The sequence below is a fragment of the Apteryx mantelli genome, chromosome 17 (genome assembly GCF_036417845.1).
Source record: "Apteryx mantelli isolate bAptMan1 chromosome 17, bAptMan1.hap1, whole genome shotgun sequence".
Taxonomy (NCBI): Eukaryota; Metazoa; Chordata; class Aves; order Apterygiformes; family Apterygidae; genus Apteryx; species Apteryx mantelli.
In genome coordinates this window covers 18849355-18989224 of record NC_089994.1, presented here as the reverse complement: position 1 = coordinate 18989224, position 139870 = coordinate 18849355, and the positions used below count along the sequence as shown (strand labels likewise).

The following is a 139870-nucleotide window of genomic DNA, read 5'->3' as shown; positions in this document are numbered from 1 at the left end:
CTCCTCTCTGAGGCAGAGGTGAGACCAGGACAAGTAAATGTCCCTTTTAACCCCCTCTCTGTACTGCTCGTGCCTGCTCTGCTTTGCTCGGTAGCAAGGACACCCTCAGGAATACGGGAATTAAACTTCCCCCGGTGCCGGGAGAAGCTCGTAGCTGTGCTCTTCCTGATGACCAGCGGCAGCCTGGCAGGTGCCTGGGAATTGCACACTCCGCTTCCCCAAGCTGTGAGGAAAATGGATTTTCCTCCCCAGCGCTACTTGGCGGAGCAGAGATCAATATGCCGTGGGCTCCGAGGCATCCGTTTCGGTCGTGTCAGCGCAATGCGGGCCACCGCAATGCCGGTGCCGTCTGCTAATGCCGCTCCCTGCACGAGCGAGGTGCCGGGGCTGCACGGGAGCCGGCCGAGCCGAGCCTCCACGCTGTGCCGGGCTCGCACCGGGCTGGCAGAAAGAGGAGGTGGTAACGGAGAGGAGCCAGAGAGGCTCATTCGATTTAAAGAGGAATCAAGAGACTTGCACTGTGGAAAAGCTATGGAAAGGCCTGTCCCGTGCTGGGTTACCTGGCTCAGTCCCCACGGATGCTGCCTCCCCGCCAACGGCTGTGATTAATGATCCTGATATTCAGGTAAAGACAGTGAGGTGGTGTGGGCCACGGAGCAGGGAGCAAATCCATTACAGTGAGTGTTTCTTTGATGCAGATGTTGATTTGATTTCAATGCAATTTTTGCAGCTTCAGACATAAGAAAGCAACGGTGCCTGCATTGCTAGGGCCGGATAGGTCTGTCTGAAAAGAGCCAGCACTGCGGTTTCAAGGAGCACTACATTTTTTTCTGAAGAATAGCCTCACTAGGTGCAAATAGAAAATTTCCCGTGGAGCTGTCTAGTTTCACCTCCAAGCTTGGCTGGCCGGTCCCTGGTCTGGCCCCAAACCCATGGCAAATGCAGACCCCCGTGATGGAGTCGTGCCCCTGCGCCTCGCTCCCCCCATCCCGGCCTGCACCGCTGCTTCCCAAAGCCCCGCTTCCCCAGCTCCGGAGAGGTTTTGTCACGCAGGACGGAAGAGCAAAGGGACACCTGTCCTGTGCCTCCCCTGGGCTCTGCCTCTGGGATGCTCGTTCCTCCCAGCCTGCCTGGAGAGAGGAAATTGGGTGTTTTGGCAGCTTTTCAGGTTACAAACTGAGCTGGGGATAGAGAAGCTTCTTCTTTCTCAGCCCATCATCCAGCCTAGTCGCCTGTCTCGGGGTACAGCAGTAAACGGGCTCCTGAAGAGACGGGATATTTCGATACGAAAAGCCCGCTCCAGGCTGCTCTCTGAAACCACAACAATTAATCTCCCATCGCTATTAAGACGCGCTGTGGCGGGTCTGGCAAAGGGAGCAAGAGCAAACGGGCCCTGGGGGCCGCGGCATGGCTGTTCCCATGGTGGGATGGGCGGCGCGACTGCGGCTCCCCGCTGCCGGCACCGCCTGAGCACCGGCTGTCTGGCCAAACCCTCCCGCTTCTGGGGGATGCCGGGAAGCGCTTACACGATATACAGCCCCAAAACATCTGGAAAGAAAAAGGTTAATCATAATTATAATAGATGAATGTTTCTCTGCCTGGCTATAAATCATTCATGCCTGCGCTTCCAGGCAGTCGCATCTCCGGATTATCTGACTGCTCGAAACCTCCTTGTTTTGTTCTACCCCTCTGGAGCGTGTTCGCTGCTTGGTTTGATTTGGTTTCCATGCGGGAATTGAAAATCCGAGGTGACAACACGGTGTGAGCGCGTCGGGTGCCCAGAGCAGCCCTGCGCTGCAGCCTTGCTCCGTGCTGGGGGCGAGATTCCTGCCGGAGCGAACCGCGCCGTTCCGGCGTGCGCTGCGGCACCGGGGCTAGAGCGGAGCTGCGTGGGGACACCGCTGGTTGCTTCTGCACCACCTAACGGGAAGCTAAATAATAGCAGGGAGGACGTGGGCTGGGATTTCCAGGACCACCCGGAAAACGTCTCCGGTGCGGAGGAGAGGCTGGGCAGGGGAGCGCCGCATCCGCGCTTCCCAGGCCAGGCAGCCTCTTCATGCCGGGCATCTTCCACTTCCCTTGCCCGCGAACCAGCCTCGCACCCGCGTCCAGCCAGTCGGCTTTCCAGCCCGGCATCGGCTTTGGTGCTTGCCGTCATGCTGGGGCGGTTTGCAGCCTGCATCTTCCCCAAAGCAACTGCCTGGGGGGGGGGGAGGACTTTTCTCAAAAACCCTGTTTTTCTCTGTATTTCCTCCTCTGACGGAGGCTGTGCAGAAACCTTCCCGCTTGCCGCCTATTGCTGCGTGTTGCCCTTGAAAAGACCCCTGTTGTACTCCTCTGAAATCATGTAGCTCTGGAGCCTAATGATTCCTGACAGATTGCGCGTGGTCCCGCTGCTAGCAATCAGGAAGGCGGAGAAGTGTTGGGTTACTGATGTTTGTGGTTATTACAGTTATTGGACTCCATCGATTACAGCGCTGCCTGTGCCGCGAGGCCGCTGGCGGCCGGACAGGACCGGACCCGGTGCTCCCCGTCACGTGCGGACTGGTGGGTCCCAGCGTGGGAAAGGCACCCCGGACCCGCCGCTGTGCCCCACGCGAGGGCGGGAAGCGCTCCGCTCCCGAAAGCCCTCTAACCGCCCAGAGTGCTGCTCAGCGGACGTGATTTGGCTTGTCAGAGTTGCCTCCTCCGTGGCTTATATTTTCCCTCGAAAGAAAGTAATAAACTGTACTTTAGCAGCCCAGTCCTCATTATGTCAAAACAATTCCAGCTCTGGCAGCACGGCCGTTTCCCCATGTCACCTGGAGCAGCCCAGTGTCACCCGGAGCAGCCCGCTGCTCGGCGCGATATGGGAAACGCGGTGGCACCGCGGCTGCAGCCACGGGCAGGACGAGCGGAGGCAGCCGGCTCCGGAGCCGGGCTTGGACTGGGACTGGCCGGCGGGCAACGTTCGGGGCTGGGATGCCACCATCCCCTGCACACTGCCCTCCCCAGGCCCTGCACCCGGCCCCGGGACAGTCGGGATGGGATGGACCGGCGCCTGCCGGCGTTCCTCTCATTCCTCATTCAATTTATGACGATGCTGGCTTTTTTTTTTCCAATTAATTGTCAGCTGTATCAGTCATCCGTGATTTGTGTATTAAATATGGCCTGGCAGAACTAATTCCAGTTCTGTGCTGCCTCTTGCTAGATGCCGGTACCCTGTGTACGATTTCTCCCACGGAGCCTGACGACAAGCCGTTGCACTTTAATTAATATGGATAGCAAATATATTTCCATTAGCCACCATGACGTCGGGCAGGAAGCGTGGTCCGGCAGCGGAGCGGCGGTGCCTTCTCGCCCGCGGGGCCCGGCGTAGCCCCCAGCGGCCCCCGTCGCCTGGCTCCCGCCTGGCAGAGGCATTAACGCCGCTCCAGGGGCCGGGCAAGTCGCAAAGGCACCGCGGGCGCCGGAGGCACCGCTCCGCTTCCCGGGGAGGCTGCACAGCCCGTCCCTGCCCCTGTGCCATAACATGGAGCTCGGGCGGAGAGCAAGCGGCTCCGCCGCTGCTGGTGCCTGCATAACTGCCGGAGCGGTGCCCGACGGCTGTGCCGGAGCTGCGGAGCGTGTCCCCGGTGCCCGTCCCGTGCAAGCCATGGCGCACACCCGCCTCTCCAGCCGGCATGCATTTGCGTGCCGCTGAGCCGGCGGCATTAGGGTTGCATCCAGCATCCCAGGGCTGCGGGGTCGGTGCTGTGCACCAGCACCTATGGAGCTGAGCAGGGATACGGGTGAGGAGGAAGCGCTTGGGCTCAGCGTTAGCGCGGCAAAGCCAGGCAGGCAACGATTCACCTTTCCTGGCGTTGGGTCTTTGCTAATTACAAACCACCCGCCGGCTCCCGCAGTTTGCAGTCTGGGCTCCCCGCTGTTCCCATGCGGGATGGGGACCGTGGTTCCCGCGGGATGGGCACCATTCCCGCAGGATGAGCATCGTTCCCGTAGGACAGGGAGCGCCGTTCCTGCGGGATGAGCACGGTTCCCGCGGGTGCAGGCGGTGGCGCCGGCTGGCGAGGAAACGCGCCTCGTCCCTGAGTCTCGTCAGGGATTTGGCAGCATCTCCTTCCCCCTCCCCCAGTAACTCTTTAAATAGAAAATCAGAAAACAAAAATACATAAACAGTTGCTTATTCTGTTCGTTAATCACAGCTGGATTGATTTAAATACAAAAGCCCTTAAATGCCGGCCCTCGGGACTCGTTTCTATCGCAAACGCAGACCCAGCAAGCAGCGCCTCCTCCGCTAAGAAAAGCGCGAGTGCCCCGGCAGCGGGGCAACGTCTGCGTTTCGGGAGCGGGTGGACGGGGGTCTCTCCGGGGGCAGTTTTCCGCTTTACAGCTTTCCCGCTCCCGTCGAGCGGAGGAGGATTTGGCAGGTGCCTGGCACCACGGTCGCTGTAGTGTTGCTGCTTCGGGAAAGAACAGAACCCAACAAGCCTCCCCAAAAACCCTTTGATATTTGAACCAGCACGCGGAGAAGAGGCTTTGTCGCCTGTTCCTCATATATTCTTGTAAATCACACGTGTCGGAGCGCTGGGCTGCGTGCATGCTTCCCAGCCACATTATTTTCGACACAGCCTGCTGACTGGGAAATGCAGCGAGAAAGTACCTGGCTCTGTTCTTCCCAGCAGGTAACGAATCAGCAAATTATAAAAAACAGTGTGCGGTCTGGCTTGAAGAAGGTTTTTTCCACTGCTGATATTGTTTATGTTCCCACAGGGCAATAGTCGTTTTTAATGTACTTTCAATAGCAATGTACTATGATTAAAATAGATGCATCTGGGACGTAAATCTGTTTTTAAGGACTGTCTTTTCGGTGCACAATTTTCAGTGCTTAGGGAACGAGCAGCAGCTGCCTGAGTGGCTCTGCCGGCCCCGGCGGGAGGCTGCTGGGGTCGGGCCGTTCCTTCCGGGAAAGGTTCTTGGAGCTGGCACAGCAGCGCACGGAGGTGGCGAGGCAGAGGGGCACAGGATTTTTTCAGAGCTGAATGCCTTTTCCAGAGCTGACTCCAACTCTGGGCTCATAATCCTGACTTTAAGCAGAGTGTTGCCTGCGCTGCTGTTTTGGTTTTTTGCTTTGATTAAAGACGCAATGCTGAATAACGCAAGAAAGGCTTTGTGAGTCCAGCTTGGTGCATCTGGAGCAGAAATACAGCAAAACACAGCCCTTGCCCACTTAAGGCAGCTTGGATAAGCGTGAGCCACTTGAGGAGAGGCTATTTGCCACCCGATCTGTGCAGCTGGGTGACAAGGCGCCGGCAAGCGACGACACATTGCTGCCACCCTGGCTGCACCCTGCCGGCGCGGGGTCGGGGCTGCTCGCGCCTTGGCACACGCCGTGAGCGTCTCGCCTGCGAACGCAGCCACCACCACCCTCCATCCCCGCAGCATCCCGGCCCCTGCCGCCCTCCGTCCCTCCGGCTGCTGCTGCACTGGCCAGGCCTTCTGAGAAGGCACCGGGCTGGTAACCCCAGCCCGCGGCATGGAAAACGGTTTTGCATTTAGATGTTGCAAAAGACATTTTGTAGTGGAAGAAATAAAAAGCTTTGCCTCTGGGGGAACGGGCTGCGCGCGTCGGGCTGCAGCTCCGCGGGCTTCTCGCCTGGCCGCGTCCCTGCGTCCTGCCTCTCCTAACGAACCCCCGAAATGCTCCAGCGTGCTCTTAGATGGGAAACGCAATGTTACATCCTTCACAGTCGCCTACGCAGTAAAGACGGCCATCTCGCCGCTGGCAGGCACGGGCTGCTCTGCGTGCCGGAAACAAAAGCTAAAAAGCAGCCTTTATATTTTTTTTGATTAGAGAGCTTGGAAAGTTTGCTTTTAACTGCCGTCAGCTCACTGATTTCATCTGAGCGCCAGCTGTAAACCCCCTTTCGGGAGAGCAGCTCCCGCCGGTCGCGGGCGCGCTGGCCCCACAGATCCCGCGCGGCATCTCGCGGGCTCCGGCACCCGGCAGAGGCAACGATCCTCGTGCCGCCGGGGCTCCACGCTCCCTTCGGGGCCCAAGAGATGTTTTCTCTCTTTATGCACCGAGCGCTGCTGTTGCTCATCAAACCGGCCCGCGCCGGGGGAGGCCGGCTCTGCCGATCCGGCTGCGGTCGCTGGGCTGTGCCGCAGCCGGCGGAGCTGCCGTCCGGCCAGCACCCGGAGCGCTTTGACCATCTGATGGGCACCGAGCTGCCCGGTAATTCCTACCATCAAATGCAATTAAAAATGTCAGAGAATAGTGCTTATATTGCAGCTGAAGCCAGTTCCACAACATGTCGTGCATCGCTCGGTGACGTGCACCCGCTCAGCTTTGGGGTGATTTGCAGGCGCATTGGGGTTTGGGGGCAGAAGAGGATCCGGGCTCCCCCGGGAGAGCAGAGCTGCTGCGGCGGTGGGGGCCGTCCGGGAACCGCGCGGCTGCTCTGCCGCCTCCGGGGCAGCCGTGCCGAGAAACGGCACTCGGGCTTCTTGGAAGAATGACTGGAGGACGAAGATTACCGGGGAAATTTTCTGTTGGGGAAACGCCGAACGCAGGCACAAAGGCAAATTGAAATGTTTTCCTGTAACGGCGCAAGCTGGGGGACTGAGTCTGGGATAAAAATAAAGCAGGATGCGGCAGCACCTTTCCAACGACATTAGTTCCGTTCATCTCCCCGACGAGGTTACAGCCGTTCCGCTGGCGCTGTACAAAAGCATTAGAAGTCACATTTTCCTTTGCTATTTCTCAGATATATTTCTGCTGCGAGATGTTTGCGGAGGTACATTGTGAGCCTCGGGCAGGGGATTAATTCCAAACTGTCACCTCGCTTTTCGATGGGTTTGTAAATTCTGCTCTGTTGATTTGTGCTCTCAGTAAATTGATAAAATCCTCTTTCCACAATCTAATACGCCATTTAGAGCTCACCAGGGTTTTAGACCTCATTGGCTCACATATTTTTGTAAATATACTGTCCAACAGCAATTTTAGAAGCGCTGCATGAATAATCTGGATGGCTGAGAAGGGGCTCAGGGAGCAAAGTTGTCAGACTGGGGTTGTGGTTTTTGGAAAGTGGGTTTTCCACCCGGCGCCATTGCTTATTTGCAGGTGCCGGTGACATTTAAAGACGACGGGCTCCTTTCAGATCCTTCCTGCCACGGCTTTCTCCAGGTGTCACCTCCACCAGGGACGAGGGGCCGGGGGGGGATGCTGACGTCCCCAGCGCCGCTGCCGGGGCCCGGAGCGGAGCTCCGCGTCTCCCGACAGCAGCCCGGGCGCGCTGCAGATGGGCGGCATCTCCCAGAGCAGGGAGAGAAGTGGTGCAAAACTGCACCGCGGCAAGAAGAGCTCGTTTACCGCTCCGTGCGTCCGCCGCTAGCGCCCAGCAGAGCTCTGCTCCGCTTTGATCTCGTTTTTAACCGTTGTTAGCATGATTTACCTCTCCTGATTGAAATCCTTCCCTCATTTGCATCCCCTGCGACGGGGAAAAGGGCCACTGGCATGGGATTCTCACAAATGGAAATCGGGGTTTCTGTCGGAAATGGCCTGATTTTTCCTGAAATTGCATTTAAATCATCACCAGAAAATGCATGCTTAAATTCCCTCCGTATCGTCACGTAGCCTCATTGTCAGGAGAGAGCGGGAGAGCTTCAAGAGCATGGTGAAAGGGACACGAGAAATTGTTTTTCCCGGTATTGTCCCCCAGCCGCCGTTCTGCCGGAGATGCAGGGTCTTATCCACAAAATGTGGCCATGCTCCATTAATCCATCTTAAAAAGTCAAATGGAAATTCTCACTTAAACTGCAGATATTTTAAACCATTCTGTTTAGCTCTGAAATTGTCCTGAATTGACCAATTTCCCGAACGGTTCCTGTCACCCGCCTCTCCCAAGTTATTTCTCTGCTTCGTTAGAGCCTGGTGCTGGGCTCACGGCGGGATGGGGACCCGCTCCCGAGCACCTGCGCTGCTGGCTCTCCCTTCCCGGGCCGCATGCCGCAGCACTGCCGGCCCCGAGCGCCTCTCCGGCTTGCCGATCCCGACGCCTCTGGTCCTCGTGCTGCCTGCAAAGCGCCGGGGGTGAGCTGGACTGCGAAGCACAAATCCTTTTCGCTGAGCTGGTTACGCTTCTCCGAGGATCAGTCCCACCGCTTTCCCTTCCATCGCATTTTGAATTTTTGGATTCTTTCGCATTTGGCACCAGATTTGTTTCCTAGACTAAAGCTTTGCATTTCCAATCACACCTCCAGAGCCAGGTTTACTAGCCAGGCTGCTCATATATTCCCTCTTTCCTGCTGCCAGGAGCTTGGCTTTCAGTTGCATAAAGTTTCCTTGTACCTTCCCGGTTTAGCCATCTGTCCTGGCTTGTTAAAGCCCTTTCCTTTCTGTGCTCTTTACTCCTTCCAGAAGGGACACAGAGCCAAAACGCTGACCCTTCACTTGTTGAAGTTGTTCAAGTCTTTCCAGTGATTTAATACCTTTCAATCAGGCCCTTTCTGCGGGAGCCTGGGGTCAGCGAAATGAAGAAGGATCTGGGCAGCTCTGTGCTTGTCCCTACACAAAGCAGACCTGGGAAAGGCAGGCAGAGCCCCTTCGCTTTGAATCGGAAAAGCTGCTGCTTCAATCAGCGCTCAGGTTCCTTTCGGTCAGAGGCTTTCCTGGCCTATTCCCAGGGAAAGAAAAAGGAGGAAAATTAAAAAAAGAAGATTTCTAAGTTCTGGCCTCCACTCTCCCCCCTGCACTCTGAATGCTTCAGCCTCAAATGCAGCACAGTGGTGCATTTTTAGCAAGAAAAACTGGTAACAGAGGGAAAAAAACAGCTTTGGAGGAGAGGAGATTAACCACACCGGCGGCGTTACGGATCACCTCATTCTGGCGAGCGCTCCTGGCCGTCGCAGCGGCCGAGCTCCCGCGGTCTCGGGGCTTCTTGGGCCCCTGGTAGAGGCAGTCCTGCCCCGAGCAGGGTGCGTCGCCCCGTCGGCGGTGCGGGCGCTGCTCTGTCCCCTGCGGCACGCGCTGGCAGCGAGCGGCAGTGCGGGGTCCCCGGCGCCGCAGGGGTGTCACCCCCATCCCGCCCTTGTGTCTCCCCGAGGGCTGCCCGACGCCGAACAGGACCGCAAGGATGAACTCGAGCTCCCTCCGCTCACTTGCACTACGAACTCTGGCTGCAGCCAAAGGCTGAGGCAGCTCAGCTACGTTCTTGCTTTTATAAATCATCGCAACTCCACTAGCTTTAATGGCATGATGTTAATTTACAGCAATACGCTCCAAAGGATTTGCTATTCCACATTCATGTCATTTAAGAAAGATGTAGGGCCGGAAATAGCATTTTCTTGCAATAGCAGGATGAACGCTCCTCTTCTTCGCAGCCCCCAACGTTTCAAGTTTCCTGGCAGTTTCTTGCTCATCACCCCCGTTCCCGTTTTGCAGTGGTCCTGGGCTGCCGGAGCACCGTGCGGCCCGAGCGCTGTCGGGAGGCCACGCAGAGCTGCAGCGACTGCGGCGGGGCAAAGCCGGCCGGCGGCAGGCGGGTGAGCGATGGCATCTCCTGCAGCACGCGGGAGGCGTTCGTCTTGGCGCGGGAGGCTGGCGATGCTCGGCTGAGCGATTTATGAGGATCACAGGCACCGCGCACGACCGCTCAAGCAGCCGAGCGACCTTAGAGAACGCGGTGATCGATTCAAGTCACAGATAAGCAAGGCTGGCGCTTGCTTATCAAGCCCGTGCCATAGGCTTTCCTGGAAATGTGCAGCACTTCGCTCTGCTATGAAATATTAGTCTGCCCTTCCTCTAGCTGTCTGCCGCTTTGCCGCCTCCCTCTGTACGTCCCCGTGCTCCTCGCCCGTGTCCTTGCCCGGACGTCCCACCTTCGGGCGCTGGGCAGAGGGTCCCTCTGGTTCTTGAGGCCAAAGGAGGAGAAACGATGAACGGCCAACTGAAAAGTTACGGCTAGGGCACTTCCCAGGCAGAAGGGAGCTTGCCCCAGAGCCAAGGTTATTTTCTCAGGAAAATACAGGATATCCAAATTTGCACGGCAGCCGTGGAGGCACATCTGTCCACCATGCCCTGATCGCTGTACCGCCTGCAGCCGAGATGCCTCCTGCTAGCTGTGACCGTGCCTTGGGAGCACCGGGGCCGGGAGTGCCGGTCCGGGGAGGCAGGGAGCACCCAGCGCCGCAGCGGGGACTGAGCCCGGAGCGGGCACTCGGAGCGACGCGGGACGCCAGCCCCACGGGGAAGGTGCTGGTGGCAGCATGAGCGTGGGACACCGGTGGCAATGGGTCTGCAGAGCAAGTGCTTCGATACTTTGACTTCAGGCTGAAAGTGAACTCTGAAATATCATGATTTCCAGCGGGCCCGGGACGGTGCGTGGCAGCTGAGCGTAGCTGTTGCCTGCAATGGGATGAGAGCCTCCGTCCGGAGCGCAGCACAGAGCCCCGGCAGCCGTGGCAGCTCCTCTTCCCTCATCCGCTCCTCGTGCAGGGCTGCAAAGGGGTCGCTCCAAGCACCAGAAAATTACTTATTCCTCTTCTTCATCATCCCGGTAGTGCAGCTCCCGTGGCAATGCCCTCGGAGGAATGGCAGCACGTGAGCAGCCCTCCTGGCGGGGACGGCTCTGCTTCCTCTGCAAGAGCCGCCGAGCCGCCGGGGCCCGGCATACGGGTGCGGCGGCCGCCGGAGTGCGAGGCAGTCTGTCCTGAGCTGGTGGCAGTCTGTCCTGAGCACTCCTCCTGCTCGTGGCAAGGCTACGGGAGGCAGGGCCGGACGGACCGGCACGGGAGGCTTTGCAAGAACATCCTTAACGACTTGCTTATTAACAAGCTGCGAAGAGAGAGACAGACAGACATCTGGTGGCCTCTCCTCGGAAATAAAGGGTACTTCAGCACGTCAACAGAAAAGGACTGCTCTCTGGAAAGCATTTCTCCCTCGTTTCATCCTGGCTCTTGCAGGCTGAGTTACTGGCGGCTGAGCTGGGCTCAGTACGGCACTGGGAGCAGCCGAGCTCCTGTGCCATGGATCGCCCCGGTGCATCCTGTCTGTGCGCGGCTCATCGGCACAAAAATGACTGTATGGAGCAGGCCCTTTTGGGAAGGGCTCTGGAAAGCCTTGTGAGATGGTCACACCAGGCAGCCGAGCTGCAGGAACCCGAGTCAGGATGATTTAAAATCCTCCCTTGCTCCCTTCCAGCCTCTCTAAACAACTCATCCCGTCACTTTTTCCTTCTCGCCGCCTCTGCAGCGGATGAAGAAGCCCTCTGTGCCACTGGGGGCCCATCAGGACCACTTTGCAAGGTCCTGCCAGCACCGCCAGCTCTCCAGGTCATTCCCCCGGGCTGAGAGCGCTGCTCCCCACGGCAATGCACTATTACCGACAGGTAAAAGCCGCATCAGCGGGCACAGCTGGGGATCCGTGATTTAAAAACAAAACTGCGAAGTGGTGCTAAAAACGGTGAGGAGGAGCCGAGCCCTGGCTGGGAGAGAGGAGCCGGGAGAGCAGGCTGGTGTGGTGGGACACCCCAGGTCCTCTCCAGCACCTCTGATGCCAAAGCTGGGGCTGAGGCCAGGCCCTCGCCCTCCGCACTGCCGGGCTCTGGCAGGGGAAAGCGGAGGGAGCATTCCCGTTTAGCAAGGCTGGGGTGTCGGGTACGTGGGAAGGGAGCTAAGGACATAAACATGCAGAACTGTTTCGCCACAGAAGTCAACAATTTCTTACTCTTGACAAGAGCGTCAATCTGTCCTGATAGACTGGAAAATTGGAAAACTACTGCTCGCCCTGTGTTTTTCTTTCCTACAGGCATGTATCTGAATTCCAGAAAGATGTATTTATTGGCAGGCTCCAGCTCCAGCCATGTAACTGCACATTATGCTAATTAAAATATAGCCTGTTTTGTAACAGGATTTCCTTGAAGCATATTTTACTGTTCAGTAATCGTTCTCAAATATTTGAAAAATAAAATCACACCAAGTAAATAACTTTGGGATTGCTCATGGAAGGGTTTTTTTTTTCCAAAAGCCCAGTGGAACTGGTAATGCTCATTGCCATGACACAGGATGTAAAATATGCTCATATCCGAGGCTGCATGTATTCTAGATCAAAAACTGCACCACACTTAATCACAGAGCTCACATTTCATTTGAAAAACCTGTTTGTACAAAATGGGATAAAAAATGATGTGCACAGCTTGACTCTGACCCTGAATACCCACATGCATAATCCTGGCCCTCCAGAAGAACACGCCGTTGTCACACCAGACATTTTTAATGCCTAGATATACATGCAGTGATGCCCTGTCACTCTCCCGTATGTAGTGGCTCATCTGCAACCTAATACCCATTAATTTTCTGAGCCCAGCAGAAGCTGACTTGCCGCTGCCGTGGCTGGGTAATGCACTGGCATGTTCTGTGCTTCCGTTTTTACATCGTTCGCCATTACAAGACCCCCATGTGATGTTCTGTATGCCAGAGGAGCACTTTTAGCTGAATTGGTCTATAGATTGCATCTTCAGACTCAAACATTTTCACCAAATTCCTCACTGAAATATCGTATAGAAATAAGCATTTGCGACACTTTAGCATCTGCAAAGTGTACATTTTAAATAGCATCTTCATATGTTCATAAGGGCAAAAATACAGGAGAAGTAGGGGGCTAAGAGATATAAATTTCATTTTATTGCTACTGATCTAGACTTTACTAGCTCTTTCTATTAAGGGAGGTGGGGAAAAAACAGATATTTATTATGGCCTCTGATACCTCCTGATCAGACAAATTCCTTCCAGTTATCTCAGGCCCTGCAGCCTGCTGGCAGTCTGAATGTACGCTATTATCTCATTTCTTGAGATGATACCGCTTGGGGTGCTGCTGATTGCAAAGAGAGCACACTGGTAACTTGTTGCAGACCTAGCTTAGTTCGTGCTCAGTTTTTCTTTCTGCTGGACACACCTGATTTTCTGGAAAATTTCTCCTAAGTGCTACACTCACCGCGAGGCAAGGTGAAGCGCTGTGGCTTGCTGTTCGACTGCGCCAATTAGCCTGGACAATACAAACGAACTGAAGGAAACAAAGCAGAGTCCAGACGAAGGGGTTGCTGAGGAGTGCTCGGAAACACCCCGATTTGCGTTTCTGCTCCAGACATCAGAGCCGCAAGATGGATTTACCGGTCTCATCACAACCTCTAGTGGACAAAAGTCCACATCACCGCGATCACTTGGAACGTGACATATCGAGAAAGCCCTGCTCTCCCCGGGCCGGACGCTCGTGAGGTGCTGTGCCCCTTCGGTCTCCGCTGGCTGAGCAGGGCGCTGATGGTGCACGGCGCTTCGCGAGGTTTCTGTCTCACTCTGGGGTCACGCTGCACCTCCGCAGCAGCAGCAGCAGCAGCAGCAGCAGGCACCCGGCAGCCCTGCCGGCAGCGAGGGCCCGGTACCGCCGCTGCCTGAGTCCTGCTGGGCGGACACGGCCTGCCAGCGCTCCCCTTCCCCGTTAGTCGCACACTAGATTCACATGGTATTAAAAAAACCCACCTATTCTGATGAACGCACTATGTGCGCTCTGGTGCTAGGAGTTTTCTTGCACAAGTTTTCTTGCAAAAGGACGTGCCTCTGTTGCTTATTCCTGCTGCTGTTCTTTATGCTGGTAGGTGGGTGTAAAATGATGCTAAGCAGGGTAGACTTTCACACCTCCTCTCTGTTGATCTAAATGACTCCGCAAGTGCAAAGCACCAGAGAGCCACCAGCAGAGCAACTGATTGGTGCAAGTGATGTGAAATCTGTGATTCTTCAAACAATGAGCTGAAAGCTCAGGCCGACAGAGCACGAGAAACGGTCTTTCTGCACCGTCTGATCTGGCTCCCCCTCGCAGTGTAAGAACAGACGGGATTGCTGATCTGAGCGCTGCCTGCAACCTCCTGCTAGCCGAGTGGTAAACCTCCCTCAAGGCACGCTGAAAACGGCCGCACTGCCGCTGACTCCAGGGCTGTGTGTCTAGAACTTCAGGATTTTACAGCAATAATTCACCGAGTCTTGTAAAGGGTCAACTATTTATCAGCTCCTTCTCTGCCAACAGAAAAGGAGTTCAGTACACTGTGTTCTCGTATCCTGAGATTTATTACAGATTGTGCGTGCCGTGAGGGCCAAATCCTGTTCTTGAGAAACGGGGCTAGCGCTCCCAACAGGTGCTAGGGACAGGAGGGGTCCTTCGTCCTCCTGGCCAAGAAGCAGCAGCGGAGCTGAGACCCGCAGCGAGCCCTGTGTTTCGCCTGGTTTTCACTGCCCAGCTCCCCCGATCCCCCCCCAGCGGCACAGGGAATACCACGATGCAGACATGTCTCGTACAGCAGCTAATCGGCAGCCTGGACGAGGCAGCATTTGTGTAACGCGGTGGAGAAATGGATCTTCCTGTTTGTTGCGATGCTGAAACTGGATGTCATCATTTGTAAACAGAGACTTCAAGTTTGATTTCTTATTATCTACGTATATGTTCACATGCAGAATACAAACACATGCATATGGGAGAGAAAAATGCCATAATCTCTCTATGTCTATGTTGATTTATCACCCAGAAAGAAGGTTAGATTCTATAAAATAACCAATGTATGAGGAGCTGGATATAAGACCAAAATGTCAAAGTGCTTTAATGCAGTCTGGACACAAGAACAGAAACCAAAGCACAGCAAGAAGCATTGCACAGCGCTCCTGACACCAGTAGCTGTTAATCTCTGCTCAAAACACAAAATCAGTCCTGGAGGTCAGTCTCTCAAGCCCTGTACAAATACTGCAGCACAAACAGATACCAGCCTCTCCAGTACTTTCTCCGACCAGTCCGTGTTTATACCCGTAGAGCCATCAACACACCAAAACCCGACTGCCTTGTCCATGCAGCCTTCCGATTACAAGAGACCAAGGGTAGACACCGGATTAGTGATCTTTTAGCACCATGCTCGTTTGCAATGACTTTGTCAAGTCACCCTCAAATGAGTCCTGAAACCTATTCTTATCTCTGTCATGATGGTGGTGGAAAGGAAGAGGGAGCAGATCTGTGCTGAAATGTGAAACACGTGGAATTAACATGCAGCCTCTCAGTAAACTGCAGCCGCTGCATGTCCATCCCTGGTGCCCGAGCCAGCGGGACGGAAACGTCCGCCGGGCGTCGCGGGGGTGCCTGGGGCCTGGCACCGCGGCCCCGGGCCTGGACGGAGCCGGGTGCCCTCCCTGCGCAGGGGGAGGCAGGCGGAGGAGCGAAGGGGGGTCCCCGCATTTCCTTCTGCGCTGCTGCGCCCCTGAGCCCGCTCCGGAGCGACACCCCCCCCCTTAAACCCGACCGCCCCAGCGCTGTGCCCCGCATGCCCCAGACGGCCCCGGGGGGGGCACAGCTCCCCGGGGGGGGGGGACACAGCTCCCCGGGCCCGGCTCCCCGGGGGGGCCCGGCTGCTCGGTGCGGCCCCGGCCCGGCGGGAGCTGTCCGCCCCGCGGTGCTGAGCCGCCGCTGTCCCGCCGCCGCCGCCGCCGCCGCCGCCGCTGCCGCTGCCGGTAACGTTGCCGGTTCCGGTGCCGGTGCCGCTGCCGGCGCGGCGGCGGTGGCCGGGCGCGGTGCGCTCCCAGCAATGCCAGAAGTTTCAGCCCGGCCCGGGGAGCAGGAGAGCCGGGCGGGGACCCCGGGGGCACCGGGCGGGGGTCGTCGGGCACCGTCACGGCCGGTTCCAGCAGCCCCATCCCGGGGCCGGCTGCCCCCTCCCCGGGGCAGACCGACCCCCCCCCGCCAGAGTCAGATTGCCCCCTCCCCGGTCCCGGCTGCCCCCTCCCCGGGCAGCGCGCGCACCCCGCGGCCGGGACCGCGCAGGCCCCCGGGCCCCGGTCGGCGGCGGCCGTGCCCGAGGGAGCCCCGCGCAGCGCCGCAGCCCCGGCCCGCTCCGCCCCGCTCCGCGCCGCTTACCTGGGCGCGGGGCCGCGGGGCTGCCCAGCAGCAGGGCGAGCAGGCAGAGCCCGCGGGGCCCCGGCATGGTGCGGCGGCGGCGGCGGCAGCGGCGGCTCCGCGGTGCCTGCGAGCGGAGCGGAGCAGAGCGGAGCGGGGCCGGGCCGGGGGCGGGGGCGGGGGCCGGGCCGGGCCGGGCTGGGCTGGGGCTGCCGCCGGAGCGGGCGCGGGGAGCGAGCGCGGCGGCGGCGGCGGGCGGGAGCGGCGCGGCTCGGCTCGGCTCGGCGCGGAGCGGAGCGGCGGGGGAGGGCGCCGGCGGCAGCCCCGGCCCCCGCGCAGCGCCGTGCGCTCCGGCCCCGCCCGCGGCTCCCCCGTTCCCCCCGCTCGCTCCGGCCCCCCCGGCTCCTCCCCTCTCCCCCCGGCTCCCCCAGCCCCGCGGCCGCACCGCTCCTCCCGGACCCGCGGCTCCCCCGGCCCCCCCTTGCTGCCCCAGTCCCGCCGTTCCCCCTGTCTCCCCCCGGCTCCCCGCGGCTCCCCCCGGCCGCAGGAGCCCCGGTGCCCCCCAGCCCTCCCGCCTGGGGCAGTGCCCTCCCCGCAGGCCCCTGCCCGGCCTGCGCCCGCTCTCCTGCATCCTCTCAGAGCCCCGGGTCCCCCAGCCCTTCTCACCTCCCCAGGCCCCTCTCAGCACCCCGATCCCTGTTCCAGCTTGCTCTTCCCCTCCGCTCTGGGTCCCCAAACGCAGGCTGTGGAGAGGGCAGTGGTGCTACTGGGGAAGGAAGGATGGAGCTGATACAAGCCCTGATGCCCCTGTGGGATCAGAGGGGGCTCTCAGCCCTGCACAGAGGTGCCAAGGTCTGGTCTTGCCACTGGAGCCAGCAAAGCCAGGCTGGAAGGGAGCTGCACACTGCGACCTGAACCGTCACAGCAGGGCAGCTGGTACCACCTGAACCGTCACAGCAGGGCAGCTGGTTCCGGACACAGGTAAGGGTGAGGGTTTGCTGTCTGTGAAAGCCCTGCAGGGCCCCGATAACGTAGGGCTGGCACCATGGGCCACGAGTGAACGTTAGAGTCTCCTCAGCCCTGGAACAAAAGAATCACGACCCACAGAAAGTCCCTGCTCTGCACCCCTGCCCCAGGCCCAGCAGCCCCCACCTGAACCACCTTCCTGCCTGGGGCCTGGGCTGCCCTGCCCGTGCACCGCTCCCAGGTCCATCGGCTGCTCCCGCTCTCCCTGTGCGCTCCCACGCCTGCGTGCCCTGCTCCCCCGGCTGCTCCGGGAGCCCTGCGCCTCCTGCGCCATCCTGCCGCAGGTTCCCCTCTGCCTCCTGGGCCTTGTCCCTCCCCGGCCTCCCCGGGCCCGAGGGGCTGGCGCTTCCCTCCATCCCTGCAGACCACTGCCTCCTGGAGCAGCACCAGCTTTCCCAGACTCAGGGATCTGGGGGGGCTCTGCCCTCCCGCCACGGCATGATGGGGAAGGGCAGCGCTCCCCCACCTCCTCGCTTGCGGGTAGGACCGTGGGCCGACTGCTCCAGGGAACCCGCTGCCCCAGTCGGATCCTGCTGGTCTGCCCTGCTTGGCCACCACCAGCTGCAAGAGCTGAGGGCTTCGGCAGACCCCTCCGGAGCCCATCAGAGCTAACGGCGAAATTGCACTGACTTTGATAAGAACAGAAATGGAAGCTTCGTTCTCTCAAAACCGCAAATACAAGCCCTGAAATGTTTACTGTAAATCATCTCCCAGTAAGCGCTGCCTGATCCTCCCTGCCCCTTCTGCCTGTCAAATCCAATAGCCAGAGCAATGTCATGAAACATGACACGAGTGTCAAACACCGCAAGATCGAGGCCAGCATCCCCCCCAAATGCCTAGTTTGTTGACGCTGCCATGTGATAAGTCCCTACTACCTTTTAGAAAGCAATTATACTGATTTGGTTACCTCAGCAACAATAATCACAATATGGTATCGCTACAAATGCCACCACGCAGAACACATCAAGTCAAGAAACAGTCCAAACACAGGGACTGATCCTGCTGTCTTTTCCCTGCCGGGTTCTGCAGAGTTACTTCACCTGACTCTGGTGCAAGCGGGAGAAGGAGCAGCCCTGGTATTTTTAGGAGTGTGAAGCAGCCTGCGTGGATAGCAGGGTTATTTGCATTCTCTGTGTCACTCCTAGCTGATGCCAGCTGGGAGTAGTTGGACAGCAGGCGAGAGAAGGACAAAATAAGAAAGGGAAAGAAATCACCAAGAGGTGCAGCACATATTTTAACACTGTCATCTTCATATACAAGGTGGGATTCACTTGCCCAGAGGTTTAATTTAGTATAACAAAGCTGTTGAAAGCGAAGTTAGTGCAGCCTGCTCGGCTCCCTTTCTGCTCCATCCCTGCCTTCCCTTCCGACCTGCAGTTATTGGAGATGAAAGTTGTCTCTCGTTTAGCAGTTTAGCAGCTTTCTCTGAGTGATTTTTATTGTGTTCGTTTGCATTGTAGTAAACTCCTAAGATATCCAGATAATAACATCACTGCCATGGTAACAGGGAGGAAAAAAAGAACAAATAGTGAATTCGTAATGCAAAAGTGCCCACAAAATGGCAAAAATTGTTAGCAGTGGAGACAGAATAGTTAAGCTCCAAGCTCAGCCAGTCACCCTGGATTAGCAGTTACAGAAAACAAGGCAGACGGGGCTCAGCACGGCCGGGAAGCGGCACAGCTCGGCAGGCGCCCGGTGCGTCGCCAGTGCGGGAGTCGAGGGGGGTTTGGCCGGTGCCTTGCGGGAGAGCCGGAGCAGGACGGGGGCTGATTCCCCATATGCTCGCGGCGTCGGCTCCTGGGAGGGGGCTGCATCCGGCACGGCCGGCGCGGCGTCGCGCGGGCTGGCCCCCGTCCCGCTCCGCTGCTTCGCCGGGGGCCCTAACGAGCGTGGGGGCAGGCGGGCTGGCACCGCGCTGGCGGAGCCCCGTTGCTCCGCAGCATCCGCTCCCCAGAACGGTTATATAACAGGGCTATTTGAGCCGTCTTTCGCCGGCGCGCTCCCAGGGCAGCAGGCAGCCGTCGCCGAGGCCTAATGGCCTGTGAAATTCCGGCCGGGGAAGCGCCGGCCGCGGGAGCACGTGCCGGGCGGCCGCACGTTCCCGCTCCCGCTCCTGCTCCTGCTCCTGCTCCGCGAGCAGGCAGGTCCCGAGCGGCGTGCGGGGAGAGGAACGATGGTTATTGCTCCTTTGACAGGCAGCTCAGGGCCGGAAACATTTTAATGGTTGGAAAACTGGAAGATTGTAAAAGATATAGTGAGTGGCATCCCCCGAGGCTATTTTAGTGGGCATTGCTCTAATTAGCACTGCATTAATTGGCATTTACCTCAGACCTTTGATTAACAGTGAAGAAAATCAATAAGCGCACTAAAAATTCAGATAAGTTTCACAGCTAATTTTAATTCCACATTTTAGTCTTATATTAACGTCGATCTTAATTACCATAATTAAGTCAGATGTGACTTAGCGGGAGCAGTTTGAAGATAAGACGTTACAAGAAAGACGGTGCCTTTCTGGTGAGGAAACAAGTGCCGCTCAGCGAGGCTGGGGGATCCGGCGGGCGAAGGCGCCGCGCTGCTGCTGCCAATAGCCGGCAAGCCCCGCGCTCCGCTGGGGACACACGGGCACCGGAGCCCTCCTCCAGTTGCCTGAGCTGCTCTGAAGCACAAACCCTGATCAGGAATTTCCCGAGAAGCAGCTCACTCCTGGGGTTTCGCTGCTTTGCCCCTGCCCTGAACAAAGGCAGGCAAAGAAGCAGGAATAAGGGAATTCGCCAGGAGAAGGAGCCCCATTAAACGCGCTTTCCCACCTCCTCCAAGTGCCTGGTGCTGCAGGCTCTGCTTGAAATTTCTGGTCCGATCTCCTCTCCCGTGAGCCAGCTCCCGCTGCTGCCGGCTCTCACTTTGCCGGAGCCCAGGAGAGCGAGAGCCGCGGGCCCGGCGCGGCAGCAGGCCGGGTCCCACCTGGATTTCCCCGGGAAAGGTGCACTGGGGGCACGCGATCGCTCTCCGCCACCAGGCGCCCCCCACCCTCCTGGCTTGGCCAAGGCACGCGGAGGTCCTGGAGGGCAGCAGCAGCAGCCCTGCACGGGCTCCTCGGCTCTGCCTCTGCCGCTGAGCCCCGGGCGTTAGCGACGTCCCCATCGCTTCCCGGCTCGCTCCGCTGCGCAGCAGATGAGTCCACGGCCTTGGAAGCTGCATCACGGGGGGGCTGGTGCTGTTCCCATCCTCCCGCTCTGTCCCCAGCCTCCCCTGGCTCCCTGCCCAGGCTCCGGGCCCCTGCCTGCAAACAAGAGCACACGGCTCCTGTGTCCTTCTTTGCCCTCATTTCAGGGCATCTAAGTCTCCAGCCATGCCGCAGCTTCTTCTCCCTGGCGAACGTGGGCATGGGGAGATCTCAGCCCTATCGCTCTCGCGGTGCCTGGGCTCTAGCTGTCACAGCTGGCGCAATCTATGCAAGCGGCACAGATTCCAAACCGCTCGGAAAAATCAATCTCTCATTTATTTTCATCATGGTGATGCAACAGTTCGGTGATGCCGCATTTGCTTTGCAGTTACATCTATTGATTGCAATCCATTCCCGGCTCTCTGCACCTTACGGGGCCGGAGCAGCGCCAGCCGAATGCAGGCTTTGCCCGCCGAGCCTGTGTATTGCAAGGAGCCTTCGGACACGTCCGCCTTGGGGACGGCGCTCCGCAGCCCAGCAGCATCCGCCGCGCAGCGGGGTGGGACTGGCTCCGGCCGCCTGGCAGCGCGTCCCGGTGTTGGCTGCCGTGCAGGTGGTGCGGGACCCAGCTGGCAGGCGGTGCGGCACGGCACACGGCACACGGCACACGGCACACGGCACACGGCACACGGCGCAGCGTGGCACGGCCGTACCTGCCAGCCGCTCGCTGCTCCCGCTGCCAGCAGGAGCCCAGCGGGTTCGTGCCGTGCTCGCCACCGCACGCAGCGATGGGGCGAAGGGGCTGAGGTCTGTGTGGCAGCAGGTCCCTGGGGGAGCCCGGCTGCCTCCTGGGGCGCAGGCTGCCAGCGAGCCGAAGCCCTCGCAGGTTTTACCATCTCCTAATCACAGCCTGAGACTCGCTGGCCGCCCGGTCCGGAGCAGCGGTAGCAAGCTGATATGCTCACCTTGAAGCTCTCCGTCTCAGCTCCGAGGCTGGAAACCCTCGGCCACCCCCGGGGATTTTACGGATGGTGTTGCATCCCAGGGCCCTTGGCGCCGGCCCCGAGGGTGCAAGCGCAGCCTGCTCGTCCCCGCGCCCGGGCGAGGAGCAGCGCTGGCTGCTGGGGAGCCGTGCCTCGGCATGCCGGGATGCGCTGCGGGGCACGGCGAGGGGTCCTGGAGGGGACATGGGGTGGCGGGGGCCATCGCGCCTCACCTCCAGCCCTGGCAGCCCCTGTGCACGCGGGAGCCGGCCTTCTCCCGGTGGATTTCCCGGGAAACTTCTGCCTCCTCCGCCCGGGAGGGAGGCTTCAACGGCAGGAGGAAGTGCAAAAAACAACCTCAGCTGCAGATCTGGGGGCTGACGGCGTCTACGCCGGCGCCGAACCGCGGCTCTGGGGAAGGGGCCCCAAGCTGCGCTGGCCGCGGAGCCTCTCTGGTGAGCGGCGATATCGTGCTGGGCAGAAAAGGCCTTTGTGCTCCGGGAACGGCAGAGCCGCGCCGGCACTCGGCTTCCCGCGCCGGCTGCAGCCGCTTCGCCTTGCAAACCCCGGTGCGGATGGGGGGGTTGCGGCTCGGCCAGGCGCCGCTCCAGCCCCTTTGAGCCCCCGCCTGCGCCCGGCCGGGGGCCCTTCCAGGAGGGAAGGCCTTGTTCCCGGTCAACAGAAGATGACTTTGCACAGCGCAAAAATAGGCTGTTTTTGCCCTTTGGTGTTTGGAGGGGGCTGAGAGAAGCAAGCGCGCTGCGGGCAGGGGAGGTGGCTGCGTCCCTGTGGAGCGGGCGGGAAGAGCTCCCGCGGGAAGCGGGCCCGGGGTGTGGGGGACCCTCCATGCGGCGCCTCTCGGGGCTCCCGCCGTCACCGCAAGGGTGTCCAGGGACAGCCGTGCCCAAACCCGGCAGCACTTGCTTGAGCCTGCGGTGCCTCAGTCTCCCCAGCTGTAAAATGGGCCCATGGAGCGCTTACGGGCTCTCTCCCGAGGGAACTGGGCCGTTCTGGTTCCCGTAGCTATAGCGCACGGTGCAGCGTTGCCGGAAGCTTTTACAGACGTTTTGGTTGTGATTTTCAGCTTTCTGTTCCGTCAGGATCCGCACGAAGGCGAGCGGGGAGGAGCAGTCGCCCCTCGCAGCCCACGCGCCCAGTGACTCCGTGCCTCAGCTCTTTGCTCTCTGCTCGTAAAGGTCCCTCAGTGTACCCGCGTGCCAATATTGTGCATTCATTTCAGCCCCAATTTTCTTGTTTTTCCAGCCAGCTTCAGCCCCCCTTTCCCCCCCCCCACCCCCAGCAGGACGAAGCCCCTGATCGCCGGCAGAGCGAGGCTCGCCGGTGCGCTGGGCTGAGAGCTGCACAGCTGCATCTTTGCAGCGACAGGCGGCTTCACAGCTTTTCTGTTTCCTGATGAAAGCAGGCCGCCCAAATATTGACCTTCTCCACAAACGTGTGAAGAAAAATACTCTCTCTACTCGGTGCTCGCTGTCAGTAACTACCTGCTCTGTCGAGGCTTTCCTATTCCTGCCTCCAATCTCCGTACTTATTTCAAAATTGGTATTCATCCGAGGACGCTGCTGGCAGTTATTTATTGCATCCCATATAAATTGCAGGATAAGTTACTCCATGGCAGATACTGCTACTGATATAGCAAACTGAATTTGTAAATTCATGAGTGCACAGAACTTGCATTCTCTTATCTAATAATTTTTCCTTAAAAAATAAAAAGAAGTTTTGTTAAAAGTTTTTAACAGTGAGGCAAAGCACCACAGGTCTTCACGGATCGTCGCTTTGTAAAGGTGAGCAATTTCCTCGCCTCTGCATTGCTCCGCACTTACTGTAATTTAGCTATTATTTTCGCTAAGAAGATGTCCTGGATTTCGCACTTCTGCCAGTGTCTCTCCACGCCTTTCGGGATCCCCTGACCCCAGGCAGGAAAGCACAGCCTTGAACACTCAACACAGGTAAATATTTTTAAGCCAGTTGGCCCAAATAATTTGCTCTCAGGAATGTTAAAAGCTCTCTCTGGGCAAGGCTCCAGGGTTTGAATAATCCCTGGGATACCAGGGAAATAGGAGGGATTCAGACAAGCACCGATATTCAAAGCAGGCAAGCAGAAACACTTGGGCAACACAGGCTGACTAGGGTGTAAAATAAGAGAAATAGCAAAATAAGAGAAATAGGAAAGAGGAAGAAAGAACAGATTCCGATCAGCACCAGTAACTATGGATTTATGAAAAACAGATTTTTGTCAAACAAGCTGATTGCAGTCTTTGAAGAGATTATAAATTTGGTGGAGAAGGTATCCGAGCGGCTGTCACAGACTTTGCAGACTCTGCGACGGGGTCCCGAGCGGCGCTCGTGGAAAGCAGCACGGTGCGGTATCAGCACAGCGCGTCTCAAGGGGGCTGAGAACGGGCTCAGGTCGGATCTCGGGAAACAGCCAGCAGTGAGGACTCGTCTTCAAAGGGAGGAGTTATTAGTGCATCCTTTAAGGACTCGCACTTAGCTCTGTTACCACTTCACATTTTCACTTACGAGCTGCAGGTAAATATAAAATCACTAGTGATTAAATTCGCAAGTGGGAGATTAGCAGAATGGCAGCTCATGTTGAGCTGTACAGTCACACAGCGTAACCTGCATCACAGCGCAGGATGAATTATTCAGAGAAAATGTATTTTAAACTGTCAAATGACAAATTACATGCCAAGAAATAAAAGGCTTCTGTATGAGAGAATTGTGCTCTGAAAAGCACTGAACTGGATTCACAGGTCCGACAGATTGGAAGTCCCCTGTGCGACGGCAAAAAGCAGTCACCAGCACCCAGGAAAAAAAAGCCCAAAGCAGTCACCAGCACCCAGGCCAGAAAACGCTCAGGCTGCACCCGGAGCGTGTGCTCGACGCGTCACGCTGGTTTTACAGCTGCAAACTCGGTGCCCTCTTTATTTCCCCCGCGCTCCTGGAGCGTTTCGGCAAGTTCGCAAGGCTTTTCCCCTCCCGGTTAACCACGATTTGAATGTTTTGCGGGGTTCCAGCCTGCTGCAAGGGTCCAGACCTGTTGCATCACCTGCAGCGAGGACCGGAGTTACTTATTCCGGAAAATACATTAGCAAGGTAAAGCGAGCGCAGTGCCTGTGACACCTTGCTATTAGCAAGAGCAGCTCGGCGGCCGTCGTGTCGCAGCGCAGCGGTGGCATTTCTGCAGCGGCACGAAGCCTTTCTCCCGCGCCGGGAGCGAGGAGCAGCGCGCTGCCCGTGGCAGCCCCAGCGCTGCCGCGGCCCTCGGGAGGCTCCTGGGCTGCGTTAGCGGCAAAGCTGCTGCGGGAGGCAGCCGCCGGGTCGGGCTGCTCCGCTCGCCCCGGGTGCCCGCTGCGGCCCCAGCAGCACCGCTGCCCCTCCGCACAGCGCCGCGCTCGCACCGCGGCGCCGCAGCATCGCCCGGACACGGTGCTGCTTATTACCGGAGATTTTAGCAAAATAATAACATTTCCATCGTGCAGAGCTATTATCGAGGCTTGCTCTAACTTTACGCCGCTCGGCGTGTCACTATGATGAGGGGCCGGTAATAAAGCCACCAGCAGTCACTAAGTGCTGCTATATAAACGTCTCTGCTGAAATAACAGTGCTTTAGCTCTCCGGCACCTGTTTAGAGCCTGCTAAAAGGGTTTGGTCAAGGCTGGCAGGGCCGGCGTTCGCTCGCCTTTCCCCTCCGCGGCCGCTGGCGTTTCCCAGCGGTTCTTCCCGGAGGGGTGTTTTTCTCCCAGAGCGCAAACCTGCGAGTGCCGAACGCCGGGACCGCCGCCAGCCGCCCCCGGCGCGGGCGCCGCTTTCGAGGCAGGACGGAGGCAACGCGCGTGGGGCCTGGCAGGGCTGCAGCGCCCGTGCGCGGCATTCGCACGATGCGAGATGCGGCGCAAGCTGAAATGAGATTAGCTAATGTACTGCAAACACAAACCATCTCGTAAGGAAATCTCTCTCCCTGGCAAATGCAAATCTTTATGCCTAGTTTACTGTGTAATGTTACCCATTAACCCCTGCGCTCTGCCTGCTGGCGGAGAGCGGGGAAGGGAGGCTTTGGGTAAATGTTTGCGCAGGGAAATGGTCCCTCAGCTGAAAGCACCCAGTGTGTTTCCTACTGCTCTGGCACGCTGTGAGCAGAGCGTGTGCCTGGCGGAAAGGATCCGCTCGCGGTGCCACCTCACAGGCTCACAGAGCCTGTGGCTGTGCCCCAACCTCATCTCTGCCTGCCTGCAGCCTGCATGCACCGAGCGGAGCACGCGCCTGCAGCCTGCACGCACAGAGCAGAGCACACACCTGCAGCCTGCATGCAGCAATGGGAGCACACGCCTGCAGCCTGCATGCACAGAGCAGAGCACACACCTGCAGCCTGCATGCACAGAGCAGAGCACACACCTGCAGCCCACGTGCACAGAGCGGAGCACATGCCTGCAGCCTGCATGCACAGAGCAGAGCACACACCTGCAGCCTGCATGCACAGAGCAGAGCACACACCTGCAGCCTGCACGCACAGAGCAGAGCACACACCTGCAGCCCACGTGCACAGAGCGGAGCACATGCCTGCAGCCTGCATGCACAGAGCAGAGCACACACCTGCAGCCTGCATGCACAGAGCAGAGCACACGCCTGCAGCCTGCATGCACAGAGCAGAGCACACACCTGCAGCCTGCATGCACAGAGCAGAGCACACACCTGCAGCCCACGTGCACAGAGCGGAGCACATGCCTGCAGCCTGCATGCACAGAGCAGAGCACACACCTGCAGCCTGCATGCACAGAGCAGAGCACACACCTGCAGCCTGCACGCGCAGAGCAGAGCACACACCTGCAGCCCACGTGCACAGAGCGGAGCACATGCCTGCAGCCTGCATGCACAGAGCAGAGCACACACCTGCAGCCTGCATGCACAGAGCGGAGCACATGCCTGCAGCCTGCATGCACAGAGCAGAGCACACACCTGCAGCCTGCATGCACAGAGCAGAGCGCGCGCCTGCAGCCTGCACGCACAGAGCAGAGCACACGCCTGCAGCCTGCACGCACAGAGCAGAGCACACGCCTGCAGCCTGCATGCAGCAATGGGAGCACACGCCTGCAGCCTGCACGCACAGAGCAGAGCACACGCCTGCAGCCTGCATGCAGCAATGGGAGCACACGCCTGCAGCCTGCATGCACAAACTGGAGCACACACCTGCAGCCTGCATGCACAGAGCAGAGCACACGCCTGCAGCCTGCACGCACAGAGCAGAGCACACACCTGCAGCCTGCACGCACAGAGCAGAGCACACACCTGCAGCCTGCATGCAGCAATGGGAGCACACGCCTGCAGCCTGCACGCACAGAGCAGAGCACACGCCTGCAGCCTGCATGCACAGAGCAGAGCACACACCTGCAGCCTGCACGCACAGAGCAGAGCACACGCCTGCAGCCTGCACGCACAGAGCAGAGCACACACCTGCAGCCTGCATGCAGCAATGGGAGCACACGCCTGCAGCCTGCACGCACAGAGCAGAGCACACGCCTGCAGCCTGCATGCAGCAATGGGAGCACACGCCTGCAGCCTGCATGCACAAACTGGAGCACACACCTGCAGCCTGCATGCACAGAGCAGAGCACACGCCTGCAGCCTGCATGCAGCGATGGGAGCACACGCCTGCAGCCTGCATGCACAGAGCGGAGCACACGCCTGCAGCCTGCATGCAGCAATGGGAGCACACGCCTGCAGCCTGCATGCACAAACTGGAGCACACGCCTGCAGCCTGCGTCCACAGAGCGGAGCACACACCTGCAGCCTGCGTCCACAGAGCGGAGCACATGCCTGCAGCCTGCACGCACAGAGCGGAGCACACACCTGCAGCCTGCTCCTTCGAGCAGGACCGCAGCCAGCCGGCCGGGGAGGGAGAGCTGACGTCTCCCCGGCCTGGCGCACTGCTGCCTGGAAATGGTTAAGTTCCCTGGTGCCTCAATTATGGCTAGCGTGAAGCTCTCAGATGATGCTCTTGGCCAGGCTCTACGATGCTTGGCAGAGAGAAACAGTTGTCACGGAAGGGGGTTTCGTGGGCTGCAGGCTTGGCTTTAACCCTCGATACGGACAAGCCTGAGAGCAGAAGGGTCTCTTTGGACACATAGCTGCACGCGTAACATTGATGACGGGGACAACTGCAACAGGAAAGAGATTTTTTCCCTCTCTCCCTTATATGCACGTGTCCCACAAAAAGGCAAACTCTGCAGAAGACAAAGCGCGTGCTCGGTGCTGAAGGTAAGCTCCTCCGTGCCCGGCCCTGCGTTCACCCGGCTTCAACTCAGCGAGCTCCTCTGCGGCCACGTCCCACCAAGCCTCTCCAGCCAGCGCAGGAGAAGCCGCCTGAAGGATTTCGGTGCACGTGCCCCTGCTGCAAACACCCCGCTCCCAGGCCTGATGCCACGGCCGTGGCACGGGGGCAGGGGAGGAGGCAGGGGCAGCACTGCGCGGGGCAATGCTGCGGCGCTCGGGGCCCCTCCGGCCTCGGCATCCCTCCGCACGGCCACGGCCGCGGCGATGCAGCGCGGCCAGCCCGGCTCGGCGCCCGTCCGTGCAGCCCTGCGGCGTTAGCGCTGTTGGAGCCCACGACACGGCATGTTGCTGCAGGAGGCGGCGCCTGCTTGGGGTTCGGAGATGGGCAGCTGGGCGCCTCTCCCTGCCTCTCCGGGCCGTTCCTCCCGGCAGTTTCGGAGGTGGAGGTCGGCTCCGGCACCCACCTCCCTGGCAGGACACCGGCAGGCTGGTGCCTCTCCCGGGAGAACCGGCAGCCTGGGAGATGCAACGAGGGATTTCGTTCCCAGGCCCAAGCTGCCTAGTCCCTTCTCTAGGGAGCAAGGAGAATATCTGTCCCTGGAGATGACATTAAATACTGGGGTAATTCTGCCTCCGAGCGCTAACCCCAAGCAGCAGTTACTGCAATTACTCCGAGTGTGGCAGGATGATACTTCGTAATTACTGAGCTCGGAGGATCTCTGAGTACTTACTGAGCAAATAATTAAACTTTGCAGCCGGCCTTAGCAGCAGCGCAGCATGCTGCAGATCAACAGCGCCTCTCCCGAGACCACCGTGGGGCCAGCGCGACCCTGCTGCCGAAGGGAAGGAGAGCGTGCCATGTCGTGCCGTGCCGTGCCGTGCCGTGCCATGCCATGCCGTGCTGTGCTGCACTGTGCCAAGCCATGCCGTGCCATGCTGTGCCATGCCATGCCGCACTGTGCCATGCCTTGCTGTGCCGTGCCATGCCATGCCATGTTGCACCATACCCTGCCGTGCCGTGCCGTGCCATGCCATGCTGTGCCGTGCCAGAGGTAAGGTCATGGAAAGCTTGCAAGCGGCTCATATGTGAGAGCCAGAGGCGTGCTGGAGAGAGCAATTCAAGTCCCTGGCTTTTTTCCCAGGAAGGAAGTAAAATGTTGGGATTTTTGCTGGCTTTTTTGTTCGCTTGGATTTTTGGTGCTGCAGAAACCCGCCTGGTTGGAGTTCAGTGCAATCCGCCCCTCGCCCAGCCTGGCCGCCGGCAGCGCTGCCTGTGGGTTTGCGTCAGGCACCGAGGCCGCGTTTCGGGGCACGTCCCCAGCGATGACCCGGAGCCGCGGGTGCTCCCGGGCCATGCAGCTCCGAGCGCAGCACCGTGGTGGCACATCAGCGTGAGAGCACATTAGTTTCCAGACCCTTTCCTGCCTCGGCAGCCCCAGGAAGCACCGAGGCCACGAAGGCGCAGGCCAGCAGCTTGGCCAGAGACCGGCCAACAGACCGAATTTCTCTCTCCTTACAGCAGCAGTCTTTTTCTCCCAAATCTGTCCTGAGTGAAGTTAAACAAAACGCCGGGGAGTTATTTCTCTTTAAAAAAGATTTTCCATTGCATTGAGCTAAATTTTGCAGCACCGACTCTTCAAAAGTGCGAGTGTGAAATATTTTGATGGCTGTGGGGGCTGTCCTCCGCTTGCGGGGGCACCTGTCAAAGCTATTTGCCAACCTAGATCCAAACGCACGTATCCGCAGCCCGTCCCCGCTGGCGCGGCGGCAGCTCGCTCCTTCCCTATCGGCCCTTGCTGCGGAGAGGCGCCTGCCGCGGCCCCGCTGCCTTCCCGCCCGCTCCGCGCTCCTCGCCGCAGGGCTCCCGCTCGTTGCCCCTCGGCACCGGGGGAAGGGAGGTGCATCCGGAGGGACCGGCCATGCTCGGCCATGCAGGAGCAGGGGCGGCCGGGACTCGTGCCCGCTCCGCTCGCGCCGGCACGGCTCCCGGGCTCTTGGCCGTCCTTCCCTCCCGGGCAACCTTTGCAGCCCAGATGGAGAGCACCAGACGGGGTTTTGTTTCCTTCCCGATGCGCATGAAACACCCTGCCCGTCTCGCGAGCTGCTGCACGGGGCTGATTTACCTAGTGCAAAGCACAACTGATTTGGAAGGAATAACTGAGGCTTCTTCCTCGGACTCCTCCAAGGGGGAATCAAAGGAGCTCTCTGCCGTTGTGTGCTTCACACGCGCCTGGATCGGAGATCCACGTGTCACGTCTTGCACTTGGGGGTGTTTGTGGGTGCACGGCCACTGCACCCCGACAGCACCCAAGGGACCCATGTGCCCCGGCTGTGTGCTCTGCGGCGCTCACGCAGTGCAAACAGTGCTGTTAGAGTGGGATGCGTGGGAAAGCAGCGGTGCTGCCGGAATGGGGTGCGGGGGAAAGCAGCGGTGCTGCCGGAATGGGGTGCGGGGGAAAGCAGCGGTGCTGCTGGAGTGGGATGCGTGGGAAAGCAGCGGTGCTGCCGGAGTGGGGTGCGTGGGGCACGAGCAGTGCCGCCAGAGCGGGGTGTGTGGGAAAGCAGCAGCCCCAGAGCTGGGGCAGGCACCACATCTGCAGCTTGGGTGCCCTCGGGGAGCAGGGAGCCGGGCACAGGCTGTGGCTGCGTGGGTTATCCCGGTAAATTGTCCAGAGGAGCCCAGGGCAGGTGTGGGATGTGTCCCAGCTGGGCTGTGCGCTCCCACCTGGGGCTCGTTCCTGCAGAGCCGTTAAGAAGGGCCCAGGCTGCCCTGTGGGGTGGCTGCTGGTGCAGGAGGATCTGCACACGGAGGATCTGCACATGGAGGATGGCTGCGTCGCTGCTGTGCGAGGGGTGCGTAGCTGGGTGCTAGCAGGGCTGGCGTGGGGGGTTCCTCATTGCTAGCAGACAGCCCCGTCTGGGGGTTTACGAGGGTTGGTGTCCTCTGTGCTCCTTGGCAGCAGGTGCCTGAGCCTGGCTTCTCTTCAAATCCCAGCCTGGGTCTCAGCAGGGAGCGAAGGAGAGGCTTGGTAGCAGGGCCAGGCTTCTCATCCAGCTTTGCAGCTAATGCCTTCCCCTGTAATGCACCACGCGTCCGCGGGGCCCTCGGACCAGCCAGAGGCTGGGAGCAGCAGCCCTGACCCGTGGTGGGGATCCCCCAGCCGGCGTTAGCCCAGGCGCGTGGTGGCCACGGTGCAGCCTGGCGCGTTGGGGCGCTGAGCGGTGCCCGGCGAGGCAGCCGGCACCCGCGAGAGCATCCCGCAGCGCGTGCCGGGGACGCAGCCAGCCGGAGACGAAGGGAGGCAGCGATCGCTGCATTATCTGTCTAATTACTCGAGGAAACAGATTGTTCTCAACCACAGCTGCAATTGTCTTAAAGCTCGCTTTTATTGCTAAAAATAGCCGTGCTCCAGCCCTCGGAAGGGTTCTGCTCTCACGACTCCCATCTCCTCTCCGAGCCAGGAGCCCGAGGCCCTCGCTGCCAGCCTCGGCTGCTCTGTGCAGCCCGGAGAAGGCACCGTCTTTCCCAGGTCAGATCCCTCCCGCGAGAGAAGGGATGAGCGGTGCCTGTTCCTAAGGATCTTGTATTTCCGTGCAAAAGCCTGGTTTGAGACCTGGGAGAGGGGCAGCAAGAGCCGGTGGCCGGTTCACAGCGGCGTGCGTCCGAGCCCCTGCCATAAAAGCAAGGCTTTGCACCAGCATCTTGCACATGTGCTCCCCGTATGCGTTCCCCTTGCTGAGCCGGAGCCCGCCTGCGCCCCGGGCTCGGTCGGGGCTCTGGGGTGACGGCCGCGGTCCGTGTGCACCCGCAGCGGGTCCCCGCGCTTGGGACGTGCATCTTCTGGGGAAGGGAGGGAGCCGCCAGCGGGGCTTCACCGGCGTTTGAAATGTGGCTTTGCACGCTCGGCTAGGAGACGCAGCCGCGATTTTTGCTTTACAAGTGCGATTGCTTATAACGGCATGAAATTACAGCCACAACGGATCAGCCTGTGGCAGATAAGGGAGGCTGTCGAGTGTGGCAGCACGTCGTCGCTCGTGCAGGGAGCGGAGGGAAGGGGCTCGTGGCCCCGGGGCGAGCTGCCCCCGCTCCAACCAGCCCCGCAGCAGAGGCAACTGCTCCCTGGCCGCTGCTGGTTCGATCTCGCAGCGATGGCCGGGGGGGTCTGCAGGGGGCTGAGGGGGACATGCGCACCGAGAGGCCCCAGTGTGGGGTAAATCTGTCGCCTGCCCAGTGCAAAGTGTGCTCTCTGGTCTAGGGGAATGCAGGTTGCAATCATTTTGTGTTAATTACTATTCAGGACTTTGATTCCCATTTTAATGGGATTTTTCTCCCTGGGCTGGGCCTGCTCTTGCAGAAGTTCTTAGGGGGAGAAAGAAACGGAAGCGCTGGTCAGACACGTGCAAGCCCGTAAGCCCCTTGCGCGGTGGCTGTGGCGACCCTCCTGTATGCCTAGATGTGGAGGAAATCGCGGTGCTTCGGGGTGCAATGTTCTTCTGCGGTGATCTGTGGTCGCTGCTCCTGTTCTCCTGCGTTTGAGCTGACTGCAGACGGGCTGTGTGGTGCGAGCTGGGCTGCACAGCTCTGCAAGAGCCTTTCCGAGCAAAGCCTGGCCCCGACTGGCAGAGAGCGCGCGGGAGCTTCCTGGGCCCTGGGGAGGCTGTGCAGAAACGTGCAGACTCCGCAAAATTCGGCACTTGTTGGTCAAATCTCTTCTGAGACCACTGTGCCTGCATCTCAAGGAAGTTAGTGATTTTTTTTTAATGCTGTTGCAAGTTGCTATTTACCAAGAATTTGTAGTGGTGCGTGCTCCCTACGCTGTTTTTTTGGGGTGGTGGTGGGCAGCCTCAGCTCCACGCTGCAGAGCCGTGCGCGTGGAGCAGGGTCAGCAACCAAACCTCCCCTCCGTGCTCAGCCCTGTGCCTGCACCTCATTAAAAGCCAGTCATTCCTGGCATTTTCTCACTTTCGTTAGCTTTTTTCCCCACTCCAGGAAAAAAGTCTCGGTTTACTCAGACTGCTCTAATTCCGATTGCGAGACGTGGGTGTTGATGAGCGAGGTGGATTAGCGAGGCCTGGAAGGATTCCTGGCGGAACAAATGGTGGTGCCCAGCAGAAGCGCTTGTCCCGCTCGCGGGCAGCGGGGCCTGTTTGCTGAGTTGGATTGATGCCGTGGTGCAGAAACCAGGCATCAGGCAGCCCCTGCTTGCCCTCAGAGCATGCAGCACGGTAATAAATGCACTTATTCAGGTACGGGACCAATTCTCTGCAGTTCCAGCCTTTCAGGTATTTCTGCTTTCCAAATTTTGCTACCTGCTTTCAGCCTCTTTCGTCCCGCTGCCCTTGTGCCTTTGTTCCAGGGCTGCTTTCCTGCCTCCCCCCATCCTTTTCGAGGCAGAAAATAGACAAGCTGGAGGGTGGTGCTGAGCTGGTACCACTTGCAGGGCTTGGGGATGACTTGCTGGGAGACTGCACTGTGTCAGCCTGACCTTTTCAGTATTCGGCATCCAGCTTTCCTGGCAGAGGCTGCATCCACTGCATAAAGCCCTTCCTGGACTGCAGCCGTAGTGCGCTGCCCTGGTACGGCAAGAAATTCAGGCTTCTCCTGGGGTCTGAATTAACGGGCTCCATTTGGAAAGTCCTGAGCAGCCAGGGCGTAGCTGCCAAGAGCGAGGACCAGCTGCCTTCCCCGTCAGTATCCCCTGCGCTCTCTCTTCCCACCCTCCCTGCAGCCCTGTTGCCCCTTCTCGTCTCTCCTGCCGGCAGTTTGCAGGTGACAGGTTTGGCTCTGCTGTTCTCGGCCGGCGAGGCGCCAGGCGGCAGGTTCGCCTCCGTGCGTGGCGAGCGCTGGGGCAGGTACGTCCTTAGCTGCGGGTGTGTGTGGCATTTGGGAAGCCCGAATAACGCATCAGAGCAGAGGAAATCAAACCAGTACGTTTGTGTTTGCTCATGGACAGATAAGCGTGGCAGGGGCGGCTGGACCTAGGTGCTCCGCTGGGCGCAGATCCTGTGACTGACGGCCGAGTCTTTCACCCTGAACCGTGCTGATAGATTTAAAAAGAGCCCGGTGATGGATAGTGTCATTAAAGAGGGGCTCACGGCGGGGCAGAGGAGCCCACGACTCGCCGCCTTCGCCAGCGGCTTTGCTGAGAGCGTGAGGACGGTTCGTTCGCTCTTCCCCGAAAGTGAGGGGAAGCAGGAGCGCTGAACACCGGGAACGTGGGCGGCTTGCAGGCACCGCTGGTGTTGGGGCATGGGGGGGGTCCCAGGACACCCAGGGAGATGCCCGGCAGGAGCTGGGGTGCGGAGCTGTGCTGGAAGCGTTTCCCGAGCAGGTTATCGTCTCACTGCGCCCAGCCCATCCGCTGCAGCCGCGAGCGACAGCGCTGCTTTATTTCCCCTTCTGATGCCCAGCAAGAGCTAGAGAAATCATCCAAAACCGGATGATCCCTATTGATCCGTTACCGTGCTCACAAGGCACCAAGCGTGGTAAGTGCTGTTTGGCGCTGCGAGCCTTGGCCAGGCTTAAACCAGTCATTTGTTTCCACCTTTGATGCGATTCCCGCAATCAAAGGGAAGGCGGCCGCCACGCTCCCATCCCTGCCTGCATGGGCTTGGAAGAGAAGGGCAGAGGGGAGGGCTGGAGAGGACACCTCTGGGGCAAGGTAATTTTGTCCTGCCTAGAGGAAAATGCAAGGATTTTGCTTTATTTCTGTCACTGCTGGATCCTACTCGCATGTAGCAGGAGAAAGGGGAGGGGAGCAGCCGGACCAGGAATAGCTGACCGATGCCTTAGCTGCAAGAGCTTGGTGTGAGCCAAAAGGACGCTTCTGGTGCCGTTTCGGACATAACGCTGAAACAACAGCTCACGTTGCAATGGCAGCTCGGGAGGGCAGTGGGGGAGATGGGTACGGACTCGAATTGCGCCAGTGCAGCACAAGCCACATGCCGAGGTGGGATGATTTAACGACAGCTCATTGCGCTGGAAAGCCAGCTCCATGCTCTAGCACACTCATGGTTATTTCATACTCATCTGCTCAGCGTGGATATCTGATAAGGTGGTGATCCAATATATGCGTAGGAGGTATTTTGATTTTTTTTTCTTTCTGGACTCGAGTTTATTTTCTTGGCACTCTTGAATTTGTTAAAGGTACATAGGAGAAGCTGGCTGTCCCCAGGGGTGCCTGGATGTAGATTTTGGCATGTGATCTGGGCACACCTGACCTGCCCGGCAGTGCAGAGCTTGGGTTGAGTGACCATGGATGGAGGTTGACTCTCCTCTGTCACTGCATGACTTCTCCCTCCCCAGTTACCTGCTGTGATGGAAAGGCAATCGGTTCCTTCCTTGGCTTCATGGTGTTGCCCTCCAATGCTGGCTGACCCTGCCCATCTGCTGGGTGCCTTGCAGCTTAGTGAAGTTGGACTGGGTGAACTCTGGGTGTCACCTCCCAAAGGAGGGTATTGCCGGGGCAATTCTGCAGTCGCTGCCCACCTTGAGGTCTAACAGGGATCCTGGTGCCTTTCACTGGCAGCGCCTGCCTTCCAGGGTGCTTTGGGGCTCTTGACCTTGGGGAACCAAAGACACCACTGCAGCTTAGTCAAGTGGCACTTCATTTTTGTCTTGGAACTAAAATTTAAAGGGCTGGGGGGAGGAAAGGTTCCTGGCCATACTTCTAGGCCATTTAGGAGGAAGAGATTTGCACGCAGCCTCCAACTGGCTGTCAGAACTGAGGACTACGTTAGTATTAACCTCGAGGGTGCTAGGCAGGAGAAACTTCCTGACTCAGCACAGACCATGCTCAACCCTAGATCTTCCCTGACAGTGTGCATCAATAGCACTGGTCTTGCAGGAGAGTTTAGGGGCTTAATTATTCAAGGTCTGTAAAAATGCATTTGTACTTAGAGATGGGTGATGCTCCATCAATATGAGATGCTATGGTTGTTAACTGTGCATCATGCACAGAAGTGGCATCTGTAATTGTCTAGTGTGGAATGAGTGTTGTGCAGAGCAGGATCCTGTCTCTGGGAGTGAGGGAGAGGGGCCTGGCTTGCATCTTGCAGGGGAGGAGGAGAAATCCCTTGGGTGACTAAAGCTGCCCAGAAAATGTGCTTTCAGTGCTGCTTTGGAGGAAGGAAAGGCAGAAGCTGAGAGTTAGGCCCTTATCCAAATTATTCCCTTTACTGATACCCTGTTCCTCTAGAGCCTTTGTGCATGTACAGTGTTGGCTGCACCTGGGCTGGGAATCCCTCAGCACAGGGGTGCATGGCCTGCGAGGGAGGAGGATGCGCTGGTCACCTCCGTAGGAGGAGGTGGGGGGCTGCGAGATGCCTGGAAGGAGTTTCCCAGCCCTCCCTACGCCTGCGAGGTTGTCGCGAGTGCTCGGCTCCATGTTAACTTCAAGCCAGAAAGAAAAGGAGCCGGTTGCAAAGTCTCGTGCCCCTTGCTGGGGTGAATTAGCCAAGAAAAACACAGGGTGTTCCCCTCCGTGGGCTCCCAAACAGCTTTGATTTTTTTTTTTTGATATGCCTTTCTGCTAGTGAGCAGAGCCAAAGCGAAAATCAAATGGGGACTCTGCCTTCCCCCAGGAATTCTTTCTTCAGGCTTCACTTGGTGTTATAATGAGCCAATCAGTCTCAGGAGGCTCCAAATACTTATTAATTAATGCAATGATTGGGTGATTTGGCCATCATTATAGCTGTCTTTCAGAGGGAGAGAGAAAAGCATATTCCTTTTCCCCCTAATGCCTGGCGCTCCAGTGGCGTGCTGTTCCGCCGCGGCAGAGCACAATGTAAGAGCAGGGTGACTCACAGTCAAGGATTTGTATTCAGTACCGGTTCGGATTACGTTAGCTTTGCCTAATGCCTCAGCAATAAAGTGACTCTTCATTGTATAGCTGCAATTCATCTCAGCTCCTAGGTGGTAAGGAACAAACATTGGTCACGCCACGGCACGTGTCCCGCGAACGGCGCGAGTGGTGGCTGCCTGCACCGGGCTCTGGCGCTGCCTCGCTTCCGGCTCCCAGCAAGAGCCCGGCACTGCTACCGCGGCCTCGAAAGCTTGCCCCGACGGGGGCTTTTACAAGGACAGCTGTAAAGGCAGTCACCGAGGAGTCGAGCGGAAGGCTTCTGCGGAGGGCACCGGCCAGGCAGAGCCAACGCTGCAGGAGGGTCCCCCTGCATGGGTGCATTTGTGCACCCATAAAGCATGACCAGGCTTGCACGTTGGCCTAATATTCCCAAAAGGAAGCGAGCTGGAAGAGCCAAACCTTGGCTCATCTATTCCCAGATGGAGCCAATGACTGGCTCACACCGGGGTTCATAGCCTGTCTACTTGAGGAATCGCTTGAGTACAGGCGACAGCAGCAGCCTGCTTTGCTAAAGCAAGGCACACAGAGCAGGGGTGGAAGAAATAATTGTGTTCTCATTTTTAATTAAAAACCACAGAAGATTAAAAATGCATGGCAGTTTTTCCTAGATTATAGCGGTTTGTAAATGCAAAGGGGTTTTGAACTGCCTGGGCAGAGCACAGGGTGGCTGTGGTGGGTTTGGGAGGTGTCTTGCAGTGCCCGGCGGAGGGAGCAGATGCGGCCCCTCTCCGGGCTCCTCCATGCTGGCCCCAGCCGCTGCTGCACCATGCAGCCGGGCTCTGCCTCTGCCAGGGTGCTGCCCCGTCTGCGCTCGCCTGTCCCATGCTCGGCAGCACTGCTTTCCCCTGGGTGCCGGCGCTGGCCGAGCTCTGCTGCTCCCCTGGTGCTAATGACCCACTGCAGCTATTCCCTGCCACGTTCCCCCTTTCCCTGCCCTCAGCCTGAGGAACCGGGTCCTGCTATGGGCAGCAGCCAGTATCTAGCAGCCGTTGCCTGGGTTTGCAGGGAGCTGCTGGAGCACTCCTGGGAGCAGTTTTCTCCATGCCCTGTAATGCCACGTTGCAGCATTTCAGCCTGGCTCCAGGCTGATGTTGCACAGGTTGCAGCTCCTTTGCTGGCCCCCTCTGCTCAGAGTTGCTCCTGGCCTCGTCAGGCAGCTGTGATTAACGGGGGGCTTCTGTGTGTGTTGGGAGCGATCTGCATTGCCAGAGCCCTGCTCTCCTGCTGTTCAGCTCCACTGGTGGAGCAGGAGCAGTGACCCATCCCAGCCGGGGGATGTTCGCATCACCTTCCTGCTGCAAGCTCCTGGTTGCTCCTGCTGCAGGTCTTGCCAGCCTCCCCTTAGCTGGGGATGCCTTTTTCACTGGTGCTTCCCTCTGTGCGCAAATGCCTTAGCAGAATAAAAGATGAGCTGAAAGATTTGGCAAAGGCTGCAGAAAGCCATGGTTAGTTTGGTGCTTTTGCATGTGGAGCAGATGCCTGGCAAAGCACGCCAGGCGTGCCAGATGCCGCCGGCTTCCTGGCGGCGGCTGTGTGCTGCTGCAAAGCAATGCACCTTGCAAAGCTTGCAAGCAATTCCCTTTGCTGTGGTTGGGGAATCCCTTCCTGGCCTGGCGTGCCAGGGCAGCGGGTTTGCATGGCCCCCGCACGAGCTTGTGGGGCTGCAGCGGGGCAGAGCCGCCTGTCAAGGCTGCTCAGGGTCTGGGATGGGGCAGGCGGGGGCAGCCCTGCCATCAGTGATTTGGAAGTGAGCACGCTGGCTCTGCTGCTAACTGTTGCGGATGATCCCAAGATGGTTTGGGTGTCACGGAGTTGATCTTCTTGCTGTTTTACTGATTGGGTAACTTGGTAAATTAAGCGCCATCCAAGGAAAAATGCATTTTAATGTAATTCAGGGCAAAGCCATAATCAAGAGATGCAAAATATAGGCCATGCTTGCAGACTGGGAGACGGTGTCCCAGAAAACACTGGATCTGAAAATAACGCAGAGGCTGCAGAAAACCAGCAAGGAACACGCGCTCGTGGAGCGGCGGCACGGTGCCGCCCGGGTCCTGCGTCCCGCTGTCCTGCGGCACTGGAGCTCAATGCTGGAATATTCCAGACAGCTCCGCTAACTGCGGGTGTTTAAAAAGGGGGCTGGATAAAATGGAGAGGGCGAATAAAAGAACTAGGAAAATTCTTTGAGTGCTGGAAAAATACCTCTAAAAGGAGCGAGTGGGAGCTCGCTCTGTTCGGCTTAGCAAAAAGAGGATCCAGAGGTGCCTTGATTCCACTGTGCGAAAACCTTCCCAGGGATAAAACGGTGGCTATGAAAGAGCCCTTTAATCTAACAGAGAAGAGCATAACAAGAACTAATGACTGGAAGCTGAAGCCAGACACATTTAAATTAGAACAAAGGACAGACTTTTAATAGTGAGGGTAATTAACCGCTGGAACAAATTATCAAGGGGAAGTGGTGCCTTCTCCATCTCTTGAAGTTTTTCAAATTAAGACGGGATGCTTTTTTCAAGAAGAAGCTTTACTCGAACACAAATTACTGGGCTCAGTCCAGCAGTGACTGAAGGAATTTAATTGCCTGTGCTGGGAGGTCAGCCTGGACTGTGCAGAATCCCTCCAGCCTTGAAAGCAGCACAACCGTGAGACTGGCTGAAGTTTTAAGGCCAAGCACCGTTGAACTAGTTGCCCTGTATGGCAAGGGACGAGGCATTGCCCTCTGCTTTCCCGCACCCTAAGGAAGCAGCGGTGCCCCGGCCTCTCCTCCAAGGGCAGGAGCCCAGGAAAAGGGGAGGATGTGCCTCCAAAATCCAGTTCCTTTCCCCCTCCCAGCAGGGATGAGCATTTCGAGCTTCACAGAACATCCTTTTATTCCTGATCCCACCCAATGTCCCTGCTCTTACGCTTTGCCCCTGCGGTGCCTTTTCTTTGCCTCTTCCAAAATGGTGCGTATGGAAAAACAAGTGCTTCCCCCCGCACCGCGCTGGATGTGGTCCTGGGGCATCTTCTCTACGTGGCAGGACTGCAGCCACCTCTGGGGTGGGATGTCAGTGCGGAGTCATCCCGAAAGCCAAGTTTTATCCAAGCACTTTTCGGGTCTGCACAGACACGTGCAGCCTGTGGGCAGCTCCGTGATTGCCGGCGAGCCCGGGGCTCCGTGCGGGATGTTGCGCTGCCCGGAGGAGCGGCTTCGCGTGCAAAGCCACAGCTCCGAGGGGAGCGCGGGGCGGCTCTGGCGGGGTTGCAGCGGCCGTGCCCGCGCGGCGTAGTGCGTCCCGGCACGCTGCTATTGAACCGCTTGGCCCGTTACGCGAGCCAGGGTAGCGGCGTCAATCACGGCACCATTCCCTAAAGCTGTTCCTGTAATTACTCCGTGATTAAATAAAAAGCAATTCCTTCAACACCTCCACGCTCTTCCTGTGTTGCAGGAGAGCCCACACAACAAATTAGTGTTTGAATAATGGCTTTCCTCCCCAGGAGCAGGCTGGGCGAGCAGGAGCGTATTAATCCTCTGCCCGGTGCAGGGGAAGGAGCAGCGCGCTGCCCCGGCGGGGGTGAGACCCGGGGGCTGCTCCACTCGGGCACGGCGGCCGTGCCGGGGGTCTGCTGGGGGGGGCGAATCCCGGCTCCGAGGCAGGTTCCTCCTCTCGCTCTGAGCCGGTCTCCCGACCCTGGTATGGCCCCGCCGGGATGCCGGGGGATCAGCAGCTGCTCCACAAGGACTTGGCCCAGGGAGGCATCGTGCAGACGCCGGCGCTCGAGCCCATGAGCGGACCAAAGCCCAGTGCGGCCGCCCGGCGTTCCCGTGGGATTGGCACTCCCTCAGTTCCCCCATGGGCTTTGCCAGCAGCAGGAGGCAGCTCCTGGTCCATTAAAGCAGACGGCGAAGCTGGTTTCCATCCCCTGAAGAGTGGGAGGCTTTACTTTAAATTGCTCTCACCTGTTCCCCTCACTCCCAAAATCAGATGGGGATTTGCCCAGACCAGCAGCAGGGTGACTTTGCCCGGATGAGATGCCACTGCACTCCGGTTCCAGGCTGTAGGAGCAGTGAGGGGAGACTTGGGAATCTGGCAAGATTTTTGCAGAACTTGCGTGTTTAATAGCTCTTGTTTATAAAGTGGTTTCTGTGCGTTCGTTTTTGCAGCCGCAGGCATCCGCAGCAAACCCCGCCGAAGCTGCGGCAGGAGGTGACGTGGGGAGGGAGCCGGGGAGGGCGGGAAAGGGGAAACTGGTGCGAAGCTGGGAGGGAACCCGGCCAACATGGGCTGTCTGCAAGCTGCTGCGCAGGCAGGGAGGGGAGGTTTCCCCCCAAAACACGCTCCGGGTGTCGCGGGGTCAGGCGCGATTCCCTCACCGCGGCGGCAGAGCCGGAGCAGCGGGGCGGGATGCGGAAGCGAGAAGCCGGCGGCAGCGGTGCTGCCCGGCGGGAGCGAAGAGCCGTGCACCAAGACCTGTGCAGCGCGTGCACCAAGCCCTGGCCCGCAAAGTCAACGCGGTCGCCCCTGCGCAGCTGCTGCTAATGCCTCTAAGCCCCGCCAAATCCCCCGGGATTTGTGTGCCGGATGCAAGTGCCGCCCCGGGCGCGGAGGAGAGGGTTTGCAAGCAGCGGTGATCGCTGATTGTCGTATTGGCACAGTGCAGCGGAGATCAACGCTGCAGGTGCTCGGCGGCACGAGCACCCGTTACGATGCCCTGCCGGGGTCGCTCCGGCTGGAGAGCAGGGATAAACGCTTCCGGCAGGAAAATCCTCCCTGCAGGGCTGGCCCGGAGCAAGGCCCCTAGCGTCCAGGGCTTCATGCTTGATCGGGGCTCCGAGCAGCGGGCCCTGCCGCCGCACGAGCCCTCGCCTCCCGGTCCCCACGTCCCCCGGCATCGCTCCGGCGGAGGCTCGGCGGTGGGATGCTCCCGGCGGTATCAGGCGCCACGAGCCGGTCAAGGCCTCTGCAGCTCTGGAAAGGAGCTAACATAAGCCACAATTATAATGTCAAGCTTAAACCTAGCGCTTGTGCAACAAGATAAAAATATCTGCTTGCTCGTGCGATCTCGGTAGTACTTGCTTAGGTACGTTGGGAGCTCACTGCATCCGCTCACATCAAGCGGCTGCTTCGAGATTAAACACTTTTCTTCCATTTATGCATGTTTCGCCCTTTTATGGTTTTATGAAAATGCTAGCTGCACTTTCAATTAAGTGAATCCCTGTTGCAACTGTAAGCACATTTCGTATGAATAAATAATTTACCTTGCTAGGTGTCTGGGCTCAAAGCGGCAACCGGCAGCATTAATCCAAAAAATATTCTGCGGGAGCAGCGCTCCCAGGCCCCGGGAAGCGAAGGGTGGTTGACGCATCCCTGCGCCAGGAGAGCGCAGGGGGGTCGCGGGTCGCGTGGCCGAGGGCGGTTTGGCCTCTCCGGGACGCGCTGGGGCTTCGCCGCCGCCGCTGCTGCTGCCGCCCTGCAGCCCGAGCCCCGAGCTTCGCCGCCGCTGCACATCAGCTCCTCCGCTTTGTCGCAGACCGTCTATCGCGGTGGCAACGCTCGACGCCTTTCGTCCCAGGATCCCCAAGCCCTCCGCAAATATTAATTAATTAGCAAGGCTGCACAGCTTGCGCGCCGCGAAACTCACAGCCATCGTTTCACTGGATGTCGCCTGAAAAATCTGTCTGTTTTCTGCCATTTCTTAACCTCCAAATGTTGCTTTCTTGGCGCTTTCCGTGGAGCACATGTTCCCGTTCGCGGCACCGCGCTCTGCCTCCTTGGACGCCGGCCTGCTCCCCCCGCCGGCACCGGGACCCTGCGCCGTGCCGGCACCGCTGTCCCTCCCGCGCGAGGCCTTGTGTGGATCCGCTTCTGCGAAGGAAGAGCTGGGAAAATTTTGCAAAGCGAAGAAGTTACCCTGCTCCTACCTCCGCCCTTCCCCGCGTGCATAGCGGGGACTCGGCCGAGCCTCCGAGCCAGCACCCCGGGGACAGGGACATTAACGTTCCTCCCGAAGAGCATTTGCAGCGTCAATTGTTTGTCCCAGTTTGGGATTTTTGCGGTCGTTCATACCAGTGAGGTCTGGGCGGACTGAATTTGTATTGCCAATGCCGAAGCTTTGCAATGGGAATGCAAATTAGCTTCAGGCTAGTTATTTTCTTCTGCCTTTTTTTTTTTTTTTTCCTTTAGAAATGTCTCTTTTCCAGGGTCCCGTAACGCCAGTATGTTACTCTGGAAAGGTTCCTATTGTAGAAACTTTTCTCACCAGCTGGTCTGCAATGTGCCGCAGAAGCACAAGGACCTTTTCCTGTAATTAAGCTCTAGCTGTTCTTTCAGGACTTCAATTCAAAGAAATTCATCTCTTTCAAGTCGGATGAGCAGCTTGACTGTGACTAGTGGAGGAAAAAAAAACACTTTTCCGCAGGAGCCATGTCCAACGTGTCGTGATCATCGTCACCTTGCTCTGAGCACGTGTTCAGCCGGGCCCTCGGAAAGGTCCCCGTTTGACGGGTTAACGCAGAGCCCGTGGGCAGAGCTAACGCGGGATTTAGCAAGGGATTGGGCTGAATGAGGATAACGGAGCTGGAGTCCGTTTATTCCCTCCATGCAAAGCCGGTGGACGGTGATGGGCGGCGCGGAGCCGCTGCACCGCACGGCCCCGCGCTGCCTGCACTGCCTTGCACGGGGGGATGCATGACCCGGGGCAGTTAGTGCTATGGAAATGATGAGAAAAGATCGTGAACCGTCCAGTGAAATGCAACTGTGATTTGGGCTCATTCTGCAGCCTGCAGCGATTTTGATCAACTAGCAGGGGTAGACATCAGTGGGCGTATGGTAAAAATTAGCTCTCCGGATACACATGGGCAAGGCCTACATGGGACTGTGCTTTAAAAATAAAAAAATGAATGATAATAAATTAACACAGTTCCAAAAAAAGGCCCTTTAGTGAGAACTGGAAAACAGGCTGGAGGTGATTATACTTATACTTTTTTTTCTTTCTTCCCCATCCTCGTCCTCCTGGCAGGGGGAGTGGGGAGCCCTCGGCTGCGCCGCGACGGGCAGGAGCCTCGCGGGAGCGCCCGGGTGGCAAATACAACCGGGCTTCAGGAAGGGTAAAACGCAGCCTGAACCCTGGCAGGACGGAAAAAACAAGCCTGACAGATGGCCCTAAATCTGCCGGCAGCTCAGCCCCGATCTGCGCAGGCACACGAGCCATAGGGAGCCGTGCAAAAAGCAGGAATGCTGCCGCTCCCCGGACGGCCGAGCTAATCGCCGTCGGATGCCCCTGGCGTAGGTGGCCCCTGCCCCACGGTGTCGGGGCGGGCGCGGAAATGGGGCTCGTGCCACCCGGAGCAGCGCGGCACCGGGTGTTGGGACACCGTCCTGCTCCCGCGCTGTGCCGGCACATGCTAACGCGGAGGTGACACGCAGGGAAAAACAGCTTCGTTATCTGGAAGGAGGCTTGCGTACCCGGCTAGCGAATTCGGGAGCGTTACGAACGTGGGTCCCGGGACTCCCCGCGACAGCTGAGGGGAGCAGAGACCTTTCAAGCATCTTCCTCGGCACCCACCATGCAAGCACGGGTTTCATCGCTAGCCCCAGCTGACTGATCGCCAGCGCTCGCAGACCCGCGCACGCTGCATGGTCCAAGGGCAAACGCTCCTCCAGGCTCAGCCTGAGACGATCCAGCGCAAACAGCGTTTTTGTTTTTGTTTTCGTTTTTTTTTCCCCTGGTTTGTCCTTAAAGGATGTGCAAAGCCATTTCAAGCGACGGAGCAATTATTTCCTCTGTGTCCTGCAAAGCAAAATGAAAAAAAAAAAAAAAAAAAAGCCAGCATATTATGCACAAATCTGCCTGTCTTCTGCAAGTTTAAATATTAACAGCTTAACGCTGAGCAAACCCGTGGCAGCAGCACACTGTATTAATTCCAAATGAAAAGCTCGGTGTCAAAGGAATCATCTTTGCTACAGCCACCAAATAATAAGCAATTTCTGTAGCGCTTTGAGATTATTCAGTTATTTGCATGTAGTAAATTCAGATTAAAAATGAACTGTAAACTGACACCTCGTCCTGCTGGTGTTTGTAGGTCAGCCTTGGTGCCAGGAGCAGGCGGGCTGATGCAGCGGAGCGCTGAGCCCTGCCGGAGGGTCTCTGCCCACCAGGGAGACGGTTCGGTTCGGTTAGGTCGGGGTTTTGCAGGAGCGCCGCGCTCGTGCGCTGGCCCCGCGGCGTGGGGTGACTCGGCCCCTCGGCCCGCACGAGCGCGAGCGTCCCCGTCCCCACGCGTTTGGGGCCGGTCGCCCCGACCCTTGGCAGGGCACGTCGGGAGGAACGATGTCGGATTCAGCTTAACTAATGTATTTTATTCAAATACATTAGTAAAAAAACCGGTGCAGCCATTCACGCTCACTTGAAGGGCGGACTGGGAGAGATCCCTTGCGACCCGCACAATCTGTGGTTTTTCTTTTTTCGTCGGAAAGCCCAGAGGGGAGTAAAAAGAATTCTGTAAAAGCTATTCTTCCCTTTGAGTTACAGACTTTCTGCAGAGAGCGCCGCAGAGAAGATGCCTTTCACTTCATTTGCGAAGTTGCCGGCATTGTAATGAATACACAGCGCGCTGCGGTGATCCATTCGGTCTGTTCCAAGGGAAAAAAAAGATTTAAAAAAACCCAAACGTGGTTTCTTAATAGGGCTGCGCTGAGAGCTCCGCGGATTTAATATGCCCATAGAAAACCCTTTCAGTGAAGGTCTCCGCAGGGACCGCTGCGAAGGCATTTCCGTTTCGAAAGCTGCAGCCTGGCTTTCCAAAGCAAAGTGCCCGTTCCGATAAACCTCTGAAAAGATCTTAACTGTACGTGCGACGATGCTACTTACCCCGAGAGCTGCTTAATATTCAGAAAAGCCTGCAAAGACGTGCAAACCACAGTCCCTGGCCGCGCGGTGGCTTCAGGTACGGCGTTTTTCTCGCCGCTGCCCTCCATATCGTGGGAGAGAGCCCGAGGCCCGAACGGGACCCGCAAGAGACGCCCCTGCCTGGGGGAGCGAAAAAACTCCCCGGGGAGTGATGCTCGGAGCGGGCACCGGCGCCGGCGGCTCGGCCGCGCTCCCGCGGCAGGTCCCACCTGGCTCCCGCCGTGGCTGAACGCGCCAAGCTGCAGCCTTCCCAGCTGGGACGCGGCAGCGGCGACGGCGCCCGCCCGCGGCTCTTGCTCCGCACCGCTTTCCTATTTACACACCGGGGTCGCGGGGTTGGGGCTTGAGAGACCTACCAAACGCATTCGTTTTATTTCTGGAAATAGCAGAATCGTTAGAAAGCCTATTTTAGACTAATTGGAGCCGTTTTTCTTCATTTGCTGTCTTCTCCCACAGCTCATATCTCACAAAGGAGCGACCCAGCGCTCGGGCAGAGCCGCCGCGCGTGCAGCGGTGCAGCGACGCTTCGGGTGCCGCCTGCCTCCCGGCTAGCTGGCACTGCAGAGCGAGCTGGGAGAGAGAAACTGCTCGCACCGTACAAAAGCCTAAGTAAACTGCTGATGTGAACCCAGATATGAAGGTTTTGCATTCACCTGTGACAAGGAAAATGCTTCTTGCTGCAATGGTTGGGTTTAAATTAGGAATGCATGTGAAAAATCCAAAAAGCAAAACAAAATGCTGAAAACTGCCCCCTTTGCCTTTTCAAACTGCCGACACAATGAGTCTGCCTTGGAAGGTCAAATGAGATTGTGTAATGTGCTGCAAATTTTCTAGTCAGGCAAAATACTTAGAAAAGACTGATAAAAAGGGGGAGGGATTTTCATGTACCCGTATGATTTTGCCAGAAATATCTAAAGGCAGCCGGTAAGGCAAATGGCTACGTTTCCGTCTCTCCTGCAGAAGAGGCTTGTGACAGGAAAAGGAGGGTTTCATGAGCAGAGACAGGAGCAGCAAACGCTTTCGAATGAAAAGTCTCCAGCACCGTGTGTCTGTTTTGCAGAAAAGTGCCCCGACACATCCCCGCAGCCGCGCACCGCGCTCAGCGGCAACGAACCCCTTCTCCCGCCACGTACCTGTTCGCACTGCGGGGAACGGAAAGACAAGAAGAGGCTTACATCAAAGAAGCCAATATTTTATTTTGTAAAAACCAAGCAGATGTCAGCATACAGCCTCCCATGGCAGCACACGCCGCATCGCTGTCTTTCCTGCCGGTGCGACGTGTCCGGGAGAAGTAAGATGTCCAGGGTGGTCGGAGCCAATCAAAACCATGTACGCATCTGTCTTCAAATAGCTGTGAAATTATAAAAGCTTCAGATAGGCTCTCAGCTTCTGGAAACTAGAAAAATAGAAGAAAAACATATAAACGGAGATAATCCTCGACGTGCTTCTCAAGACGCAGCTCAGTAAAGCCGGACCCGGTGCCCGCTCCCCGCGTTCCTGCAGCCTTGCTGCATTGCACGGGGACATTGCAGGGCCGCAGGTGCTGAGATGGCTCCTCCGAGCGGCTGCGGGCAGCCGGGACGGGGGATCGAGGTGGAAAGCTCCGCCATGCCCAGGGAGCCCGGCGCGGTGCTGCGGCTCGCCGAGGCCCCAGTGCCGCCGAGGCGGCTTGCCGGGGCCTGGCTCTGCCGAGGCTGCCGGGTGCAGCCCCGCAAGGGCTGCGGGTTGGGCTCCACGCTCTGGGGTTAAAGAAACGAGGTTTGGTATTCCTCCAGCTCTTTACGGTGTGTCCTTCCCCTGGCTGGCGGAACCCGAGACACCGGCTTGGCTTTTATGAAAACCACTGGGGTTTTTACTTAAAACACCAGCTCCTGGAGACAAGCAACTGCAAGAGAAAAGCAAGTCCTTAGTCCCCCAGCTGACATCTGCAATTATGTGAAGCAGAGAACAGGAACATAAAGAAACCAAAGGATGTTTAAAAACACAAGAGTCTCCTCATCTGTAAAACCATCTCATGACTTTTGGGGAACCACTTCCAATCTCTGTTTAAATTACACTTTCCCTATTAGATGCTCTTCCAAGAGAACGGTAAAGTATTGTGCGTGGTTGCAGTCCCTCGCTTCCATAGATCACAGAGGCCAGTTACTACTGTTTATTGAAATAAAGTCTGGGGGAAAATGGGACGTTTCATTATGCAAATTTTGCTTCCCAGAAAGAAATGTTTTATTAACACATGCTCCTTTCTTGTGTTGGCTTAGTCAATTTGGTCACAGCTTGACATCCAGCAAGTTAGTCTAAAGGCAATGGTTTTACAAAACGTTTTTCTAATCTATTTTAAACACTTAATTACAGTTGTGGCGCATTCATTAGGGACTTTGCTTTCAAACCTGGATTGCAGTAATAAATCCTAATTCTCAGAACGTCAGCTGTAATATGAAAATCAGATCCAAGTGGTTGTCAGAGGCGATTGCTAACTACAGGAAGCAAGCCTGACTCCGGACAGGACCTACCTTCTCCGGAGCGGGGTGACCTTGAGTGTCCAGCCAAAGCAAATTTCCAATTAGCCAAACAAGCCCAGTCACAAGGATGCACTCTTGGAAATGCTCTGGTGGATGCCGCTACCGGATAAGGTGGCAGGGGCAAGGGAGCGCTGCCTCCTCGGGGAAGCGGGCAGCGGAGCACCTACCATGGACTCGGAGCTGCTCCCCGGCCGCTCTGCGGGTCCCGGTGCCGGTGGGGCCGGCACTGCCCCACGGCAGCAGCAGCATCCCCCTCCTCTGCCAGGGTGCACCCATTAACCCGGACACGGCCGTATCCGACAAACTCGGGGAAAGGCCGGGCAGGGTCTCGCGCAGCACCTCCGGGGCAAACCCGCTGTTAGGGAATTAACCGCCCTGGAGGGGCTCAGCACGGCGAGGGTTTCGGCAGCCTTACCTTAGTCCTTGCCCAGGTATTTCTTCATAATGCTATTTACATCGTCTTCCTTGCCTTCGGCCTCCGACCTCCTGGGCTCCCTGGGGCTCTCTGCGGCGATGCTGCTGCACCCTTCCCCGTCGGGTCTCTGGGGCCGGCGCTTGATGCTGTCAGCGCTCCGAAAGGAACAAGCCGAGCCGGAGGATGAGGAGGAGTCGGAGAGCTTTCCGGAGTCCTCCTTGGCGGCTGAGCTTTGCTTCGACGTGGGCTTTATCTCGGAGGAGGCCGAAGCGTCCGCTGTGGCCTGATCTTCAAACCGAACCGTCAGCGGCCGCTGGCCGTCCTTTCTGTCCTTCCCGGGTTTGGCCAGGCTGCTTGTTGAGCGCGATTTCCGAATAGCCGGAAGGAAGTCATCAAAATCGACGTTTGTTCTCCTCTCGTAGTTGAGGGTTGGTATTTTCCAGCTGAACGGGTCGCTCTCTTTCCCTTCGCCCAGGCCGTGGCTGAACCGCTTGCTCTGAAACACCAGCGGATCCTTTCCCACGTCGATGTCACCTCCTTCCTCCAGCGACGGCTCGAGGCAACTTCTCCACGATTTAAGTCTCAAAGTATTGAGTGCATCTGCTCCCGCAGCAGGTGAGCTCAGCTGGGGGAAGGAATTATCAATATTTTGTAGCAGTGAGTCATAGGAGCCAAACTTTGATACTCGTTTTAGCACCGGAGAGCGTGCTGGCTCCATCTTCTCCAAGGCCGTACATTTGAGGCTAGAGGAACGTATGGAGCCAGGGCTTCCAGGTGCTCCTCTGCTTTCTCTTGGCTCATTCACTTCAAACTTCACTGGGACATCATCAGCCTCTCTGAAAGTCCTGCAGCGTCTGAGGGTTGAAGCACCAGTTGTTTGGTAAATTGGTAGGGGAGAAGCGTCATCTAATCCCAGCGCTCCCTGCTCTTTTTCTGTTGCCCTTTTCCTCCTCAGCTCCTCTACGTACTCAGACAGCGCGAATGAAGAGCTGGGGAACTTGTCTTCTGCTGCAGAAGACAGTTTCCTTCTCGTCACAGTTGGAGACAGCGGACTGGGAAACCTCCCCTCTGGGGCGGGAGAGGTCCATCTCCTCGCCAGAGAGGGAGAAGTCACTCCTCGGCTCTCTGCCGGTCTTTGCTGGCTCTCAAGCTCCTCTTTGTCTGCTGGAGGTTTTCCATATTCCCGTCTTCTAGCACCAAGCAAAGGACTTGCAGCCTTTCCAGCATCTGCAGCATCAACAGACCTTCCGGCACTGAGGGATGAAGCTGGACGGTTCATTTCTGGTTCTTTGACATCTTTGTTCATCCTAAACAACAGATATCCATGTTAATTTAAGTTGCATGATTTCCAGTAACTGTAATGTCATTCAGGAAGGACAAGTCTGAGCACTGAAAAGCCCATATTTGCATGATAATCTCAGAATAAATTCTAGCTGCCACATTAATAAGTTCAGCAATGCTCAAAATTTTTATCTTAAATACTCTGAGTAAACTAACTAACTGGGTTAAATCTATGGCATACAGTGTGCGGCATGATCTACTTTAACTCTGCCAAACTAACACATACCTCAAATTGTCCACGTCTCTTGATAGATTATAGCAATACATAAGATTTATTTTATTTCTGCCAAAACTAAAGGTTATCCTCTGAAATTTTATGAAACCCACTCACAACGCACCCCAAATGCATCTTAGCATTATTGCAGGCTATGTTTCACCAGCGCTTCCTCTGGGAGGCAAAAAAAGTTATGAACTGCACAAGCACAATAAATGCACGGCCGGGGGCTGCGTGCAGACAGCGTGTGCTGGGGGACAAACTGCTCGGGTTCGGGGCTCAGGCAGGATCCGCAGGCTTTGCGAAGGAGGCGCAGGCCGGCAGGGGACACCCAGAGCCGGCTTCCAGGGGACGGGGACTCCCCAGAGCGCGACACTTTTAAATGCAAATGGCAGCACATTGCCAGGGGAGTTAATAGGCTTTCCTGCACCTAATATCACTGACTTCCTTCCTAAATAACCGCAGTTTGGAAAAAACCCTGCCCATTGGAGAGCGACTGAGGGAAGCAAGTGGAGCTTGGCAAAGGCCTCGCAGACCAGACGCCCGGGGATGGTCGCTCCCGCTGCAGACAGCGAGGGTGGCTGTGCTGAGGACTCTCCCGCGCCCTCGGCACGGTCCCTGGCGGCACGGCCCCGGGGCCAGGCTGCACCCGCGCGCCCCGCAGCCTGCAAACCTCCCCTCTCCCTGTTCCACGTTAAGCGCGGCCAAAGGGCCTCTTTGCCGGGACACGTCCGAAACAAGCCAACGTGCCGCAGCGCTACGGCGTGCTTCGCCGCGGTGCGTAATTTTAGATCAGCGGTAGCCAGTCGCTGTCCATAGGCTGCTCCCTCCCAGCCGCTCGCTGGTGAACGGCGCAGTGCGGGCGTCTCCAGGCAATCCGCTTCGGCAAAGGCTGCTTTCCGTGCTGGAGCCCGTCAGCACCAATGGAAAAGGGTCCCCGAACTGGCGAGCACGGCGGTGGTTTTGCCTGCATTGCTCTGTTCGAAAGCACGTGGGGGGCCTGCGATTTGCTTTAATGGAAAAGCTCCCTGGGTTTGAATTCATTTAACAACAAAAAAAGGAGGAGAGAAAGAGAGAGCGAAGGATAGCGCAAACCAGCAGAACCGAAACATGAATGAACCCCTGCCGGCCGGCAGGCCTGCGATGTGCCGAAGCAGCAGTCGAGCTTTACGTCGGCAGCAATAAAGCATGAGGAGCTGGGAAGCGCTCGTGTTGCCACGGGAACGCGGCGAGAGCGGATAACGGCAGCGCCTGCGCGGGACGAGCTCAACCTGGGCTCCGCTGACCCGAGAAAGCACCGACACGCGGAGACGGGCCACCGGTATCACCGTTCGGCACGGAACGAAGCAACCCCCAGACGCGATCCGCCCGGACGCAGCAGCCTCCCGGACTGACCTAACGCTGCTCGAGTCTCGCGGCTTGTTAATGGTTTGACGCGTTTCACCAATGCTGGATTTTAGGATCCTAAATTGCATCTTACTTAAATAGCCGGTGTAATCCTTGCAGGACAATTTGTACAGAAATTGTTCCACTCGCTCTCCTCATTTCCAAATGATATTATAAACTGACTGCTGCATGACCGGCTTTCCTTAATTAAATAGCCAGATTCAATAATTTTATTCGTCTTGCAAGACTGAGATAAAAGTGAGCAGAAGAGGTAAAAGCACCAGCAGCCTGCGGAGATGGAAGCTTCGGCATCTGCTGTTCATTGCCCTGTTTGGAGCCTGGTGCTGGCCACACTTGTCACAGCTGTCACAGCTGGAAGACACTGCTGCATTTGCTGTTTCCACCCCGTTTCAGGCCCTGAACATTCTCATGCGTCCGTAGCTGTCTGCAGCCGGAGGGGCGGCTCCGTGGTTGGGGCTCCTCTGAGCGAGGGAGGGCAGCAGGCAAGACGTGCTCCCGAAACCTCCGTCCCCTGGAGGGCTCCTCTGGCCACGGGGCTCGTCCTGACCCGCTGCCGACCCTTGCACCGGGGTTCGCTCCAAACGGCGCCCGATCCGCCGGCCAACGGCCGCCAGGCTGCAGCCCTGCTCCTCCGGCCAAAACCAAACCCCGCTTCCAACGAATTACTGCCTGCGCACGGGGCCCGAAGCTGATTTCTCCCATGCAACAAGTTTCCAATTGCCTGGCTGATACGCTGCCGGGGGAAGGTTCCCAAGGGTCCCTGCCGTGCCGTGCCGCTGCAATGCGCCAGGGCGAAGCGCTTCTCAAACCTCCCGCGGCCCCGCGGCGCTGCTCGAGCTCGCCGGCGGCGCTGCTGCCGCTCCCTCGACGGGCGCCGCGGGCGATGCTGCGGGCGACGCTGCGGGAGGCTCGGCTCGGCTCGGCTCGCCCGCACGTCGCCACTGCGAAGTGGAGCGCAGCTCGCTGCCTAAACTTCACAGAAGACGGTTTTCCCACGTTAGAGACAAAAATAGGCCCCGACGCAGAGCTCCGAAGGCATTTGTAAGCCAAAGAGAACTCTGTAATATGCCATTCACACCAAGGCAAATGACATACAACAATAATTAGTGAAGATTACACAGCAATTAACATGATTACAATTATGCTAGTTGAAATAATTTATACAATAAAATCCACACATGCTTTGCAGCACATGACCAGAGACAGAAAGTGTGGCCCGGCTGCTTGTCCTCGCAGCTCATAAATAAAGCCAAGACAACTCCATTTCGGGGAAAGAGAAGAAATTGGCCTAATTTCTGTTAGAAGAGTATTTTCTTGTCAAGCCATCACCTACAGCAGTGCTCCCAGGTTTCAGTGTAAATGGTTTGCTTCTGACACAATAATGTTTTAAAATAAACGTGGCAGATCCCTCCCAGCCACGGTGCCGGGGGCCCTGGTTGCAAGCAACACAGGCAACGTTGGAGCCGACGGAGCGGGATGCGGCAGGAGCGCGGATGCTGCAGGGCCCTGCGCATTCCCCCCCCCCCCCCCCCCCCGCACCGCGGCATTAGTCGCTCTTGTTGCAATGCAACAGTGACCCCCCAGCACGAGGCAGAATAAATGCGTAAAGCTCTGAATTTGCTTCCTAACAAAAAAATTGATGGTTTATTCTGACCCTGCGATGTGGCATATTTATTGAGAGTTAGCCTTGCTGCCCAGCATTTTGTACAAGCAGTTAAATAGCAGAGAATTAAAGACCACGTTAATCAAGTCTCTCATTTCTATGCACTACACCGCAGATAATAGCCTTACATTCTTTTCTCTAGCTTTTGACAGCTGTTTGTTCAGGAAATATCCCGCATGTAGGACTGAGAAGCAAATGCTTCATTTTTCATTACTGGGTGCTTGTGTAAGACAAAGGAATGTTAATAAGGAAGAGTTCGCATTCGCTGATCTCATTTTTATTACCTTCCAGACTCATCTGCTGTTTGTTTGCATCTCATATAGCCTCCTCTCTAATATTTCCATCTTAGATTAGCTGAAGCCAAATGCAGCTACAATACTGGGATTTGCAATTTCCCTTTTCATGAACCTCAGGACAGAGCCATATTGTCACATTATTTCCAGGTCTGGGTATAAATGTCCTATCAGAACAGCCATGGTCGGTGCAGTAAGTTCTTTTTATTAATCCCCAAGCCTACATATCTGCCCTTGTATTATAAATCCAGTGTATTTCAGCTCAGCAATATGATAAAAGCCATAACTTCTAATTTACTGCCACTCAGTTATGATCAGAGTTAGATCATTTGGACCAAACGCCCCTAAGAGGTACTTAGGGCTAGAGATAAACCTTTCCTAAGGGGATGCTGCGAGGGAGCACGGCACCCCAGCCGCTTTGGGGGCTGCTGCCAGGGCTCCCACCATCACCCGCGTGGGTCCCAGCCCTGCCCGGACAGCAGTGGACAACATCAAACTGCTCCAGCATATTCAAGGTATCAGCTGCCAGGGGACCTGCTCTTCAGGAAATTAATCCCGGTAATATTTAGTTATGCTACTATGCAAAGCACCAGAACTCGGCAAGGACAGATCTCTGCAGGATACGAACAGGCAGCTTAACGCTAATGTCTTCAACGAAATGAGAGTCCTGGAAGTCCTATAAACTCAGAGTACCCATTTATGAAACTGCACACAAATACGGAGCAGACAGATGCTAGATGGACACCAAAAAAGCCTCTGCAATGACTTTGACCACCGTTCTCCTCATGTGCATGGACGGTGGGCACGTGCGGGGCGCTGCGGCGGGCGACAGGCAGGGAGGGCAGGGACGCTGCCTGCCAGCAGCGCACCTCTGCAGCCACCGCGTCAGCAGGGGGATTCGCACCAACGGAGCAGCCGCCGGGCGCCGCAGCACAGTGGGTGTCCGCTGCTGAGCGGCCTGAACCCTCACAAGGTCTCCTTCCTGGGCGCTGGAGATGGCCTGCCCTTGCACCTTCTTGTCTAGCCAAGGGGAACAACCCTGCAAGGAGCGTGCCGCTCTCTGCGCCGAGCGCCAGCCAGGACCCCAGGAAATGGGTAGAAAAGCAGAAAAATTGGTGTCCTGATACACCATCCCTGGGAACCTGAGCACTAGGGACGTCCCGAGCCACAGACCGCAGGTTGGTGGCCTCCTCTGGCCCTGCCCTCCATGCGTTTGGCCGGTTGTTCTTTCAATCCCTGCACACTTCTGGCTTCCATAAAATCCTGCGGCAGGAAATTCCACACGTTATGTATTATGCAAAAAAGACTTTCTTTTGTTTTTTATAAGCCTGCCACTTCGCAGATCTGTTTGCAAAAGAGGGAAGGCTCCTTCCCTCCATGCAGCCCATGCTCTCACAGGCCACTTCCACCGGTCACAGCCCGCCTCGTGCCCACATTGCTCAACCCTCCCTGTCTCCGCTCGCAGCGCAGCGCTCCCAAGCCTCTGCGCAAGCCTGGTGCCCTTCCATTATGGTGCCCCACTATCTCCTTTTGGAGATGAAGTTACCAGAACTTGATTTATAGGCTTTGGAAAATTCAACCCACGCAATTGCTTCACATCTGTAATATAGAGAAACCATTTGAGAAGCCCTGCAGCACCTGGGGAGACGGTAAAACAGGGCGCGAGTCTGCTGCAGACGTCCCCTTCTGCCAGAGGCAGCAGCCGCGCGGGTGAGGGAGCCCCGCTGCCCCTGCGACCGGGGCGTCCGGCGCTGGGCACGACCTGAGCTCCGACCAGGAGGTTTTGACGAGCAACCCGTGTCCTGCTCGGCTGTGAGCCGAGCTGAGGCAGTTGGGCCATGTGAGCGCTTGGGCTGCTCTCCAGCTTGCTTGCACCCCATCAGCATCACTGCCAAAAATTAACATAGTTTGTATTAAAGTGTATAAATGCATCTTCAGCAGTGAAAAAGTGAGCATATGGTGTACAAATCCTCAAATAGACTGTCTTGTCTTTCTAAATTATCCCTAGGGAATACATCAAGGGACGTTTTACTGCTTGAAGCATGTTTTTGATGTAGCGACTTTCATCTAACGTCCCACTGATCCTGGCGGGGCAGTGACTACCTTCCTTGATTTGATGCTTTGGCCTTAAACGCCGCGGCCTCCCACCGAGCTCCTTAGTGCACATCCTGAGAAGCGCCCAGCCCGCAACGTTTGCGGTCCCGGGGTCGGGCATGCGGGACCCGACTCCAGCCGCTCCTGGGGCTGCCCTTTCCCGCGCACGGCCAGCGCGGCGCATTGCCGCTGCTCCACTGCGATGCCGCAGCCCAGCCTGCCTGTTTTCCTCCCTTTCCCCTGCTCCTCACCCACCTGCCGTGGCAGGACACCCGCAGCACAACCGACTGACGCCCCGGTGCCCATAACACCTGGCAGCGCCTGTGCTGGGGCAGGATCACACCGCATCTTTAGCACTTGCCCATGCCCCGTCTTCAGCAACTCCTTCGCTCCTCTCCAAGCGTTTGCAAGATATACAGCCTTGCAAATGTTGTTAGTGGAGGCTTGCAAGCCCCTAAGCCAACTAAAATATTTCTTCAGCTGAAGTGCTCTGAATGCAGACGTACTGTGCAAAATAGGAGATTGCATGTATTTTTCATTACAGCGCAAGTAGTAATGAACTAATAAAGTAACTCTGCTTTAAACTGTTTGGGTTATTCCACCAGCAGCTTTTGTAAATAGATTTTTTTCTCAATATCCTCAAAGATATATTAGCTTGAAAGAAAAATAACAGTTAAATCAATAGGCGCCACCAAATGTGTGTGACTGCAATGTCTACTGAGAAATGAATCCGTGCAACGGCCACCCGGGACCCGAGGTTGCCTTCCCAGCAGGGCAGGTGCCGCACGGCCGTGAGCAGCCGGGCCGGACCGGCTGCGCCGCAGGGACGGTCGGGGCGCCGGGGAGCCGGCAGCAGCACGCAGACCTCGGAGCTCTTTTCTGTCTCCTGACGTTCAGCTGTGAGTAGCCGCAGCCGCCTGGGAGGCCGAGGCAAGGGCAGCAGGGACAACCCTAACGCGCCCTTCCCCAGGCCTAGCTACAAAAGCCGGTGGGAAGCAGGGCCTTGGAGGGCTGCGAACATTGGCCAACTCTCATACATTTCACATTTTCTAAATTTTGTTGAAACTGTGACTTTTTGATTTTTTTTCCCACAGGAAAATAAGAGTCAAAGAGAGCAAGCGGGAGCCCCTGAGGATGTAGCATGATATAGAGGGAATCACCTAGAGACTGGGGAAAGCCACAAGCATCCGCACGCCGAGTCCGTGCCGGAGCGCAGGACTCACCCCGTGCCGTCCCCACGGAGCACCGCAGCAAAGCGCCAGCTGCCCGGAGAGCGGGTGCCCCGGAGGCGCCGCTGCAGGGGCTGGTCCGGGCAAGGCTGGATGTTACGGGACGGCAGCTCTCGGCGGGCTGCCGCTACCGCCCCGGCAAGGCTGCCTGCGGCCGGCTGTGCTGCAGCCCCGGACACGCGCGGTGCAAACCCAGGGTGCCTGCAGCACACTCCCGCATGGCACCTGGGGCTTTTTATATTGCATAAAAACAAGAAATACAGAGGGGTTTACGTAATAATTCTCCGGTGGCTGCTGCAACCCCAACCCCTGCAGAAAGATGTTTTCCTTCCCGCTGTGCATCTGCAAGGCACCGGAGCTGGCATCAAGCACTCACAGCTTCCCCAGGAGGAAAGCTGCCGGGACGCCGGCGCCAGCCTGCACAGTCTGCCGCCGCCGCGCCGCGTCCAGGGACACCGGGAAGGCTCTTACCTGAGGCTGCGGGTGCTGCGGCCGCCGCCGGACCGCGCCGAGAGGCTGCCTGCCACGCTGCTGCCCGCCGGGGAGGACCAGCCCGCCGCCGAGCCCAGCCAGGATCGGATGCTCTCTTCCGGCTCCAGGTTCAGCACCGAGCCCAGGCTGGGGCAGGTGTCCCTGCAGGCAGGACACGTCCCCGTTAGCACGGGCGCTGGGAAGGAGCTGGCGGGGAGAGGGGGCCCCATACTGCCCCCCTGCCTGAGCCCTCGGCCTGTGCTTTCCCGAGCAGGACCTGGCCACGCTGCCAGGACGCGAGTGCGCAGTCTGGTGCTGCAAGCAGCAGGGTGGGAACAGGGCTGCGACGTGGGGCCAGGCGCAGCCGGGGGCTCCTCTGTGCCCGCGGCACTGCTGCAGCCCCAGTGGACCAGCTCTGCTCTGGTTATTACTATCATTATTTTTTATTGTGGCACCGGCAGGGATCAGTTGAAACAAATCCTTCGGGGCAGCCTGGTCGGCGTGCCATTGCCACTGCCGCGAGCGATGTCCCTCGTGCTCTTGCAAGTGCTCTGCCGCCCCAAGGCGGCGGCAGGGACGATGGCGCGCTGCCTGTGCCGTCCCGGGATGACGGCGTTAGCGATGCAGAGGCTGGACCGCAGGACGGCTGCGGCAGTGGGGAAACGGATGCCGCCCGGCTCTCTGCAGCATCCCGCACCCGCTTCCCTGGAGCCCCCCGCCACTGCGGCGTGGGATGAATTCCCCCAGGAGCTCCGTTTTCCCATAAAGCCACAGATGAGTTTAATATTCTCAAGCTGTGGCATGGCAAGGGAAAAATGAAGGCATCTCTCCTGGTTTAACAGAGAGAGTGCGGCCGATGGACGTGCTCACAGCATGCGGGAGGGGAGCACATGCGGCGCTGCACTCGTGGGAGCGCATCCGGCGCCCAGGGCAGCACGGCCGCTGCACACCCCAGCCCCGCGGCAGGCGCGCTCTCGGCAGCCGTGAGCCACCAACCCGCTTCATTATCACACCGAGCTCCAAACCTTTAACTGGCCAGCGCTCCTCAGGGCTCACTTACATCTCTCTCCTCGAACCGAGCGACTCCCGGGCCGTCTGCACGCTGTAACGAAGGAAGAAGAGCCGAGCGTCACGTGTGCCCACGGCTCGCGCCGCCCTCGCTAGCGCACCCAGGTTAACAGCAACGCCTCGCGCTGCTTTGGCCGCCCGTGCTGCTCGGAGCAGGGCTAAAGGGCTTCATCTGAGCGAAGCAAAACATTGCTGCCGCGGGGAGCAGCGCCCGGCGAGTGGCGGCGCGGAGCGGAGCGGGCAGCGCCGTCCCGCCGAGCCCAGGCCGTCCCTGCGGGGAAGCGCTTCTCACCTCGCAGCAACGTGCCAATTGCATGCGAAATCAATCTTTTCATGAAAGAGTGAATTTCTGAGCTCACAGTTTCTACCTTATCCTCCCCTGGTTTAATCGCAACATAAAGAAAAATCTCTTTTCACGGCACGGTGACAAACACCCCTCTCCATTATTTATGTATCTATATGTTTTGCCTCCATTTGTCACAGTGCTCTTTTAGCAGCGCGACAGAGGATGAAATTGGAGGTTTGTGGAAACAACAGCTGAGAACTCAGAGGGAAAAGAATCCACAGAATCCATAAGTTTATTGCAAAGATTCGTGCCCGTTTTTTCCTATTAGAATAACATTCCTAATCAGCTCTGTTTCACTGATTCCTCCAGTCCCCCTCGTTCTCGCGGCTGAAGGACGTGCAGGGTTTTCAGTCGCTGACTGTGGTTTACAGGCACCGGCGAAGGGACCGGCACCTTGGGGACGCCCGCAAGATGCTCCGTGGGCTCCCAACCGTGCTGCACCGTGCTGCACGGCACGGCACCGGGGCTCGACGCGGCTCCAGCAGAGACGGCAGCATGCAGAAAGCACGGGCCTGAGCCACGCTGCCTCTCCGTCGGGACGGCTACTCCCGGGAACGCAGCCCGCCCCCGAGCCCCCACCTCCGCTGGTGCGGCCGGCCGCGCTCGCCGGCGCCTACCTGTCCGCGTCGCTCTCGTCGCCGCTCTGCACCTCCTCCAGGGCCGCCTGCAGGTCCGCGATGCGCCGGATGGACGTCTCCAGGTCCGCCTGCAGGGCCTGCCGCACCGCCGCCAGCTCGTCCACCCGCGTCTCCTGCGCGCGCGGGGCGGCCGTCAGCACGTGGCACGGCCATGGCCAGCCCGCCCTGCGGCTTCCCCCTCTCCCCGGGCTTTTTCCCTGCCATAACTTTCCGGTGCAGAGGGAATCACTTACAAAACTCACTGCCACAAACTTCACCTTATATGAGAAGGGGAGCAGGCGAGGCTGAACCCCTCCACGGTGCGGAGCCCCAGGGGACGGTCCCGTGCGTTTCGGGGTGGCTCACCCCTTTCCCAACACCCCACACCTGCTGAGGGATGAGGCTCTTTCCAGAAACTCGGCCAGCTTACACGAGCGCCGGCAGCTCCATTTGTAGCTGAAAGGGCGGGAAGGAAAGTGCGACAAGCGCCAGCGCCGGTTTCCGTTCGCAGCAGCCGGGCGGGCGCCCTCGCGGCACGCCGCCCGCTCAGCTCCGGGCTCCCCTCTTTGCCCGCTGCGGGCTGACCACTGCTGTTTTAATGTGATTTTTAAGTCTTTTCAGAGCCCGGCTAGAAAGGAGTTCATCACATAGCTTTCTAAGCCCTCACACGGCGGAGAGGAAAAGAGAAAGGAAAAGAGAGAAGGGAGAGAAGGGAGAGCGCGCACGCTGCAAATTTAACTTGATGGAAGCTGCCAGCTGTAAAACTGCCGTCGCTGCGGTGACACGGCGGGAGCTGACCTGCGGCGCGGGCTGCGACAGGCCGCAGCGCGGGAGCCGCCAGACTGTCAGGGTGAATCACGAAAGCTCGGGATCGCCGCGAGCAGCCCGGCGGGCAGAGCCATCCGGCTTGTGGAAGCCTGCCAGGGAGCCGCTCCATCGGGTGCACGGCATCACGGCCACTTCTGCAAACACCCCGGGATGGGCAAAACCTCCGACACTGCCAAGATCCTTCCTGCAATCCACTGCTTCCAAGGCCTTTTTCCCCTGCCTGTCAGGGCAAAAGCCTAAGCGCAGGAAGGACTGGTTTCCGCATGGAAATTTCCCAGCACAGGCTGGGAGACAGAGCGGGAGAGCAGAGCGGCTCCCGGCACCACGCCACCTCCCCGAAGAGCAGCACCGGAGATGCGGCACAGGGCATGGCAAAATGCTCGGCGCTCGATAAAAAGCCCAAACCTCCAAACATGCTGATAACTGTCTCTATCAGACTAATTGCTCAGCTCCAGGATATGGCACAAAATTAAATATAGCTCACTGGCTGTATTTAATTTCTTCCCCTCTGTTCTACTATTATTAACCTGGCAGCGAGTGGCAAGAAGGCAGCGGCGCACCCAAGGGGACGCAGCCGCCTCTCGGCATCCCCGATTCCTGCTCCCTCAGCGGGCTGAGGAATAAAAGCCCCCGGGGCATTTTATCAGGCCGAATCGGGAGCACGCAGCGCTGTCCCGGCCCCTTTCCCACGCGTGTGCTCGGGAACGCCGCTGCCGACACCTCGTTCCCGCAGGAATGTGGCCCTTCCTCCTGCCAGCTGCAGCGCGGCCGAAGCCGCTGGTCCGGCACAGCGTCTTGCATTTCACTGCGAACGGACAACGCAAGGATGCATCTGCGCTTCGGAGCATTTCTCAGCACTCCCTCATCAGAGGTATCGATACCTCTGCTTTCAGCTGGTATCATCAACATAATTTAAGGCAGCAGGAAAAGGATCTGTTTTGCCCTTTCCTCTTAAATCCAAACATAACATACCTGTACTACACAATTTTCTCAAGGAAGGGAATAATTATATCAACATAATTAAATTTCAAATGCAAAAAATCATCTTCGTAACATAAACTGACAATAAACATCCCAGCACCAGGCCGCTGCTATCTCAGCTAGCTATTAGACACCTTTGACACTTGTTGTTTCAATCTAAATGTAAATGCAAGAAGCATTTTCCCCTTTTAATACAGCAACTGGTCTGAATGTTAACATCCTCGCTGAGGATGAGCTGCAGAGCATCACTGGCGTTTGGCTTCCTCTGAACAGAAGAGGGAAAAAAATAAAAAGGGAGACGCATTTATTGAGAAAAACTCACGCTCTGCCTGCTCAGGTGGCTCTAAGGAAACCCTGGCGCAGCCCGAGGGAGGACGGCACCGCGGAGCCGCGCGAGGGTTTGCACCGCGGGGTTGGTGCCCGTTCCCGCGCTCGGCCCTCGGTGCCCTGCGGGCAGGTGGGGACGGGCCGGCGCGGCGGCACTGCCATCGCCCACCCGGGGCGCCTTCCCCGCGCGCAAGTCGCAAGAACGGCCGCCGGGAGGGAGGGAGGGAGGGAGGGAGGCGCTTGGCTTTGGTAGAAGCTTTTTGCAGCCCGTCGGCAAGGCTGACGCCCGGGAGGCAGCCAGCACCCGAGCGAAAGAGGTTAAAAGACGAGCATGGGCGCTGCGCGAGGCAAGGACGGGGCGGCTTTAGCAGGTGCCGACGGAGCAAAACCCGCCCGACGTGACAGCTTCGGGCCGGGCTTTCCGCAGCCCTCGGTGGCAGCGAGCACGCAGCTGCAGACCAGGAGGGTTTGGACCCTTTCTGCCCCTCCACCGTTAATGCAAACCGCGGCCTCCGCTGTTGCCGGTCCCTGCTAGGAGCAAGAGGACGGGGGACACCCAGCTCCCACCCACTTACCTCCTGCCCCGCTTCACCCCCACCTCTTCGCCTCCTCAGCCTGCCTTTCACTTCTTTGCTGGAAAAGGATTTATAGAACCGATTTTCTTAAGGATTTCTATTTCATCTGATTTTGTCTTGGAAGCATTTGAAGATAAGTTAAAAAGAGATAATCAAAACCAGCAGTGAAACACTTAATGGGATGATAAAGGGCGCCAAGTCGGGCACCACAGAGCATCGAGTGCCGCGTCCTCATCGCTGTCTTTTATTTCTGTTTGTGGTTCTGCTGTCACAACATAACCTTTGCAAGCTCGCATCCACCTGAAGTGAAGTGTAATCTAATTAGCCCAATTTGGATTGCCTCTATTTGAATAATTTAGCATACACCTGCAGTATTCATCAATCATTATTATTTTTAATTAAGTAATTAACTTTTAGGTTTTCAGAAAGTTTGAAGTGACAAAATTTCTGCAGTCGAAGTCTCAAGTGAGACGAGGTTAGTGCCTCCATCTCCTCTCGCAAACACCGGCATTACTGTAATTGGTGTTAGCAACCACAAGTGCTGATGATTTCCTGAAGAATTTACTTCTTTAATGGCAAAACAGAAATCACACGCTTTCCGTACCACGGCACTAATTAGCGCAGAGGTGGAGTTTTCACTAACAGATTCCCTATCACCCCATCTCACCTCTCAGGACTGATTTCTTTTGATGGTAATTGTAGTTACATTTAACCAAAGCCATTAGCTTTTAAAGAAAAGAGCAGCTCCAAAAGACCTAAGCTGAGAAATGCTGGAGACGAGGGTTGCAGAGAGATCAGAGGATTTATTTAAGGCCCTGGTGAGAGCCTTTGCTTTGGCTGGGTGGGAGTGCAGCACTCTTGGCTAGAAGCATAAACACCTCATATTTCTTTTGTCAAGTTCACTGAAATCTTTATAGCTTGCAAATGAAAAAAGTTCATAAATATCAGGCTATAATACGCTACACCGTGCTGGATTGCATGGTGATAACATGACTGTAATTATGAAGGATATCTTCTATCGTAAGAACCATAAAAAAGGTTATTTACACTGTGACTCTCACCTTAGAAAAATTCCCATGTGAAGAATATTTTAACACCTGTACTTCAATTTTCAGTAAAAATAGTTATTTTTTATGCTAATAAATTCCACAGCTTCATTAAAGAAATCTGACGTTAAGATGGAGTACGTACACGCTGACTTCAAAGGTCAGTGTCTCCTCTCTGCTGTAATAAGGTAAAGTGGGAAGCGCCGTGCCAAATCTCAGCTTTGCATTAACAGAGATCAGGGACAGCGGTCGCGTCCTGCTGGACGCGCAGAAACCCCGGGGAGAGCTGTCGGAGGCGGGTGGCCCTGCCCGGCGCTGGGCCGGCTCCCGCTGTCGCCCCGGGGCAGGCTGCAGCCTGGAGGCGTTGGTCCCCCCCGGCCAAGCAGAACCTGTCGCTGTCCTCCGGTGTCCCCCCCGGGACACTATGGTTTTTGGAAGGTAGCAAGGCTGGCTGACTCCCCAGCGCGGACCTCTGCAAACTTGGGGTTACTCTCAGAAGGAACAGCGCCTGCTGCTCCCTGGGCATCGCAGGAGAAGGCTGGAGCCCAGCCCGGGGCATGGGGAGATGCACCAAACTGCCGCACGTCCAAGGGAGGAGAAATCCCCCGAGCGGGGAGCCTGCACGCTCTCCGCCCCGCTCCGGCAGCCCTGTCCTGGTCTCTCGTGAAATCCAGGTGGCTACGGGCAGTTAAGCACAGCCATACGTACCCCCTTATAGAAACACGAGCTTCTTTAAACTTATTATCTATTACTTGGCACAAAACTGGAAGAATTAATATCTACAAGGTGGACTCAGTCCTTGCCGAGCTGTTGGTACTTTGCATGTCCCGCCTCCGCTCTAGAAACCCTGCCGGCAAGGAGGGGAATGCTCTCCCAGAAGCTCCCGTCAAGACAAGGCACGTCGTAGGGTGCCGCAAGGTGTCCGTGCCCCTGCCCAGCATTTTCAGGTGCTGTTGGCACCTCAAAGCAATCCTGTCTAGACAGCCTGGCTGAGATGAGGCATCTTGAAAACACACCACCGTTTTCCCAAGGCCCATGCCAAACTGCCTGCTCATCCCCAGCGTAGTCCCGGAGCCTGGACCGTGCCCAGCACCCTGGGGCACCCAGCACTCGCAGTCATGCAAGGAGGGAAAATCCCAGCTGGTGGGTACTGGCACGGCTGCAGCGAGGGCAGCTCATCTCAGAGAGGTTTCACCCTACACGTCTGGAGCCCGCGTGGTCCTAACCTCTGCTCTGGCCTTCCCTGCACAGCACAAGGCAGGCAGCATCTCCAAGTAGTTCCTGTAACAGGACAAGCATGAATGCATGTGCATACACGATGAGATAAGAGAACAGGGCTTGCTTTTAGGCTCCTGAGGATTTATTCTAACTTGGAAATCCATCTCACCATTCTTTCTATAATTCAGCTTTTGCTATGGCCCAAGGAGAGCAGGCAGCTGGGTCTAGCCTTTCATGCTCTGGGTGTCAGCACAGCAGCTGAGGAACAAGTTGCTGTCGCAGGCTGAGATCCACATTTTTTAGGAAGAGGAGCTACAGTTCCATGGAAGATATCTTGTACATGAGACTGAAGCAAAGACAGAGGGAAGCGAGACCAAGTGCTACCAGCTCCAACAGAAAACATACATCCCTCGGTGTGATGGCACCAGGCCTGGAAAGCATTCAAAACTCATTCTTCTTAGAAAATTCATAAGGCAGAGCCATCTGCCTGGCAGCCAGCTCTCCAGGCTCCCATCCCTTTTCTGTATTTTCCCTGCTTTGCGTGAATGTCATGGGGATGAGGAAGCTGCTGCCTCCCAACTGCCCAAAGCCGGGTCAAAAATGAGGGAGGGAGAAATGAAGACTGCTGTCGAGTGCCTGGAACATATCGATCTCCCCTAGTGGTAAAGGGTTTTCAGGTGCCTCCACCATGGCTAGATATGGGCCAGGACCATCGCACGTATCAGGTATCAATCCTTACATACAGTTCTCAAGTCTTAGGACCCCAGAAAAGAAAGCTGAACTTTGAACCCCAATCTGTACAATGAATATGTCCCATCAATGTATTCCTTAAATCCGTACAGTCCACAGCAAGCCCAGGACCTCACAACTGTTTATCTAAATAAATAAATAAATAAATAAAAATGTTAGGTGCAGACCTACACTTAAGTAATGTTAAGTGAATAATTCATGCAGTATTTATAATTGATGTGAGATTTAACAGGAGCTGAGCTGTAAGTGGCTTTCTATTAACTATTTATGCTCTCAGCCAGCCGCTTGACAAGCCTAGCTGGGCTCTGAGATCACAGCTCTCCTGCGATGTTTTATTTAAGCATATTAAGAGTACACACAGTCTGGAGGAACGCCTCTGCTTTCAGGGAGCGTTATCCTCCCCTGCGAGGCAGCCCCTGGCTCGCTACGCGCCTCTGTCACTGTTCGCTCCAAGGGCTCCCCGATTCCCGCGGCGCGAAACCCCCGGGCCAGCAGGAGCTGTTCCGCGGGGCGAAACCTGGGAGCCACCGTGGATGTGCCTGGGTTTTCTTTGGGAACTCATCTACAGCAGGGTTTCCTTAACCATTTCCTCCTGCATCCAGCTACAGCAGATGTCGGATAAGCCCAAATATCTGGGTGTCTGGATAAATCCAAGTGCCCTTTAGTATTTGTTTATGAGCTTGTCTGTTTATGGGTTTTATCCCTTGTTCCAGGGAGGCATCTCTAAAATGCCTTTCAAATTTCTTGGAAAACATCAATTGTGAGAACAGAAGCATGATAAGAAGACCAAGTATCTTGCTATACCCATGATTTACATTTCTATATGAAACATTCAAAAAGCTTCTAGAAATATATGCACAAATACAAAAAAGCAGTTAAAACAATCCATCCATATCCTAGCAGACAGCACATCTGTGTTTCAAAACATTGCGTTTCTAACAAAGCTGCAATAAATATACAGTTTTCATAGCAACTAAAGTCGTGTTTCCCTCCCGGTGCCAGCAGAGAACGGCACAGGAATCCCAGCCCCAGGCTTGCCTGCTGCCGGCCAAGCAGCCGGCGCTGCACCGGCCCGGAGCCCGGGGAACGGCCCGGAGCCCGGGAAACAGCCCAGGCGCCTTCCCAGGGTCACCAGGAGCAACCGGAGCTCATCAAGTAAAGCTTCTTATTTTAAAATCTCAGCTCTTTGGAGAGCATTGATGGCTGCACAGCCTCGGACCTAGCGGCGGGTTTCATTTCTTGCCTGGCTGAGAGGGGTCCTGCCTGCAGCGAGCACTAGAGCCGAGCACGCAGGACTCAGTGGCGCAGCAAGGACAACGCATGCACGCGGCATGCTCAGAAAATGGGAAACAATTCTTGCTAAAACACCATTCTCTTTAGAAAGGCTGGCAGCCTCAGGGTAAAATAAATGGGGAAAGCTACTTGATTGGTAAATAAAAGATTATTAATAAAATAACTGCTTCTAGCATGGCTGTAATCTTTCAATTACTGCTTGGAAGCAACTCTTCCCTTTTGTTTACTAAAATAAACCCACCGTGAAAAGAAGTGCTTGCAGAAGGCTGTAAAATGAAAGAGAATCTATTTTTGCCTTCCTGGGGATCTGCCTGGGGCTGTGCGCAGGCAGAGCAGGTCAGCTGCTTAGCGGGGTGCCTGGCACGCGGCTCGGCAGCAGGGCTCTCGCCCCCGGCCTCCCCGGGCGTTCGGCTGGGGCTGGAGGATGGGACGGTGCAAGGACCCGGCGGCGCGGGCTGAGCCGGCGGCACGGAGCCAGCGATGGCCCCGGGAGGCTGGCGCGAAGACGGGGGCACTTCTGCCGTGCCGACAGGGCCGAGAGTGGTGCTGCTCAGGCAGAGCCCTCGCTGCAGTTCTGCCTGTCCTGGAGGAAAGCGGCAAAGCCCAGGGCGCCGAGCTGGCGGCGAGGTACGGGCCGAGGATGAGGCCTGCGTTTCCAGCGCACAAAGAGCCTGGTGGCCTCAAATGCGGCATGAGCTTTGCCAGGAAGGTGGCCAGGAATAACCTCAGTAACTTCTCAGTATTTATTAGAGCTGAGCGGCCAAAGCAATTTCCTTCTTGGAACAAAACACGGAGCAGAGGGACTGCCCAGTCGTGCCAGCCCAGCTGCAGGCAAGGGAGATGCTAGGAGCCACAGTAATAGCTTTGGTTAAGTGACTTGCGGCTGAGAAGGGAGAAGGAGCAATTCACAGCACCTTCAAAGAGCCGCTCGGAGAGCTCTCCCGGCTCTGCTCGTCACGGCCGAGCCCGACACGCTGACGTGAACAAACCCAGGACAAACTGCCGAGGAAGCAGCCCGTGAAACCCTCCTGTCCTGCGCCGGGGCCAGCTAACAACACGTGGGCTAAATCCATCTCCAACCAGAGCGCGCAAAACATCAAGCAGAAAATTACTTCTTGTTCTGGGACCCTCGGGCCAATCTGCAGGTTACGGGAGGTTTCCGCGGAGCAAGCTTGATGCGACAGACAGCAGGAGGCTCTGGGAGCTTTCCTGGCGGCTCGCAGCCTGCCTGGCCGCGGCAACGGCCAAGCCACGCCGGCAGCGCGCCTCCAGACCTCCTGTATCCCACGCTCTCCCTGCGTCCCTCATCGACACAGCTGCTAGGTTCCCTGGTAGAGCATCACCCTGGCCAAAAGGCTGCTGGTTGCTCGCTAGGAGGACACGGCACTGTGCACAGCTGGGGTTTCCACATGCCATAAACATGCTCCAGAGTCTTTGCCCCAACCAAGGGAAGGCAGCACAGATCTGGGACAAGCCCAGACCTGCGGCTGGGCCCCGGGGGCTGCGAGGTGCATCATGAGGGCCTGCAAAGCAGATGCAGCTGCCTGAAAAACCTGGGGGGTATCATTGAGGTGTGAAGAGCCAAAAACCCACCCCCTCTTACAGAGGGGACTCCATGGGCCTTGGACCCCGTGGGCCCACGGCGGCGGCAGCAGCCTCTTACCAGCTCCATGCGCCGGCGGCTGGACTCCAGCTCCCTCTGAACCAGCTCGTTCATATCCGCCTTCATCTCCTCCATCCTCATCTGGTAGTACTTGGTGTTCTCCTTCTGCCGCGCCTCCGACTCGGCCGCCTTCTCCAGCTCCTCGCCCATCTTGATGATACTGTCCCGCAAGCGCAGCACCAGCACCTGGAGAGGAGCCAGGCGGCACGAGGTGAGGCGGGAGACCAAGGGAAGAACTACAAGGAGCTCCGTTTCCCGGCTCGCCGGGATTACGGAGTAGCACAGGGAGCGCTGCCTCTCTGACCCGTGCTGCCGATCAGTGCCCCGGAGGTCCATTTACACCTACTGTCATATCAAACCCTGCCCTGAGACCTGGCAATGGCTGCGGTGCCCGGGCGGCAGCGCCAGCGAGGCACAGGGCCAGCGAGGGGTGACGGGAACGTCCCAAAGCGACGGCAGCCGCGGCCAGGGGAGGCTGGGGGCAGCGCGGGGGCCCCTTTCCCGCGAGACGGCGCTGCCCCAGAGCAGCGTGCCATGGCCCGAGGGCGCCCGGGCGGCCCCGCGGGGCTGCTGCCGTTTGGGAGGCACGAGGACATTTTCCTTCCTCCTCCTCCTCCTCCTCCTCCTCCCGGCCTCCCCCCTCGCCCGGGCTCATCTAGGCAGCAGGGCTGGGGGAAGGCGTGACAGCAAGAGCATCCCGCGGGGCTTGGCGCACGCGCTGATTAATGGGTACAGTGAAGGGTGCTGATGGCCTCCGATGCCCCGCGTTCCTGGAGGACGCTCAGAGCAGAGGGACGACCGTCTGCGGGGCGCTGCGACGAAGGCGCTGGGCACTAAACCAATATTGAGCTCCGTGCCGGGAGGCAGGGACCGTATTTCCCTCCGTGCGCTCACAGCACTGGACCCGCAGCCGGCGTTCAGTAAACGCAGCAGTGAAGCACGCATAGCCACGGTGGCGTGACGCGTGGGCACTGTCCCCTGCACCGCGGCCGGCGGCGGGAGGGCCGAGCTACGATCCCGCCGCGGCGAGTCGCCCCGTCCCGCCTCACCCGCCCGCTCCGTCCTCCCGCGGAGCGGAGCCCGAGCCCGAGCGCGGCGCCCGCGGCCCTGCCCAGCACCGGCGCGGGTCGGCGGCGAGCGGTACCTCGAAGCGCTTGATCTGCACGCTCTGGAAGTCCAGCCGGTTCTGCAGGTCGCAGACGCGCGCTTCCTGGCGGCCGACGAGGGCGCGCTCCACCGTCGAGCGGCCCAGCCGGGCCAGCCTGGCCTCCGCCGCCTGCAGCTGCCCGCGGGAGACGGCGGTGAGCGAGGGCAGGAGGCACCAGCTGCTCCTCCGGCCCTTCCGCCCGCCGAGAACCTCGAGCAGGCTTCAGGCCCATTCGGTTCGGCGCTCCCGGCTCCCTTCCCAGCGTCTCCCCTCGGTACCGTGTGCACTGAGGACCTCTTATGGCCACACAAATTCCGCTGAGGCGACAGGACTTTCTACACCCCCCCCCCCCCCCCCCCAAAAACAAAGCGAATCTACAAGAGCTGGGCGAGGCTGCCAGGCACTATGGAAAAATACTGCCTCAAGCTTCCTAAGGGATTCATTTGTGGTAAGACTGCGCAGTAAATGCGTGACACTAATGTGTGTTTTTGAAGGAAAAATATTCCAGCGAGCTGGTGCCTGTTTGGGTCTGTTTTGCTTTTCTCTTCTCAGCAAATCCTTTGAGGCCGGCACACGTAAAAATTCACAGTTTACCTCTGTGCGGAGACCTGCCTGTAGCTGAGTCTTTTCTTTAGCTGTTACAGCGAGACCTCCGGAGCAGACTGCCCTTCTATCCATCCCAGTACAATTCTGGTTCATATTTTATATTTGACCTCGCGCGATGGGAATTTGTCTTCTTTTATCTGACCTATCTCTAAAGCACCATCCACTCTGCCTTGGTGTGGGCAAGTCCTACTCCTAATTCTTGGGCAGCTTAGCTACGGTCCAGTAAAGCGCTTAAGTTAATGGGATTACTCATGTGTTTAAAATTAAATACATGCACTCCAGGACTGCCAGCGCAGCTGCACAAGCGAGGAAGAGCAGTGCCTGCCTGAGACCGCTCCGGGGCCAGCCCCGAGCTCGAACCCATCTGTCCTCGCGCGGCAGCGCGGCACTGGGTCCTGCCTCGCGGAGACAGCAGCACCAGCCGCTCGGAACCGGGGGGGAAACGGGGACTGCCAGTCCCGAGAGCCTTGCAAGGGCAAACCTTTTTCAGCCCCAGGGCCGTTTGCTGGCAGCGCTGGGCGGCTCTGCTGAAGAGGCAGCTCGCTCTGGGCCCGCGGCCCTCCCTGCGCGCGGGCGCGGGGGCTGCAAGGTGCGCGGCAAGGAGGCGCGCTGCCGCCGCGGCGCTCGTCTCGCCGCGCTCGTCTGCATGCACAGCGGGTTGCGAAGAGAGGAGGAACCTCACGGTTTTACAAAGGAGAAATTTCTTTGTAATATCTAGGTGGGGAATTGATCTGCCTTCAAACAGGAGCACGGCATTCACGTGACGGGTGCCCTGAGACACACCGTGGCACAGAAATCTTCCAAGCCACAATCCTCCTGCACGGATTGTTTTCCGTTCTGAGCTCTGTCCCTACGGGAGGGAAGGACTTACTTTCTCTTGAAGACTTTGTTTTTCTTTCTTTGCTTCCTCCACCTGGGTCTGTAGCTCTCGAATCTGAGCGATATCTGTTGCGGACTGAGGAAACAGAAACTTCAGCAGTGGAAGCAAAGCCAAGAACTTGGAGCAGAGAGCAAATGTCATGGAGAAGTGTAATTTTGAAGGCTTGCTCATGCCTATTTCTAGGCAGGGGATGGCACTTCCCACACATCTAAATGGCAAGCCACTCCTGGGCTGGACTGAATGAGCTTAATTCTACTGCCTGAATGCACCTCTCCTGACTTTTGAAACCAATATTTGCAGATTAGGTCAGAAACCCTCTTGTCAAGGTCACTTCTGTCCTGAAGGTCATTCCAGATACATATTCCAGGACCATAACACCTTGCAATGGGTACCAGGCTGTGGATTTTTACAGCCTTGCTGGCCTACCCCAGGCCAATGGCTGCTCCACTGGGAGCCTTGGAGTCTCTCAGCTCCACTTCCAGTCCTTAGGGAGAGCCTGTCTAAGCTTGGATATTATGCAGGGAGCCACTGGGCTGTCTGTCAGCACTTTTTGAGCTCTGCATGAGAAAACAGTGACAGAAAGAACTGAAAAGAATCCAGATGGGGATGCTGCAGGATTTCCCAACGACTGAAAACATAATCAAGACATCTCTTGAAGGAAGAATCAAAACCTATGAGCGAGAGGGGACCGCAGCGTGAGACATCCCCTTCTCCCATCAAGGCATCTGCCCCGTGGTATGGAAGTCCCCTAAACACCGATAGGGACTGTCTTGGTTCGGGTTAGGCTCCGGGTGATTTCCAAGCATCCTCCCTGGAGGGGGATGCTACGCAGCCTGCCAGCGCACCGGGTCCTACCTGGGCGATCAGAGCCTTGTGCTTTTCCATGAGTTCATTCAGATCCTCCTGGTCCTCATCGACGCGTCTCAGCAGATCTGCTCTCTCGTGCTGCAGCTGGTAGAGCTGCTCCTCAACCTGCCAGGGACAAACGGGGGCTGCCGCTCACGGATGAACCTGGAGCACCACTGGACACCCGCTCTTGCCTGCAGCGCCCGTGGGGCTGCGAGCTCAGCCCGGGCTGCGGGGACCCTCTGTCCCGGGCACAGGCACGTTCACGACCCAACGCCTCGCTCTGTGTTTCTCTGTTTTTTTTCCATTTCTAGCTCTGTGCTTGCGCATCATGTCAACCAGGGAGAGGCAAACGGAGCTCATGTGTTGTGTATCACGTATCTGTAGAGGGAGACTAAGGGATGCTGCGCATTTTGAGTAATTTTATCTCTGCATTAAGCCACCCAGGGCTGTGCTCTCCAAAGAGGCTGGGTGATTTAGTGTGGCTCTAATTGAAAAATACTGGACAGACTTCTCCCCTACATCCTCTAACCTAAATGTGCTGATTATGGTGACCAAACCCCAGGCTGCCCTGGGCTGCCACGAGGGGTGGGAGGAAACCGGTGCCGCCCATCGTCCGCTGGGGCCGCGTCTCTGCGCACGTACCAGGTTCTTGTTTCGGCTGAGGGTCTCCAGCTCCGTGTGCAAGTTCTCCAGCTCCAGGGCCATCGTCTTCTGAGATGCCTCGGCCTCTGCACATCTCGCTTCGCTCTCTTCTCGCTATGAAAAATTGAGGGAGATCATAATCACAGGAGCGCCCAGCATCTGCAGAGCTCATGTACTGATTATGCCGCTCCCCTTGCCGCACAGCCACATCTATTTACATTTTGCTCCCAGAGAATTTCCCCAGCTAGTGTACGCTGAAACTCGACCTTTTAAAATCTGTGCTGCTTTTCAGACTGTCTGCTTCTATTCTACAGACAAAACTTTTCCCTTCCCAGTGGCTGTGGTGCTGTGAAATAAGCCTCCAGTGGGAAGCGCGTGCAGGGCTTCCTCCGGAAGCCGGCATCACTCCGGCAGCGGTCCAGCTCCCCACAGGCCTGCGCGGGGCTCCAAAAGCAAACAACTGTCTTGCTGAGCATTGAAGTTAGCACCTCAAACCGCAAATCCACTCTTTGCCTTGACACTGCTGTGGTGAGGTAGAGCTGGGATCATTAATTTGCAAAATTATGTGAATTACATGTAATTCCTGATTAGAGCAATTCATGATTCAGAGTTTGCAAATGGGCTTTTCATGTAGCACAAATTGCATTCGCAAATACACATGAAATACCACATTTATAAATGCTAATTTGCTCTTGATTTTTATAGCTCAGCCATTAAAACTACAAAGATCTTAAATGGGCTACAAACATCTGGAAGACACAGCGTCATCCCCAAAACATCACGCAGGCAGTGCCAGAGGAGGTGCACAGTCTCTGCCTTAATGATAAGCTCCAGCCCTCGCCTTGCTCGCTCGGGTTTCTTTCTTTTCTCTAAGAAAACAAAACTAAACCCCTCCATTTGCTGCTCATTCCCTGCGCCCGCTCTCTGTTTGTCACGACCCTCCCTGGCTTGTCCTTCTGTGCAGCTGCCTCCTGCTTTCCCTGTGCTGCTGCTGCTGCAACCTGGATGGACGGACGGATGGAGAGCTCAGGGCCAGGCGATGGGAAGGGCTGTCTGCACCCCCAGGGCCAAGGGGAGCCACCGTGCACCACAGCGAGAGTCCAAATCTTGATCTTTTTAGATTATTTTCTCAGGGGATGCAGTAATTGCCTCTTTTTACTCCCTCCCTCAAAAAAAAGGGGGATTATGAAGCACCACGAGCGGAGCAATCCGCAGTTCATTTCCCTCAACTGTTTGGGGTGACTGAGACAGACTTGGAAAAGTTAAGTAGGTAATTTGCTTCCTTGGTGTCTCATCTGCAGAGGGAAATTGAAGTCATTTTTCCCTCGAAGTCAATGATTCTTTTTATATAACTCGCGCTAGCGAGACGTCTGGGAAGCCGCAGCCCGGGGAGAGGGACGGGGCGGCGCTGTGCAGCCGCCGGCGAACGGGCTGCTCCCGGGGCCCGGCTGCGGCTATCGCAGCGTCCTCCGAGCGCGGCCAGCGGGACGGGGGCTGGAATGATAAACGCGGTGCGCGTGACCCGCGTGCCGATGAGCTCCCGCACCGCTCCGGAAGCTGCGTGTTTCATCCCACGTGCGCGGGAACCCCCCGTGCGACGGGGAGACGCTGCAACGCTTTGTAAGCAAACGTGTCTCGCGCCATCGGCCTCGCTCCGTCACGGCATTGGCGTCATCCCTGCACAAACCGAAAAACCGAAGGGAAGAAATAATCCCAAACACCTCCGGGACTGTCTCCAGAGGTAGTGCCAGCCCGACACTGGTCACCACGGGAAACCTGAAGGTCTGGCACGGATGCACGTAGCAGTTCAAAACCTGTAAAACTGTTATTTAAAATTATATTCCTGTGACCAAACTCAGCCTGTTTGGATGAATTATCTAGTCAATCTATTCATACATCTGCAGAGACACTTTTACAGTGACACACAAGGTATCCTGCCTTCTTCCACAAGCTGAAAAATAGCCTTTATATTTTGCATAGATCTCGGGAAGCAGTTACCAAAATTACCCAAGTGATAGCTTCTGGGAGACGTTAAAGGTCAGCGATTTCCAATCTGAGTTATTACTCCTACTACAAAAGGAGTCAGGAGGACAATAACAGAGCCCTTCCTGCGTTCCTCTTCCAAAGGCATTTGTTTTCCATGGTGTCATATTCACATTTCACACATGCACCCGCATGTGCCCCCCTCCTCAGGGCATCCGCGATCACACCCTCGGCCCCAGACGGCGCCGGTGCCCTGTTTTACGCTTCTCGTCTCTGCTCCCGAAACAACCGGAGAAAAACCCTCAGGTGGATTTTTCTTAGAAGCGTCCTGCTCTCGCCTCTGCGGTGCCCAGCACGGAAACGCTGCATCTTTGACTCCGGAGCTTTTCCCTCCGGTCTGGGGTCTGGCCGCCGTCTCCGCAGGACAGCACCTGCGAGACTCCGCACTCGCCTTTCAGTTTTTTAGGGATGCCTAACTCTGGAAAGCACATAGCAGCCCCTCGGGCAGAATATTTCCCTGTTTGCTCCAGCAAGGCAGAGGGAGGCGTGATTTTTTCCACTATCCCCCCCCTCCCTCGGTCTCCGTCCCCCCCCCGGGGCGCCGCTTGGGGGGCAGCTGCACGTCACAGAGCGTCGCCACCCGCACAGCCTCCGGCTTTCCCAGCAGCGGCCCCGTCCGCAAACAGTCTCCGCGGTTGTTCTTTCCCCGTCCACAAGTACATGGTAATTCCAAGTAGTTTAATCCAGAGATAAGTACATCTCCAGTACTCTCATTAAATACCAGCTTCTCTTTCACTTTGCGTAATGGAATTTTCCCACTTGGGAAGAGTAAATTGAAATTCCCACCCTAAAAAATGCATAATGTATGAACTGATGAACAATATTAGTTTGCTGCGCTACACCATCTGTTAAATACCTGCGTAAAACGGATGCTTCAGACTTATTAAGAAACAATACTATACTTCAAGACCATATGGATTTTGATTAACAAAAATGTAACATTTTAGCAAAGTTTTTATTCTTGCAGTGATTTGTGGGCTGGTGCTAGAAAGTATTGCATTTTGAGAACCGCATCACGAATGCCATTAGAAATTGTTTCAATTTAAGGGATGGCACAATCGTAAGGCACTTCTAATGCATGCAGAGTCTCAGTGTTGGCAGCACAATAAAAACTCAATATTCACAATATCAAGGCTTTTCTCTACTCTTCCCAAAAGCACCAGGCAGATGTCACCCAGCAGAAGACAGCAGACAGCCTAGAAGGCAAAGCAGCAACCAACACACGCAAGAACCATCACTTGCGAACCTCTCTCTTTTCGAGGGCCCACATGTATCGGGAGCACAAGACCTTTTTCCCCAGCAAGACGTGGCTGGACGGCAGGGAAACGGCCTCACTCGCGTTCCCGTTTGCTTGGTGCCCCCACGCGAGCAGGCGCCGAGGCGCCGGCATTGCTGCTCTGCCCGCTCAGCGGGACGCGGTGCTGAGCGCGCCGAGCTCCTCTCCCGCCCGAGCACAGGACGCTCAGGGACTCGCCGCGGGGCTCCCAGGGTAGCAGGTGCTCTTCAGCTCGGAGACGAAACGCTTCCTTTGAGCTGCTGAACTTCTTCCCAGCGTTGGCACTCCCTGGTGCTCCTGAAGGGCGTTATTTGTTTGAGATGACTCTCAAGAAAGATCCTGGATTTACGCGCTGTCGCTCATGTTTATCGCCGCCCTGAGAGGCAGTCAGTGCAAAATGTGAGCCATGAATTTGTGCATAATTGCTTTTTTTTTTTTTTCTCTCTTTTTCATCTGAAGAGTTAAGGGGATATTAAATCCTGGTGACCGCCAGTAATGCACGCTTTTGCACCGTTGCTTATTCCTTCGAATCAGCATGTAGAAGGCTTCCCCAAGCATCAGCATTCGGCAGCGCGGTTGCTGTACTGCTGAGCGTAAGGCCCTGTCAAGTGGCGATAAATCGCCCAATTAAGAGCACCGGAGGCCGGGGAAGAGCAAGGCAGGGACTGTGCATCATCTCTAGGCCTGAAGTGGGACTCAAGAAATACTGAGGGATTAATTAAAAATGTAGTATTGTGGCAGGCCAAACAGCTGAATAACGTCTAAGAGACAACTCGTGGCTGAAAAAGGGGAGCCAGGGAAAACAGGGCAGAACAAGTTCACTCTCAGAGGAAAAGCTGCTGGGTCTGACCTCGGCGGCCGGTCCACGAAAACGGTGCTTGCAAACCACTTCCCCCGGTGTGACGGGTTCGGGCACAGACCGGGCGGCAGCCGCGCGAGGAGCAGCACGTGCGGCTCCTTGGTGCTGCATCCCTGCTCCAGACACGTGCCAAACACGCTGCCTGCCCCGCGCCAGCCCCACGGCCTTGGCCAGCCGTGCCGGCAGCTTCGGGCCAGGCTCACCTTCCACTGCCCCTCGGCGCAGGTGGGAACAGCTGGGGCTCACAGATGTTATTTACGCAGAACTATCATCCCCGTTAGGTACGCGTGTGGCTGGCACTCTTTATGCCTCCAGCTTAGCTGGTTTCCAGGGGAAAGGTGCGGCGCGGATGGATTGCCGACAGTTTCTGAGCCTGGCACCGTCACCTCACCCTGGCCTCGCCTGCCCGGCGCGCTGCGGTCCCGGACGCGCATGTGGCCAGCCGGGGGACGGGACCGCCAAGGCACCTACTCCCAGTGCTGCAGGCTCCCACGCCGCGGGCACGGGTTCCCACGCCACGCCGATGGCCTTGCTGAGCGGAAGCGAGAGCACCCGCGAGGCCGTTCCCGGGAATCCGCCGGAGAAGGAGGTGCTGCCATGCTGCCCATTCCCCCTGCAGCCCATGGGAACGTGGGTCCCAGCCAAGGGCTTCTGGGATGAGGACTTGCCTCTCCAGCCTTGCGCCATCTCCCCCTCTCCCAGGGCTCCGGGAGTCTCAGGGTCACACTGGGACCCGCATGGAGGCCGTCACCTCCCAACGGGTGAAGGCACACGTGGGGAATCAGGGGAGCACGGAGGGTATCAGCTGGTGCTTCGCCGGTGCAGGATGGTGCTGGGCACCCGACAGACACAGCAGCTGGGACCACGGCTCCGTGACACCCCTGTCCTGCTGCAGGGCACTTCGTGGGTGCCGAGGTCCGAACTGGGGCGTGGGCGTCCCCTGCTCAGCACCGGCCCGACCACGGCACAGGGCACGGCACCGGCACCGGCACGTGGGTGCAGCCGCCCTCCTGGCCCCAGCCCCGGCTGCGGACCCAGCATGTCTGCGCTTAAACCGCGGCGAATTAGCGCTGATCCTTGCTCCAGCTACACCACCACCCTCAACACTTACAGCCATTTCTATGACAACGCGCACGGAAAACAAGGCCTCTGGATTTTGTTATTAGAAAGATAGAAAACGCACTGAACGGAAGGTAATTAACAGGGGCTGTTCGAAAAAAAAGAAAAAATACTTAACCACTGTTGTCTTAATTAAACAGAAGTAGTTCTTACAAGAATACCCTTGTCAGCACAAGAGGCACTTTTTAACGCTGGCCCAAGAGCGCAATGTTTGCACAGCGACGCAGGAGTCACCGTTCGCTTGTGGCACAATTAGGATCAGAAGTTCTGTAAATATTTCTTGCAGCTTCACCTCGGTCGAGGTAAATAAATCATGTCCCCAGGAGAGGCCAGGCCTGCCTCACTGTATCAGCACAGCGCTATTCATTACACGGATGATGGACAGCATGAAACACCCATTAGCCTCCGCTGCATGCATACCAAACGCAGCTGCTGGGAGCCGTGTGGCGCTGAGGCCAGCGCGGTTTCTGTCTTTTCGTATAGTTTGCATTGTGGATTTGATGAGAACTAGCAGAAGCACCTTGTTCATGGCACATGTTCCTCCAGCCCCTCGCGAAGCGCTTGGGAGCCCTCAGAAAGCCTCTGGCCCCCAAGGCCGACCTGAGCAAGGCTGGTGTGCGCCGGGCGAGAAGCGCGGCCCTGGACGGACCCCTCTGCACCGGCCTCGGAGGGGTCCCACGTGCCGGAGACCCTGCCAGGTTGGAGCCCCGGGCTAAGCATGGCACATGGCTCATCGGCTGCTTTGGGTGCAGGTCCCCGACGCCCCACCAGCAGCTCAGGGCAATGCCAGTGTGCGCCTGGGACTGGCGGAGCTGCGAGGACACTGATGCACATGGCGTGGGAACCACTTTCTCTTCCCCTAGAGCAGGGACGCCAAGGGGAATGGAGGAAGCCTACGTGCTTAAAGGCGTTTTGAAGCACGGCTCCTACCTGCTTGCGAGCTTTCTCCAGCTCCTCCTTGCTGGCCGAGGTGCTGGGGTCGGCGGCGGCTGCCAGCAGGAGCTGCACATCCGCCAGCAGCGCGTGTGTCCTCCTCAGGTCCCGCCGGAGCCGCTTCTCCACGTCAAAGTCCCGGTGGCCAATCTGGAGAGGGGACAGGAGCTGTGGTGAGCACCGACGGGACCTGGCATCCCCTGCCCTGGGGAAACCTCGGGTTCGGACCTGCTGGTGCTGAGCTGACCTCAACCACGGACACTGCCCGTGCAATTAAACTTCTAAAAAACACTGATTCAAGAATAGGAAAGGATTTTGGTAATGCTGAAATTGTGCAAGAATGCGATGCCAGCAGACGTTTCACGGCCACCAGTCCTGAGCAAGTGCTGAGCTGGTGCTCGGCAAGTCCTGGCCCGATGTTGCACCAAGCAGGCTGCTAACGCAGTAGCCACCACCAAGCATCATCACCAGGGCTTTTAATACGGAAAAGCTGCTGCTGTCGAGGCAGGGCAGCACTGCATGAGGTGTCGGCTGGGGACTGCGGCCGCCTGCACTCGATGCTCCAGAGCCTCGTTGTCCCGCAGCACCACGAGCCCGAGCCCCCCCGCTGCCGCAGCTGCAGGAAAGGCGAATCTGGGCGCACGAGGCGTGCGGTGGCCCTTGGCGCGCTGCAGGGCGCCGCGCGGCGCCAGGAGATGCAGGGCTGGCAGCTGTGCCACGTCTCCCCGTGCCTCCGGGCTAAAGCACGGGCAGAGGAAATTAAAAACTCTTGGCACGTTCCTGAGGCATGAAAGGAAGGAAGACAGAAACCTCTGCAACTTACTGGGGGGAATCACAGGTTGGAAAAACAGTGCCAAGGGCACGAGGAAATCAGCCCAAAGGAAAAAAAATGCAAACCACTGATCAAAAAAGCTTCATTAAGAATTATTTACACATCTCTAGCACAAAGCATCTGGAGTCTTCATCAGCCGCGGAGGCACGTAAGCGATGCTACGGCCTTTGGTGGGGGAGGCAACGATTTCTCATTCGTGAATCTCCAGCCATGCTGGCAGAAAATAGCTGCTGTGTTATTTTGGAGGCTCATCACCTGGCAATGTGGAGTCACTACATTACACCGAAGCCTTTTAAAGAAGAAGCACATTTAAAAAAAAAAGAGCTCTGCACTACTCCCTGAAACTGAGAGCAACCATGGTCACAGGGCTGAAAGAACTAGAAAAACACCAAATAAACAAGGACATAGTTTCAGTGCTTGATTTCAAACTAATTGAAGCATGGTCCCATTTCTACAGCTCTTCTAGTTTCAAACCTGTTCTCCTATTTTCTGTTCACTGGCAAAAATCAATTGTGCAGATTTGACCTTGTAACCTGTTTCAGAGCTAGCTGGCATTTGCTGAAACCTGAAATTGTTGGCATCTCCATTTCCTCAATTAGTTTTCTGAGATGGCTTTTTTTCCTTTTTTAATGAACCGATCTGAAGCACACTGTCCACTGTAAATCAGACTGTATTTATAATAACACTACAGCAGAGCAGATTTGCTTTTATGCCTGCCATCCCTATAGACTCTATCCTGGACACTGTTCAGCACCATTTTCTGCATAGCTCAGTGCTTGCCGTAGCAGAGGAGGAATTTTGTACACAAAAGGGAACAGCAGGTATTCCGGCCTTTGCCTGTTCCCTCCGCCATTACAGTCTGGTGCTTTTTAAGTTACAAAGCAGAGATTCAATTTAGTCGCTGCCTTTCAAAGCTCCAGTTCTATTTCATATATATCGTAGCAATACCCAGCCGCACTCTTCCCTGTCCCCTTGCCCTTGCAAACCCGCGCAGCCTTCGCGGGCAGCTCCTCGGGACGGGCTGGCGAAGAAGCAGGTGCCTTTCCCGGGGAGCCTCTAACACAGCCTCCCTCCTCCGCCCAGCCTCTGCTTCCCGCTCATCCATCTTCTCATACCTCCTCTACCGAACAGGAGAAATGGGTTGGACTGAAAAGCAGTAATAATAATACCCTGCTTTTATACAGCAAGATTTATTTTGACAGTTCCCGAAACATTTTATAAGCTCAGAACTGATGGGACATTATGGATAGGCCTCATTAGACCATTTCGTGTCTACTTGAAATATGCCCACCATTTCAGTGTTGCAAAGCTTCCAGATTCGTCCAATTTAATGAACACATACAATTGCCAGACCTGGTAAAATCCAGGCAACTTGCGCCAATGATCGGGGAGGTGGTGTTTAATTACTGTAACTCCAGATAATGAGCTCCTCCTCTTCTGCACATGCAGTCTCAACTGCAGCGTAATAGTGGACTGCGCAAAGGCAGTTTGGAGACATGAGCAAGAAAAGCAGCTCTGCTGAACCACTGCCCGGCAGCAGGCTGCTCCTGGGTGTGGGAGCAAGGAGCCGGGAACGGCTCGTGCCCGCCGGGCCCGCTGCTGCCCACGGCCCGGGTACGGGCTCCGCACGCCTCGCCTGGTGACGAGCGCTGGTGCGTGAGATGGCTTCCAGCCTTGGCTGCTCCGCGATGTTAAGTGATGCCCAATCTGATAAATGCTGTTCAATGAAGCTGCATTCAGTCCCTTGCCTTCTAATTTAACACGGAGCAGCTGTGTGCGCTTTCCCTATTACATGCACTTCAATCACTGCCATACACACATTAGAGAGTGAAAAAGGATTGGTTCAACAAATGTGTCTGGGACAAAATTCCACAGCAAATAGCAGAATCTGATAAACTACTTTTTTGGGGCAAATGGTGCTGCTCCAGTGTTAGTTCTGTTTAGTTTCACTCTCTTAGGAAAATAACATTAAAAAGCGGATGCCTCTCTGATTATCGGCTATCCAGATAACTTTCCTGTAGGAAAGTGAACAGCTTCCCCTCCAAAAGTCATTCATGGGACTGACTCCCACCTCCAGTGTGATGCCTGCAGTCCCGAAACTCTCCTGGCACCGCAGTAATTGCTGGGGCACATGGTATTGCGCCGGGCAAGTCGTACTGACAGGCTAGTTTGCAAGGGGGCAAGCTCACAGAGGGCATCATTTGTTCCGTGACGGCTGCATTTGTTTGAATAAGCACATTACCACCCTGTCCACATGCACACACACACAGTCACGCTCCTTTTTTCACAGTCAGCATTTTGAGCAGGGCATAGCTGGAGAAGCAGGTTTGCTTCTGAGAACTAACAGCAAGGATGAGTGCGAAGCATGCGTCTCCCCAGCCAGCAGCTCGCTAGACTCGCCCTGGGCTGCTGCGAGGAAGCGTGGGTGGGCTCCGTCCTCTTACCTGCTCACACAGGGTGCCAATGAGCCCTTCCAGATCCTGCTTCTCATGCAACACCATCTGCTTCTCCTCGTACTCTTGCTCCAACTGCATCTCCAGCTGACGGAGCTGCGCGGGAGACAAGCACAGATATGCTCAGAGCACAGTCGCCCGCTCCGCTCCGCTCCGCACCAGCCCCGGGAGCCGGCCCCAGGCTTGCGCCCTCCCCTCGCCCCCCCTTCGCGCTCTCCTTGCAGGAGCCAGCACCAAAAGGGGAACAGCTTGCAGGTGACTGGCTTCACTTTTTAAATGTGCAGCCTGGCACAGCCCTGGCTTCTCACTTCAGCTGGGAAACTCTCATCTCGCATATAACATCATGTCCCAGGTTTTGTAAAAGCATCCTGCGACCACGGGCCAGGTGTGGAGCATCCTCGCTCCGGCTCCCCACCAGGGAAATGCAAAAGGCGGCAGCAGCCTCGCAGGGGCAAAGGTGCCATAAAGGCAGGATTTGTACTGCTCCTCGGAGCAAAGGGAGCCTCAGCGCTAGCCCTGAGCGCAGGAAGCCTGTATCCCTCTCTAATCTGGCCTCTATTCAAGCGCCGTTCATCCCTCAGGGCCAAGACAACGCAAAGTGCTTTGCAGAAGAGAACTGGACCCGGTCCGGCACTGCAGAGCTCTGCCGTGCAGCTGTAAAAGGTTCAGCAAGTCCAGCTGAAATGTGGGGGGAGGAAAAAGTGTTGACAAACCGAAGCAGCTTAGTTCACCGTCCGCTCCTCCTCCTCGCAAGCAGCTGCAAGGCCCTGCCCGCAGCAGCAGACGTGCCAAGAAGACTCGGGGCTGTGAACCTGCCGGCAGCTGGCACAGCTCTCTGGAGGCCTCTCTGCCCCGAGCCAGCCGCCTCCTACACCTCTGAGTAGCTGCTCATAAACCGTGCTTAAAAGGGGAACATGAGCAGGCTGGTAAATACCGATTGCTCTCCGGAGAGCCTCTGCCATTTACTCATTTGGAAAAAAATACTCAGGCCGTGCAGGGTAAGGGAGAGAAAGGATGAACGACACCCCGTTGGCTGGGAGCAGCCTCGAAGGCACCGCACTGCCTTTAATGACACTGGCAGCATCTTGTCCTTCTGTACAGGGCAATTAAAAAGACAGAGAGGAGCAGCCAGGGGAAATGCAGAGAGGACCCTGGAGGGGGAGCGCTGAGTGATGCACAGCTCGCGACAGGCCTGGAGCTTCAGCAGGAACGGGCAAGCGAAGGGAAGGAGGAAAAAGCACCGAACCAGCTGTTGTTCCCCAGTCCAGCAAGAACGGCAGCGCTGCGGCAAGGCAGCGGGGTGGGAAACGGGGGCGTTTGCACTGGGTCACGGCCCCCAGGTAACGCAGCCTTGCAGGACGGGACTGCGTGTTCATAGGAGCAAGGGAGCAGAGATCGCCTCTTTGCCTTCCCTTTTGTGCTGCCTGCCTAAAATGGCACACGCAAAGCCCCATGGACCCGTCGTTCATTAAGCCTTAGCAATGCTAATTCACTATCGACAGCCAGGCGTGCCTCAGGCCTAATAGAAACTGGCTGCTACAAAGCAGCACCGCAGCCCTGAATCAAATACCCTGAGGATTTCAGGGAAATTGGAATTCATGTTTGCAAGCCACCAACCTCACAACCTTCTCAAAACCTTGTCGAAAGGGTAATTTCTGTTCATCATCACTGAAAATGGAGCCCTGGCCATCTGGAGTCGTGCCCTTGGCCTGACTCTGGTTTTACTCTTTGGAAATGTCGTGCCCGTGGTGCACTGGGCTGCAAACGGCTCTAAGGCACGATCCCCCCCCCACAGTCTCTCTGGAGCAGCAGGGATTGACACCTGCCTGAGACCCTGGATTTTGCAGCGCCCGGAGCGAGGAGAGCAGTGGCCACCGGCATCTCCGTGCTTGGGAGAGGAACAAGTACCCACGAGAGTTATTTCTCCCTTCTCCTCCATCACAGACAGAGGGAGCACAGGGAGATCCATCTCCAGTTTAACACATTTGTTAGCGGAATGAGCCCAGGGCTGAATGGGCCTGTGGTGTCAGCCAGGAGGGCCAGGAGCCGTGCTGCCTGCAGCGATCACGGCGGCCAGCGCCGGCAGGGCGCAGGGAGCGCCGGCGCCTCCTCCCTGTCTCTAACAGCCATGCCATACCCCCCCCCCCCAAAACACCAAAATATTTCCAATAGGCGTGCACTTTTCCAGCGCAATGTTTTCCCTTGGTGACTGGCAGAGCTGGGGGGGCGAGGAGGGAGGTGGGGACGCCAATGTCATCAAGCCCAGGGGCAGCATCCCCAGGGTCACCGTGCCCAGGGTCTCCATCCTGATCGCTACAGCCCCCGCACCCTCCCGGCTCCCGTTCCCACCTCCCACGCAGCTGGGGAGCCCCGGTCGCGTCCCAAGCGCTGCCCTACCCGCCGCTGGCAGGACTGCCGCACGTCCTCCAGCTCTTCGTCCTTGTCCTCCAGCTCCTTCTGGTGAATCTGCTTCATCCGCTCGATCTCCAGCTCGAGCCGCTGGTGGAGCTGAAAGACCCGAAGAGGAGCGCGTTGTGCGGGCGAACGCGGCACTGGGGCGCCCGGGATGGGGAGGGTCTGCCCAGGGCGGGCTCGTGGCGGTGCTACCTGCTCCAGGTGATCCACGGCAGCCGTCTGCCGCGCCAGCTCTTTCTGCTGCTCGGCGGCGCTGGCCTCCAGGTCCCAGAGCTGCTTCTTCAGGGCGGGCACGGCGCGGGCATCGCGGGCGCTGGGCGCGCTGAGCTCCTCCACGCGGCCGGCCAGCTGGGCCGCCCGCTGCGCCAGCCCGCGGGCTTCCGCCTCCTTCTGCTGCTCGGGGAAGGGCCGGGCGCGAGTCGGCGCTGCGGCCCGAGGAGGGGGCAAGCTGCCTGCCCGCCGGACATCCTTCAGCCCCACTTCCCCTCTCAGCACTGCTCACTTGCTCCTGACCTCTCCTTTCGCACCCCATGGCGTGCCCCTCCGCTGCTTCTCCGCGGTTCCCGCTGCCTGGCGTTATCTTACCGCCACCTTCCTTCTTCCAGCCCCAGCCTTCAGCACGCCTGGCCCCTCTCCCCTTGCCCTTGCTCCGCGAACACCAGTGCAATACAGCCCCCATCTCCGCACTGAGCACCGGAGCGGATGCACCAAGTCAGGGAGCAACGCATTTGTGATTTCAAATCTAGAGCTCGATTAGCATTCCCCAGCGCAGACTCTGGCCCCCACGTCCCTTGGGACACGCACTGAGGGTGCAGCTCTGCAGCTTCTTGCAGGTGAGATCATGGGTAGAGGCACCAACAAGGGACTTCACAGAAAATCAGGGAGTGCCTAAGGAGCTAAACCATGGGATTGGGTCTCTACTTGTAAAATGCGATAGTGTTTCCTTCTAGCAGAGGATACTGCTATTTAAACACACCAGGCACATCCCAGAACTGCACTAAAAGAAATTAGAATCAAGTTGCCTGGTTTGTAACTGATTGTCTCTGATATAATTGCAAAGATAATGGCTTTGTCCTGATAGCTGCTCTGGAAACTGGATAGCGTGCAGCAAAATAGGACATTTTCCTCTTACCTCTAAGCTCTGCTGAAGTTTGGCCATCTCCCATCTGATGCTGGTATTTTCCTGTGTCACTTTTTCACGGAGGCTCTTCTCAAAAGCAGACTCCCCCAGGGCCTGCGCCAACTGCAAGTCAAACCTGCATGGGGAAAGGACGTCTTGCCCACCGGCCAAGCATGTCGAGCGCGGGAGCAAGGCCGCCCTGAGGCAGGTTGAGGGACCGGGGACAGGGACAACCAGCTTCTCCCAGCACTGGGCTTTCCAGGTGCTTTTGAGATGACAAAAAAAAAAAAACTATTGCCTGCAATGCATTGCAGTCATCTGGTGAATCACTAATTACCCAGTCTAAGGGTCAGCCGCAGGAGATGGACATCGTGGAGCAGCGGCGATGAACGCCGAGCCCTCCACGCACGCACCGACAGCAGCGGCCCAAGAGCAAGAACTGCTGCGAGTGGCTGTTACTTGCCTGAAAACATTAAACATGACCAGGCGCAGCAGCTGAAGTAGGTAAAAATAACAGACCCTCCAGGAATTTGGCACTGAAAGAAAAGTCGGGGCCTGCTGCCGGAGCAGGGCTTGCCAGCTGTGGGCTCGGAGCCGGTGCCCGTCGCACGCGAGTGCGTTTAAAGGCCGGGCAGCGGAGGAATCCCAGCAGCTCCTCCTGCCGCGGGGCTCCCCTTTAGGACGGGAAACAGTTCTCAGTTTCATGTTAGCAGTGGCTTTCGGCTAAAAACAAGCTCGCATGTCACTCACACGCCGAGGCGCGGGGGGACAGGCGGGCACAAGCCCTGCACGACGAGCTGGCCCCCGAGGAGGGAAGGGGCTCGCTCCCTGCAACCAAGCACCTCCTCGCAGTGCCTCACTTGAACGACCTCCCGCCGTCCAAGGGCACATGCTCGCCTGCCCTGCACCAGGGCGTGAGCAGGCGTGTGCTGGCATGTGCAGGCATGTGCCGATGCATGCAGGTGTGCGCAGCTGTGCGCAGATATGCCTGCATGCAGATGCGTGCGTGTGCTGATGCATGCAGGTGTGTGCAGCTGTGCGCAGATGCATGTAGGCGTGGGCTGGCATGTGCAGATGCATGCAGGCGTGTGCAGATGCATACTGGCGTGTGCTGGCGTACACGTGCTTGGTCCGGAGCAGCCACCTGCCTTCCCAGGGGCAGCCAGGGAGCACCCAGCAGCAGAGAGCGGGGCTGCTCGCTCCTGGGTGATGCAGCAGTGGCAAATGGCAAAAGACGGCAGTAAAGGCAATGGGGGCCGAGCGGCCCGGCCCCTCTGCCCAGCCTCGCTGCAGCCGCAGCTCTTCCGCAGCAGCTCCCTCCCACCTGGCTCCCAGCCTTACTTCTTCTGCTTCTTCTCCAGCTCATGGCTGCGGCTCTGCTGGCTCTCCGTGAGCACCCGCATGTCCTCCAGGTCGCAGGCCAGCCGCTTGCACTTCCTCCTCATCTGCTGGGCCGCCTTCTTGGCAGCGTCGTAAGCAGCCTGCACCTCGCCGAGCTGCGGGGAGACGCGGCTGTGAGCGGCGGAGGGGTGGCCGCTGCGGCATGTGCGCTCCGCGGGGCCTCCGGCGAGGGTCGCGGCACACTCAGCCCTGCTCGGCCTCGGGTTTCCCGCGAGTGGCGCGGCTGGACTGTGGCGGGGCTCCCAGGCTCGAACCGGGGACGGCAGGGGACAGGGCCAGGCCTTTGCCCTTCAGGTGCAACCCTCCTGGCCAGCCTTTACCAAAGGCAAATGCTCCCTGCCGAGAGGGCACGGGGTGCGCGGAGGCAACGCAGCTCCCGAGGCACAGGCACGCTGCACAGCTGCGCACAGCGCCAGCGCTGCCACATCCCGCTCCTGCTCGAGCTCCAGGGGACGTTGCAGCCCGAGCTCTTTCGCTGAACAGGAACAAACCTATGTGCCTTCACCCCTGACGCCCCGTGTATCTCGCCTGCACCCCGCTGCGTCCCAGCGCCCTCGCGCCTGACTTAGCCAGGCTGTGAGAGGTGAGAGCATCTGATCCGTCTCTCTGCGAAAGGGAGCGCCCGGACTGAACGAGGAGGAAAGTATTCCCACGAGGAGCTGCAGCAAGGCAGGGGCACAGAGAAGCGCAGAGCTCTCGCAAGCCAGGGAACGGAGTCATTAAGGAATGAGTTTAAATAAGCAAAATCGTTAATGAAGCCTGTAATTCCAAACTAACTATCTGAAAGCAAATGGGCTGTTTTGCATTACCCAAGCTCCTAAGAATAGGCTGCTTTTTTTATCACTTGCTAATGTACCACGAATAATACTCCTTCCTTTATTTTATCCTTATGGGAAGTGACCTGACTTGGAGGCCCTGCTCAGGGCAGCACGCTGGCTTCCTCGCTCCTGGCCACCCGGCTCAGGATTGGCGTCTCCCACGTAACCAGCTCCTCGGGCGGCAGGTTGGGCGAGCGCAGCGCGACGCAGTGCTGCTCGCCCCGCTCACCTTCTGCTCCAGCTCCGTCCTCGAGCCCCGCTCGGCCTCCAGCCGCTCCTCCAGCTGCGCCAGCCGCTTCCGCAGAAACCCGATCTCCGTCTGCGCGCACTCGAATCGCACTTGCCACTCGTCCTCTGCGAACGCAGGGGCCCGGCGAGCCGGGCGCACGGGCTCAGGCGTGCGCAGCCCGAGTAGCCGCGCCAAGGCAGGACCAGCCCTCGTACTCTGCTATCCGCCGGCCACTGGCCCCGGCCCCGGCCCAGTGCATCCCTTCCCGCATCCGCAGTGCTCCCCGCCATGGGCAGTGCTGGAGGAGCGAAACCTTCCTCCCCCACCACCTTAGCAGCCTCCTCATCGCGTTAGAGTGCAAAACGGACTTGAAACACCCTGGGCACGGCCCTACCTCCTCCGGAGCCGCTCAGCTTCATTTCACGCAACTGAACCAGCTGCTGGGCTTCTTCCAGCTGCTTTTCCACCGACTCCAGTTTCTTCTGCACTTGGTCGTGCTTGCTCTGGAAAACACCCGAGAAGGAAGGAGGCAGCTGCCCCGGCTCCTCGGGACGCCGGAGCTCGCAGAGGGTGCGTGGCATCGCCTCCGTGCAGCCCCGCGCTCTCCTACCTGCAGCTCCTGCAGCTGGCGTGCAGCCCGCAGCCTCTCGGCCCGCTCCCCGTCCAGCGCCCGGCAGGCGGCGTCGCCCTTGTAGCGCTCGTCCGCGAGCTCCGTCGTCAGGTCGATGATCTGCGGGAGGTGCCGCGGGTGACGCCGGGCTTCGGCCCCAGCCCCCAGCGGGATCTGCCGGTTCCTGAGCCTGGGGGAGCCGCTGCGTCCCTGCAGCGTCCCCGGGGCGGCCGGGCGCTGCTCGGAGGCGCCGCGCGGGCACGTCTGCCCCGGCGGGCTCCCCGGGGCCCGGCGGCCGGTGCTGTGGGCGGCGGGGTTCGTGCAGAGACGGCGAGGCGCCCCCCACACGGGTGATAAACCTCCCCTCGGGGAAAAGCCTGCCAGCCTCAGAATAAGCACTCATCATTGCCCGTTTCTTAACAAAATGAGGAAGAGGTGAAACTTATTGTCAGATTTGAATATTTTGCTAGAAGCCTCCTCAAAGCGACGAGGGATCTCCCTGCTGCGGGGGCAGGAAGACTGTTTCAATGCCCCAGAGGGGCTGCAGCACGCACAGGCTTTTGCTTGACATGCATTTAAAGATCAAATGTTTTTGAAAGCTTGCAAGAGTCGACCTGCTTTCTGATGCGCAGTCAGCAAGTCAGCACATGCAGCGGGGTGTACCACACTTCCCCGGACTCGCACATTTGCCCTTGGACTCTGGTACAATCCTGATCTCTGCTACTCTGCTAAATTAAAAACTAAGATAAAGTTCACTAAACCCAGTGATACATAAGGCCCCTCAAGTTTCCTCTCCTATGAGCGTGATGGGGCTCATGCGGGGCTGCGGTCCAGCCCTTGATACAGGAGAACTGGCAAGTTTGGATAGAGAGTTCCCTGGCTTTGCAAAGGGCACGATTCCCCCCCCGCAGGTCTGCTTTCCCGACTGGAGCCATGACACTGCGGCTGCCCGGAGCACAACGCGCACCAGGGGACGGGAACAGGCTGCAGGGACCTGCCTGCGGCGGCGCAGCCACCCTGGCAGCCCCCGCCGGACACTATGACCACCTGCCCGCGCGGCTGCGGTGCACCCGCTAGCGCCGCGCAGCCCCCGACTCGTGCCAGCAACGCGCTACCTGCAGCAGGCTGCAATCAGGGCTAATGAGATTTCTGCTCTCTTCTGGCTGATTAGCATTAAATTTCATTTGAAACAAAAAGCACATGAAGGAAGAAGTAAATTATTAATCCGGAGAATTAACTGCACTTTTTGCAAAGCAGACGTGATCCCTTTAATCTGGCTGAGCTGGTCCGTCCCCATGAGGGGCTGTAGGGGCCACAGTGCCAGTGTCTCTGAACCAGCCCTTACACCTGCAAAACACCCAGGAAATCAGCACGAAAGAGGGAAGCACGCAGACTTAAAACGGTCTTTCTCCTTCATCTGACAGCACTATGGTGGCTTTCTAAAGCGCTTCACACTTTGCAGGAAGGCTACACCAGTTCTTCCGGAGGTTCAATAAGTGTAACTCAGGTAAGTAAACTCAACAGGATTTTCTTTCCCACGGGAGCAGGTATTCTTCTAGGTCTGTTGTAAAGTGTTAGCCCTTCGTAGCTGTGTTAGCCTTTCGTAGCCCCCGAGCTCAGGGCTACAATCTCACCTCAAACGAAGGCGGGGGGATGTTGGATATCATTAACCAGAGCCGTAGTGTTGCCCAGGGACAGGTTCAGAGCTCTCCGTCCAGGACGGGAGAACCCAGGGAGCCGAACGCCGGCTGTCGCTGAGGCGTCCAGGCACCGCTGCCGGCTGCGGCGTAACCTCAAAGGAGGCCGCGGGACACGGGTGGGCACAGCCTGCGGCCGAGGCGCGATGCCACCCGCCCAGCCCGGCTGCTCCCGCTGGGGCCAGAGCCTCGCACACCGGGGTGCTGAGAGCAACCTGGGGGCTTCTCCTCTGGTGCTAAACAAAAGCCTCTCCTGGTTTTCCTTCCCTGGGATTGCGCACGAGCCCGGGCATCCGAGGGCAGCCCCAAGCACAGGCACAGCAGCCCCGCGCGAGCAGCCCCGCGCGAGCCTCCGAGTCCTCCTTTCCAACAAGCAATTAGGCAGCAGAGCCAGCTGCCTCCGGGAGAGGAACCCGACACGGCTGCCATTTCGCTATCACCGCTCACACGGGGTCACGCGTAAAGCCAGGGGAAAGGCAGGGTATTTTTACTACATGCTTTCTCCTCATTATTAGCATTTGTTCCATTAAACTAAGCCACTTCTGGTGTCTGTGGAGGTCACCAAGATTGCAATCTGGAGAGTGTAATGAGAATATGATACATTTGTATATAATTTCCTATTCTCATTAGAGACTTTGTCAGGAGAATGGATTACATTTGCACTGCCATTTTTCAGCGCTCTAATACACCGCGTCCGTGGCGAGCCAGGGCAGCGCGAGGCGACAGCGCTCCCTCCCCGCACCTCCTCGCTGCGTCGGGAGCGCGAGCCAGGACGCGGCAGCAGCCCTGCCCGGGGACGCGGCCGGGAGCACGGGGACGGGACCGGGGACGGCCCAGGGGACGCGGCTGGGGGACAAGGGCAGATGCATGGAGCATCAAAGCCATAGGGGATTTGTGGGGACGAGAGATGAGGTTATCTCTGGAGACACCACCCCACTTGCCGCGGGTCCACTGCTCTGGCAAGCCGGGATCCCCACCGGGTGCCCCGCGGGGATGCTGGCTCCAGACACGCGGGGTCAGGCCTCGCAGCCCGGCCGGGTCCTGCAGAATCAACCTCTAGCCGCACTGATTTTGCCGGCAGCTCAAGCTCCTGCAGCTCCCTCCTTCCCAACCCTCTGCTAATCGCTGCTTCCTCCGAGCACAATCACACATTACAGCAGGCGCGAGATCTCTCATCTGGCACTGGCTGCAGGACCTTGACATAAAAGGCCTTAAAAAGAAACAACTGCTGAGCAACTTGAACAGCAGCAAGCAGCAAACAATGATTGCTCCCCGAGAAACAGCCCTCTCAGCTCGGATCTCCAGGCGGAGAGCAGGAAAGAGCTGCCGGCTTCCCACACAGACACAAAATGGCACATTTCACGCCTGTGACCTGAAAAAATTAATCACCGGGTAACCTTCTTGCGTAATTAAAAACAAAAAACAGCTCTTCAAGGAGTGTTGATGCATGTCCAAATGCTAACACGTCGCTGGTCTGACACCAGTCGAGCCTGGGGAGGCACCAGTAGAAACCCGGCATTGGAAAACCCAACCTGCAGCATTTGCTCTGAACAGGCTGCAGGGCGGCGACATGGGCGCAAAGGCCTTAGCCCCGTCGTTCTGGCGCCCGCACGTGAAAGGAGTCAGTCCCATTCAACTCCTTGCGTTGCTGTCCATAATTACTGTGCTGTGGCTCAATTTCTAACGTGACCCTAGCGGGGAACCAAGATGCAAAAATGCACAGAGGCATTTTTCTGGCTTTACCTTACTTTCCAGCTTTTCTGTGTTCTGCCTGAGCTCACTGCGTGACTGTTCAGATTTTTCCAGCTTTCTTCTTAGCGCTGCCAGCTCCTCCTAGGTAAAATTGCAAGAAAAAGAACAAAAAAGATTTTGAGAGCTCCAATATCCCCAGTTTATTTATGAATACATTATTTTCTGTTAAAAATAAGTGGGAGAGACATAACTGCCTTATTAAGAAAATTTACCAGGCAAATTTGAAGGCCGCTCACTGCGGATTGCTAGGACTGTAACTCCTGACATGAATTTCGTTGGAGGGACTGTCAGCTTTGGTGTATGTACAGAGCACATTCTGTGAGAAAGAAGCAAACCTCAAAAGCTTGGGATGAGCATCCAAACGTCTGAATTCTGCTCATCCAGTGTTCCTTGCAAACCTGGCAGGCTATCAGAGAGCAGTTGCAAAGGCACATGGGTTTGTGTGATTCTCTTTCAGGCAACCTCACTATAACTGCAAAAAGAGCTTCTCGTTGCAGTGTTGTCCTGCTTTGATGTCCAACGGTGAACAGAAGCAGAATGTGCAGAAATGTGATAAAATAGAGGTCAATGGGTGGTGGGGCCAAGGCAAATCTTGACAGGGAAACACACACTTGGCCAACTTTTATTTTGTGTGAGCCAGCCTAAAACCACCTTGTTAAAACTTCACTAAGGCAAGAGGAGGAGCAGGAAAGCCAGGGAAGACGGACTAGGAATTTAGCACAGGTCGCACACTGTGAGAAAGGCTGAAAAGTGGCTTTCCTGGGTCAGCAAATACGCATTAAATAATCTCCCATCACCAATTTCAGCTCTGGTGGAAGCAAGCACAACTCTGGTGACATTACAGAGCAGAGTCCCTTATGTTAAGGATGGATTTGGCTTGCTCATCTCCTCCATCATCCCAAAGACTGATGTGGGGGGCCAGCTGGCAAGGGGCTCGGTGTCCAGAGCCCAAGGGACCGGGCACAGCCCTGGTGAATCGGGAGAGCACTGGGACAGCCACGTCCCTGGAACGGGATTTGGACTGTGGGACATTCGCACACCTGCAATCGTCCCTCCAAGGAAGGAGGAGGGTTATTTCTTCCTCCACAGCTCTACATGACACATTACTCAGGGCAAAAAACGCAGTGCTAAGAACATAAAGACTTCTGGATAGCCAGCGTAACCTGTCTCCCTTGGCAGAAGGTACCTCCAAATTGACTAGTCCACTAAGCAGCGCCCCTAAAGCATCCCATCCCATCCCATCCCATCCCATCCCATCCCATCCCTTTGCTTGGCACATACTTCTTTGACACGGAGCTGATCTCCTGCAACACTGATGCTGAGCAAGGGCCGCACACGGCTCATCAGCTGCCACCAGGGCCAATGCCTCACAGTCTGGAAGGCCACCAGGTTCTTCTGGATGCACCGAATGGCAAGGCGCTGAATCTGCAAGGAGACACGGTTGGCAGTGGCACCTGTCCAGCTGCGACCTGGGCCTGCTGCAGGGAAGGGCCAGGCTGGGGCACTCAGCCAGCACCAGGTGGGGAAGGGACGTGCTGGAGCCAGCAGCGAGCAGATGGAGCAGCTCGGCATCGGAGGGGACATGCAGCATGACACACCGCAGCCGCTGGCAGGCCACGGGAGAGGATCGCCTGCTCCCAGCAGTGCACGGGGCTCTGCGCTACCATTTGAAGGAGCAGTGTGCTCAGCGCAGAGGAGCTGTACTCTGTCCCATGAGGTGCACCTGGCCACGTCACAGCAGCACTGACCCTCCTGCAGCAGCCCAACCCTGTGCTGTGGTGGGCACAGGGTATTCGTGATCCAAGGGATGGATACCTTCAACCTCTTGAATTTCTGCCGGCTGAGGAAGCCCTTGCAAGCTGCCTGCAGGAGGATCATTTTCTGGGATATCAACTTGTTGCGCTGCTTCTCCAGCCTGGAGATGACCCCCGGCTTCAGGAAAACCTAGCAGCAAGCAGAGGCAGTTACTCACCCCTAGAACAGGGTCTGTCGCCAGCATCCGTCCAGCCAAGAAATGAAAGCTGCACACCGCCAACGGTCCATATTGCTGGTCAGCACAAGGCCACCTCCCCTAGCTCTGCTGGAGACCCAAGGTCCATGGACAGGCTCTGTCCGTGTCCTGCCCCCTGCCCAGCTGCATCTCCCTCACACCCCCCTCCGGCTCCAGCCCTCTCCAACGCCCTGAGCCGCTGTCACGGGGCCAAACGTGGCCCTGCAGGGGCACCAGCTGCCCTGTCCCCCTCGGTTTCATGGGGACTTCAGCGCTAAATACCCTCCCCAGGCACTTCACTGTGCTCACGCCGGCCCTGCCTCTTCTCTCTCCCTGCTTTTTGACATAAGCATCAACCATTTACAAGCAGTTCTAAGTCCTTGAAACTTTTTCCATGGATCACTGCACATTCCCTACCCTCTGCAAAGACAATGTTGGTACCTCTGCTGGAAAAGGCATTTCCGATAGCATACACGCACACACGCACACACAGAGCAGACAATAGCAGCAGAAAATAGATGCTAGTTTACAATGGGAAAAACAAAATTAACCACATCATTTTCTTCAACTGAACTTGCCATAAAGATGTCATAAACAATACAAATTTGCTAATGCTGTTGAATTTAGCCCACTATCGATCTTTCAGAATATAAGATGTCTCTCAGCCTCTGCCTGCTGAAGCTCTTGGGATGTGGACCAATCGCTTCCAAATATTGTGCACCATTTGCATAATTCAGTTTTAATAAAAAATAAATTACATTTGTGAACCCCGTGGCATACTTAAAGAGCTGCATTTTAAAGACGGCAAATTGAATCAAAGCACAATTCCAAGGAAACTCACTTTCTTGAGATAATGCTATGATTGCTTCACCACCTATTTGATTGTCTCATTAATGTCTGTATTAACTTCACAAGCCAGTGAGTTTTAGAAGCTAGTACAAAATCAATGCTCAAAGTGATGGCAAAACTAACTCCTATATAACAAGATGTGACTGGAGCTGCTATCACGCTATTGATTAAGTACAAGAGTTTCATAGAAGGGATAATTGCAAAGTGCAGTATGCAGGATGAAAGAAAGTTATGTTGCTTCACAGAACTGCTCCAGGAATTCTTTCTTTATAGACTCTGAGAGCTAAAAGCAAGCATGCATACAAAATTATTTTTTCTTTGAGATTATCAGCTTTAAGTTCATATCTTGTTACTGTGACAACTATTGCATCTGCAGCTGCCCAATTCAGCAGCCTTTTAACCCCAATCCCTCAAAGACCATGAGCTTCCTAAGCCCCATTTATTTCAGTGGGAAATCAAAGGTAATTAGGTGCTTAAATGCCAGTAGGAGCTGGATTTCAATGATTAGGTGTGTAGTTTACCTAGGGTAACGCTTTCAAATGGGAATTGGGAGCCTTCCTCCTCAGTTTTCACCGAGGCTTTGGTCCATCAGCCAGCCGGACACTTTGGGAAGCTCTGCAGCAGGAAGCAGAGGAGATGCCTTTCCTCGTTTTGGAAAGCTCGGGATAACTGGCAGTGCCTGGCTGGGAACGGCTGCGCTCATACGCATTGAGACCAGTGGAGAAGCACAGATTTTAGCCACCGTACCTGGCTGCGTCCTACTGCGATGCTTTTCTTCTCTAGATCGAGCACCTGGAAGAGCTCTTCTATCGCCTGTGGAGAAGGAGCACATCGAGGCGTTACAGAGACCCACCATTCGCGTGCAGGGGACGAACGCAGTCTGCGCGTGCCAGAGCCACGGCAGAGCCTGCAGACACGCAGGGATGGGGACTCGCTGGTGCATACGGGGACCGAGCCAGGGTGCACCCCGCTTGAAACCCGCGGGCAGAAGCATCCCCAGGCCCACCACCGCCAGCAGCTCGCTCCGCCGTCCGCTGGCGGCAGCGGGGTAACGTCCCATCCTAGTGACTGAGGAGGTCCCTTGCCGTGCCAGCACCACCGTGCACCAAAGCACGCGAGCCGTAAAGTCCACCTCACTTCTGGGGTCTGCAGCGATTCTTCACCCCTGCACCCTCGCTCCCTCCCCCCACGCAAAAGGGCACCCTCCCCTCGGTCTCTCTTAAACATTTAACATTTCTTTTCTTTTAGAATCAAAGCAGGCAGAAAAATAATTGTTAGGTCCTGGAGAAAAAACGCAGCGTGATCCCCCAGCAGACGGATTTCAGCCCATCCGCCGCACCACGAGTTTGCTCGCGAGACGTGTCGAGCAGGTTCATTAGCAATATTCCCTGGGCATCATACGCAGAAGGAGCCCCGCTGCCCCCCGTCACCCACGTGCGCTTTCCTCTCCCCCTCCGGCCCTCGCCAGGCTGCGCAGCCAGCCGAAAACGCGCAGAACGTGATACCAGCCAAACAGCACAGATTAGATTTGGGAAACATCAAAAGAAACTTTTTTCTAAGTTTTGATTTAATTTGGGAGTGTGAGCAACTATATCATTCCTACAGAAAATACAGACCAACCAAAAATATCCTCCAGTGCTTCCAGCTCAAACTCCACTGACTTGATTTCCAGCCACAATAACTGCAGCTCCATCTGTGTGTGCTTAGCGATTCTTTAAAAAAAAGGCCCCAGATTTGCTCGGGGTCCCACACCTAAACAAATCTTCCACTAAACTTAGCTCTTGTTCAGGTTTGCAATGAAACCTCAGTCCACATGCATTTCTGCAGTCTGGGATTTATTACAGAAATATCATTGAGAACCCTTAAAAGATATCGGCAGATCTCATGAGACATGCTAGTAAACAAAATATTAACCCAGCAGCTACTATTTTTTTCGAAAAATGTGTTACATTGACAAGTACATTCGACTACTTCATACGTTCCCAAGATAGCTGTTTCCTAAATGTGGAAAAAAAAAAAGGACACAATTCAGTTTCCAGCAAGCTGTTGTAGACAATTTCCCCAAATCAAAGATTTTTAGAGCACAGAATGAAAATAAATGGCTGGTTGTGTCTGTGGCTTACCCGCAGGCCGGGAGCCCAGCGCACCGAGGAGCCTCCGAACCGGCTTCTCAGCAGCGAGTGCCGGTCGGAAAGGGCTGGCTGCCGAGCTGGCTTTGGAGGGAATGGGGAAGGGGATCCGCAGGAGCAGGAGAGCTCCCCTCGCCCGTCCCCGCCGCCTCCGGTCCGGAGGGACCCGCACGCCGGCCGCCGGCTCCTGGCGGGGCTGCCCGGCTCCCCCAGCTGCCGAACGGCCGCACCGGTGGGTCTCCCCACGCCTCGGCGCCAGCAGCCGCAGGGACGCTTCCCTCCGGCTTCGTTACTGAAAGCCTCTGTTCTTGGAGAGAGAGGCGGGAAGGAAAGCTGCGCTTTCATCCCAAATGCCGTCCGAGGAAGCAGCCTGCTGGTGCGGAGCCGAGCCCTCCAGCAGGGAGCCAATGCGAGATTATTCCTGAGTCTTAGGAGAAGCCTGAATTCAATTACCTTGAGCTTTGGACCAACATGTGAAAGCAGTGGTAGAAGCAACAGCCAGAAATCCCGCACGTTTCCTCAAGGCAATGAACACTCTCTGGACAAACAGAGGATTTGAAAACCCTGGAGCTACAGAAACCATAACAAAAATCCTCCACTAATGCCGCGCTCAGCGCAGAGTCCCCGGGCTGCCTCGCGCGTCCCCGCTCACACTGCCCCTTCCCACCTGGGAAACCCTTCCAAGGCGCTGGGCTCCGAGCGCCGCGGCAGGGGCTGCCGGGCCCCGGCACACGTGCCTGGCGTTACAACTAGCACAAAAGCGCTCCTGCGTGCTCCGGAGCCAGGTGATGGCACACACCAAAGGTGGGCCTCCGGCTTGGGCTAGAAGGAGGATAAGATCCTATACTAGGAGTTGGCCCTTAACAGATGCAGTTAGTCTGCAATATAACCACACTAACGCCCACGCATATCCAGAAGCCAAAGAGCTCAGAAAAGCAGAGCCTCGGGATAACCCGATTTGGGAGCTTTTCAGGCTCTCAGACTCAGGCGCTGGCCTTGAAGACGGCTCATCACCGCGAGCGCATGCCTCCTCCCCGGCAGCACCCGCGGCGCTGGCGGACACGCGCCCCGGCGCTTCTCCTCCAGCCTGGCGGGCCGTGAGAAAGAAAGGGAAAAGGCAAAGGATTCTCCTGGATCACTGAGAAACCTCTGAGCAGCGATTAGGAGGGGACCTGTCAGACGTATCACAGGCTCCTGTAAGTGCCACCGCTTTTCACGCCGGCGAAGCAGCCAAGGGAGGCGTTCCCAGCGTGCGTTCCCGCCGGCGCGGGAGCATCCCAGCCCGCAGGACCGGCAGAGCCCGCGGCCCCGCGAGCTGGCGCACGGGGCAAGGGGAGGACGGCATGCGCCAGCCCACAGGGGCACGACTCCTTGGGACACGGCCCCGTGGGCGCAGCCGGACCGCTGGGTGTCCCGTGCGTGGGCCTGCACCACCGCCCTGCGATGCACGCGCTGACGACAAACACGCCGCGGGCTCCAGCGGCCGGGTTAACGCGGCTTACGGAAAAGCATCCTCCTGCTAACAAAACCGCATGACAACAAGCTCCAGGGAGGACGGGATTTTTCAGATCTTCTGCTTACACGCTGCTGACGAGGCACCCTCTGCCTTCTTACAGCGTTTAGCAACAATATTGACCTTTTCCAACTGTCAAACTAGTCTTATTAAATCCTGAGGTCTTAACTGAATTTGCACACATTCGCTGGCAGTTTGCGCAACAGCGCACGTGCTCATGTTTAATTCATCTCCTCGCGGCTCTTCCCACCCCGAACGCTTATCAGCTTCTGCAGAGGTTGTTACAGGGGCCGGGGCAGGCTGCCCTGGTTTTCGCTACAAATTTATTATGAAACAAACAAAACTGGCAAGTAAATAAAATCTTCGCCCTCATTCCTGAGCTCCATCAATTTGCAGGCTTAGCATGAGGCAAGGAGCCACCTCGGGCCGCTGTTTCTAGAGGTCCCTGCAGGCACATGAGGGCTGGTCCGTGGGAATCGCCAGGCGATCCCGGCTCCGTTGGCTCCCTGGGGATCCTGCCCCCACGGGCACGTGCCACCCCAGACCACAGCCCTGACCCCGGAAAGCCCTGCCCCACCCTGAGCAGCCCTGACCCCCCTAGATCGTGGGATCAGCCAGGGGTGCAGAGGGAAACGGAGAGAAAAACCAAAGCCGATGTTTAAATTATCCCCGACCTCTTCTGCAAACACTGCTTGGCCTGTCCACGGCCATCTGCTTTTTGGGGGAGCCCAAAAGCCCAGCCACGGGAAGCAGCCCCGACTCCAGGAGTGGAAGCACTGGGGCAGTCGGTGCCGGCTGCACCCTGCTGGGGCGAGGGACGGGCACGGCCACGCTGGGCAAAAGGAAAGCACGTGTCCCCCTCTGCACGTGCCTCTGCTGCACAGCGCGTGTAACCCTGCCCTGCGAAATCAGCCCTGCAAGGCTGGTGGCCAGAGCACCGGAGAGCCGTGGCATCAGCCAGCTCTGAGCAAGCAGGAATTTCAAAGCAGTTTGCTCTTGAGTATTAAAAAGAAGTAATAGCAGGCTTCACTTCCAGGCTGATTTCTCAAAGTCCTCTCCATGGTGCAATAACACTGGCAAATGCAGCCCACGCTAGGAATGTTTACTGCATTTGCAAAAACACAGTCCTGAGGGGGACTAAAAGCAGAGCTTTGCTACTATTCCAGGAACAGCCTAGCGGCTTGCTAGAGGACTCGGGTCACTCTGCTTTCAGTCCCACACAGGAAGGGTGAGGACAAGCAGGATGTAAAGCTCCCCCTGCAATCCAGAGCCTCCCTCTGCTGTGCACTGGGGCTTGTCGAGTGCACCTTGACCATAACTCCAGCAGAATATCTGGAGGAAGGTGCATGAAAGCAGCACCAACCGAGTCACTCTTCTCCCAGTGATTAATCCCCTGCTTTAGATAAGATCTACAGGGAGGAAATGAGGACGCTTTATACATTGGCAATGAATTAAATGGCTGTATTGCATGAACTCAGAGGGAAAATCAGAGATGCATCATGGTTCCTACACGGCTGCGCCCACTGCTTTTCAAAGTCAGCAGCAATGCAGGGAGAGAGGCCCATCGCCGGCCCCTGTAAGACCTGAAGTCCTTGTTCATTAATACTGAGCGCTGACAGCTCAGCGCCTGAACAGACGGGCTGACTCCGCAGATTCCTGGACCTAACCATCATTTCTCGGCAGCCCTGCCGATTCTGGCAAGCTAGCCTGAGCCTCGCTGGATGTATTTTTCCTCCTTCACTCCTAGTTCCTGAAGACAGTCACGCACTTAAGAACCCCCAGGCCTGCACTCCCAATGCCCTTACCACAGCTTTCAGGCTGGCACCCTCGTCCACAGCTGTCCAGATGTGCACCCCTCCCCACGGCAGCCCTGCAGCCCAGGCGGGCTCTGGGGTAGGGAGCATCGCCCACGGCTGCCGGGAGGCACCGGGCTCCGCTGGCTTGCAGACCCGCAGGCAGGGGCTCCACAGCCCCACCAGTCGCCTAAGGAACCATATTGACCTTTTTGCTTTATCTCAGTCACCAAAAGAACAGATAAGGCTGGGAGGTGGGAAGCAGCTCCTAACCCGCAGCGCAGGGAGATGCTGGCCCAGCCCAGCCGTTTGGAGAGAGAGGATGGCCAGTGTCATGCGCGTGCGGGTTACAGCGACTGCCAGAGCAGGGACCGTGTGTCACGAGGGAGCTCCAGTAATTGCTCCTAATTGCACAGAAAGTCTCGATCATATTAGGCAGGGCACAAAAAGCTCAGCCGCTGGCGGAGCCCCAGAGGGGCTCTTAGCTCACAGCACGCCGTCTCCAGGCCTGCACCGCGCTGCTGCAGCCGTGCCAGCCCCTGCCCTGGACGTACCTTGCTCTCATCCGGCACCTCGTAGGCGGACGTGTATTTCTTCATCACCTCCGGAGCCAGCACCTGGAAGCGGCGCTGGAACTGCGTCAGGGGCAGGCGATCCGCATAACCTGGGGACAGGGAGGAGGGCAGGCACGTTTCAGAGGGGCCGCGTGCCCCGCGAGCACGGCCTTTGCGTGGAAATACTGGGAAGTCATGCAGTTAGTGGGGAAACGGGTGCTACCCCTTATGGGGACAGGATCCCCGCAAAGAGCGCAAGCAGAGAGCAGTCGGAGAAGCACCTGGCACAGATGTGCTCAGGAAGGCGGGATGCTGCCCCATGCCTTGCTTTGGGGAGGAAACGCTGGGGAGCCTCCTGCACGGGGTCGCTCTGCTTCCGCGCAGCCTGGGAGCCCCATGACTGTGGGTCAGTGCTGGCTCCTGCCTGACTGTGTGCGGCACGTCCATCCCCTCCCATGGCGACCGGCCGGGGCGGAAGAGACCAAGCCTGGGGTGCACTGACATAGCTGTCCCGGGAGCACCGTGGGCTGCGGCAGGAGAGAAGCTGGGAGCCCTTGCAAACCCACAACAGCAAAAAAGCACTGGGGGCTTCAGCACAGGTGGGGCTGCCAAGAGGCAAACGGCGAGCGGAGCGCAGGAATGGCTGAGCCACCGGCAGGACCGCACCACCCGCACGCGGTCCCGCGAGCCCACCCACCCCAGCGCGCAGGAGGCTCACCGGTGCGGTAGAGGCGCACGGCATCCAGCAGCTGGGCGCCTGCCAGCTGGGCTCGCAGAGCCGGGACGTCCAGCTGCAGGTCTCCCTCGGGCGGCGCGGGGGGCTGAGATCCCGCGCCGTCCGTGCCATCCGCCCCAGCTCGTGGAACCAGGCAGTGGATAAAGTGCAGCTGGGATCTTTTGAGCAAGTTTGTGAGTGCATCCTGCCAGATAACCAGAGATCAGCAAAGGCATCGGGGCTGGAGGGAGCGGGGAACGGGGTAGCACATGGGGTCAGCTGGGCCAACACTCCCTTTCCGCCCACCTCGGGGTTTAATGGGCACGTAAAGGAATTATTCTCAGAGTGCTAGAAATTCATCTGCTTAATTAGGAACAGCGGTTTCTGCCCCTCGTGTGGAGCTGAGAGGCAAGTCACAAACGCTGAGCTGTACCTTTTCTCCAGATGTCCTAGGCTTTCCGTTGACAGGTCTATGGGTTAGAAAAAGCTAACAGATGGGCTTACTCCTGCAAGGGTTTAGGGTTTCTGGGCAGGGATTTGCCCATGAGCTCTGCCAGGGAGATCCAGGATCACAAGGAGGCCTGGCAGACGAGTCTACAGAAACTAAAGCTTGTCTCCTTAACAGAATTTAGGCACCTAATTACTACTAAGATCAGCAGGAGTTTGGCACATAACTGGCATGGTGGTCTGGTCTCCTGAGCGCTTAAAAGGATTAAACACTGGCACAGCCAGGTGCACATGTAATCTGCTTTACGGTCTGTTTTCCAGGAACACTTTCCTGTAGGGACAGAGGCTTCCAAGAGGCTCTTTGGCCACTGGCACTCAGAGCCGTGTCCCAGGGCCGTGGGACCGCAGGCAGAGCTGCACCAGCAGCCAGAGCCCGGCACCCGCTGGCGTGGGAGACACGTGCCCCGGGCGCCCTGGAGAGCCAGGGCTGCCGCTGTGCTGAACGCGCAGCGTCGCAAACGCGCTGACGCCCTCCCCGAAGGCCCAGCGCAGCACCCATGTCCCTGCGCCCACACTCACCGCCTGGAGTTTGAGCTGAGCGCACACGGATTTCCTCTTCACGGCGGCAAAGCTGTTGGTGAAGGTCTTCCTCACACAGCCAATTCGCTGCAAGACTGGCTGGGAATATCCCTCCAGACCTGCCACAGAGCGGCAAATCAGGGGCATTTTGGACCGAGGCAGGAACAGGTCCTTCAGAGCGTTTCTGTCGGGAGTGAAGCAGTGAGACAAGGATGACAGAGCTGCAGAGATGCTGGCCTACAGGGCATGGGAAACCGTCTTTGCAACGAGTTTGATAGTCCTCTGGAAGGGGAAGAGAAAGGGGGACTGTGCATTATTTCGCTCCCTGCAACACCGGCAGCAGGGTCCCCACTGCACTAACGCTCCTGGGAGAGTTTGCTGAGAGCCTGCAACAGGCAAGAAAAGAGGGAGCAGAGGCACCTTTCCATCCGTCATTTATCCCTGGCTCGGGCACTGAGCTGTTCACGGCTATTAAAACTTTCCTGAATTGAAGCCCAAACAAAATGAGCTGAAAGTCTTTAAACAGAAGGTTAAATTTATCATGTATGTGGAGACATCTGTAACAGCTTGATTACATTTCAATTCCAATTTAGTTTACAAGGTTTTTAGACGCAGCAATGAAAACCCGAGCAGCTGCTGTGTGGAAGTTGCCCTTGGCGGGCAGCATCTCCCTGCCGGATGAGGCCCTGCGCTGATCCTGCTCTCCCTGCCCCGGCACAGGACGGACCCTGCGCGGCTCAGGCCAACCCTGATGTTGGCCCCTCCGGATCAGGAAGAGGCAGCAAGACCATGTTCCCGCAGCCGAAGGGGGTTTCCCTTAGCCCGCACCGGGCACCAGGCTGCTGAGCCCCCGACTAGCACCGTGTGCTGGAGCATCGCCCCAGGCTGCACGGCCGCAGCCTCAGGGCTGCAGAGCACGAGCACCCGCCACCGCTCTGCCTCTCGCACTGATGCAGCCTGCCGGGAAGGGAAGTTTCCGCTGAAAATGTCCATGAAATGGATCTGCTGATTGGAAGAAATCAGACGGTTTTGATGGAAAGCTGTTCAACTGTGGCATTATTCACCAGCTCTCTGTTTAGTGCCTGCCGCAATCAAAATGTGTAGATCTGGCTGTCAGTCAGGCTGGGGGGGTGACGCTACTGCAAGTGAAAGATGGCTGAAACTCAAATCACTTGACATCTGCTTAAACCACCTTAACTAAACTCTCAGGATTTCTGCAAAGCTGAGGTGAAAAGAGCCTTTTTTTCTGCTTTTCTTGCATTTTTTTTTATCAGAGCTGAGCTGGACTCCAGCAATGAGGTGTGACAGCGACACTTCGCCACTGCTGTCCGTGACAAGCCCGAAGGGAACAACGGCACGTGCTTTCCTCACATCAGCCAATGATGGCTGGAGAAACCCCCCATGGCAAGAAGTGCTTGCCAGCAGGACTGCCCGCCCTGGCTGTTTGCAGCTCCTTTGGCTTCAGCCAGACTCCAGGTCCTCTCCTCTCTTTTGGGCTGCCCCACAAAACCCACCCCTTTCCCCACCATCATCTTCCTCATAGACCTGCAGAAGGTTTTGCAGGTTCCAGCTAAAGCTCTCCATCTCGCTACGGGAGGTTATTCCCCAATCCACTCCCGTTGGCAAGGTGATCACCACTGGCGCTGTGGTGAGCGAGACCCTGAGTAGAGCAGCCCTCTTTAACACCCCCAAGCCTGGCGCCCGCCCTGATACTTACACCTTGGACTGCTGCAGGACCTGGATGGCGTTTTGCGCTGACAAGTTGAGTTTGGCTTTGTTGACCCAACCCGTGAGGTCGTAGCGAACAGGGTCTGTGCCCAGCTGGTGGAAGATCTCGAACTGCAGCGCCTGCTCACACTTGCGCATGTAGCGTTCCTCTGTAAGAGCGACCCAACAGCAAGAGGAGGTTACTGGGCAATAGCCATGTGGCTGCGTGCTAGAGAGGTCTGCAAAGGTTGCATCAAAAGGGGGTTTCCTGCGGTTGGCCCCCCTGGCCCTGCTCCAAGGCGACCTCGTATGGGAAGAGCTCCTGCAGCCTCGGCTAGTGGAGGGTGCAGGGATCACCCTGCAGCACCTTGCACCGAGGCACCAGCTCCCCCATGTCCAAGCCAGGATCCTGACCAGGCGCTTCCGTCAGCGGCTGCCATCCAAGCAGCTGCAGAGGCAGAAAGGCCGGTCAGCCCCGGCCAAGGCAGAGTACCAGGAGTGAGTCTGGGAAGCCCACACTTATCTTGCTGGTTGGAGAAAGCTCAGAGTTGTGTTTATTAGGAAACCAGAATCACCCAAGAGGAAAAAGCCTAGTGAGATATTTAATTTACTGGATAGTTTTTTAAATTTCCAAAGCTAAATGACAATGCCAAGGCAAGGCAGCTGGGAGACCTAGGGAGCTGCCAAGCTGTCCCGCGTATTCCTTACCCTCCTGGTCAGCTCCTGTCTTGGCAAAGTAGGAGCACAGGCGGTCGAAGGCAGCACTGTCCCCAGAGCCCTGAATCAGCACCTCCTCGTCCAGGATCCATAGCAGCCCCCGGGGACCATCTGCTGGACCGCCGGGCAGTGCCTGTGGCTAGCAAAGGAAAAGTCCCTCAGGGCTCGGAGAAAGGCACGGGAGGGCAGCCAGCAGCAGGGCAACTCCAGCCCGCACACACACCAGCTCTGCCCAGCGCTGCCAGTTCCTGGGAAGGGAAGAAGCCTCTGCCCAGCTGTCTCTCCTGCCTTGGACAAGCCTTGGACAGGCTCAGGAAAGCCTCCTGGCCTGCTCCAGCTCTGGACATCACCCATGAAACCCTCTGCAGGACGCTGTGTCCTGCAGAGCCAAGTCAGCCCCGGCTCTGATGCCAGGCTGGAAAGGGCACCCAGGATGGAGGACTGTCCACTTGGGTTTGAGCAGAAAGGGCATATAAATATGCAACAGAGAGCACCTTGCAGAAGCAGTGAGACAGGCCAAACCGCCTTCCTGAGGGACATTTTACCCTATGACCAGCAAACCTACCACTAGCTATAGTCCACTTGTAGGGCTGATCTCTTGGGAAGCCTATTGCTAAAGCACCCTTGTGAGGGGCCCTGCTTATGAGCAGCCGCTTCTCTTCTCCTGATCCCGACTGACAGATGTGGCCTGCGCTCTGCTGGCATGGTCACTGTTCTGCATGCCGAGCCTTGTCCCAGAACTACGCACAACAGCTAACAGCCAGCTCCTGAGGCATGGGGAGCTGCTTGATCAGAGCATCGGCGGTGCCTGGGATAAAGAATTTCTCATTTCCAGGTCACCAGCTCGAGCCTGACCCAGGTGCGTATATACCAATTCAGTGATGGCTGTTTAGCCACCTATAGAAGACAAGTTGGGATTGTGTAGCCAGCTGAAACCCATCGCATCAAACATCGCCGGCATCTCCTTGGCGCTGAGCACTGCTCCAGCCCGCTTTGCTGCAGTTCCCAGGCAGCAGTGAGAAGAGGTGCTGGGCCGTGCCATGAGCCCAGCATCTCCCGCCAGGCTGAACAGAGCACAGGAGAGACGGACTGGGGCAGCAGCCGCTGGGGTGACTCAGCCGTACACCCCAGGACATACAGACTTCGTTCCAGGGGCGATCACTGTGCCTCCACCAGCACTAAAATGTGTGTTTTAAAACACCAAGAAGATACCAATTGATGTTGTACCCTTCCCTGTAATGGCCTAGGAGCTGTTCTGCTTGTGCCAAACACATCACAAGGGATCATGAGACATCATGACATCTCCCTCTGCCTCAAGAAATCCTCACTCCTCTGGGAGGGAGAAAGGTGCTTGTGAAGTGTCAGACCGACAGCCAGCTTCTAGCACGGACAGAGCAATAAGTCACCACTCTGGTTATTGGGACAGATTACCTGTGATGGGTTCAGATCGATGATGGACAGCGTGGCCCTTGGAGAGAGCTCTGGAAGATCAAAAGACACCTCAACATTTTCCTGGAAAACATCATTTAAAAGTTAACTTCAGTCATGATCTGGCATACGAAATCCAAGAGGAAATGCACTTGCAAGAAGGGGGAAGAAGAAGGTGCCTGCGCCCGTCCCGCTCTGCTTTGTGGGATCTGACGCTGGCTGAGCAGCGCTCCCGGTGAGACATCTTTGAAGTGACAGCAGTGGCACAGCCACGCTTGCCATCACAGGAAGGACTGTCAGGACCACTGCGCTCAAAGGGCTTCTGCAGCACTTCTGCGAGCGTCAGACAAGTTGCATAAATAATGGATATAAAAAAAAGTTGAAGACTTAACAAGAAAGCATCAAGAAAATAATCAATTATTTAATTTGCAGCTTGAAGGCTCACTGTTGTTTTTATTAAATTTCCCTTTCTAAATGGAGAACTTCAGGTCGAGTCCCGTGTTGCCCAGCTCTGGGTGCTGCAGGTAATCACTGCACCTTCCCCATGAGTGACATTAAATCCAGCCCTTGCTCCTGCCACTGGTCCCTGCGCTGGGCCCGGGTATGCGCCGGTCTCGAGGAGAGGCAGCAGCTCCTCGGAGACCATCTTTCCACGAGCATGCTCTGACCCCATGCAGCTAACAGAGCCGCCTGCGCCAAGGGCAGCTGCGAGGTAAGTGGATCCTTGCTCACGTGCAAACCGGGGATGTTCAGCAAAATCCAAAGCTTTCATCTCTCTCCATGGTAACATAGAGAGGTTTTGCTCAGGGATTCATGTCTGCAGCCTGTGCATGCAGGTGGAGCAGAAAGCAGCAGCTGGGCCTGAATTTCACTTTGCACCGAGGGCACCATTGGTGACTGAGCTCTGCGAGGAATGCAGGTCATTTGTCATTTGGGCTCAGGCTCCAAGTCGCACTAGCATGGCTGACAGATAAACTCGTTGCAGCAGCCTGGGCAGCCATCCTCAGCCACCAGCAAACCCGAGGTGATGGGGCCTTGCCGAGCCATCTTTCATTTCAAGCTTGGTCAGTAACTACATATTCATTGCTACTGAAGAACATACATATACTTACTTGGCCCAAGTGATGTGTGAATATTAAGCCATGGGAATTCAACTATTTTTCCAAAGCTAGAATTATTAATGTATGCTTAATAATGTCTAATTAGTTCATCTCTACTTAAAGATTTTTACAGCAGTTTATTTCTGCAGTAATTTACCATTTTCCTTTTTATTCTCTATCTAGCGCCTGAGGAAATTTAGCAAAACAGCTGCATCAATAGAAGGGTTCAAAGTTTTCTGAGCTGGAAAAAGCTTGCCCAAACAGATCCCCAAGACAGACTGGCATTTCTAGCATGTAAGAAATATATGATGATCCAAGAGGCCTGGGGCAGCAGGGGGACGAGAGGGACTTAGCTCCAGGCCTATTGCCCGTTCAGACCCCCAGCACCTCTGCAACACTCCTCCCGTTCAAGCCACTTGACAGAGTTACTGAGCCGTGGCACAGCAGGGGACAAGGGCCCGTGGAGCCAAATGCAAAGCTCGTGCCCCCGGGGCTAAGAAGGGTGCTCTGGCTGACACGTAGCCGGGAGCGCGGCCTCGACTCCTAGGGCGACCCGGCCCTCAGGCCTCACCTCTTTGTACCTCTCCATTTCCGAGACAAACGTTTTCTCGTAGAAGAGGGCTTGCAGCCGTTCGTGCACGTAGTTGTGACAAAGCTCTTCAAAAGTGGCCGCTCGCTCCCTCTTCTGATGCCGTGGGTTGTGAAAGCCAGGCGTGTCCACCACCACGATCGAAGCCATGGAGAGGTGGTGGGACGAAAAGGACCTGGGGAAACAGTCGTACACAGCATGGGTGTTTCACCCACAGACACACACCTGAGTCCAGCTTTCATAGAGCCACCGTTTCCTCCCCAGCGTGTGCAACCCTTCATTAGCACCGTTCCAAGCAGTCACTCAAGTACCAGCAACCGTCCCAGCACTTTCCACCCTTCGGCCGCCCAGTCGGACACCACCTGCCTGTGTCTCCAGTCAGGGAGCACTAACAGTCACATAGCACATTTTCTTCTCTTGTCCCTTACAGCCTGAGTTTCACCCACATCTTCTCTGATCCACTCAAGCCAAGTGGCTTCTCCCAGCCTAGATGCAGCCCGTCTGGCATGGGCTATTCCTGACCTGGCTTAACAGATGCTTTGTTAATGAGAGGATGAGATGCGTCCGCTTCCACACTTGTTCCTGTCCTGACACTCTACTTATTTAAAATGCTAAATCTTAATCCAAATGCATTAGGTTTAATAGAACAGTTGATTTGAAAAGTGGCTAAACTGACATGTGATGCCAACGTTGATGACACGGTGAGTTTCCAAAACACAAATTATAGGACCATGACGTATATGGTGTTTGTACATGAGAAGACTGCCAATTTTTAGTTCTTGATGAAATCTATAATTGGAAATGCAGGTGGTGACAGGCATGATCTGAGGAACAGGCATCAAGTTGGTTCTTGAGAGAAAGAGAGATACTGCTTGCAACTTCTTAAAATGTTGCTTGCAGCCATTCCCAGTGTTTCAGATCAGAGCAGCAGGAGAGCACAACCCCGAGAAATCTCTGGGATTGTTTTTAACGCACACTTCTGAAACAGCCATCACATTGTGCTATTCCGCACTTTACCAGCTGCAGAGCTTCTTGGCCTTTCCCATCACCTCCTCCTGCAGGCAGCTTGCTGGCAGGCAGCCCTCTGCAGTGCACTTGGGTGAGATTTAAGAAGATGCATTTCTTCTACATGGCACAGGCCACTGAGAGTTCCTGCACCTTGATGAAAGTACAAGGTTGAATGAAGAAACAAAAATGTATTTAGAAATTGCTTAAAGAATTTCATTTCAGCACCTTCCTGCAGCAACACCAGCGTGTGCTACACTCTGGCGCTGCAGAAGCTGAAAGCGATTCAAGTTCACAAGCACTATCAACTCACTGAAGAAAATAACATTTTCCAGACTGCACTGAAACATATGTTTTCACTTGGACCTACATGATCTTTGTTGCAATGGTTTAAAAGGATTTGGTAGGTTGGTTTGGAAAATAAAATCAGAAAAAGCAAAGCAAGCTTTAAAGGGAAGACAGGACATGGGACATATCTTCTGAGCTAATGCTGTTATTCAAGAGAACCAGCAATATTTTGCTCTTGTTGATGTTGATGCTAAGACCTTACAGCAATTTCCCTTTGAAACCTGGTTGCTATAAGTTAAAATAGAAAATAGGCTAAAATAAACCTGTGACAATGATACAGAGTATTTTCAATCACCAGATTTGATGTGGATGCTGACTTTGAGGAATTGAGTTGTGAAACAGAGCTAAGAAAACTAAATGGTTTGGGAGCCTGGTTCTTCTCTTACCCCACTATTAAATTACTCCATTTGAGTAGATCTTTCAGATTTTCACCAGTTGAAGAAGTAGACATCAGACCACAGAGAATATCCTTCCTGTCCTGACTCTTGAGATGGATGCTGCTGTGATCCCAGGGAAACAGGGAAAAGTAACACTTGCTGAGCTTCACCAGTCCCCAGACAACAGGACACAAACACAGACTGATAAAGCATCTCTGGTGCCAGACCCTCTAATTTTTGATATTTTGATCCTCTCTTGCAATCAAGCTTTTCTCAAGAAGCAATTCCTAGCAAGCATCTGCATGGCTCACCATGGGATTCCCCGACTGGTTTATTGCTCTGTACATACTGGTAACCTTGATTTCAATCTGCAAAGTCACATCTATTATTAATAAGTAAACAAGCTGCATCTCAGCGCTGCAATGCTCTGATTTTAGCTGCTTGGTATTTACACTTTCTGTGCTGCCTGCTGGGAAATGAGATTAGTGGAAGTATCTTCAGAACAAGAGCATCCGACAGAGGTGTGCGCTGCAGCAGAAAACGTGCTAATCGGCTGCCAACACCACGGGCACCCCGTGGCCAGGGAGGTTTCAGCTCCCGAGGAGCCGGGAAAGCTCTGAGCCAAGAGCAGGCGCAAGCGAGGCGGTGAGGTTGCTGTGGCTGCACACCAGCAGAAGATGCGCCTTGCTGCAGCATAAGCCTCCACTTTCAGAAATGTCAGACTTCTGCTCGGGAGCGAAGCAGGGCAGCCGAAAGCAGCTGGCGGCCTGGGACGCGGTGCCATACCAGCGCACCAGAGACGGGCACCGAGGCGCCGGGCCTGGCCCCACACACTGCCAGTGGCTCAGCACTTCTTCCCACCATGAAGGCACTCAGGAGAGAAGAAACAAATGGGCACGTGGGTGACCCAGGCCAGAGCCAGCAGGCAAAGAGCAGGCAGGAGAGACAGGAGGCCCACGCAACACCGGTCGGGCTGAGCACCTAACTGCTGCTCTCTGGGGACTTCTGGTCCACGCTGGCAGGCTCACCAGGAGCCCACACACTCTCTGATACGGATATTTTCGGATAACCTTTCTGCAGCAGGCAGCGGCTGCCTGCTACATGCATCTCTCCAGAGAGCTCCCAGTAAAGGTTGCTCTTCGCTAGAGCCAGGAGAAGGACACGTTAGCGTTGAATGTCATGAACGTGCCTTGTTTCTGGGTGCACAGAGGCACCGCTGGCGCAGGCCCCGGCAGCGCCCGTACCTGTTGATCAGGGAGACGACAGCAGCGAAAAGCTCCTCGTAGAGACCCGCAGCCATCCCCTCCACGCACTCCACGCCCGTCATCTTCGGCCCTAGCACACATAAAGAGAAGAGCAGGCAGAGACACGTCATTTAGTTCCCGCTGAGTCCAACCTGCCTGAGACACAATCAGTTGCAGGTGTTTCCCTTGCTCTCTGGGTAAGACAACCTGCGCTGCTCCTAATTTCTGTCTGGCAGATGCTACATAGCTCCAGTTACACCAGCAATAAACATCCAGGTGTATACCTTCAGTTCCTCTAGTGCTTCTGGCCTAATTTATATTTAAGAAGTAAAACCATCACCATATTAAGGGCCAGTGCTGCAAGTTCTTGCTTCTATCAGCACAGCCTGCAGCAGCCCAGCTGTAATTCAGTCGCTGAGGACTAGTCCGGCACGGAAAGGCTGACCTTAAAACTGGGCGATATCTCATACTCTCCCCCATCTGTGCGTGCTGGATCTGCCTCTGCAGTTTAGGTCCCTGCATTAATTTGAAGTTTATACTGGTTCAGCAACGTTTTGTCAAGCACTGGTGTGTGGTACCGCACACTATCCAGCTCTCCCTGAGCCGCACGGGCACATGCACAAAGCGCAAGCGCTGCTTCATTTATGAGCATGGTGGAAGGAAGCTCCCTGCCAGCTCCAGCTGCCCTTTTGCGATTTTTTTTCCTTTTATCCCTTCCTGTTCCTTTTCTGGGGGGAGCTCTTAAAGCATTTCATGGTCTTTCTTTAACCCTGAAACCCAGCTGGTTGCTAGGGAACAGGCAACCTCCTTGCACCCTTCGCAAACACGACAGTCCTTTTTGCAGCAAATGTCGGAGAGCCACAAGCCCTGGCTGCAAACACGCAGAGGGGAAAAACAAATTTGCAAAAGAAAAACATCATCATGAAAGAGGAAAAAAAACCCACATGCACATTGGAGTTAGGTTGGTGCTGGCTGTGAATTTTTCTCGGTGCCTGGATGTCAGCAGGTAGCAAATATCCCTGTGCCCTAAGCCAAATGATCTCTGCTTTCCGCTTAAAAGTGCCTGATATTTACAATTAACATAGCTGCTTGTTGGTGCTGCTCTCCCTTTCCCTAGCGCTGTCGTTTCAGCTCCTTGCACAGGCTTCTGCGTGCTCATCCTGGTTTTAGTACAACACAAAACTGCTGCAAAATGCCTCGCTTGTCCCGAGAACAACAGGAGAAGTGGCGAGGACGTGGCAGCTGGCTGCTCTCAGGGAGGCTGTCGGTGCACCGTGGAGCACGGGTCCATTCGACAGGACTCCTTTGCTCCGTCCAGTTCAGGAGGTGAGGTTTGCAGCGCAGAAAAGAAGCGTGAGTGACACACACATACGGAAACTGCGAGGTTTGGCTGTCCGGGCCCAAGGACACTGCTGCCCGGTGGCATCCAGCCCTCCGGCAGCACGGGCAGAGGCACAAGCACCACCCCGATTTACAAGGGGAGCGAAGAGGCTGCAATGCCCGTGCTGTTGGTGTTTCTACAAGATCTCACTCGGAGATGGGCCTCTCGGAAGCAGTGAGGTCTCTTGGCAAATAACCCGACTTTTATGCCATATTGCTTAAAATAATGCCACTGGCATTATCAGAATTCACTGGACCTTCAGGTGTCCTTAAGAAGCGACAGGTGGAGTCAGCTTCAAAGCTCAGGAGAGTCACCTGACTGAGCACATTTAACAATTTATTTAATATGAATATATTTAAATGGATCTTACTGCCTGAAAAGAGAAGGGTGCATTGCCTTTCCCTACAGCGCCAAGCACTCCATCTTCCCCCAGTGCCCACTCAGGAGCAGTGCAGAGCACGGTATTTCTGCATCGACTATAAATAAAGAAAAATGGACTATAAAACTCTGATACCTGAAGGACTGTCCTCGTCCAGGGGCAGCCGACTGCCCCGAGCCGTGACCTGCTCTATGATCTGCTTGAGGTGGTGTTTGAAGACGGCGGTGGTGAGCTCCTCCACGTCGCAGCCCAGAACGTCTGCGGCGTTATTCGCCCACTCGAACTTCATGAACTGCTTCCTGCCAACTGCCGAGAGGGGAGAGAGGAGGCAGCACGTACAGATGGGATCCCGCAAGCACATCCGAGCAACGCCGGCACGTGCTCGCCGCCGCCGCTGCCGCCTCCGCGCTTCCCTGCCCCGCTGCCACATCCAGCCCCGAATGGGAAAGAAAAGAAATAAAGCAAAGAAAGACGACTGCTGCTTGCAGCGCGGGATGGGGCGGAAGGAGGGAGTCTTGCACCGGAGAACCCCAGCTGCCCTCGCGCTGCCGCGGAAAGGCTGCTGGCGCAGACCTGCCCTCGCAGCCTTAAGGGGCAGTTTTCAAACCGCGCGCTTGCCGACCCGCTCACAGCAACAAACCTACAGACCACGGCTGAAACGTGCTCCTGGAAAGATGAATCAGCCTGGGCAAAAACGGGCCGGAACGGCAGCAGCGGGCAGCAGAGCAGCAGGGCACTAGCTGGGGGAGACCCTGCCCAGAGTGGAGCTATTAATTACCAGCTCGTTTGGATGGTTTTAATTACATAACCCTCGATCAGAAATCACAGCACGCACCGACGCTTGTTAACGGCACACAGACTGTCGGAGCTTGTGAACAAATCCGGGCAAGGCGGCGGGCGCTGGGCGCCGCGGGCCGTGCGGGAGCTGAGCCGGCTGGCGCTGCAGGTCCCGGCGCTCCCAACGCCGCACGGGAAAGCCTGGCTCTGCGGCTGCTAAAAGCAACCTACAGCAATACACAAACTCAGGAAAACTCCGCTTTGCTTTTCTAGCATTTTCAGCTGGTTCGACAGCTATCTGTGACTGCGGTCCGTATGCATTAGTAAGTCAGCAACCATATACTTCTTTCTAATTCCTTCTATTGCAGTATCACTGCTTTCTGCAGTTCTTTATTGTCTGCTCTTTTAATTTTCAATTAAAGTGGATGTGGTTGGATGCTTACCTCACTCTGAGGGCTCAGATTCCCCTTCTGAGCAACAGCTCCAACCGAACTGAAAAGCTCTTTCCTCCTTAAAGTCCACCCCCCCTCCGCCTGAAGCCCTTCTCCAGAGCCCAGCTCAGGCAGTGGAGGCCAGTCCAGCCCAGCCCAGCCCAGCCCAGCCCGGCTGCGCCGGCCCCCTCTCCCCGCCGGCGCGATGCCCCAGGGATGCTTGCTCTTTAGACCGCTCTACACAAATGCCACTACTCAACAGCTGTAGCAATTTTCTCGGCTTTGCAAGGTATCTGTTGCATTAACGGAAGGCTGGACGATTCAAGAAAGGTTGACAGATTTGGCCTTTGGGTAATTGTTTGGCACAGAAGGACTTTTTTTTTTTTTCCCATCAGGAGAGGGTGGCAAATGTTAAGGATCTCAGACCAGTGCTCTCAACCCTCCTACAAGAGCTGCTCCCCCCAGGAGAGCTCTCTGCGCTTGCTGCCGCTCCGAGGTGCGCGGAGGCTCATTGCCGGCACACGGGTCCCGCGGGCTCCCATGCACGGTGTCCGCGCGGCTCAGCCCGCCCGGGCAGCCCCGGCACAGCGAGCCCCAGCGGAGACTGGCTCCAGGGACTCATTCGGAGGAAAGTGAGAGCTAGTGAGAAACCCGGAGGTGGGATATGGGAACCCTACCCAGTCTGCCGCTGTTAGCAAGGCCTGAAGAACATTTTCTGTGTATTTTAAAAGCTTCAGTGGACCGAACTAGCAGATGTGTTTATGGAAGCTGATGGGATTATGACTCAATCCCTCAAAATCCAGGATCACCTTACTCAGACCCAGCAATGTTTGCTGTCCCTGTAACACAGACAGCAGCTCTCCTCTCAGCCCCATCAGCAAACAGAGCTGACATGCACTTTCAAAGGAAATTATTTATATCCAGCACAGCGATTCCAGCTTAATGATTAAAATCAATAGGGAGACAATCTGCAGGATAAATCCTTTTACAGACCTAGGCATGAAAGATGCTCTGGAGCCAGCCAGCTGGCACGAAATCAGGAACACGGGAGTGCAGTGAGCAGAAACGGGAGCAAACGAGCAAAGTCGTCCAGAGACCTGGCAGAGAGTGGTTTTAGGTGGTGACTAATGAGGAGTCAGCCTTGATCTTACAGCAAAGACGAGCCCTTAAAATAAAGCAAGTAGCCACCAACGAAGGAAAAGGATTGTGCAGGAAAGCGGGAGACAGCCGTATCCTGCACCCTTGGTGCTCACTAGCTACCAGCGCTGGACCCATGGGCACCTTTTCGGATGAGGTGCTGCGCCCGGGCTCCCGTCAGTGCGCAGGAGACGGTGCAGGCGCGGGGCCACCCGGTGCCACGTTTGCACACAGCTTCACAGCCCAAAAGCCAGACGGGCTCTGGGGAGACCCTGCTGCGGCCCGACGGCGGCTCCGAGCCCTCTGCCCGCGTGCAGCGGGTAAATAGCTCTGAAACGCTCATCACACTGTGGGTTTTGCACTCAGATACTCCTTGAGCTGCACCTCAGCTGTAAACTGCTGGTGTGCACTGAATCAGCAGAGGGACAGGCACGGACCCCTCTGCGGGAGCTCCCGACGCGCTCGGGGCTCTCCCGGGTGCGGTATCTGCCGCTGTCCTCCCGCCCCGGCCAAGCAAGAGAGGCCAAGCAGCATTTCACACTTCATAAAACATAAATAGCAGCGGCAGTGTGCAGCCACCCAGGGTGTAATCTGACCACTGTAAAACACACCAACTTTGACACCTAAAAGGTAATTACTTTGGCACATTTAATATTTAAGAGAAGCAGTATGAAGATACAGTGTCAGCACCAGGCTTGCTCTGCCCTTGCAGCTGGAGGATTTAGGTTCAGCGTGATGTGGGACTGGGCTGCTCTCGGGGCAGCAGGGAGGCCCGGAGGCTCCCGCGGGGCCAGACCACCCCGTCGGCCACACGTCAGCTTTCCAAGCCGTACGCGGTGCAGCCCAGGCAGCAGCGGACAAGCGCAGGAGCGGGCCGGTTCGGGGATGCTGCGCGGCTCCCCACCGCCGCGGCCCGCCGGCCTCGCTGCCCCCACGCCTGCAGCGCACGCTCGCAACACTGCGTTGGCTTTACAGCCGTTAATTAGGAGCTGCGAGACAGGCGGTGCTCGCTGCGGACGAGCCTCACGTCTCCGCTCTCGTCAGGCCACGGGGGAGGCAATTACGGGAGGCAGAACGTGCCTGGAAACCCACTGCCCGGCTTGCCTAGGAGGAGAGGCCGGAGGCAGGCGCCACGCCGGCAGCAAGCCCCGATGCCCGGGGAGCCCCAGGGACCTCGGCCTCCGCTATGGGACCTCTGTCGCCAGAGCAGCCTTCCCCATCGGATGCCCACGCGTGAGCAGGGACACGCAGTCCACCTGCCCTCGCCGTCCCGCCGCCCCGGCGCCCCTTCTCAGCTCCTCCTTTTTCTTTCACTTCTTTTGTCATTAAAACGCTTGCACTGCTAATGGGACAAATAAAAAAGCCATTTGTCCTTCTTTATTACTCTGGGTGGGGAAGGGAAGGGAGGACGTTCCCTCTGGCTTGAATGCTTAATTTATTTGTCTTGCACTAAATTCTCCACCAGTCTATTCTCTGTTGACCCATTGTCTGATGCATGACATATTAAAGCCTATATATAACAAAGCGGAGAGCTGTGTAATAGCATGATTAAAGAAATCTGCCATTCTGGCTGCATTTCCCCAACTGTCTGTAATAAAGATGTCAGAGCGCTGAATAGATAGTGCCATAACTTGCCGCGCGCGGAGTCGGCCCGCCCGGGCTGGGGAGCCGCGGTAGCAATTATAAAAATCCACGCGAAGGAGAATCGGTGTCAGCCGTAACAGGTCCCCAGAGCTGGAGCCCTCACGCCACCCATAAGTCAGCAGCAAGATCACCGGGTCTGAACCCCAGACCACAGTCAGGACCTGGAGGAAAACGAACTCCCATGCCGAGGCGAGGTGGGAACCGGGGTGCAGAGCCGCTGATCTCCACAGCAGCCGGTTCCCTGCACGGCCGAGCCTGTGGCTCTCCCCACGGCTCCCGCTCTCGGGGCTCGAATGCCTTCCGCTCCCCACCCTGTGCTTTAAGTTGCTCAAGGCACAAATTCCAACAAAACTCCTCATTTCTGCTTGTTTCCTGGACCCAAACGGCAGACCGCAGAGCTCTGCCTGGTCTGCACTCGAACCCAGAGCCCTCCTGCCGCGGGGAGCGCAGGGCTCACTCTGCTCGGACGCAGCCCAGGGCATCGCGGCCAAACCGCCCGGCAGTCTCTGCCCCACACCGCAGGCTTCTCCTAGTCTCCTGGCCTTTCCAAGACAGACAAATATCCATTAGCAAAAGGGGGCAAGAACACAACATCTTGTTCATGGCTTCATTAAACCCAGCTGCGATTCCCCAAGGATAAAAAGGCTGCTGCCCTGAGCCCGTGGGCTGCACATCAGCTCCGCCACTCCAACCAACGCAGCAGGGCTTGACCAGATGTCTGCAAAATGCCCTCACAGAGCGTCACCGAAATCTGGAGAAAAACTCCTTAACACCAATGTAGTCAAGAGCAAGTACCCTTTGGTAAACGCTGCTGCTGGGAGGCAGCTCCGACCTCAGTGCTGATATGCACGACCTCATGAAACATCTCCAGCTCTAGCTGTGGTGGCCACACTCTCCATTCTGGCCTAATTTCTCTTGCCTGGGAAACTGAAACGCTAGGTAGACACCTGCTCCGGGCTTGTAGCTGGGTGGCTACTATGCTAAGGCTCAGCCCCTAGAGACTGTGTCACCTTGCTTAAGACCTTTCCCTTGAAGCCTGCATGGTTCCATCATGGCACAATTATTGCCCTTGACGGCTGCAACTCATGAAATAAATACAGAGAACCAAAAACAGGTGCAAAATCAGCTGCACGTCCCAGTGCAGCAAGAAAATCCAGGTGCTGAAGCGCAAAAGGCTTTAACACAGAGAGAAAAAATGGCAAGATTCAGAGGCCAAGGCCTAACGCAGTCTTCTCTGAGACTCGTTTTGATGAACGGTGCAAGGAAGCAGGGAGCCCTCTCCGGCAGGAGAGCGAGGTGGCCTTTCACTGCGTCTGCAGCACAGAGGTACAGCAAAGCCTGTGACTTAAATCCAGAAATTACTGTTCTGCCATCAGCCCCAGGATGGGCAGCTCTACAGAGCAAAAGAAATCTCCTAAAGCAGGAGGCAGAGGCTGCCTGCGCTGGGTCCGGCAGTTCCTTCCGCCAAAGCACAAGCTGAACGTGGCCAGCGCCAGGCGGGTGCAAGCGAGGGAGAACACGGCCCTCTCCCCCTCCCTTGTCCAGGGCCATCGGAAGGGTCCGTTTCGCAGGCTCCCCTCCAGCTCCCGGCCGCTCAGATGGGTCCGTGCAGACGGCAGCAGCGCACGCAAAGCTCACAGTCGGGCACTCTCCTTGCAGGCACTGGCCACGAATCCGCGCGCAGCTCAGCCCCTCGCCGGCCGCCGAGGCGGAGCGCGGCACCGCGGGCAGCGCAGCAGCAGAGCCGGGGTCGGACCCTGGCAAGCTTTTACACCACCAGCTTGTGGGAAGAGCAGGCTGCAGCCGCAGCATCATTTGTACGAGGGATTAATGAGGAGGGCAAAGGCTCTCCGAAACCCTCGCATCCAGGTAAGGGAAAACACTTCTGACATGTCACAAGAGCTGCTCTGGCGCCGTTAGCAGACCTCAGCAGGGCACTGCTCTGCTCCCACTGGGACACACATCTCCCTCACCCCCCGGCCCTGGCACGCTCGTGACGCCCGGGTGGGAAGCCCGTATCCTCGCCTAGCACGCTCCATTTAAAGCCCTTTTAAAAGAAGAGCACACAGAGGCGTGCACCCGCAAGCTTGTCTGTCCCGTTAACAACCACCCCTCTGCGTGCACGACAAGCCCTGTGTTCCCACCCGCGGGGCATTCGCTCAGCGGAGGGCAGGCCGGGCGCCCACCCGAGCCTGCAGCCACGACCGCGGCGGGGAGGCCAGCGCTGCCGCCCGCCCTCCTCCAGGCAGGTCGGCGAGCGGCTCGGAGCAGGGGCCGGCGCGAGCCGCTGCGGGCAGGGACGGGGGAGCCCTGAGCATGTCCTGCAGATTGGGCTCCCCAGACCCAAACCCGCACCTGCCCTCTTCACCTCGGACCCCAGAGCCGCTCTAGCAGCTGGTGCTGGGGAACATGCAAGTGGCGCCAAGCACCAGCAAACACGAGAGATTACTACCAAGGTTTCCTTGCAAATCCATGTCCTTTTCTCTTACTGAATCCCAGGGGAAAGGAGGGGCCTGCTATTGCCTCCACAAGCACAGACACATCTATAAGCAAACTCTAAAGACTTGAATTATGCAAGCATGCATTTGAAAACATTGCAAGGCGAAGGTGCTGGGGGAGGGCAGGAGGGAGGAGGAAGAAGGAGAGGAACGATCCCTGCGTGAAGCTGCATGCTGTTACTTTATGCTGAAGGCCTTCCGCCTGTCATCTTCCGCGCTCCTCTCTGCTGTCAGGGTTCGCAGCCCACTCAGCGGTGCCAGACTGCACCGGGCTTGGGTTGCACTGAAAATAATAACGCGGCTACATCCTACACACCACGCCGAAGTTTATCAGTTTATTTTTCCCTCTGCAACAGTGACCATCCCAGGGACAGATATATTTGTCATAAAAGGGAAACTCTGAGTCAGTGCTAATTATAGATACGCTGTTCCCTCATCCTTTCAGCAACAGGCAGTAATGAAAAAATTGGGATAAATTTGGGCGTTGAGTTTTGGTGGAATTAAGAACAAAGTGTCATTTCCACATCAATTACTGAAAGGTCACTACATCTCAGAGGCTGTAAAACAGCAGCTTTAATGTGGGTTTAGGATTTTTTCTCAGCTCTGGTGAGGATGCAATAAGTCACTGCAGCCCATTCCTGATTGGCACCTAAGCTCGCGGGAACGGGGTAATTAGTGCCTGCTGGATCCTGCCAGGTGCTCTTCCTTTTACATTTTGATGGACGTCCCCATTATTGTACTTGGCTAAATGGTTTCTAGTCCATCTGGAAACTTCCCATTTCAGAAAGCTAAAGGGGACATTCAAGGAGGTTTCATCTCTCACGTCCCCACCAGCCACGTCTGCCTAGGGGCAGCCGAGAGGCAGCATCACACTGCTGCGTGCCGGCACGACGAGATCCTCGGGAGCGCCGGGGCCAGCCCCTGCCTCTGCCTCCAGCTCCCCGCAGGATCCCAGGCCAGTCTAGTGCAGTGCTCCGTGCCTCAGTTTCTCCACTCACAGCTGGGACTGGAGTTTTCCCAGCTCCTCAGCAGAGGATCAGCCCCGCCACGGAGCAGGGAGGGTGAGCGGAAGCAGGATGCTGCCTGGAGGGGTCCAGAGTGCTGCGAGGTGCTCAGGGCCTCTCGCTCTGACCAGCAGCAGCGGCTCTGTCTCTGCTGCACAATTTGCTCTTCTGGTTTTCTGATTTTCCTCCATCCAAAAGGATCTGGCCACTGACTTTGCAGCAGTGTCTGAAACATCGAACCAGCTGGGCAGGGCGGCCAAACCCCCGCCACGCCGCGGTGCCCGGAGGGTGCTTCGCTGCTGGGCAGACACCCCCGCGGGCAGCCCTGGCCCCACCGGGCTCCTGCTTCGTCCCCCCTGTGTGTCTCCGAAACAGCACGAATCTTTGTGACCCTTCAAACCCCAAAACATTGCAAGGAAAAACCAACCACGCGCCCTATCACCAACAGCAGCTCCGGCGCCCGAGCGCTAAATCCTGCCTCCCGGCTGCCCGTTTAGCCCTGTTAACGCAGGGCTAAACACCGTAACGCAACCAGCGCTACGACACAGCGATGCAAGCAGACCGCTGCCGGCGCGCCAGCTAGCTCCGCGCGATGCTGCCCCGGGCCGTGCCGGCGCACGGGGACGGCCCCGGGGAGCAGCACCGCTCGCGGGGCAGCCCCGCCGCCGGGAGAGGGAGCGGGGCGGCAGCCGGGCTGCTCGGCGAGGCGGCCGCGCGCACCAGCCCGCCGCAGCAGGGAGATTTCAGGGACTTGCAGCCGCTAGAAACACCGTCGCCTCTACTAAAGCTGCGCAGCGGGAAGCCGAGAGAAAGCATGGAGCTGCGGTGCTTTATTTTTGTAGCAGTCAGCAAAACAGACAGCTTGAGAGTGAGCTGAATGCCGACCCCCGGCTGTGCCTGAAACCTCCTTCCCGGTTAAAGAGCTAATGAATAAACGAAAATATGTAATATTCTGCAGCACACAAAAGGACTGAAAGCACTTAGGTGAATGGGAACCTAAGATGCCCTGCTGGCCTCTGGATGTCAGGCTGCTTTCTCACAAAAAGAACTGCTTTAACACATTTCAAAGGCAATGATAAATGCTGACACCAGAACAGAGCAGGCTTTTGAAATTCAACCTTTCTTCCTTGTTTTTCCAGCTACAAACTTGTTTTCCACTCTCAGCCAGAGAGAGATGGTGCTAGTGCCTCCTGCTTTATTCCCAGGCAAACAGAGTATGTGACAAGATGATAGTAATCAGCAGAAGAAAAAAATATATATTTAAATTGCCCTCGGAGCCTCCAAAGCCAGAGCATGCCGCGTGCCGGGTGCCTTTGTTGCTGGGATTACAGCGGCGGTGGCTGCGATGCTGGCTGCAGTCTCTGGCTGTGCACTTGAATGCAAGTGAAAAAAAACAGTGATGGAGCTTTCTTTGGTGAGATTTCAAGGAGAGGATTTTGAACTTCAAAGTTTATAAAAGGGGAAGGGAAGAGATGGCTGTCGGGAGATAGGTTTAACCACATTAAAAGAGTCATCGCCCCCACCGAGACTTTTGCTCCATCCAGCTTTGATCCATTTTTCATCCGTACTTCCTTTCATTTCTCCCCTTTTGTTGACACATGATGGGGGAATCAATACACGAGCGAGTGCTGCCGAGACATGCTCTGACTGTTAATCCTGTACCCGAGTCAGCTCCGAAGTGACAAGCCCTGCCCGGGCCCATTACTTAATATTCCTATTCATGCTGAAATAATTGCTACAAGACTTTTCGAATATAGCAGTCAATTGACCTTAGACTGGCTCACAGGATGCTTGGGACAGAAAGCCCCTGCTGAAAGTTCAGTAAGTTTGAGTAAATCAGCTCAGGTTATTATACAAGTAAATTTAAAAGCCTTCCTCATCTTTAATAAAGTAGGTCTGCCCTGCACAGCCCGGCTACCATGCACAGAGAGCACGTGTGCTCGGGAACGGGGGGAGGAAAAGCCGCTCGGAGACGCCTGGGTTTGCGCCAAGTTGAGAGCATCCTAACAAGGCCAGGCTGGAGAAGGCCTGCGCGACTGCGAGCAAACAGCGACGCTGCCCTGCCTTGCGCTGCGGCGACGCGAGGCCGCCACGGCTGAGCTCCGGCTGGGCGGCCGCCGGGCGGGCGCAGCCGCAGCCGCGGGAGGGTGCGCCCGGGAACCCTTCCTCCACCAGCACAGTAGCTTCCCTGTGGATAAGTTAGCTAATTTTAAAAGAATTGGCTCTCCAAGGTTTGCTCTCCTGAAAACTCTTGAGGCAGAAGGACTTTCTTTTTTCAACAAGAGCCTTATCACAACGCTTCGACCTGAGACAGCAGAACTTCTTTTAAAAAGTTGGAAGGGCATTAGGGGAGATGGGGATGGAGGAGGAAAAAGCCAGACAGGGGGAGAAAGAGAGAACACACTTCAAGTGAGGACAGCATTCATCCTTTTAAAATAATTAATAAATGATTAATGGCGTAAATTACCATAAGATGTGTTATGACATGTTGCAGAGACATTTATAAATGTCTGTGCCTTAGTTTATAGCAGGCTTTATGCAGCCCTCATAAATTTAAGTGTGCAAATCAATGTGGCTGTCTCTAAAATGGGTTAGAGCACATCTTAAAATAATTTATAAGGGATAAGGCAATTTCTATAAGACTGGATTAATAAAGTCTTTATAAATACAATCTTTACCCAGACTCATCCTATTATAATTCAGTTACTGTATTAGACACTCAAGAGAAGAGAAAATTATTGCTATCTGAAACTGCCCCTCTGCACAGTCATTGGGGACCAGGAGCGTAAACCAAAAGAGATAACGAATGAGCTGCCCTTCCCAGCCCTTTTAAACAAGCTGGTACAACGCCAAGCGCTGCAGAGCCGTGAGGTGCCGCTGCACCGGCGAGGCCCCGCTCAGAGGACGGCCTCACGCGGGGTCTCGGCCCCACACAGGGTCCCGGCACCTGCGGGGACGGCCACACCGCCAAGCCCTGCCTGCCTGGCCAAGGCCACCTGGGTCTGCAAACCACGGCTGGTGGACGCACGTGCACGCTTGCACCCGTCACCCACAGCGCAAAGCATGGGTCCCACGTGCGGGGTGAAGGGCTCAGCCCGACAAACCGCAGCAGCCGCCTCCATGCCGACGTTGCTCCCCGAATGCTTCCCCGGCGTGGCAGAGCATGGGAGACAGAGCAGAGATGCTCTGCCTCCTTCACCCAACACCGCTGCAGATGTGCCTTTCTCTCCCTTCTTCTCTTTAAGCCCCGGCACCAGTGGCAGCAAATAAGAGTTATAAGAAAAAGAGGAACACGAGCTTTCGCTTACCTTTACAAGCCCCAGCAGCGCCCAGGTGGTAGATGCCTGCTAACACCCGCCAGACGGCTTGCTGCTCCTCCGCTGTGATTCCCAGCGTGCCCATGGCGGCCTGGAGCTGGGCAAACGCTGCAGAGGCCTTCTGCTTCTCTTCAGGCTGGAAGGAAAAAGAAACACCAGGGTGAATATAACTGTCTCCCTGGGAGCATTACGGGGCTCTTGGAAGGAGGAGAGGGCGCACAAACACACGCAAAGGGAAAGCCGAAGGGCATAGGAAAAACATGGCCAAGAAGGAGAAAGACAAAGGGACACAAAGAATAGTTTAAGTTGCAGTGGGACAATCCGTTGACAAGTTCATCAAGATCCTGGTATTAGCAACAAGCCTGGTTATCTCTTCTTATCATATGACAAGGCATACTTCCCACTTCAGAAGTGTCTGCGAAGGATGTTAAACAGTACCTCCTAAAGTTAGACATTTTAGATCTTTCCACTTCCTGCTAAATACACCAACCTACGAGTACATTAGGGTGAGCTAAACAACTGCAAGCCATCCAGCAGGACCTTGTCTAGTCACCTTCAATACGCTATTTGTCTTGTAGACCTCAAAAGCAGTAACACATCTGTGGTGTGATAGTACCAAATAACAACTCTCACTTGCCATTTGCTATTCTAGGAGCTTAATCCTAGCAGGAGCCGACTGTGTCATGCACCAGGGAACAGCCAAATGTCAGAACCCCAGGAAAAGTTGCATTTTTATACTTCTGACATAATAAATAGCAAAAACTCAAGTGCCCCACAGTGCACTGTAAGGAAAAGCACAGCTTGTGGCTGCGTCTGTGTGAGCTGCATGCCAGGAGCAGGACGGGGAAGGGAAATTTAACTTTTTCTCACTTCTCATTGAGCTATTCTGGCTGGATTACAGAAAAATAGCACCTGCTGAGGAAACCTACCCTGGCGGCTTGGGTGGGATGAACAGGCAGTTCCCAGCAAGTTTTAGAGGGGCTGGTTTCTGCTGCACAAACAGAAGAGCCAGTGCTGCGCTCCTGGGAGTGCTCCTTCCCCAGGGAGAAAGGGGGAAGAAATCAAAATCAAACACCAACAAAGAGTCCAAATGCAGTAGGAAGGCTGGACTGGCCAGTCCTTATCAAAAATCATGGTCTACTCTCCCGTCTTTAAGCCCATTCCACCATCCAAGCAGTAAAGCATGTGGTCCCAAGGCCAGGTAAGCTTAGGAAAGTCCATTAAACCCAGGATTTGTCCCTGGGCAGGGCTGAGGAGCTCCATCATCCCATCCGATGAGTCCTGGAATTTTTTTTTTGCAAATGCAGCCCCACAGCAAATTAGTTTTTCCCCTGAACTGAGGATTTTCGATCCAGACACATGCAGCCCTGAGGCTAGACATAGCACACAGGGCTTTGACAGGCAGCATCCCTGTCTTGGTAGCAAACAGCCTGCATGATCTAAAGGATTTCTGCTCCTACAAAGGTCTACGAGGCAGCTACTAATGAGAAAACACAGCTGAAGTCTGCAATTTCTCCGGACTCAAACACCCCAAATATTTGTGACTGCAGGGTCACAGCAGGCGATCAGGTGGTGTGGAGTTACTCCCACAGACTAGCAGGTCTAAGACTGGGAAGCCACTGATTAGAATTTCAGTCTGAAAAACAAGATATAACCAGTTTTTTATCAAAAAAACCCCCAATAAGTTTCACCAGACTCCAAACTAAAACAAAACAAAGCACAACACAGTTTTGCACATTTTTGCTTTCCTTCTCGGCTAATTCAAATGCTTGTGAATGGGCATTACCAAGGGTCACCCTTAAGCCCAGAAAGGCCATGCAGGGTTTCATCCCAAAGGGGAGCGTCCCTGGAATAAGAGCTTGCAGTGGCAGTGCCCTTCCAGTGCCAAGAACTTGCTCGTCTCTGGCAGGAAAGCAGCTTTTTGACCTCTCGTGCTCCTTTTTCCCCAGCGAGTCCTGGCGCAGTCCCCAGGTGACCCCTTCGGCAGCAGGGAGAGGACGCGTGGCCTCGCTGGCACAGGCCAAGTGACATTGCCTTAGGAAGACACACGGCTCTCAACCAGGCGGATCAAATGGGCCATCTGCTACCGCTTGGCGTGGGATGCTCTTGGAGCCCTCTGCAAGCCGAACGTCTGAATCGGGCTTTCAAGGGACACGTGTGTGTGCAGGGAACATCCCTGCCACCACTGGAAAGGACAAAAAAAATCATGGCGGGGACACCCATTTCTGAGGATGGGACCTTGTTCTGACCATCTGCCAGTTAGGGGAGATCACAGGCAATATTAACGCTTCTGTGGCACCAGCAGGCACGCCGAGCAGGGCTGTGCTCATCCTGCGGTCGCTTCTCCTGCCAGCCTGGATTAATGCCCTGCGTCTGCCCAGCCCAGAATCACATCTCCTGCTGGACCTGACCAGCCCGCCAATGCCTTGTGCCTGGCAGAGGACACCCACGCTCACCGCACATACCTGGGGTGCTACATAAAGAGCCTAAATAAAATAAATCCCAGCTGTAACCATAGCGATGATGCATCCAGCCGAGCACAGGGATCCTAATGGGGAGGAAGGGGGAAGCATTTCCTGGATCCGAGAGGTGCCTGGCTCATACCCTTCAGAAGGGGACGCCAGCCCTTTTGCAGGCAGCCTTGCAAGCGCAGAGCCAAGCACGGTGCCGTGCTCTGCCTCCACGGCTGCAGAGGCGCCAGGACGGCCGCAGGACGCTGCGGCATGGCCGTCGGGCAGCCAGCAGCGTGGAGGTCACCGCTGCGGCTCCCACCCGAGGCTCTGAGCATGCCTGCTGCTTGCACAGACCCCCTCAGGTCGGTTCCAGCACCCCGACACCTCTAGAAGGGCAGGCTTGTACTCGGGGGCGAGAGGGAGGAAGGTTAACGACCCCCCCAGAGCTGTGCAAGATGAGCTGAAGCACCTCCCTCCCATGCTGCATGGTGGTGGGAACCGAGGGAGCCTCTTCCCTGCCCTTTGCACATTGCAAAATGAGACTGTCACCAGTCACCCACCCCCATTAGCTGGTCCCATCAGGCTGCTGGCAACAGACCCAAGATCTCCACCCTCCCCTCTTTCCAGGAGACTTGGATTGATGGAGCGAAAACAGCAATTTCCTTCTCGCTAACCCTGGAACCATTTGTTCTGTTCCTCCCGACCCTCTTGCACCATGGCTGGCTGCAGAGAGCATCAAACCCCAAACCAGCCCAGCCGCGGCTCTGAGCTTTCAGCGCGTGCTTGGCGCCCCGGCGGCCGCCAGCCCCGGGCGGTGGTCAGAGCTGTGCCTCTTGCGGAGGCTAAACGCGCGCGCGCAGGGGAGGGGTGGTGTTCCCCAGGCAGGGCTAGCCCCGCGCAGCCGAGACACGGAAACCCGCCTGGTGCTTTTCCTGCTGAGGTGCACAGCAGGCCAAGACGCCGCTCGGATATGCACAGCCCAGGCTAGACCCAGGTGCATCTTTGATCACTAGGAAGCCCTTAATCTGTGGATTAAATGTCCCAAGAGCACAAGCTGGCAAACACACCAGTTGCATCCAGAGGCCAATGGGCTCCATGGAAACATTGCTCCAGGGGCTGGCGAAACCCTGCCTCCACCTCCAGGGAGCCCCCTGCAGCTCCTGCCTATCCACCTGGCTGCTGGAGCCAGAATAGAGAAACACGGGCGCCCGGGCGCACACGGGGGTGCCCAGGCGCGCGTCGGCGGGACAGCCCAGGCTGCCTCCACGCAGGCCGTTCTCACAACGCCCACGGCATTGCCTCGCTCGCGGGCCCCCGCAGCGCGCAGCCCCGGCCCCGCCACGCCGCTCGCCCCCGCTGCCAGGCAGAGCCACCTCCCCAAGCACCCAGTCCCTCTCTTCTGCCCGGGGCATTTGCAGCGCGGCGGACAGTCACTGCCATGGAGCAGCTGCCTGCGTCTCGGGGGAGCAGCTCAGTCCCACGGCGAGCCCGGTGGCACCAGGCATCGGCTGGGAGCAGGGAGCAATGGCTGGAAACCTCACCCAGGCCATGGGCACGGGAGCAACTGTTCAAACAGCTAAATTTGTTTGGCCATTGGACTTGAGCAGTAGCTACCTAAGAAAGATTGAATATTGAATTCATCAATAGATGATGTAACTGCAAATTGCTGCAATTCATTCCAGTGCTTTGGCTCATTGGCAATCTGCCTAATCCTTGCAAACGGCTCAGACTAATAAGGAGCTGGAAATCAAATGCAGTATTTTCAGCCCCTAAAAATAGCATTCTGTGCTCTCCGAAGGAGGCGCTCACCCCTCCAAGAGCCGCTGTCGCAGGGAAATATCAGAAATTATTCACACTTAGAGCAGTACGTTCTGTCTCTGAGCTAACGGGTGATATTAGAAACCAATGTATTTCCCCTGGTGAGCAGCTCTGCATGTCTCGTTCTGAAATGCCATAAGACAAACTCACTTCCAGAAGGGAAGTGGATTAATCTAACACGGACACCAGGCAGCAGCAGCTCAGCTGCCTGTTCAGCTCTCGGCAGCGCTGGCACAGTGCTCCGGCTGTGAGGCCGGGCAGCCGGGATGCACGGTGCAGAGCCCTGCACTCCCGCGGGAGCCAGGCCTGCCGCACGCCCCGCTCACCCCGTCATGGAGCATCCCACAGCCAACAGCAGGGCTTCAGAGGAAACTGCCTGCCCATCCCAAGGTCAATGAGGGGGAAATTGCAGGTGCAATTCAGCAGGTTTTGGACAGATCCATCCTCAAAATTCACGGAGTTTTAATATGCAGTCACTTCACCTTCAGCCAGTACAAGGAAGACCCAAGTCCCATGCACTCTGCTTATGACCTGGGACTCGCACAGCTAAGCCTCTGAGAAACTCTGCAGGAAGGATTTGGTAAGGCTGGGCTAATATTTCAGCCAAAAGCTATTTTCATGCTGTTCCATAGCTCATATGTTGCTGAAGGAAGACATAGGAAAACTGCAGGGCCCTTGCCAACTGGCATGTGCAGACAGAGCGTGCACGCTGAATAAGGCTGCTCAGTATGGAGGAAAGCAAACAGGCAAAGCAGGAGTTAATGCAGCTGGTTTGTCTGTCCCTACCTTTGCAAATGGCTTGATTCCAAAGGAGTTGCTCTCAGCCATCTGGTGCAAATGCAGCATTGTCCTGAAAGTAGTTATGAAAAATGAAAATGAAGCTATACTTCAGCGCAACATGATAGGGCTTATTGCTTTTCAAAGGGAAGAGGGACTGGTGCATGAAAATTATACCAAAATCCACAGCACCATGTGGAGTTCAGTGCCAGTGAAGGAGCTTGGATAAAGCAGTTTCTTTGCCAGAAGAGGCACCCGCACCACAATCATTTGGAAGAATTTAGTTTTTTTCTTTGCTTCAAGTTCCCCAATGGGCTCCCAAAACCTCTCTAAAGCACCACATGATTCAAAAAGCGACCTCTCAGGCCTCAGGGCTTGCTGAGCCAAAGGGGACGTCAGGTAATGCTCAGAAAAAAGACCTCGCTGGCAGTAGCTCCCAGACCATCATCTAAAGGGATTTCCCTCCTCACCTGCATCACAGCACTCCCCAAATTCCAGCTGCCCTGTCCTTGGGGACATTTTTTACATGTTCTCTGGGCCCTAAAGCCTGCAGAACTCCTTTGCCTTTAGAGCGAGGCACTGATCAGGGGGAAGGAGACAGTCAGGCAAAGCCCCATGGTAAGGGCCGATTTATTCTTCAGGTCTTACCCCAATACAGCACTCTCTGCATCGTAGCAAGCTACTTCACCACCCTGTGAATTTACTACAGGACTGCAGGGATCAGTCCAACACCAAATTCTTTATCATAACTGCAGCTTTCGGGGGAAGCATTCATTTCCTTCTTGGAAAGGGCTCCCGTGATTCTGCGCAGCAGCGAGGGACAGAGCCTGGCACCAGAAACAGCCCGGCACCTTTCACCCGGGGCAGTCCAGGGACCAGCCAGAATAAACAGCAACTCAGTCCGGCCTGCTGGTTTCAGGGCAGTCGTCACTGCTGTACTGCGAACAGCGTGCCGGGAGCTCGCAGGCTGGAGGAGCTGGTCCCTGCCAGCTGAGCCCGCAGCTGACAGGCTATTTCTGTAGCAGGCATTGCGATGGCAGAGCTGCAGCACAAATTACCCCAGGATCCCAGGGGAAACCACATAACACGAGACGCCATCAATGACAGCGTCCAGAGGAGTTCTGTGAATGTATACACACTTACCGTGTTCCTATTTTTAAACTATATTTATGTCCCATTTTTGCTGATTAGACCAATTTAAGTTTTAGTGAAGGGAAAAAAAAATAATCAGAAAATGCCCCTGTTTTCTGGAAAATCTCTAAAATAAAAATGTCTAAAAATCCCTGCTATGTCACTAAAGTGATTAACTTGGCAATTACTGATCCTTTGGGGATCTAAAACAAAAACCTCTGAAATTTGTCCCTTTGCCACCAACTAAGAGACCCAAACCCAACCTGCTGGCCGTGCAGGGCCCTGTTCCTGTTGTCTGGGCACCCCAGCCCCAAATTCCCTGGCCGAGCCGGGAGCCCACCCCAAAACTGGTGCTGTTCCGGAGGCACCCCGTTCCCCCAGCCGGGGAAGGACCCTGGTCCGGCCGTCATTGAGCATCGCCACCTCCTCTGCTCATCCCTGCCGCCGGTCCCACCTCGCCCTGGAGCGCCCCGGCTCTTTCAAACACAGCCGCCAAGGCCACGGCTGCTGTCTTAAACGTCCTTGTGAACAATAGGCCTTTCAGGCTGATTTTTTTTTTTCTTCCACCTTCCTTATCAGCACAGGAGCAATGGGTGAAGTTGTACCTCCCCCACCCTGTAATCTGTGCCCCATGCACCAATTTTGCTCTGTGCTCCTTTCTTATCACAGAGGATTCAAACCTCACATTTTCAAACATAAATAACGGGGGAACGCCCTTGGTGGTGGGGGACCCTGTGAGCCGTGCAGTGAAGCGAGGAGCCCAGGGCCGTGAGCAGCTCTTCGGCTGTTCCTCGATGGCTGCCTGCACCCAGCATCTCCCGCAGTCGCGCTGGAGGGTCCCGGCGCCCAGCCAGGTGCACCCAGCCCAGACGGCTGCACGCTTACCTCTGAGCCATGTCCAGGCCTGCCAGCATCAGAGGGAAGACATTGAAGTTGCTCTCTCCCTGGGGCTGCTGGGCGACACGAACCCTCTCCAGCAGCATGGTCTGGCGGAGGGAGCGGAGAAAGACATGAGCAGTGGCCCCGAGCCCCCGCGAGCGCAAGTGCCAGCCCCACGGTGCAGGGAGGGTGGCAGGCTGGCCACCGCAAAGCCACGCACCCAGGAACAAACAGGGACAGCGGCACCCACGCGCCCAGAAACAAGGAGACACCAGCAGGAGCTGTTGAGGAGGGAGCTGGGTTTTTACTTGTATGGCTAAGACCGGACTTTGGAGGAGTCATGTCTGGAGACTGTTCCTCCTGCATTAGGGCAGTCGGACCTGCACACAGCAGATGCAGAAGCAAGAGCAGAATCTGCCCCTGGGCATGCATCATGGGGTAAAATTTCAACCACACGTGTGCAGTATCCCATAGCCTCTCTACACCTCAGGAGGGCTGGGCAATACCAGGGCCATAATAAAGAGACTACACTGTCTGTGTCCTTGCAATGGATAAGCCAGCGCCAGGGCTTGAAGCAAGCCTAAATCAGACTCCTCCTTCCTCAGGATAGTTCACTCCTGGCCCTCACCCACGGAACGCGTTCCTGCTGAGCTGCAAGCTCCCTGGCTATCCTGTTCTCCAGGAGCATCCCAGGAAGCTGCCAATGGTCAGGAGAGGGACCCAGCAAAGTCTCCCAGGGCACATTCCCACTCCTGAGCAAGGCCTCCAAGCTGGAGACAGCTGCTCCCTGCCGAGGTACGGGGTGAATACCGGGCAGAAATAGGAAATCCTTGTGGTTCCCTATCAGCAGACACTGGCTCAAGCCTCCCCCTCCTCTAACGCAGGCCCAGGTAGCACGGGCAGGTCTTTGATTGAAATGTCTTTGTGTAATGGTATGGTGATGGTGACAAAAGCCCCGGAGGCTTCTGTTTAATTCCAAGGCTAACACGCAAGGTGCTGCTAATGAAGTTCTGAATTATACATCTCCTCATAAATATTTCATTTTAGTGCTGTTCTGCACTCCCTTCCAGCGGAGGGGTGGCTGGCGACTGGCTGCCGGGGGACCCAGCAACACCACTAACAGAGCTTCTGCTCAGCTGCAATTTCGGGGACTTTGTTCCAGCAGAAAGGATGGGGAAAGGGATGAGGATGCCAGGTTTTCCCCTATGAACAAAAAGGGTTCCTCTGCCCACCCACTGAAGAGTGCAGAAAATGGCTGGAGATCTGGGTTCTCCACTGGGAAATCTGTAAGTGTTGCTACGAGGTTCACCCTGGTTCTCGGTCATAACCAATGCTTCCCTGCACGCATCCGGGCAGGCACAGAGCCCGTTTCATTGCGAAGCAGAGGACATCATTGCTCCTCTTGCCCTCCACGGCGCCTGGTGCAGCTCTGCAGCCTGGGCTTGCCATGCGCTGTGGGCGCAGGGCAGGGGATCTTTGTGCCCCCGTCAGCAAAGACCCGCAGCAGGTTTCGGCTGCAGCCCTCCTGTCTCGCCAGGCGTGGGACCGCGGGGATACCTGGAGGTGAGCGGCGGTTATTCGGCCGGTGGCGCTGAAATCCAGCGACAGGACCATGGAGAAGCGCGTGGAGCTGCTGCTGTGGCTGGTGGTCACCGACCCAAAGGCTCCGAGGACTGTAAACATGGCCTGGATCTTCTCCACTGCAAAACCAGCACAAACAGGCCCTGTGCCGCCAGCCCTGCGGCAGTGGTGGCCCCGCGCCGCTCGCCGGGAGAGCGTCGCACGCTGCAGCAGCTGCGCCCCGCGCTGCCCCATCGCTTGTCCCCACCACGAGAGCGCTAGCGCTCTGCCAGGAGACGGGCTGTGCCAGCCGGCCTGCTCCCCTGCCACCACCCCTGGGTCTTTGCAACAGCGTCACATACCCAAAACTCGCCCAGACCTCCGAAATCCAAACCTGACCCCCAAAACTACTGCTCACTTAACAGCGCGTGCTCGCATGTCGCTGTTGACTCGCTCGGACAAGCGAAGGTGGACAGAAAACTCCCTTCTGGTGGCGGCTTTAGTATTAACCCAAAAGGCCGGGCCAGGCCGGAGGCGAAGGGCACCTCGCAGCCCCCCGCGTCCGCACCGCCGTGCCAGGACCGCGCGCGCCCCGAAGGCGCCACGAATCCGCCCTGGAAAGGGCCAGGCGGAGGGGGAACGGCATCGCGCGGCCCTTCCCGTGCCCTCCCGCCTCGGCCCGGCGCCTGCCGCCCCTACCTGAGACGGCGCTGTCCACGCTGCCCGCCGCGGCCGCCAGGTACTCGAGCGCGCTGCGGCAGCAGGAGGTCTTGCCGGCGCCGGCGCGGCCCAGGGCCAGCAGGGCCTGGTCCTGCCGCCGCAGCAGCAGGCTCCGGTAGGCTCGCTGCGCCACGGCGCAGACGTGGGGCGACGCGCCGTCCCGCTTCCCCTGGAGCGCCTGCAGCCGGGGAGAGCGCCGGGCAGGCGGCGGTCACCACGCCGAGACCCCCCCCCCCCCCCGCGCACCCCAACACCCCCGCGAGGGCTTTTTATGGGCGAAACACTGAAAACGCGTCTCAGCGGGGCGAAACGCGGCTCTGCCCCAGGGACCGAGGGGGACGGCAGCTCGGCTTCGCCCAGCGCCCCCGGCCAGCGGCGTCCCCCGCCGCCGGTGTCCCCGGCTGCTGTGACAGTCGCAGGGTGCCACCTGCCGGCACCGGCAGCGCCGAGGAGCCCTCCGCGGCCATCCTGGCCGGGGGAGGCCGGCGACATGCTGCCCGCCATGGCCGCAGGGCCCCGGCACAGGCCGCACGCACAGGCCCACGGCGGCGAGGCCCGGCCGGGCTCCCTCGGCCTCGCGCCCGGGGGGACGCCGGGCAGCCCCGATGCCGCCCCTCACCTTGGCCGAGGGGCCACCGGGAGCGATGCCGCCGGCCCGGATGGCCACCAGGCTGGGCCCGGCGTAGGTGCAGCGCAGCTGGGCGCCGTAGCGGTGCTGCAGCGTGTTAATGGCGCTGGACTCGTTGAGGCTGGTCAGGGCGGCCAGGTCCTCCGCGTAGTCCAGGCTGGGGGGGTTGGTCTGTGGGGCAGAGCAGGAGGACGCCTTACAAGAGCTGCCCACCCCCCCCCGGGGGGCTGCCTGGCTGCTCGGGGGCTGCCCCATGGACCTCCCTGGCCCCCCGGCTCCTCAGGGGCTGCCCCGCACCGCACAGACCCCCCTGGCTCCTTGGGGGCTGCCCTGCACCCCACAGACACCCCTGGTTGCTTAGGGGCTGCCCCGCACCGCACAGACCCCCCTGGCTCCTTGGGGGCTGCCCTGCACCCCACAGACACCCCTGGTTGCTTAGGGGCTGCCCCACACCGCACAGACCCCCCTGGCTCCTTGGGGGCTGCCCTGCACCCCACAGACCCCCCTGGCCCCCCAGCTCCTCAGAGGCTGCCCAGAGCCCCACAGATGCCCCCGGCCCCTTGAGAGCTGCCCCGTGCCCCATGGACCACCCCAACTCCCCAGCTCCTCTAGGGCTGCCCCGAGACCCATGGACCCCCAGTTCCTTAGGGGCTGCACCGCACCCCACAGACACCCCCAGCCCCTCAGGGGTTGCACTGTGCCCCACAGACCCCTGGCTCCTTGGGGGCTATCCCGTGCCCCATAGACCCCCACAGCCCCCCGGCTCCTCAGGGGCTATCCCACGCCCCAAGACCCCTCCTGGCCCCCTGGCTCCTTGGGGGCTGCCCCGCACCCCACAGACCCCCCCCCCGGCCCCTTGGACACCCGCAGCCCCCCGGCTCCTCAGGGGCTGCCCCATGCCCCACAGACCCCCGGCTTCTCGGGGGCTGCCCTGCGCTCCACAACCTGCCCCAGGCCCCCAGACCCGCGCTCCCCTCTCCGGGGCCGGGCGGCTCTCGGCAGGGGAGGCCGGAGCGGGGCCGGGCGCTCACCCGGTGCACGCTGTCCTCGTCCACCTCGGTGACGCTGCCGTCCGCCTCCAAGCGGACTCTCACCTGGCCGGCCGGCAGCTCGGGCGTCCCCACGTCCGGCTTCAGCTGCGTGGCTGCCGGGGAAGCGCCGGTGAGCCCCGGTTCAGGCGCCGCGGCCCCCGCTCCCGCGCTTGGCCTGGGCTGGCGGGGAGGCTCCCGGCTCGTGCGGATACAAGCCCAGCAATTCCCAGCGTTTCAGCCTTGCAGCAGCCTGACATCCCACTAAGACGCCCCTTATCCCAGGCACCGGAAAGCAAAGATAGAGGATGGGAAGTTACCGAGCGTAAATCCATCCTGCTGGACGAGCCAGACTTTCTCGGCTTCGTACCACGCATCCCTCGGAGCCTGCGGAGAGAGCAGAGCGGAGCCGGGCAGAGCCCGATGCCACGGTCTGGAAAAACACCTGGCTACAGAAACGTCTCCAGCCACCCGAATGCCCCTTGCTCTGCCCCTCTGAGCCTGCCCTGGCCGCAAAACCAGCCCAGAAACGCCGGGTGAGGCCGTGCAGGTGCGAAATGCTGCACGACACTGGAAAAAATACATCAATGCCCACGCGAGAGAGCAGCAGGGCGCTTCTGCGGTCACCCTTACCTGCTCCTGGTCTGTGCTTTCTCCAGGCTCCTCTTGCCTTTCTCCAGGCTCTTCCTTAACCTTCCCCGCCTCCTTTGCCACAGCTCCCGGCTTCTCCTGGATCCCTCCGGGCTCCCCCTTGGAGCCCTGTGCCTCGTTCTTCACTTTTCCGGGCTCTTTGACGTCCCCTGGCTCTTTCTTGCCTCCTCCCACTTCTTTCTTCATCTTCTTTGGTTCCTTCTTGGCTGGCCCCGGCTCCCTCTTGCCCTTCTCCGGGGGCTCCTCGCGGCTCCTGGGTGCCGCCTTCTCCTTCTTGGCGCTTTCGGGGCCTTTTCTCTTGGGCGCGTCTCCCACCCTCGCCGGGCCCCGGCTGGAGCGCGGAGGCGCCTGGCTGGGCGCCGGGGGGCTGCCCCCCGCACGGGGACCCTCGGGGCTCCTCCGGGCGCAGAGGGGCTCCGCCGCCTCGGGCGCCTCTGGCCGGGGGGTCTCTGCTGGCTCGGGGGTCGCGGCTTTGCTGGGGACAGTCCTCGGGGCGGCCCGCTTGGCCGGCGGCAGGACCTGGGTTGCGGTGTCACCTCCCTGCTTCTCTCCGCTGGGGCCGTTCTGCAGGAGCTGCCCCGCGCTCCGCGCGCTGCTCTCGGCACGCGGGGCGGCCCCGTCGCCGGCCGTGCCGTCCGGCCCCGGAGGCTGCCGAGCACAGCGGAGGGACCTCAGCCCGGCGGAGGAGCGCGCGGCAGGCTGCGGCACCGCGGACCGGGGGAGGCCGCCCAGGGACCCGGACCCGGCCGTGGGGACGCCGTGCGCATCGCCCTCCCGCCGCGTTCGCTGCCCCGGTGCTGTGACCGGGGAAGCCCCACGCACTCACCTCGCTTGTCCAATAAAGCAAACCGGGGAACATTTCACTCTGCTTAATTACTGGCCTTGCAATTAAGCAAATCAAGAATGGCAAACTGCTAACGAAGTCAGGAGCTCCCAAGCGTTTAAGCCTGGCAGCTCACCGGGTCGGCGGAGGGGCCTGGAGTTTGTTGCAGCGTGCAACGTGCTGCAGACACGCTCCTCTAGCTCTAACCCAGCCGGTGCAAAGCGCTGCTCTGGCCTCCCTGCCCTGCTGCCGGCCCGTCGCACCCGTGGGGCGTTCGGGTTAGCACGGTCAGGGCACAGGCACGGCCCTGGTGCAAGGAGCAGGGGACACCGGGGACATCCCACGCGAAAGCAGGGGCTTCGCCAGCGCCCAGGCAGTGACGCCTCGAGCTGGAGCTGCAGCCGCCCGCGCCGTCCAGACGGCCCCAGGCGCACGAACGCCACGTACAGTAGCGCAGAGCTCAGGCATGGTTCGTTTGCTACTTACGTCCTCTTTCACAGGCTCCTTAGTTTTCTTTTTCAGTTTTGCCTCCTTGGATTCCTTCTCGGTCTCCCGGACGAGCTGCTTGATGAACCCTCCGGGAATGACAGAGAAAAGCAGCGGGGGGGAGGACGGGGGCGGGCTCCGGTCCTCTTCCCGGATCTGTTTGCAGGAGCAGAGGTCGCGTTACAGGGGCAGGACGGGGGATGCTGCCGCGGCCCAGGCAGACCCCCGCGGAATGAGCCCCGCGGAGCTGCCGGCAGCATGCGCCCCAGGGCTGAGCCCCCGCGCCCCTGCCGAGGCCCGAGCTCTGCCACGCGCCAGGTGGGACGGCAAGGCCAGCACGCGTAGAGGCTTCGCCGTCCTCGGCGTTGAAGCTGCAGCGCGCTGGAGCCAGTGCCGAGCACCGCCAGCCCTGCGCCGGCGCAGCGGGAGCAAGGGCAGCGCAGGTGGGTGCTGCAGGTGGGAAGAGCCCCGGCCGCGCTCCCAGCAGCTCGCTAGCAAGCATCGGGCTGCTCCAGTGCTGGCTATCGCAGTGACCAGGCTGGTACGAGGATGCCTCCACGAGCAGAAGGAAAAGCATTAAGAAAAACCGCCCCACGGAGGAGCATGGACGGCTCCTGAAAGCTCCCGCAGGGTGCCGCGGTGCCGCCGGCTCCCTGCAGCTTGCCGGAGGGACATCACGCTCAGGGGCCTCCCCACACCCAGCAGCGTCCCGTGGGGCCGCAGCGTGGGCCCGGCCGCCCCAGGGAGCAGGAGGAACCGGCCGCTGCAGCCGGTTGGGGAGCTGCTCGTGCCTTTGCTCCGAGCCGTGTGCGGGCGCTGCCAAGGGCTGGGGAGGCGCAGGCCCTGGGCCGTGTCCCAGAAAAGACGCAGGGTGCTCACAGCCCCTCTTCCCTCCTTCCTCCGGGCCGTGGAGCTTGATCCACCCAAATTGCCCTGCAAGGTGCTTTCCAGGCCGTTTGCCTTCCCGACGTGCCACCATACAGGGACCGACCCCAGCAGCAGGGACCGACCCTTTGCATGCCGCGAAGAGCGGAGAAATTGCTCAAAAGCCAAAAACAGGACCAGAAGGGCCCCGCTGTGCCCCAGAGCCAGGCGGCTGGCAAGCAGCGGCAGCGGCAGGGGTGCATGGGGCAGGCAGGCGATGCCGAGCCGGCGGGCAGCACAAGCCTGGCCCCATGGTGGCACCGACAGACACTTCCCTTCTGCTCCCAGAGCGCCAGGCGCGAGGAGATGGCCATGCCGGCGGCGGGCAGCGGCGCGGGACGGCGGCGCCTCGGGGCGGCACGAGGGACGCTTTACGGAGGCGAGGGAGACGCGGGAGCGCGCCGGGCACGGGCGCACGGGTCCGGAGAGCGGGAGAGAAGAGAGAGGACAGCATTAGCGAGTCGGGCGCAGGGGACAGGGGCTGCTGCTGCACCGGCCGGCAGTGCCCAGCCCGAATGCCGTGCCGGCGCCGATCCCTGCGGATGCAGCACATAGCTCCTCCTGGGTCCCACAGTCCTCGGGGCCGGCGCGGCGCAGCCACGTCTCGACACGCCGAGCTCATCGCCAGCGGCAGGGCGGCAGCCAGACGGGTCGTTTTACAGCACCGGGGAGGGGACGGTGCTGCAGCCACCGGCCCTGCGCAGCCGGTGCCGGGGGGTCTCGGCTCCAGGCTCGTGGGAGCCGGCAGCCCTCGGCGGGGAGCCGGGGGGAGGTGCCGCCGCGGGAGCCCTGCGGTGCCCCGCTCAGGGCTGCTCCAGGTTTCACCTGTGCAGATCATTCATGCACCGAGCGGGTCAGGGCTCATCGCTCCCTGCCGCCGCGCAGCCGTCGCTTTGGCCTGGTACCGTGGCAGCGAAGCGAAGGGTATTTCCATGTACAGTAAAGGGCAGGACCGCCGGGAACGGCCCCCGGGGCCCCAGCTGATGAATGTCACTTGCCTTCTTGGGCGAAGGCCCTGGGTGTCGCGTGCCCTGGCTCTGCCTGGCCCTGCTGGCGCCCGGGGCCCCCTGACTGGGGTCTGCCAGCCCCAGGCAGCGCGGCCACGGCAGGCAGCTTGGATCCGGGGGCCGCGGAGCCCTGCTGGCACCTGAACCCCTGCCCTCGAGCTGCTGCTGCCAGCCGCAGAGCTCGGGACGGAGGCAGGCTGGATCGTCAGCCCCGTTTTACATGTGGGGAAACTGAGGCACGGAGGGGGCCATGCCTCGATAGCACCCCCAGAGCAGAGCCGGGTCTCCCAGTGCTCCAGGCATCGATCCGCCCGCCCAGCACCTGGGGAGGGCGCAGAGGGGCGCAGCGCCAGTGGGTTCGTGGGCCGGACCTGGGAAAGCCCATCCTGCCGCCGCCGGCCGGCCCCTCGCTCCCCGGGAGCGACGGAGGCACCGGCAGCTCCCGACCCCGGCACAGCACGCGCCAGCCCTCCCTCGCGGCTCTGCCCAGTGGAGAGAACCCGGCCGCTGGGAGCAGCCCGCAAAGCCAGGGCTGCTCCCGGAGCCCTTCACTCCTGCCTAAAAATAGCCCTTGTGGCCGAGGCGCCCCCGGCCCGGCCGCGATCACACCCAAAAAGGCCCGTGGGGACCCCGCGGGGACGCCCACAGCGTGCAGGCGGGTACCTGTGCGGGCGCAGGGGTCAGCACCCGCGGCCGGGCGCCGGCGACGGGACCCTCCGGAGCAGGGATGGCGGCGGCAGCGAGGCAGAGAAGGCGGCCGAGCGCCCTCCCCTCCTTCCCCTCCCCTGCCGCGGCGGCAGCTGGGGCGACACATGTCACCGCTAAAAATACCCGCGGCCCCACGAGGCGGCCGGCGGCGCGGGGCCTCGGCGAGGGAGGGGGCTGGTGCATGCCGGGCCCTTGCCTGCCGCCCCGGCCCGGCTCGGCTTGCTCACGCACGCTTGCACCCCCCGGCGCTGCCGCTGCCCGTCCCCGTCGTGCATCCCGCGTGCACGGGCTGCGCGGCCTCCCCCGGCTTCATCCACCCGCGCTCTTCCTCAGGGCAGCCCCAGGTCTGCGCTTAGAGACGCTGCGGCGAGAGAAGAGCGAGGATGGGGGCTGTTGCTGCATCCTGCCTGCAGCCCCCCGAGGGGCCGCGCTGGGATCGCGAGCTGTTCCCGTGCAGGCGGCTTCAGAGCCCCAGGGACGTCCGAGCCCAGGGCGACCCCGAGCCCAGTGCAAAAGCGGGTGGGAAGCGCTGGGGGGTCACGAGAGCCAGCCCTGCTGCAAGAGGGGACCCCAGGGCCGCCCCCGACGGTGGGGCCGAACCCGCCGACAGCCCCCGCGCGGCCGTGAGATCAGCCGCCGAGCCGGGGAAGTGACCTGAGAGCAGCGCCCGAAATAGCCTCCCTCCATGGAAAGAAGCAGTCACCTCGGCTCCGACGCCAGCGCGGGCAGCAGCCCCGGGCGCAGCCGGGACGGAGGGAGGAGGCCCCGCGCCGGCCCCACAGCTGGCGGCTCCTTTCGGCCGCTCCGTAACGGTTTTTAAAGAAAATTGCGTTCGCAAGAGCCGCTCAGCCAAGGTGTCGGGGGGCTCCCTGGCTTTTCGCGTTTCCCTGCGCAGGCAGCACCAGCACTGGGAACTGCTTGCAGGTTTCCAGCCCGGCACGTGGGCAGTGCCAAACCAGGGCGACGGGGTGTTGGATTAGGCCAAGCACAAGGGCAAGAATGAAACCTACCCGCTGCCACGCAAGATCCCTCTGCAAAGAGCCTCCGGCGCTCCCGGGACGTCGGCGCCACGGTTCGAGAGGCTCTGTTTGAAAGGAGATAGGAATATTAGGCTGGAGTTACCTAATATGGGACTGACAGTTACTCAAAGCATCTCACCGACACCTGATAAAAATACATCCCCTTTGCGCTGGAGGAGAACGGGGCGAGGACGCGCATTTGCACTTTGCACCTGCAAAAAAGACAAGGGGAGGGCGTGCGTTCACGGCGCGCGGAGACGGGGGCGACCCACCGAGCTGGGCAGAGCTGGAAAAGGGCCCGAGCCCCCACATGCCGGCCCGGCTCCGGCGGCACCCTGGTGCCCGCGCTGCCTGCGCGCCCCGGGGGAGCCGAGGGAAGCCTTTCCCGCTAGAGGGCTCAGGCTGCCTCCCAGCCCCGGGAGGAGTTAATGCTGCAGCCCCCAGGCCCGGGCCATG

General features: G+C 57.3%; 1 protein-coding gene across 1 annotated transcript; it reads right to left on the bottom strand.

The window, feature by feature from the left end:
* Positions 1–46371: 46371 nt before the first annotated feature.
* Positions 46372–136994, bottom strand: MYO18B (myosin XVIIIB). The gene is made up of 42 exons (XM_067306865.1): positions 136950–136994; positions 135757–135912; positions 134430–135095; positions 134117–134183; positions 133800–133912; positions 132760–132939; positions 132120–132318; positions 131418–131560; positions 129867–129967; positions 127860–127923; positions 122794–122938; positions 112130–112300; positions 110235–110325; positions 107243–107435; positions 105575–105655; positions 104135–104282; positions 103437–103596; positions 101720–101903; positions 100697–100898; positions 99979–100088; positions 94737–94802; positions 92966–93094; positions 92432–92575; positions 91142–91231; positions 87702–87821; positions 87486–87594; positions 87092–87216; positions 85985–86139; positions 84656–84779; positions 83716–83916; positions 83506–83616; positions 81100–81204; positions 77821–77973; positions 71594–71707; positions 70958–71074; positions 70094–70177; positions 68614–68751; positions 67470–67655; positions 58789–58922; positions 56758–56919; positions 48046–49352; positions 46372–46507 (listed from the first exon to the last, which is right to left on the bottom strand). The coding sequence occupies exons 1-41, from the start codon at positions 136992–136994 to the stop codon at positions 48047–48049; spliced, it is 7092 nt and encodes a 2363-aa protein (XP_067162966.1). The 3' UTR covers positions 46372–46507; position 48046.
* Between the last annotated feature and the right edge of the window lie 2876 nt (positions 136995–139870).

Bases quoted from the DNA above. Each gene is read 5' to 3' on its own strand.
- MYO18B (XM_067306865.1), bottom strand. From the start codon at position 136,994: ATGGCCATCTCCTCGCGCCTGGCGCTCTGGGAGCAGAAGGGAAGT. The intron at 135,913-136,949 runs GTCTGTCGGTGC...TCCTGCAAACAG, and splicing joins TCTGGGAGCAGAAGGGAAGT to ATCCGGGAAGAGGACCGGAG. The intron at 112,301-122,793 runs GTAAGCGAAAGC...CCCTCTCGGCAG, and splicing joins CGCTGCTGGGGCTTGTAAAG to TTGGCAGGAAGCAGTTCATG.